General features: G+C 40.5%; 1 protein-coding gene and 1 non-coding gene across 9 annotated transcripts; one reads left to right on the top strand and one right to left on the bottom strand.

The window, feature by feature from the left end:
- The first annotated feature begins 9,402 nt into the window (after window positions 1-9,402).
- Window positions 9,403-9,476, top strand: trnan-guu (transfer RNA asparagine (anticodon GUU)). Its single transcript has one exon. It is a non-coding gene; the product is annotated as a tRNA-Asn (tRNA).
- A 60,472-nt stretch (window positions 9,477-69,948) lies between these two features.
- Window positions 69,949-132,815, bottom strand: mllt10 (MLLT10 histone lysine methyltransferase DOT1L cofactor). 8 transcript variants are annotated; one of them, XM_061237795.1, is made up of 22 exons: window positions 132,434-132,815; window positions 128,894-128,973; window positions 121,848-121,973; window positions 120,525-120,579; window positions 112,805-112,914; window positions 111,780-111,883; window positions 110,232-110,325; window positions 106,635-106,724; window positions 101,076-101,171; window positions 100,034-100,346; window positions 96,459-97,040; window positions 91,819-92,006; window positions 82,955-83,072; window positions 81,192-81,264; window positions 79,191-79,375; window positions 75,131-75,322; window positions 74,542-74,618; window positions 73,677-74,008; window positions 73,181-73,201; window positions 72,670-72,766; window positions 71,368-71,562; window positions 69,949-71,085 (listed from the first exon to the last, which is right to left on the bottom strand). In XM_061237795.1, exons 1-22 carry the CDS (start codon window positions 132,594-132,596, stop codon window positions 71,038-71,040), a joined length of 3,339 nt encoding a protein of 1,112 aa, XP_061093779.1. In that variant the 5' UTR covers window positions 132,597-132,815; the 3' UTR covers window positions 69,949-71,037. The 8 variants fall into 8 exon arrangements, with proteins under 8 accessions (XP_061093779.1, XP_061093780.1, XP_061093781.1 ...); XM_061237796.1 differs by having other exon boundaries at window positions 101,076-101,168; XM_061237797.1 differs by lacking the exon at window positions 73,181-73,201.
- Between the last annotated feature and the right edge of the window lie 11,364 nt (window positions 132,816-144,179).

Genomic DNA, 144,179 nt, shown 5'->3' with positions numbered 1-144,179 from the left:
ACGAAGTGTGCTAGCAAGGAAAACCAAGATCTAGTGCTACTCTTAGCACCACATGTATCAACGTTTTTGGAGTACTGTCATCTTGGATGGAGCATCTAGGTAGCTGTCTACTATGATGATGATGATGTAGACCTACAGATTATACCATAGTCATATACACCGGGTGTAAATGCTTGAAATAACAGACAGCAATTAAGAGTTTTCATCAACATTTGCAAAGTAAAAAAAAAAAAGAACTCAAGACTGCCTTAAGTTAATTACTGAACTTATGTAAGCCTGAAACCTACATGCATCTATGTAGAATGGAATGAAGTGAGAGTGTAAACAGGTATTGGCTTACATTATAAAAAGGAAAACCTGGAATAGTACAATAGTGCAATGAAATCATTCTTAAAATATATTTGTAGCATTTTCATATCTCAGCATTTTACATTATCAACTAGGATGGCTCATTTATGATGTTACAAGAAGCAAGTGTTATTTAGGAGCAACACTTGTAATTGTAACTTGTTTTCAAAACATAATGATAGTTGACACTTCAGCCTCACTGAGCTTTCACAGTACAGGATATACAAGGATACAAAACAAAAAAGGGTACAAAAGAAACTCAATCACATAATCATTCAATAAAATGATTGATAAATCACATTTTTATATATTTTTATAAATATCTTCATACATATACAGAAAACTTTAATCCTAGTAACATTAAATAGATGGTGATATAAAACAATGTTGCAATTTAAGATATAATCAGACATTTAATGTTCTAAATTATTATGTTAAAATTGAATTAGATAATTGTACTATGGCTACATGCACAGAAGTTCACTAAAAAGACATTATTTGACAAAAGGCTGTACTTCTTTGGATAAAACTAGCATATTTCTTTAATTTGTAGTGTGAAAATAGTGTTTTGAACAAATTGCCTGCTTAGTGTAAAATCTCCTGAACCATGGATTTTTCAAATGACAAATCACTAGGTCTGCTGGAAGGTAAAGTTAACATATCAGCAGTGTGCTATGTGTATTAAAATAGAGGAAAGGTTTTCAGTATTCATGAGAATAAGCCAGTGTCTTATTTAAATTCTAAAATGCACGTAACTGTATTTTTTCAGTGTCAAGTTTAATCTATTACAGAAAATTATTCATACACATGCCATATTCTGCTAACCACAGAACAAAAAATTACCAACTTGAAGATATCCAGCATCCTTAATACTTTTTCCAGTCTGAAGGTTGTTTATAATAGGACTTTGCTTCAGCAAAACTTTGGTGATGAGTTTTGGTTCTGTTTCAACAACTAGAAATTACAAGGGAAACACAATTTTTCAATTGTTCAATGAAATTTTTATTTTATTATTTTTCAGTGACACAATAAAGTATCTACCACAGGAGAATCTGGATATATGTATGTTACAGTAAAATGGTCTCACAATAAACAAAAAAGAAAAGAAAATCCAAGGTGACTTACTTGCTTCTTGATTCCTGTGCCAAAGTAGCTTAAACTACATCTTAAACAGCAGTAGCTATTGAATTCATCAGTTGTTTAAGTTGAATATTCACAAACTTTACCTAAAGCAGGGTTTTCCAACCCCCGTAAGTGCTGGTTATTGTTCCTTCCATAATTGTAATTCCAAAAGTATAAACAGCTATGAACTGTTTTTTATTTAGCCACTTATTTTATTTCCAGATTATTTCAGAGACAGATAATGATGTTACCAAGAATGAATATTCCATATTAAATTAACACATAAGCAGACATAGAGATGGAATCAATGAAGTCCTAAATGCTGAATGTATGCACTCGGTAAGTGAGGCTAAACTATTTGAGTAAAATTAAGAGTTTGAAGACAAAAACCTGATTCAATCAACATTTTTAATGAACTTGAATGAAATTGAAAAGCAAAAAAAAAAAATTCTTCACAAAAAAACTAAAAAGAAACAAAAAGAAACTAACTCATCAAACTGAGTTTATGAAGAAAATGTGTAACACTTGCATTTATTGGTTAGTTAAGGACAATATAGATTGAACACATGCCAGCAAAAACTGCTAAATCTGTTCAAATCAGCACAAAATTAAGGAACTTAAAACATGTTATCCAGATCAGTTAGAACAAAAAACAGCATGCATAGGGGTTCTCTCCAGGACCAATGGGAACCCCTGATCTATGCATTAAGCTACAGTTGACACCTGCACTTACCTGGCTTCCACAGACACACAGATCAAAGACCCTAACGTAGATGAATTTCAGTCACATGTTTGCTTTTGTGAGGGCATACAATCTTGCATGAACTGGTTACTGTTAGACAAAAGGTAACATAACAACGCATATTTTATTTTATATCATTTTGTATCGTTATATAATTATACCATTCATTACCACAAGTTTCCTCTTTCCTCTTCAGCCATAGTTTCTGGCAATTATTCGAGTTACAATGTAAACTTTTGTCCAGTATGAACAATGTAGTATATGCTTGCATATGATTACAGAGCAAATATAACTCACTATCGCAAGTAAGATGTATATGCTATTTGTTTCAACATTGTGGAGACATACTGTATCAGTGACAAGTAGAAAGCATGACAAGGGAACTATGGTTTCTGCCTGTAGCTACTGAGTATCCACCTCTTTAATAAAATACGACTGTAAACTGCTATGTAAAAGTAAACTTGTTCGCTTGGAAAGATTTGCAAAGACCCGCCCACGATAATGCATTATAACAAAACACTGTCCGACAAACGTGTGTGACGTCGCCCACTACACCCCCAGCTTGCCGGAGATTTTCACGAAAACAAAGGACGAGCGCTAGTTGACAGTTAAATTCATTGACACTTCGTAAATAGAGACTGGGACGTCGCGGTGTTGAAATAACACGTTTTTTTGTTTTGTTTTTTTGTCGCTTTGCCTATGTAACCTCACTACATTAAGCCAAGCCAAGATAGCCTGTTTATTCAAATTGTCAATTTCTAAATTAAATAGCTTACCGTTCGCTAGCTGTGGTTACCTTTTCTGTATGCCGCAATGACGATGTTATATGGACTCATATATAGGCTACCGGTACCCGTAGTTATTTCCTCTTCAATGTTTTGGTGAAGAGAAAACGTGCGCGACGAATAGATTTGATATATTTCTTTATTTATGTGTGGAGAGGAAGGAAACCTCCCCGTAGCCGACACAAAGGCGAAAAGGCACTTACGTGTCTTCGGAATCGTTGGCCAATACAAACTGCAGATGGAATGCTACAATCATAATTATGACCGTTCTCACGTCATATTTATCAGGTCTGTCAAATTTTGCAGATCTTTCAGTAAAACTTCCTATTCCTCCATTATGGTCGCGCAATGACCTCCGACACCACAACACGTGACAGGGACTCTGGGGTGACGTGACGGGTTGAATTGAAAATTCAGCTTGTATTGCTAGAAGGAGCAAGCATTGAAGTGGAACACTGGGCGACGGTGTCTGCTGTGTCTGCAGAGTTATGCGTCCAATCACACTATCCTCAAATTCGGGGGGGAGGGGGGTTGGCATTAAAAGTCAACATGAAGATGAAGGTGGTATACAACAATTAGCCCCATAACAGTATTACAGAACTATCAGTGGCAAGAACAGCATTTAGATTTTTTTTCTTTCTTTCTTTCTTTCTTTTTTTGTATTTCTCTGTTGAATTGTCGAAGTAAAAGCATGAATCATCACCATGACCATAGGTATTCAATATAGCATAACATCATTTATTTTTGACCAGTGTTAAATTACATGCATTTCATAACTGTGTTATTATTTTGTTTATTATTTCTATACCAACAAAATATTATGGTCTATTCATGATATTTTTCTTGGTGCCTTGACTTAGAAGGCTGTGTGAATACAGCTTTCATTTGCTCCTCAAAAATATAATAAATAAATAAACAAATACAATTTTAATTTGATACTGAGAATATTGGGCTCAGCTAATCTGCTAAATTTCCTTTTGTCAAACACATGCAAGCCACTGTATGAATAGTATTGAAATATTTGCCCTAATGTAAAATTGAGCTGTGCATCAGACAGGGTTTGCTTATACAGATGAGAAGAAAGGAACTTTCTTGTTCATACTAATTTTCACATCCATGGGTTATGGCACTGGACTGCTTAGGTATTATTTCAGTGGGTGTAAGAACTCACCTGAAACAACAGAAGCCAAAAAGAATCTAATCTAATCTAATTTCCCCTCCTAGCTACCGAAATTAATATATTATTTCAGTATTTCAACTCTACCATTAATTTTATTTAACTTGAAGTCATTAATTGCAATCCTATTATTGATATAGATGACACATTCTGTTTCTGCATGATCTGAACTCAAGAGAAAATACCTTCTTGATATCTGATAATTGGTCAGACATTTCTTGAAGATAATTATTTGCATGGCTTGTAGTATTAAAATGCAGAGCTTTCGTTGTATTTATCATATGCAAATTATTAATTGAATTAAATGTAAAAAGTCTAACAAGGAGCAACTGTTCATTTGTTTTATAGACAAAGGGGAGGGAAAGCCAAGCTTATATCTACATGGATTACCAAGTCACTGAAAATGGTTGAAAAAGGAGTATCACTGAATAATCATTTTGTGAGTTTTGTGTAGCATTTTGGTGTTGACACATTCATTGCATGGAATATTGGAGGTGCTGTAGGTTCCAAGACTGCATGTTGGGTTTATGTGGGGGCAGAAAGCGAGAGACAGAGCGCGCGCGCGAGAAATCGCTTAAATAGTGACACGATTAGATGTGGATAGCGGGTTAGAAAAGTGGACGCACTTAATAAAAACTGAATGACCTGAAAAAATAGCCAGTGCTGTTGTGCTAGCATTTTAGTTCGAGGGCAGTGGGGGTTAGGTACAATTGACAACCACCTGCACAGTCCGCAAATGACCTGATAAATAGGAAACACCTGAAAACCTCAGGTGTTGAATTTAAAAAGAAAAGAAAAAAAAGAATAAAAAAAAGTCATTCGCGTTGTGGTCCCGTCTTCAGCAATGAGATCAACAATGTAGCCTGGTGATAACACTTTCTTGAGGAAAAAACTGTGTCTGCCACCGTCCTCCGTCGCACGCCTACACTCCATGAGGCGAATTGAGAACTTGGAAAAACACGCCAATATGTTGGTGAAATTAATTGAATGTCTCGTACAGCATGTAGCCGATTTATATATACATTACAACAAAATGTGTTGATGGGCCTAGGCTATATAATTAACCTGACGTATTCGTTTGTGATATTGTCTGTCAATTGTAGTTATGTGGCATAGCTAAAGTTGGCTATGTCTTAATTTTCTACCAACTGCACGGTAGACTAAGATAGTGTGATTACTTAGCGCTACTCGTGTCGACGCAGTGTTCTTACGTAAATAACTCGCTTTCTAAATGTAATTATTTTAGAATTATATGTTTTTTATATTTATATGAAAAGTCTGAGAGTTTCATGATTCTATTTTTGCATGGCCCACTAAAATGAAAGGGGCAAAATAGGTATGTGTCTTACGCAAATTGATTGACGGAACACTGAAAAACAGCTTGAGTTGTAGACCAGCCTACGTTTATATTTACGTTCAGACATTTAGCAGGCGCGCTTATAGGGTATAGAAATTTAGTTTGTCTAGGCCTACATGCCAAGACCGTGTGCTGGAACAGTTGGGCCAACAATAGCCTCCACAGGTATGACTACATTCTCCAGTACAATTGTTTTGTGATGGGTTTCGTCTTGGATAATAATTTTGTTCTGCAGGATTACACGTTTAGGATGTGACACCAAACATAGAAATATGTTTGCTTAATTGAGTTTGGATAGGTATAGAGATAGATAAAATTGGTCATATTTCCTAAAGATGTGGAAGGTCCTACTTGAAGTAGGCAGGCTGGCCTACTGCGTGCTTTAGGCCTACTACATTTGTTTGCACACAGCTACTTTGCTGGAGATGGACATAGGCCTATGCATATGAAATATGGGCACAAGACTTGAATTCTCAACGCAGTAACGAAATTATGAAAGCAAACAGGAGTGTTAACCATATTTACAGCAGAAACTTAAAGAACTGGACACATTGGGAATGAAGGTCGTTGGGAACACTGACATTTTCGGAACTCTGAAAGTGACGTTGAAATAGGCTACACCAATTTTATGAAATTAAATAGCCTACTTATTTCAGTTCAGGTTATTTTGAGTTATAATGAACAAATAATCTCAATGACATTTGCGCACAAATTAATATTGTGATATTGTGCAATCAAATAATCAACAATAGGTTAAACGTGTAGGCAAGCAAAACCTGTAAAATAGTCTAATCAGAAATAAATCCGTATAGTGACAGTGGCAAAGAAACGAGGGTTTCGCACTCTTGTGGATAAACACAAACGCTAAAGTCGCCGATTACATTGGCCGTAGCCATCAGTAGCCTACTATTCGCCTGCTTCTCGCTTCCTTCCAAATTCCAATAGTAAGTTTTATTCTGTTCCTTTTTTATGTGAAGGCAACTTTCCTTGTTGGCTACTCTTTAGCCAAATCCGTTAAGCTTCACTCCGAATTTACTTCACTTTGAATGGTAGCCTATGTGGTGAAAAGCTTCGCAATGTATTTCCCCCAAATGTTACATCTGAAATATGATCATAAAAATAAAAAATCATTCACCGATCAAGTTTTACAATCAGTTGTTAGATTCTGTAGGTCCAGGCAGTATGCCTATATCGTTTCCCAGTCGGTGTGCATTGAAGAGGTAACTCGAAATCTAACGTACAATTTCATGAAAATAGGTTTGTAGTTTTGTCCCATAATAAATCACAATGATTGCGAATGCGGTATTCCATTTTCAAAGTAAAAAACCTACTGGCCATAACGACGTTCTTCTGATATTTCAAATGCAATGTACTACTTGGTCTTGGCTCAGGTGACTGTACATATTGATACAAAATATTTGAAAGACGTCTGGTTGCTTGTGTCAGCGTGCACTTCTCAAAGCCAAGTTCACCCCTTTCTCTTAAACTAATGATGGAAAACTGCTCGATATTGAATCGTCTACCTACACAAAATACAAAATTCAAAATGCCATAATGGTGGATAATTATAGGTCTAATAAAACTAAGAAGATAATGAGAACATGTGGAGAGATTAAAGTTGTAACGGTTCTCTGTTCATAATCTGGTTTAGCAGCAACTTTACAGTAGATAAACAGGCATTTATTTATTTGTCATCGAATTATATTTAAGTTATATTTCTTGTTTTGTGTTACTATAGCCAGAAAAAACACCTGACATTAGAACACAATACAACTTAATTTGATTCATATAAAATAATACAACGACACGTGGTTAGGAAAATGTTACAATTAAAAATAATTACTGCAACTTGCTGGCAACAATTAGCCAGCATGTTCGTGTAATTAATTTAACCACAAAGTTACTGTAGTTTTAAATTGGCAAAAAATATAACAGCGGGCTTCTAGTGCAGCTCAAACTCATGTATCTATGGGGAGAGGCTGTCCCCGGCAATGAAAAGCAGTTCCAAGGTTCTCTGGTTCTTGAACGAGCCATATGGGCTTGTTTTGCTTCTCTGTACTTTTGTTTCTTCACCTTTACCATTGTAGTAATTAGCCAGCTCTAATGCTCTCTGCTCCTGAAACCTGATGGACCCGATGACTCTGTAGCCACACCCACCCCTCACATACAGAAAAGAGCACCACGACCAGAAACATCCCACACACATTTTTGAAGAACAAATACAGGTAAAGGACCACAAATTTTGGTGTGCAAAGACTGAGTCATAGATATGCCTTAGCTTGGGCACTTTATAGTATAGTATAGTATTCCTGGTTGGGGTTGCGGCCTGCTGGGGCCTACCCTAGTATTCATTGGGTGAGAGGCAGGAATATACCCTGGATGTGCTCCAATCCATCACAGGGCACGCTCACACAGTTTTAATTATTATTAGAATTTTGTCTGGGTAGATGCATGACAACACAGAAGTGAAATTGCAAAAAGAAGAACTGCTGTGGATGTTGATTCAGGTCAGCCTTATACTGTGAGAATTCGGTTGGCCTTCAAACATGGAATGTAAGATAACCAGTTGTTATAATAAGAAAATGTTATTTCAATGTAAAGATAATGATAGGGTTGTGTCATGTATGGGATTGAACATGACAAGTCAGATTGAATTTTCAGGTGAATGAAAATGCAAACTTTTGAATTTGAATTGTGTCATGATTTTTGGGCACAATAAATAAAATTAAAACGCAGTTTTGCAATTTGCATATTAATATGCCTGGATTTTGCTGCACGTAATAAACCTCTGATGTGTAGTATGATCACACAGCAATAAGTTCTTCATGTTAATGCCACCTGCTGGTAGCATTTGGAAATGTTCTCTTGGGCTGTAAAGGGTTATTAAAGCCTTAATTACACAGGTCTTAATTACAGTTACAAATTAGTCTTCCTTGGATAAGTAAGAAAATGGCTGAATAGGCTCCTTACTGCATTTTGGTGTTCCTATTTATGTGTTACTGTCATTGCAGATCATGACATTTTTCTGCTCTGAGATGAAAATGTTTATTTGTAGTGTGTAGAATTGTTATATAATCCAGTAATCTAGAATAATTATAACACTGTGGTAGTTGATAAGGTTCTTTGATAGTTTTGAGGTACTGTGCTTCAAAGATTCCAAAGTGAAATGGCCCAAGCAGATACGATTTTACATTTTGAATTCTTTCATACTTTTAAACAGTATTTTGGGATAAAACTGTATTTAGTGCCCTATAAACATATACACATATTTATGACATTCTAAAATGTCAGTTAGAACCTTATAATTCTCTACTCATGTGCTATAGAAAACAGCAAAATTATCCATGAAGGATAATCCCATCAAGACATAATTTCACAGTACAAATACAAAGAATAGTGTAATGCAGTTCTTTTCTGTACAGTAATGCACAAAAGTCCCTACAGTTCATAGCCTAATAGTGCAGGCTTTGTCTATGACAAGCGTAAGTCCCCAATAACCTTTCTGTTATGTTTTTTTGGTTCTTGCATGCTTTTTTGTAGCATGTAGCATTTGTTGCATATTTTTATGAAGCTGGACAGAATCTTGTTTTAGGGGTTTTCAATAAAAATGTTTCATACATTGACGAGTAATAGTATTTATGTACAGACTGGTTTTGTCACCACCAGCCCCCTTTAAAGTATATGTATCAAATGTATTTGTTACATATGTATATGTATATGTATATGTATATGTATCAAAGCCTACTTAGATGCAAAGTAGGCAGTCGATTTAGCTGCATTGTGAAAAATGGACAAAAACACTATCTCTTTTGGTAACCCTTAGCCTTGAGATAACGATATTAGAACTGTCAGAGACTGCAGCTGCGCAGCTGTCTCTGTGGCGCAATCGGTTAGCGCGTTCGGCTGTTAACCGAAAGGTTGGTGGTTCGAGCCCACCCAGGGACGGAGTATTTTTTATTTTTTTTTATTTTTTTTATTTTTTTTATTTTTATAACCTTTCAAGGTAAGCCTGCAATAACAGGCGTTAGTGTGATATTTTGTTAAAAGAAACAATTTCTTGACATGCCATTTTAACAAAAGGCTGCACTCATAATGCCCTATGCTGCAGTATAGTAGCTGATGTAATCCTTACATTTCGGACCAGGAATATAGGAAGAGAGCAAATTAGCAATATGGCTAGGTGCAGGGCTAAATAGTGTGCTGAATAATTGCGTTGTTGTTTGAAAATTTGCTTGATGCTTCCTGAAAATTTCTGAAACGAATATACGTTCATGTATATGCTGCTTATAATGGATAAGTGTACAAAGCTATACAGCTTCATTAATTAGCGTCATTATCAAAATGATTAATAAATTGTCATATTATCTGGAAAAATGGACAGTGCTCTTCAAGGCAAAGTATAAAGTATGGAAAACAAAAGTGGTACACCCATATGCATGGTGCATACACACAACCACAGACATGCACACACACACACACACACACACACACACACACACACACAATAAGAGGTAAATTTAGAGTATTTGTTTAATCCTCATAGGTCTTTACACACTGTTCCTCTGTGTTTTAAATAAAAAGGGGTAGACACATAAATGTTATTGTAAATACATTCAAGTATGACAGTTTTTTTTTTTTACAGTTCACAATGATGTACCATTACTTATGAGTGATTTGCAATATATTAAATTAGCTGAATCTGCTTAAAAACAATACATTTTGGCTATTGATAACACATTTTATGTATGCCTTTTAATGAATTATGTATTTTAGTGTTTTACTAAAATTTCAAGTAGGCCATGACTATTTATAACATTCAAGCCCAATACACAGTAATTTGATGCAAGGGATAATGAAAGAAATTTAATCCATATATCACCAGTAAAACTCAATAGCATGGCAGTTATTGAGACATGAATTAACAAGTTAACCACTGTTTTGTAGCTGACTGTTTTTTGTAGTTGGCCTGTAACACCAAGATGGAGTGCAATATTTTCCAGTTATCAGACTATTTAAATCTGCATTTTTCACATTCGTGGAAAACAGATAATCATTATATACAGATAATAATCTTGTTGTTAGCTTTGACAAAATGGGAAGACATTCAGTTTAACAATTAAGCTACATGTAGCTATTACATTTTATTGAATTAAAATTATGGTACATTTACACACACACGTGTGTACGTGTCCAGCTGATGTATACATACATTGTTTTGCAGCTCAAAACGACCAAACAATTAAGTGTGAACTTTTGAAATTACGCAATAAAATAAAATAAATAAATAAACAAAAGGAGCAGCGTAACAAAATGCATGATAGAGTTCTGCAAATCGCAATCGACTGTGTCATTTTCTCAGGTAAATAATACGCATAGGTTTATTACGCATTGAGAAAAAACTGTATACACATTTTCACAAGTATTAAGAGAGGGTCACAGTGAACTCTGGAAGAGTCTGGAAGCAGGATTAGCGGTTGTCAAAATTTAGCGACCCTTTGTATACTATTCGCACCTTTTGCCTGTTATACATAAGGCTACGGAAATGGTTAGCCTAAAGTCTTATTGAAAATCCAATATTATGTTATTAGGGTAAATATCAATAGGCATACATAATTAATTAATGATTTAATCTGACCATGCCTTAGAAACACATACTATTTAACATAATTTAAATACATAGCAGCTGCATGTTAGTATGCAGACATGTCACAATAAATTCAAATCTAACAATAGAAAATTATATGTTAAAAAGTGCATATAATTCTACGTGAATTTTGCACGCTAAACGGCAAACATCAATTAATTAATAACTGAATTTGTTTGACTTATTATAGGCCGCATAATACATAGACTACGCAAAAGGCCTACATCTTGTATTCAGAATACATGTCCTGGTTTTAAGTAATGTGTATGGCTATGTGCATATGTAGGCCTACCAATTAAAGAAAATACCGTAATATAATGAATAATGTATTATTAGTAGCCTGCTTTTGTTCCTAAAGTGCTATGCTACGTTTAGGATAATATAGGCCTACTAATAAATAATGAATAGGCTATGTATTTTGGCTATATTGTAAATGCTTTATATATCCTAGTTAATCGCAATTATCTAATTGACAAGCCACATCAGAAACAGTTCAATTACAACCCAACATCAAATATGTAGCCTATAGTCTACATACATAGGTACATGCAGCCTACATACATTCAAAAGACAAAATAGCTACGTTCTTGCATTTTACGTTGTAGCCAAATTCAGCAGTGTCAATTCTAGTCCAATTAAGGAATAATGTTTTAGTGAGTTATTTTATTTTCAACTTTTTATCAGAAATGCAAACCGTTCAGGAAAGGTTTGACTCGATTGCGAGTGATGTGGTAGGCTATCAGGGTGACCATCAAATATCAATTCTTGGCGATAACGCTGTTATCAAATAAATGCACCTAAGAGGCAGGGTACTTTTGAAAATAATTGTGACCCATTTCCTCACTGTATGCATTTAGTTTCACTTGGCGGTGACAGGATACACGACTTCAATCGACTGAACTTAAGTGTCCTATAGGTCGACCACCGTGCGAACCCAAGTCACCAGCAAAGCTCCAATAGAGCGCACAGAATTCACAAATGGGGCGGCGGCCATCTTGGGTAGCTATAAATGGTCGATGAAATAGTGTATTCGACAAAATGGATGGGACAGCATTTTGCGATTCTTTCTCGGTTTATACTCCACCTGAGCAAGCTGTATTAACGGAAATGACACCACAGTTTTACTTAGACTACAATGAAAAGAAACTGAAACCAGTTGTTCAAGTAGACTATGTTGTTGTTGTCTGTATTGGAAATTGTTACATTTAACTTGAAACGTCATTTTTTTAAATGGCTTGGCTATTTTGTCGCATTTGTCGTTACTTTATTCACATTCTTACTGCCACCCTAAACGGATACATATGCACATAATACGTTTGCCACAGACTCAGAATGAAGGCTCGTTTCGACATATTAGTAGGCTGTTAATTGTTCTTCTAATTGATATAGTGTTGCTTTTTGTTTTTTATATAGAGTTGCGCTTTTCTTTTCATTCGTTATTCCTGAAATATTATTGGGCAATGTGAATTTGTATATCAGTTTTCTTACACTTCGGCACGGTTGAACATAAATGCGGGCGTATGCAAAAAAAAATGCCAATGGGCATAATTTTATGATAGGCTATCTAGGGTCATGCGATTACAACGCATTAATTCGTTGCCACAGAAGTGTTGTCAGTTATAAATCAGGTTATCAAAATATTTAGATATAGCGTATTTTAGTCACATATAGTGAAACATTCACTTGTCGAATGCAGACATAGATAGGCTAGATCTGATAGATAGATCTGTTTTCCATTAGTGTAATAACGGCTCCTAAAACCTTTTGAACTCTTTGAACGAATCTGAATGTTTTTTAATACTGTCACTTTGCCATACGTTGGTATAATTTAACATAACAATGACATTTATAATTTAGCTTTTATAAATGTACATAAATGTAAATTAAATAACCAAACTTCTGAAAGAAGCTCGTTGTTGAGGGCTGGGAACCTGGCTTTGTTATGTTATGATTGAAATACAGCATTAAAACGAACCAAAATAAACGTATATTAAATGTGAATACAGTTCTGCAAACGAGGGTTCGGCTGAAAGGGTTTGCTGAAACTTAAAAAATGAAATGACCAATGCTTGTGGTGGAGCGATGGAACTGCTGCGCAGGTAGGCCTATATTACAGTGATTGACAATAAAATCATATTTTATTTAAGCTACATATGTTTTAATAATACGACCTGGAAATAGATTTTGTTGACTTCAATTGGTTATACGCGTTTGCAGGTAAATGTAATATTAGGCCTATTGTTAATAAAATCGGCTAACAAAATATAACCTATAGCTTTATTTTATATTGAGCAATTTTAACATTTAAAAATGTAAGTTTTATTATTAGCAATAAAATAACAATACATTTTAGCCTATTTAATAAAATACGGTCAATAGGCCTAAGTAGGGCTAGGCTGAATTATACACGGGGTTCACCGAAACATTTTCAGTCATTTAACTAGGTCACCTCAACTCTTAGGCTAAATATGCATCCATACCCATACTAGTTAGCTATGAGTGATTTCAGACAACATTGTAATTAGTTCTGTTAAACTGCACACTTAGCTGTCTACACTATAGGCCGACATAAACATATAGATATCATTAAACAACTCACTTCTGGTTCTCTTTAGTTCTGCATATTAGAAAATGTGTTATATTTGACTTGCATAATGTTAATACCAGACATTATTCATTATTAATTAACACTAACAATATTAATGATCAATGAACCCTTTAAGTCAATTTTTAGGGTGCAATTTTCAATCACTGTAGTAACAGGATATACCATTTGAAAGCATTAAAACTCTAGGTTTTATCTGTATAACCGATGCCATTGCTTTAGCGAAAACAGTTCTAACATGTAGGTGGTAAAACAATGTGGGGGGGAACTCACCTGCTCTGCATTTTGGAAATCCACATACTACAATAAATAATAATAATAATGTCAGTGTCCTTTTCATGACAAGGGACAGATAGATAGAATGTCAACTTGTTTACTGTTGTGCGGTGACATTGGCTCAGATAGTAAGAGCAGTCGGAGGGTTGCCAGTTCGATTCTGCCCTGGGTGTGTCGAAGTGTCCTTGAGCAAGACGCCTAACCCCCAAATGCTCCTAACAAGCTTTTTGGTACCTTGCATGGCAGCCAATTGCTGTTGTTGTGTGAATGAGAAGCATCAATTGTACAGCACTTTGGATAAAGGCGCTATATAAATGCCAACCATTTACCATTTAATAATCCACTGGAGGGTGGCACGGATGGTGCAGTGGTTAGCACTGCTGCCTCACAGCAAGGAGGTCCTGGGTTTGAATCCCCTTTGGCCGGGGCCGCTCTGTGTGATGTTTGCATGTTCTCCCTGTGTTTGCGTGGGTTTCCCCTGGGTACTCCGGTTTCCTCCCACAGTCCAAAGAAAGAAATGCAGGTTAGGCTGATTGGAGAGTTGCCTGTAGGTATGAGTGAATGGTGTGTGTGCCCTGTGATGGACTGGCGACCTGTCCAGGGTGTATTCCTGCCTTTTGCCCAATTTATGCTGGGATAGGCTCCAGCCCCCCTGCGACCCTGTTCAGGATAAGCGGGTTAGGATAATGAATGAATGAATAATCCTCTGGAGGAATTATCATTATTGTCCTGCCATTGTAAACTTACAAAAATACTTGTACATAGATATGCTATTACCCACATTTTGTATAGGCTCTCTTGAACATGATGAGTATTGGTAATGTATTTACAGAGAAAATGTGTTACCCCCATCCATGTGTACGAAAAGCTTCAGCTCATCAAAGAACTGACCCCAGGCATGTTATTGAAGTGAAGTAGCGAATGAGATTACATTTCCAACGGTTTATAGTTTGTTAGGCTTGCAGAAAACAACACAACATTTTTTTGCCTGCCGAACGAAACTGTAGCATTTTCAGTAGGCATGCTGAGACTGTGGCAAAAACAGTTCTTGAGATTTCATGCCAAAAAAGGTTGAAGTTTTGCTTATGCTTATGTTTTGCTGAATGCTTATGTCTAAATGCCTATGACTTTCTTTGGAGTTTTTATCCACCTTTTCAGGATAAAAAATCCTGTAAGAAAAATACAGTATTTTACACCTCATAATACTCATAATATCATTTTGTTTCCATTTTGTGTCCTTTGTGGGTTTCCAAATCTCCTTTTTTGAAAAATTCCTAGACATAGCTTAGAAAAAACAAAGCAGAATGCTTATTTCTGGTGATATTGTCCACAAATTTGAAAGTCCAGTGTTGTGGCTGTGACTCAATTGTGTTTCTATGTGCACCAGCCACAGTTACAATAATATGTATCCAGTCTTATATGTATCCAATATGTATTGCAAAAAAGAAGTTTGAGCTTCTATAACTTTGTTTTAGTAATATTTGGAGTAATTCTGACTCTTGGAAAAACAAACCTCAAAGGGTTACCTTTCAGAAGAGACCAGGATTATGCCTGTAGTTAGCTATTAGTGATTTCATGCCTGTAGTCAAAAGGGTTCAAGAATAGCTTTATTTTGGGTATGTAATTTTCAAGCTTGTGTCAAGAAAAGGGGCAATCTTGAGGGGTTAATAACACTACAAAACAATAATTTAAAAAGAAAATTCCTAACTGTGTGTCATATAAATAACATATGCCATAAGTAATGTTTCTATTTGAAACACATTTTAGCTTCCTGGAGCTTGTCCAGCAGCTGTGTGATTGAGAAAATAAAGTGTTTCTATTCAACAGATGGATTGGAAAGCTGGTTTTCATTGAAAGAGCATTGTTCAGTTAAGGTGAAGATTAACAAATTTAGCTGTAAGCAGCAATGCAATTCCAGGGGCAAAGGACATGCAGATATCCCAGTGAGTAGAAATGCAAGCATTTACCAACTTTGTTGTCTGTGTCTGGTCATTGATTAAGGAGGTAGTTGTAGTATTGAATCATGTTAATTTGAAGGCAGCTAAAGACATTTGTGGTATTGGACAGATTTTAATCCATTTTGTCAAGAGAAAGAAACAACACTAAATAAATAGGTCCCTTAATAACAATTTATAAAAAAATGTATTGCATTTTGCTAGCTTAGTAAAGGTTTGCTTTTGCTATTTGATACCAATATAAATTGAATGCGCTGATTGCATCCCTATCATAAATATACTTTTTATTGCCTTTAAAATGAGACATTTATTCAAAATAACTTAAATAAATGAGGCTCCTAGTTAGTCTACTTCAGGGCAAAGTATGCCATGTAAAATTAATCAGAACCAATAGATGACTATGAGAAATCACGATTCAGGGTAGACTAAGTGACTGAGTTTTGATGAGAAGATAGAAAGTGGTGAGAATTTGTATTCATTTAAATATATAAATATAATTCATAAAATATGATGGACCCAGAAAGGCAAATGTTGTTTTTCTGAGGAGTCTGAACCACAATTTTCAGGTAATGAAGATATCTTATTTTCTGTCTTCACAGAAGTCTCTACAAAAATGTTATGGATAAAATTCCTTAGGAACCACTTACGTTGTTGTATGGTGTATGGTGTTGATGAAATCCTGATTGTGTCAGTGCCCACTGTAGCTGGAACACATAATTTGCCACAGCATGAAGGGTGGGCTCTACTCAGCAGGATATTCCCAGTCACACTGCTCAGTAGTGCCTCCTCTGTTGGTCCATCTGTTGCAGCTGTGTCAGTTATGCAGTCATCCCGTGTCATTGTTATACAGTCAGCTGCTGGATTGCATGGTAAACAGTTGGTTGGAGACATTTCAGAGGACATGCATGCTATTGTCAAATTGATTGAGGATGTTATAGCAAAGGATGACAGGTCTACAATTAAAATGACACATTCTGCACTGGGAGAAAAAATTTTTTTTTTTAAATGTGTTTTATTGGTGAGAAGATATGTGGTTAAAGCACAGCATGGAAACACATTAAAAATAGTTAATGTAAGCAGATCAATGAAATGGGATGGGAGAATAAAATTTGCTTGAGACAATGGAGGAGCAAACATATTAATCAAATGATCTGCTATTAGAGATGAATGTTTGATAGAAATTATCTTTAATTATATTTGAAGGGATATATCAAATGTCAATTCAATAAGAAATTTAGTATAGCCCTGTTACAGAGACACAATGACACACAGAAAAAAAAAACAGGAAATAGGGAAAACCAAGCCTGAACTACCTCCATGCAACATGAAAAAACGCTCAACCAGTAGCAAGAGAAATTCTTAGGATGAACCATCCTCTGGCCAGTCCAGTCCCAGTATAGTTAAGAACAGGCTACCATAAATAGCATAATAGCATAATAAATCCCTAACAGTCTTGTTTCCCTTTTTCATTTTTATTTTTTGTTCTACTATATTTTTACCACTTTATCCTCTTAATTATAAGTTGCAGAAAATGTATGTTGTAAAGTATGCATAGACGAAAGAACAGCAATCTGCTAATCAAATGAGAGACAAAGAAAATGAGTCCAAAGCGTGTCTTTAGGGGCCCCCGGAAAGGAAAGGCAGTCATTTTCAAAATGAAAACAGTCATTATTCACTGCCACTTATAAAGCCTCAGCTCCATACACAAAGCGGAGCACATTGAGGTCTCTCTTCCTGTGCAAGAGGAACTATTGTGTAGCAAATAATTTTACTCTTCTTAATGCTGCAACTTTGACGAGAAATAGCAGTGAGTCCAACAAAAGAACATTTTTAGAAAGTGTGTGAATAATTTTAAAATGGACCCATTGAGATACACAACAAAATAGATGTTGTGTGAACAAAATATGACCACAGCATAACTTAGCTTTGATATAAAAGTTGAATGGGGAAAGGTTAAGCAATCAAATAAAAAAGACAAACTGCAGCATTATTTTTAAAATAATATTTGTATTGTATTTGTTTTCACAAATTAACAAGTGGGAGAAAACATTTCCATAATTCAACTTAAATCTACTTACATTCTTAGAAATCTACTTACATTCTCCAGCTTACAGTCCCCTTCTGAAAGTATTGAAACAGCAAGACCAATTCCTTTGTTGTTGCAATACACTGAATATTTGTGGTTGAGATAAAAATATGAACATAAGACAAGAGTTCAGAAATAATAACAATAATAATAATAACACCTATAATACACCTGTACTTGTATATAAGTAAATTAAAGGAAAGAACACTTCATATTTGGTAGCATATCCCTTGCTTGCAATAACTGCATCAAGCCTGCAACCCATTAACTTCACCAAACTCTTGCATTCTTCTTTTGTGATGCTTTTCTTAAGTTGTTGTTTGTTTGTTTTTTTTGTTTTTTTTTAACATGTCCTCTTCAGGAGGTGAAATGCATGCTAAATTGGGTTAAGGTCTGGTGATTAACTTGGCCAGTCTAAAACCTTCCACTTTTTCTCCATAATGAAGTTCTTTGTTCTGTTGGCAGTGTGTTTTGGGTCATTGTCTTGCTGGATGATGAAGTTCAAGCTATCACAAACTATCCCCAATGCTTGTGCAATGGATTTCCCTTCTTCTCAAGCTTCAAAATGGCTTGCTTTTCTCCCAAAGACAAGCTCTCTGGTCTTCATGTTGGTTCTTACCTAACACAATGCAGTCTTTGCAGGCAAAGCCCAAGGCTAAAACTAAGAGTAGACATTCAGAACTATTTATTGTTTAACCAATCAATCTAACAGGACACATCTGGGCAACAAGAAACGCCTGTCAGTCACATGTTCCAATACTTTTGCTAAAAATTGGGTGGTCTGATACAAAAGGTGATACGTTCTAAGTTGTTTAACAAATCTAGAAAAAAAATCAGGAAATAAAAGCTGAAATTCAGGTCTGTCATCTCATGTTCATCTTTTGACCTCAAACTCAATTTTCTTCAGTGTATAGCAAAAACAAAGGAATGGACTTTGCTGTTCCAATACTTTTAGAGACTCTCAGCTGATACTCAGTGAGTATCAACTGAGTCAGTAGACTCAAGCCCTGTACACATACATTAATCTGATACTTAAAAATACTAAACAAATGTAATGCAGATACCATGGGACCCAGGCTCACTGCACAAGCTATGGAATTAAGGAATATATCAAACTAAGCCATATGGCCCTGTCTACTAGTCACTGATGCTGCCCCTATAAGGTTACAATGTAGGCTACTTACTATATCTCCAAGACACAAAGTAGCCATAGATCCTGGCCAAATAGTCTATTGTTCATCGCTGCAACTGTTTTTTTTTAACAGATTTAATAAACACCTCAATAATAATGTTTTGTATGTCAAATATATTTTACCCTTGGCATTTATGCTGTTATACTACTCATTCTCACTGTTTTTTTTTTTTTTTACAACAATTATACAGGAACACTAACACAGTCCAGAAAACAGATGTTTTTGGCATGTTGTTCAGTGGTTATTCTTAATTGACTTCTGGCAGTCCCTCACTGCTTGTGAGACCCAACACGAAGCAGGACTCAAGGAGGAAAACAAAAGCAAAGCTCTATTCTCACAGGAATGATTATCATCACCTGTAGGACGGGTTGCACTACCATCGAAAGTGTTAAATGTATAATTTTAGCATACATGGATGAGTGGCATTTAACCAAGAATCGTGGAAAACATAAAGAAACATTGCAGGGGCATATTTGAACTAAAATAACTATTTATGTATTGGTTACTATGCATAATTGTGCTTCAAGAATGAAAGGATGTTATATTTCCAGATTGCTACAAGTAACCACAATACTGCATTATTAGTTACAGACGAAGTACCACCATAGGCTTATGGCCATTGAATCAGTGAAGGGATTGAGGGGCGGCCTGTAGCGTAGTGGTTAAGGTACATGACTGGGACAAGGTTGGTGGTTAGATCCACAATAAGATCCGCACAGCTGTTGGGCCCTTGAGCAAGGCCTTTAACCCTGCATTGCTCCAGGACAGGAATGGCTCCTGCTTAGTCTAATCAACTGGCAAGTCGCTCTGGAAATGACATGTAATGTAATGTCTTATCAACTTTAAAACAAAAGGTTTAATTAATTTCCTCAATGCACAGTCAAATTCAAGATGTTTTTGTAATTGATACTTGTTGTGAAATATAATTATGGATATAAAAAAAACTCAAACTTCAAACATCATATTTTAGCTTACGCTACACGTGAACTTACATAGTTCTAACAAATTCACAATGCAAGACGAATTCCAGACAACTGAGGCTGAATCCAAACACAGACAAACGGTAACTGATTAAATATTTCTACTCCTTTCTGTAAATAAAATCTGCTGCAATGCATGCATAAATACCAAAATAACAAAAAAATAAATGTTGTACTTGCTGCCACTTTTTATTCTATCATTACGTTCCCTTATGCTTTACTACAGCTAAAGTTGCGTTAGTAAGCATTGTTTTACTGCTATTTGAAAGCACCTTAAATAGCGAAATAAGATGCACTAAGCCACCATATAAGGGTAATTGAGGACGTTCCCCTGGGTGGAGTAAAGCGCGTTCTCCTCTGGACACTTTTGCGGATATTTGTGATTCATAATTAAAACGTGTGTGTGTGTTATTTACAAATAAATGTCCATCCTTATGCACATTTAATGAATCGTGTATGCAACTGGTCGTACGATAAAAACTAGGATGAATAAACTTTATTTTTATAAAGCACCTTTCATACATAAAATTTAGCTCAAAATGCAAGGAAATCCACGCCAATTCTATCGATGAAGCCCCAGGGACGGAAACTTCAGCTGGAAAACACGAGCGAAGACACGTGCGTCTCCTTTAAGATAGAGCACCCAAAGCCGGGGGGAGAGACGGCTGTATTTTCTGTAAAACTGGAGACCTACGAAAGCAAACTTGTTGTTCTGGGATTCTTCTCTGGAAAAAGATACGGCGACTGAAATTAATAAACTGCTGACTTAAACTTGTCTGATTATCTGAGTGATCTGATTCTGGTAACCACGTTAAACTAATGCTTGCACTTACATGGAATTTGGAAGCATTTGACCACAGAAATTCTCGAGAAGTTTTACCAATAATTATCCGCGGAACAGGTAATGCAGCTAACATGTATCTAAAGATTATGGCACTGTCTTGATTGTGTCCTTAAGGAACTGACAATTAGCTATTAGCCTACTAACGTTGATTCTGGATGCATTACGTGTAATCATTACTTTTATCTAACTGAAGTAGTGTAGGCCTATGCTAATACGTTACTGGTTTGCTTCGTTTTTCCAATCGCAGAGGAAAGCAAGCAGCTGACTATGCTACATCTGTGTCCAATATTTTACGTAGCTATTCCGTGTTACAATGCTAGCTACCTAGGCTCTCGAAGACTGATTATTAGCCAGTGTGGTTTATCTAGGAAGTGTGCACATTATTTAACTACATTTTACGGACTCGACGCTGCTGCGAGTGCGTAACAAGCTAGTAGCCTATTATTTTGTTAGCTAACGTTACAGGACTCAAGTCAGACCAATCTTAAATCTCAAGGCCTACATTACCAGCACGGATGTATCAACGTGTTGGGCAAATGACCTGAGAGAAAGGGAAAACGAATGTTGCCTAGCTAAACACGATAAAGTTTCCGTGAACGTAGGCACATTTAATCGTAGCTACATGGTTAAAAAATACTGTAGGCTACATGATACCATCAGTTTATTTAGCTGCAAATGCAAGGGAAATAACGAGGTTGGGCCGGCAAACAAAAAGTTGGATGTGCGATATTGGCAAGTTTTGTGCGTATGCTCTACCCCTAATGTGAGGTAGATTAGAAGCTGGGCTTGCATTCCCTCCGTTCAATTGACAGTGTCTTGTTACGTAATCCACTTTTGTTCACGCTACCTGTATTGCAGCCTAATGGTTTTTACAATGTTTTTTAGGTTATATGGAAGACATTTTACGTGAGTAGACCTAGGCCTAGTATTGGCTAGACCTAGGTTTATAGGTTATTCTTTTCTTTTTTTTCAACTGGGCCTATTAGTATTGCAGTATATTTTAGAATTTATATTCTGTAATAGCACCCACCACACTATCTCTCAGGCACCAGTAGCAGAAGAACCAGCTATTGTATAATACAAGCTGTGCTTCAAGAGGGGGTGTGGGTAGGTTAGCTTTAGATAATTCAGACCAAATCTTGTTGGGAGTACTCTTTTGTTGCAATGCAAAGAATTCTAGGAATTTACTCCAGAGGCCCACAGAGACATGAACTTTCCAAGTTTGGCACTCATGGTAGTTTTGCTAGTTACTGCCAGCTTCAAGTAACATGAGATGCCATATATACAACTTGGCTACCTACCTTTCTACCTGTAAACAGCAAATTCAACACTAAGATGTGATTGATAGTCTATTCAACAAATTATATTTGTTGCTATTTTCAACTCAGGAAAACAACCTAAAGGACAAGAAAAATATTACTGGAAAAGAGGTTCCTGGAGTGTAGCTAATTGTACCGAGGATCATTTGTATGCATATTGTGTGTATAAAAATAAGGTACATCTCTCATTGTTATTTTGGGTTATGCAATTCTAGTGGTATATTGCTTCTAATGATATTATACAGTTGTATTACTGTTGTTAATTATTTGTTAAAAATAGATAGCTTTCCCTTGGATTCAAGTTTCAGAACTGTCTGCATCATGCTGGTCATGTTTTGCCAGACGGCTGTTTTTGTCTTTTGGCTCTATACAATTATTTGTTTTCCTTGTTCCCCTCAGATGCAAGTATCTAAGAAACCTATTTTAATCCTTCCTTTGCCTTGAATGTTCCTGTTGTCCTTCAGGCTATATGCTGTAGCTAAATTAATTTATTTAAATGTTTGTTGCTAATATCTTGGTGCTTTACATGGCTATCCATCGGCTTATTCTTCGGATGAATTAACCAGAATTGTGCAGACCAGCTGTCTATCGCATGATATGATACACATGTTGCACTTTCCATTTGCCAGTTTGTTGCTTGAGTTTGAATCTATGCTGCATTAAAAATAGAACACTGAAAGAATGATGTGTCTTCTTTAGAGAGTACCTTTTACACAAAATTTCAGGAAGGAAATGGCTGAAGCAAAGACAAACCTGATGTCACTATGGCTTTCTTACCTTTTGAAATTATTTGTTTATTTTCTACTTACTTTAGGGTATTTGCTTTCATACTCTGAACATTTTGGAAGATCAACATCACAAGTGTACTGAGTACAATTCTAGTCTGAGACTAGCTCCATTGCTTTGATTTACACATGAATGCATATTAGGTTAGGTGTGCTGTCGTTGCCCTTGATCAAGGCACTAGCCTCAGAATAGAAATTGTTCCCCAGGCGCTGCACTGTGGCTGGTCAAATACAGAGGACAAATGACCACATGGGGTTCAATAAAGTATATTTTATCTACACCGTGGTGGGATTACATCAGTGAATCAAATCACACATGTATGTAAATATGATCAAACAAAGGTGACAGTGTCCTATATTCTGAAATATGATGGAATTTTTTTTCTTAAGTTTTCTTTTAAACCTTTCAAGAGAATGACTACTTTCTATATATATATATATATATATTTTTTTTTTTTTCCCTCTCCCCTCTGAGTATTGATGTGGAATTTAAGTGACATTAACAAGGAGACAATAAGTCAAGAACATGTATTCCTGGTGAGATTTACGACTTCTACTTAGTTAATAGTGTTTGGCCCCACAGCTCTGATCTAAAGCCATCATATACATGAAGTATATTAATGTACAGGATTTCTGCCTCCATACAAGATCAGGCAGTGTGATATATGTTTTGTAGTAGCTGGAAGACTGTTGCCCAAATTATTTCAAACAATATTTAAATTTAAGGAAGAGTTTGAACCAAACTGTTGGTTAACCCCAATCTGGCCACTTCAAGTGTAAACTACAGGATAGATTAAATATTAAAGAAAGCAAAGGTCATCATGTATAAATGTGTAAAACAAGTTAAATTATTAAACTGAGGCCAAACTCAGTTGCAAAAATCAATACTCAAGATTTTGAACATGGCAAATGGTGCATCATTTGCAGATGCTGGGAGTTGATAATTATACATCAGCAGCAGACAAACATAAAATGCGGGCTTATCTAGTTTTTTAAAATCTACTTGGTATGTACAGTGCTGTCTAAGTATTTGGACAGTGGAACAACATGCAGACTGTCACCTTTAATTTGAGGGATACATCCTTATGAAAGAGTGGTTTGTATCTTGCAGTGTAGCCTATGTAGATCTGTGATCTTCTGTAGAGATTACTCACTAACACATCCACACCTGCCGCCTGAAGAGTGTGATCTGTCGCTCAGGCTTATGGGTTTTTTTTTCTTGATTATGGTGAGAATTCTTTGGTCATCAGCTGTGTAGGTCTTCCTTGGCCTACCAGCCCTGTTGTGATTGCGGAGCTCACCAGTGCTCTTTTTCTTCTTAATGCTGTTTCAAACAGTTGATTTTGGAAGTCTTTTGTTTGGCTTATGGTTCTGCCTGTTTTTTTGTATTTCTCAGACTCATTATTGCTTCCTCCACTGTAAAATTGGCACAACTGTTGTCATGTTAACAAATGCCAATAACACACTCCAAGGCAATCAAAAGCTTAGAGTCAAGGTACTGAATCTTATACCTTTACTAAGGAAGCAATTGAATACACCTGACTAATCAGAAATGGCTGAGAAGCCAACTGTCCAATTGCTTTTGGTCCCGTAAAATGGATAAAAATAATTCCTACATGGACCACCCAATATCGCTGTAAATACCCTCATTATCATTCTTTAATTTCCAGTCCATTATGCTGGAGCACAGAGCCGAAGGAACACAACTTGTACATAAAATTGGGTACATCCTTTGGATGCCTGTGACTTGAAAGCTGCTCTTTTACTCTTCAGCTTGCTCAAACCAGTAGTGTTTCATAATATTACATATAGCTTTGCAACAATTGCAACACTCGGCAATCAAGAAAATATGCTGTGCAAGACATGTCTGTGTTTGGGCTAAGGTGTCCCAAGAACATGCGACCTGGTTGTATGTGGTCATCCTTTGTCTTGACATTATCCATTGTCTTCTATTCATGGTGAAAGAAGCCACAAGTATTGGCGGATGTAAACATTGTAAACAAGTTTACCGCCTTTGGAATTCATGAAGGACACTGACCAAGAAGTAACAAGAGATTATGTACTTATGTTGGTCTCTGAGCACATCAGTGTTTTAAAGGTCTACCATATCAAGCTGGAGACATTCTTATCCATTAATGGCAATAGCTATTTTGCTTCAGCAGTCCAATCTCCATTTGCACATAGACTACATACAATGGATGGTTGAGAAATAAAGGCAAACACCACAAATTGCAGAGCATTTCTCAGTCAACCATTTCATGAATGCATAGGCTTACACTCCACATAGTGTTCTCTCATTGCTCTCACAGATGGTAAAGATCAGGGACACAGAGCATCATTCAACTCAAAACTGTTAAGGTGTAAATGGCAGAAACAACCTGATTTCTGCATAGTAGTTGAGTAACTTGTTTTTATGGTAGCAATGTCACAGAGAAATACATTGTACTATTGTGTGCTGTCATTCAGAAATCACAAATGAGGAACGGGTTCACAGAAGTCTTCTTTCATGATGCACATTCTGAAATACTGTGCCCTTAAACTGATTTATTAAAAAAATTATATTGCATTCACCTACATTTACTATCCGCACTCATACTATAAAAGTAAATATAAACTTGACACATTACATTATTGGCACTTGGCAGAGGTGAATATCCTGCTTCAATGTAGTATACCTGCTATGCTGTTCTTAATGTTCAGCTATACTGTCCACCAGAATGTCTCCTCCATAGTTAATGCAGAACGTTAAAAAAAAGGTCATTTACCGGCCAGTTTTCATGTAAAGTCCACTCATACAGTCTCTAGCTGGAATCCAGTTGGAGGTGGCTGGTGAAACTGAATTCAAGGCATTTCATTGGTTACATCAGACCTAAGCAGACACATTATGGTGCAAAGCCTGTGGAGGTAGTTTGGACAGACAACTGGAGAAGCGCCGCCCCCTCACATGATGGTTACGTCTAATGGGCGGGGCTATATAAACCACCAACCTTACCTGTTCAGGCCCTTGCTAATTTGGCTGCTGCTCTGCCACGCTGTGCTGCTGCTAGCTGTTGCTGCATTGCTCAAATTGCCCTGCTCTGGAAATCATGCAAAAGCTGCTTTGCTGCCTGGCTAATTCTGCATGCTAAAGCCATAGCGCTGCCTGGCTCTTTCTGCTGCATTGCCTGTTTTGATATGTTGTTGCTCTTGTGCTGCCATTGCTCATATTGCATGCTATTGCGCATTTACTAGCTGCAACTGCTAGAATTTTCCTGCTTAGTCCTGAATCATGCCTTCAGAAAAAAAGATTGCACTCCCACCACCACCCCAGCATCCACCTGTTATCTGCTTCTCAAGACCCCCACGAGGGGGGGTTTGTAGTCACTCCCTGTGTGACTACACTGTCACTCCCTTGTTTGGGCAATGACTGCTTTTTCTGCAGTTGATTTTTTTCTGCAGTCTGCAGTTCTATTGAAATGCCCTGTCTCTCTGTAACCACTGTAGATGAATACAAGGCAGTGGTCTTCAAAAATCATAATTCACTCAGTTAAGAGAGGCCATTCATAATGACTTTAGAGTGAGTCAACAAATAGCCTAACTCTAAAGCCTCTAATATCCAACCTGTGCACTGCACATGGTTATTTTGCTAAAAAAGTATATGTTGGTCACAGCATCAATTCACATCAGAAGATTGTTTATATAATGCATAATGCAAAACACATGTTTCATACAGTGATAGATATAATTGAGTTAACATTTGGCTTAGTTTGTTAAAAATCTGTCTAAAATTTGAAGTATGAAGTTCACGGTTTATTTTAAATTAGCCTATGTTTTCCTGAGGGTTTACCAAAATAAAAAAATCTGCAAGTGAAAAGCAAAGCAAAAACAACCAGAACAATTGAAGTGGAATCACCCCCAACACGGAACACAATAAAACATGGATTGTTTGCTTAAAAAAGTCCCTTTAATTCACTACTTCCCTTTCTAGTTACAGCACTGTAGGAAACCATAAATTGCTTGGTCAGTAAATGTCAGATGTGATGAAACGTTTGGCTCACATGAAACCCTGTGCAATGCACTGGGGAATGGGAACCTTGTGCTATAATCCTGATTTGAGACAAAATGATATGCGTCTGTTTATTTGCTGCTTTGCTCAAATTTACTTGATCTCTAATGGAGTTTCCCTAATTCTCATGTGTAAAGTAACTTGATTGATTTCTTTCCTTTTCATTCTTTAATTGACTCACGTGGAGGAATGCCCACATCAACATTGACATCATTGTGTGAAATGCACAAGAAACTCTGCTATTTGGAACAAAATGCTTCCACTTTCAGTTATGTTCTGGTGGGCGTAATCAGCTTTGCTTGTTCATTTTTGCTTGATCATGTATCAAGCTTTGAGAGATTGGCAGGCTTTTTCATACTCACAGAAACAAAACAACAGAGAGCAGATGAGTTTGCCAGGGATTCAGTTTCTGGTCTCAGAAACATCTGCATTTTTTTAATGTGGGAAAATTGAGTTTCCATTTAAACTCACAAAAGGCTGGGATTGTAGAGTGTAAACAAAATTCTCTGTTAGACAGCAAGTAATTTTAGTCAATTATTTGGCCTATGAATGCATTCAGCATGAATGACTGTCTTTGAAAGTTCAAGATCAGCACACAACAGCGTGGAAGAGGAAATAGAGTGCATTAATGGCTGAAAAAATCCACCACCATCTATGATTCAGGCAATTACTCCTTCTTTCATCGCAAAGAATGTATCAGATAAGTCATTAAATCAATTATACCGCAAACTCAAAAAGAAGAGGAAGAACAGGAGTAAAGCAGTATTTTACAATTTACATTAATATTACATAGTCTAATTGCATATTAAAATGTAACAGCACTGTATTCAAACAATGCCACGGAATGCACCATTGTCACATGCGACATTATGCAAACAATCTCACCAATGAATTTCCCATCAAAGAAGTTTAGGACTATTTTCAGTATGTGCTGTACCTTAATGTGATTCCGTACAATTGGCATCGCCTGCGTAATGGAAACATAATCATAGTTTAACATCCTAATCTCGTTCCGCTGAGAGTCCTTCACAAGCAGACTGAGACGGAGTACGAATAGAGCTACGGGAGGCTTTTCTTCTCTCCAGCCCAATCCTGATGCTGATAATTACTTGACCTCCTCTGTTTTATGAGACTCTTTGTTGTTTCATCTAGTGAGCACTAAGGATTTTATTAGCGAGGTTTGGAAAACCGTGCTGGTTTTACACAGACCTCACTCTTGCGGGGTTACTGGGCGAGAGCCGTCGCCCTGCCAGCCTCCCTTTTGGGCCCCCCTCCCTTTTGCCAAGCTGTTGACTTGTTAACAAGCAAACAACTCATAAGTGTAAAGCAAACAATGGCCAAAAACAACCCCACCCCTCCCAGCGTGCAGTGTGTCAGGCCCTTCATCACTGAAAGACACACTTTATTCATTTTTACTTCAAATTCGTCGCATGAAGTATCAAGGTGTTAACTGGAACGCCATTTTGGCTAATGCCACGGTATGTCAGCAAATACAAATGCATGAAGAAATGAGTGTCTGACAAAGGCTTATTATATTCAGTCTGTGTCTGGGATAATGGCTTTCAGGTAATCTGAATCTTTCATTTCACTCCTTTATTCTAAATGAAAAAGAAGCTATATATAATTGTTTTAAGAGCAATCCATTTACATTTACAATCGGCAATTTAGCAGGATAAGCAATGATATGCAATCTTACCCAGAAAGGGCTGGTGTAGGTGCAGGATTTTGTTCCAACCAAGTAGTTACACACCTGATTCTACTAATCAAGGTCCTTAGCAAAGACTAATGCTTGATTATTAGAATCAGGTGTGTAACTGCTAAATAGGACAAAAGCCTGCACCAACACTGACCCTTTCTGGGAAAGATTGACTATCATTGTTCTAGATTATTGACGCACTCTGAACATCCGTATTGTCAGTCTTATAATATTTGAGCATAGCATTGTATTGACTATTTTTACAATTTTTGTTATACAATTTCATTTTTCATTTATTTATTTTTAAGGGATGCAGGGAATTTTGGTGGCAGATTTTACCACGCAGAAATTACAAGGCTAAACTTCAGATCAATATTAGGGGAAGGTTTATTATTTGTATTTAGTTAACACTTGAAATTCTGACATATCCTTGGACATCAGATTGGATACCCTCTCTGTAATTACCTGTAATTATTAATGCTGGGGATCACATCCTCTCTGAGAAAATGAGCCCAGAGGAGACAGATGAGATGACATTTGCTTCTTATTCAAGGTGGCAACCATAGGATGTTTTGCTTTTATATGATTACATATTGGTTGTGCAAGGTTGCACAACTCCGGTGCTCGAGGGCTGGACTGCGTACTGTTTTTTGTTCCAACCAATTGCCTTGTTTTTAATTTGTTGACAGCTCTATAAATTACCCTGGTTCAAGCCTGTACTTGAGCACAGTAAAATCATTAGGATACACTTGCAGTCTGCAGCTGTAGCTGGTACTCATACATATGTCAGATAAGATATGATTGAGTCAATTAAATCATTAAACCAGAAGTTGGCATAAAATCCTGAAACGGATCGGCACGCCTGCTTTAGATTCTCACTAGAGAAAATCACTGTCAGATTACTGGTAGTTGTCTCGTTTCACTCAACCTCAGATCAACCTCAGTTTTTTTAAACCTCAGATCAGTCTGTTTGTCTAATGCTGCCCTGTTGTATTTATCCAAATAACCATTCTAACACAGACTACAAAATTCCATGAGGATAATAATTTTATTGAAGTTGGGCATTTAGAGTATTATTGCTGCATTCCTAGTGCCAGTCTCAAAAGCATCTGCATTGAGTGCATTGAGAGACCCTGAATGAGTTTCAAAATGTCACCCAGCTCAACAGCTGGAAGAGGGAGGGTTTGCCCTCAACACACACTGGGCTTGTCTGCCCAGCTCTCACTAGGCATGAAAAGATTTAATTACTTTCCTCACAAAATGCAAAAAACTGTTGAACAGAAAGTGTCTAAAAATTATTTTGACTAAGATACAGCTGATAAAGTATGGAATTTCTCTTGTCTCAGTGAATCCTCAGAAGTGTTCCTTAAAACACAATTGGTACTAGTTTTTATAAATTGCTTATTTAAATTTTTTGTGAAAGGCAAAGTAGAACATCTTGGTACAGTCAATTTTCCCAGCTGGCTTTGTGTTTCCCACTTACTGTCCAACAGAGTACTGCTGGCTTCATTTATAATCTCTCCTAATGATCAAAGGCTACAGTTCTGATTATTAATATGGCCACTGGCACTTATTCCAGGACACCATTATTTAAATCCATCATAATGGATGGGTAATTAGTAGATACATGATCTATAATAGATATTAATGCTTCATTAATATTAATGTACTCTATAACCTCAATCAAAGAACTGGATTGTACAAATGTTTAAACCAGGTTAAATTTTGGTACAAAGAGTCTAAATAGTTTCTAAATGTGTAACAGTTATAGAAATATGAAAATTAGGGCATTATTCCTAATTCAGTTTTTATGGTATCAGATTCTTTGCGTATATGAGCAATATGGAGTAGTTCTAAGACTTTGTTTCATGTGTTCTCACAATGCAGTTTTGCAGCAGGCTCTGTTTGAGTAAACCTGAAAAGAAATATGATGCTGAATGACATAAAATATGCTAAAAAAAAAAAAGCAATAACATCAGTCAAATGATAACAGTATGTTAACAACAATAATCAGACTCTGAACCAAGTTCAGTCCATTGTTTCCTGCAACAGCATGAAAAATCAAAACAATAATCCAATAGATTGGCAAGGCATGGCAAATCCCAAAAGATTATTAGAACCATAGTGGGTTGGGGGTTACATTAAAAAGCATAGCGGATATGATGTATTGCTAAACCATGGTAGCCACACCCTACATCCCTCCCTGAAAAGTGTTCACTTTCAGAATGCTGGACGTGCCACTACATTTGGAATGCCCTGTGTTGCTTTATGCTCTGCCCCACCACAGAATCGGTATTCTAAGCAGATGGCTACAGATCCAGATGGCTACATTTTCATTGTTGCTGCTCTATGCAAGTTTTCAAATCCAACCAAGTACCCTGCCGTGTCACTTCCAGCCATCCATTTGATAATTTAATAATTATTATTGTTACTGACAGGTTTGGGACCATGCACCAAATAAATAACAAAACATTAATAATAATAATAATAATAATAATAATAATAATAATTTAAAAAAAACTATAGACAACCCCACCGAAAATAGCTGACCAACCCCTGCATTGTACTATGTACCCTGATCTACTCTTCCCTGTCCAAGGCCTCTAATGTACGAGTGCATGGGTGTGTGCAAAATTTTTACATCTACAAGTGGACTCATTTTCATGATTAATTGAATGATCACTGTAGTGTAACCATAGACTTGTGCTGTCAGTTACATCAACATGCCCATTGTTCTCAAAAAATAATTTTTGTTCAGCATATACTTCTCTTTTCCCTGCAAGATCTGTGTTTCCAAAATATTTTTTTCAACATGGATTATACTCGGAAAAATTTAGCATGATCCAGAGCTGATCAATGGGATTTGGTACCCATGTGTCCTCTCAACGTAAACATGCATGCATGCATGCAGGCAGGCAGGCATGCAATATGGCCGCATGCACGCGACGCGCGCGCGCCCAGGTGGCCACTGGATGGCAGTGGTGTGGAAGGAGTGATGATGGGAACACGAGCGTAAGAGACGTGGGGCGTCTATGCCGTAGAGACCGGAGGGAGTCAATGAACAGGAACAAATATATAGTAAAGTGAGATGGGGCTTCACGAATGGGTCGCCAGTTACTTTGCTGTCATTAAAAATACGGATTAATACTGACGGTAGCTAAGTGCAGTGCGAGGCTATCTTAAGGTTGAGCATCGGTCACGTGTTTGTTGGCGTGCTGTCCCGGATAACGGGTGTAGGCCTATAGCCTGTACTGGCCTAATTATATTACATTCTCGGTAAAATATCATAGTAATCCGAATGTAACGCATTTTTAATAAACTGTGACATAGCATCTGACGAAGAATGGCTAGCATGAAGAATGTTATTTCTCTTTTCATTTTCTCTTTAATGTCCGCAGCCTGTTGCTAATTCATACGTTTTTTTACTTTTTTAAAATGGTATCGAGCGGTTATGGCTTAATAAAATGGAACAGGCCGACAGATGAAAAAAACAACATTTTAATACGGCGAGATATGTAACATTGAAACATCCTTTTTAACAGGAGCAGCAATGGGAGTCATGTAAAGGCGAAACATTCGGACGCTATGTGAATGTGGCACAGTTTTGATAAATAGGCCTAGGCATCTTGTTGCTTCAAGGGAAGTCTCTCATGGTACCCGAATGGTTTCAAATAGGTGCTTATTGTTCCGCGTTGAGTTTCAAAAACTGTTATTATTATTATTATTATTATTATTATTATTATTATTATTATTATTATACAGCCTAATAGGCTATGTAGGCCTGTAGGCTTGCACGATAGGACTATTATATAAATATTGCATTGTATTATGCATCATGTTTTTATTTGTTTAAAAAACAGGCACGTAGTAGGCCTAATATTCTGCTACATTTGTGATGCTTACTGAATTTGCATTGGTCGTCAGCCGCCGCTCGTTATGCGGATCCATTCTCTGGCGAAGACTGGGGAAAGCCCCTGATCTCGCGAGGCAACTAGCAGCCTGCCATTCAGTAGATTGCACGGGTTTGTCGACCTTTTCGGTCAGTTTCGCAGAAAAGCCGTTCGATATTATTATTATTATTTAAACCCTGTGTTTTATGAATACGATAGGCTATGGCTTTTTCTAGTGTTTTGGAAATAAAACACGCTACGTAAGCGACACGTGTGGCTGTGTATGTGACCTGTTGTGCATGTGCTGTTGAAAACCTAAAACTGAAAGGGCCGGAAAATCCTTTTTGCGATACATCAGGCTACTTCATTGAACCAACTAATTACAATAGGCTAGCGTTCATGGTTTATAAACTACTTGCCAAATGTAGGCGACTACCTGGAGGGGAAATATAATCTTTGAACCTTCGTTTTACTGGCACTGCTAGGCAATAATATATTCATACAATGATATAGCCTACCTAGCACGTTTGTTCCAAATCTCATAATTCAGAACATATTTCTGATGATTTCTTTTGGTTTATACCCCAAGATAGCTTTTAGCATTGGATACTGCCATCTTTATTCTGGAGTTTCTGATTCTTCATTATAATTGATATTGCCGTGTCTGTGACTACATTTTCTGGTTTAGGATAGATAATCTGTGATTATTATTATTATTATTATTATTATTATTATTATTATTATTATTATTGTTAACCGTTTGAGACCTAGGGTGGATTTGACGTTTTTAATCATTCTCAGTTTTTCTTTTACAGATTAAACAGATTTATTTAATAGGGACATCCTACATTACAATAATAGGTTGTATGGAGTAACCACATCATACAGCCATGTAAATAGCACATGCCGTTGCTTTATAATATATAAATATCAACCAGTACCTGGTGGAAATATGCTCAGAGAACTGAATGGCTCAAATAAAGTTATTTTTTATGACACTGCAAGCAATTAAACAAGCATTAAATAACTATAACAATAATACATTATATAAATACAAAATAAATGAACAATATACTTCCATATAATAAACAAAAATAAATCGGTACTAGTATAATAACTATTTTTTCTCTTTTTTTGCCATGAACCGAATGATTGCAAGCTACTGAAGCAACTGACAAACTGCTTGCAAAAGTAGGCATTGTATTGCCTCCAAAATAATGGTTATATTCCATTGATTATAACGGTAAATGTAGTAGTAGAACATATAGACAGTAACGTAAAAACAACGCGTAACCTATTATAATAGCGCTATTCACCTTAGACTCGGTTTCAGTTCGTCCCAGATTGCATGTTGTCCTCATCTGCATGCAGATAAACGTCCTCAGCCCCAGAAAGTACTTTCACCTTCTGAACCACCATCTTCCTTAATAGAATGAAGTATGTCTTTAAGTGGTAGTTCTATTGATAACGCTTATTTTGGAGCATTTTCTCAGCGTTGGGTATGTGTTTTATGCAGCCAAGGTGACAAATAGCCGGAATTTAACAAAATGTAGATGTGATTTTAAAACACAACCGCGCTTATACTGTCCATCAGTAGGACATATGTGGGAATCAAAAGCCTCCTCTGCATATTGTAAAAGCTTCAATTACATTGTTTTTAATAGCATATATCTGTAAATATATGTACTTTATTAATAAGATTTAAACTGTTGAAAATTATGGAAAAATGATAATCATTCACAACATATTCACCTGCACTTAGACACTTGTTCCTATTGTGTTTAATGCTTTATATTTTTTTCATATAGGCCTACGCTTATACAAATCCCAAAACTTTTTGAACACTGTTTAAGCCAAGAGCTTTTTTAATATTTTGATACTGTTGGTAAAATAGTTTGTGTCAATAAAACAAAACAGTACAATACATATGTTTTCCCACACTACCCAAATCATGTTTTAGCAGATTCTCAGGCAGATTATTCAAGATTATTGATATTGCTGTATATCAGAAAACAAAAACAGAAAACAAAAATTTTCTTAAAGTTGGTATTCAGAATAGAATACAAAGCACTGAAAGTTATTAACAAACATTTTATAAGAGAGAGAAAGAGACAACATTGAATCAGAATCAGGAGGTAAGAGCAGTTGTATGGCAGTCGGAGGGTTGCTGGTTCGATTCCGTCCTGGGTGTGTCAAAGCTTCTCTGAGCAAGACACCAATTAGATGACGAGCTGGTTGGTGCCTTGCATGGCAGCCAATCGCTGTTGGTGTGTGTGTGAATGGGTGAATGAGAAGCATCAATTGTACAGTGCTTTGGATAAAGACACTATATAAATGCAGACCATTTACCATTTTACCATTCAGAGAGAGAGACAGAGACAGAGAGAGATCATATGGTCTATGTCAGGTCAAGGCTGAGTTTACATATAGAAAAACTCAGCTTTCCATGGGTGGTTAGAATTAATTGACTGGCATAAAGACAAAGAAATGATCCCAGCATCTTACCCAGGAATACTGACACCATTTAATTACCAGTGATTATTGTGACTGGTAGATATGTAGGACTGACATGTGACCTAAGAAACCAGCAGTTAACTATGAAGTAAGGCCATAAATTCACTTGGCTTGGTTTACTTTGCTACTACTGGAGGCCTTTTGTCCTTTCCTATATTATCACTTAAACTATTGTTATTATATATATATATATATATATATATATATATATATAAAAATATTTGTATATATAGTATACAGTGTATACAGTAGTATACACTGTTTAGTATTTTATTCTACAATGTGTTGCCTTTTTAATTCTTTGTACTTTGTACTTCTTTTATTTTTTAATCTTTTTATGTATGTCCTCTACTTATATTTAAAAAATGTGAATATGTGTGAAGGAATTTGAAAGACCCATTTTACCTCCTGTCTTTCTGGTAGAAGGAACACTGAAGAGGCCACTGGGGTTTTAAGATGGGAGAAGCAGTCCTCTCTGAAAGAGAAGTTTCTCTTTTTCTTTTGCTGTGCACATTGTATCGGCCATTGCTGGAATATTTCTCCCAGTGTAACAGTATAGTGCTGTCTCAGCCTGTTTTTGTGTTGAGAAACAAAGCTCAACTTCACAGCTCTAGGTTCATGGGAAAAAGAAAGCATTAAAAGCAACAATCTTCCTGAATTCCACTTTACTGTAATCACACAGATATGGCCTGGCTTCTCAAGGACACCTCCTCATTCTGAGGAAGGCTTCTTCTTTTACAGCATCTCTCATATAAGAAATAAATAATGCAAGGTTGTGTTTGATGAGAATCTACTGAAAGCATGCCCATTTTAACTGATTTCCTAAGTCTGATGCAACCAGTATTTATGGAAGGCTTAATATATAATCAAACCAAAGTGCTAATGTAGCAGTGCCACCTCTTTTTGTGATATTTGACATTTAAGATTTGAATCAAAACTTGCCTACGACTATAGAATAGCCCAAGAATAGACTAGAATATGTAATATTTTCTTAAGAACCAGGCATCTGAATGATGCCAATAGAGTAACCAAAAGCCGGAGTGAATAAAATTCAATGAGGAGCATGTATTATGTATTTTATAAGATTGTGCCTAATATGACTTGAGATTTTTACAGATAATCTTCTGCATTTTCACTTAAAATTATGAACATCTTTGTTCTGTGTTGAAGTGTTGCTTTTCACAACTTTCTGTGAGAAGTTCTACCACAAACACAACGAATGCCACAACATCTGCTTTACGCAGATTACTGGAGAGTTGTGTATTTCGTATATAGTGATGCCTCCAACCATATGTTTGTTTTTGAAAAATATAAGGAAAGATAGGTGCCCCATGGGAAGGTTTAAACCTTTTTTGTGGACAACAATCCCATCCTCACAATTAGATGTCAAGGCCCCATTTTGCTGAGGAGTGGGGGGCAGAAGGGGGGTTGCTATTCTCACCTTGCTCACTCACTGACATCTGAAATCTCTTGACAATGCAGTGCGAATGTAAGCATTAACAACCAGCCCAGGGAAGGCTGAATGGCTGGCCTAAGGTTTAAAATTCCTCCTGTCAGAGGAATACTACGATATTAGCTCAAAAGAGGATGCATTTATGCATTTAATGAGAGGGATATTAGTTTCTACAGGATCAGAATCAGATTAATTCATGCCATCTTATTGTTTTTAGTTCTGATTTCCATAGTACTGAGAATACACAGTTTGTTTTCCACAATAATAGCCATTATATGTTTGATAAGATTATTGTTGAAGCTTGAAGCATTCAAAGAGACAAGCATTGGAAACATAATGAATGAAATGAACTGAAAACTGAGGCCATGTGTCATAATAGAGTATTATGCGAGTTGTGGAGTTATATTCTCATTACATAAAGCCTCTTGAAAAGCTACCTGGAAAAGCTGGGTGCGTATGGTTATATAGGAGTATTTCCTCTATTGATTGAGATAAGGTTTAGCATTTGATGCTATAAAATTCAGTTTCGCTTAATGTATAGCTGGAGTTAAATAACCTGCAGTAAATAACACCTGGTGTTATTCGATTATCTGTTTGAATTCAGTGTTTGATTATGCATTTCTACAGTATCATGCTTTTGGCTCAAATATCTCATCCTTATATTGTAATAAACTTTATTTCAAAAGCCATGTCATGAGTGCAGGCTACGCATGGATAACTGGGTTTGAAAGGTAGGAATGTCCAAGTGAATATGCACATCACCTGTTGACCCCACAAAGTCCTGCTCCTTCCCATGACTGCGGCCTCTCTTACAGGCCTGACAAAAGCAAAAGATGCTTTGTCTCTAGCTGCCTGTTAAGGACACCTCTTCTACTGATATCAGGAAGGCATATCGCAAGTTGTCCCTGATCCCGCACCTCTGCCTGAACAAAGATGGGATTTCTGTTGAAAACAAGCACCTTGCTTCTCTTCCTTCTTTTGTGCTTTGGGGCTGAGTTTTATTTAGATTGTGCAGACATTGGGAGAGCCATTTAGAAAAACAGTCATTATAAGCAGTCAAATCTAATGTTGTGAACATACCTCATTCTTAGGTAGTTTTATTCATAATATAATTGGAAATCATAGACAGTTTGTCAAACTCCTTAGTGATAAGAAATATAAGGAATAATGGAGATAAGCAAAACGTGTATAATGAGTAAAAATAAAAATTCCACCAACCAATTATATATTGACACAGAAATTGTTGCTACAAGATAGGTGTAAAATGTGTGTTGTACAATGCTGTGGTCATGGTTCAGATTTTCATTTCAGCACTTGGCAAATAATTTTTGTCTAGGACCTTTTCCATATTGATCATTAAGAATAGTGTCACGGTGTCCTTCGTTTTAATTGACAGCAATTAGATGATGAAATGTCTTTTGAAATTAAAATAAAAATGGTTCTGTATAGATTCTGCTTTTTGGAGTGATTTATTCAATTGTAGATTCAATTCTAATTAAAAATGCTAGTGTCTGACAAACAAGAGTCGAGAGTTGCTTAGGAGCAGGGGTTAGTCTGAAGCGGCTTCATAATTATTGATTAATGCAAGTTAATTATTCTTGATTTCATTAACTGAGTCATTCATCAGACTGAGAAAGTAGGATTAACCATCATTTTTTTTGCCTTCATAAGAAATGTCACCATTTTCTAGTTAAATGAGGCATTGGTATGGAAATGTTTTTTGTTTTACTTTTTTAATGTTTATATTTTTTATTCGTATTCTTTATTTGGTTAAGCAGTTGCTTGTTCCTGTCCACAATGCAGACTATCCATACAATTGCCTCTCTGCAGTCTGATCACCAATCAAAAGAAATGCTTGTAATAGGCTATAATTTTGGACATTGCATACCCTTATAAAATGCTTCACTCATTAACTGCTGATATACTTCAAATCATGCTACACAAATGTGGTTTATTAGAGAGTGGCAGAAGTACTATCATACTACTATCATGTACTTTTCATTCGTTCATTCTATTCACCTGTGTCTTGTTATCAGCCTCCCTTCGCTCACACCTGTTTGTCATTTCAGTTCATTATCTGTGGATTTAAACCTGCCTGTTTCCCCTATTACTTTGCCAGATTGTAATGTGTTTTGACTGTTCTTTCCAGTGTTGCTCTTCCTGCCTGTTCTGTGTTCTGACCTCCTTTGTCTACCCCGACTGTGGCTATCCAACTCATGGGTCAGAAATTTGGTTAACACCAGTCAGAGATCCGGTCTATCCGGTCTTTACATATCTGCCTGATGATTCTCTCTGATTCCGTCTCCGCAACCAAAACTGCACAAGTCATTGCTGTCCCTGAGATGCACTGAAGGTACTCCAAGCCACGCCTACCCCCTCCGGAGTGCGATGCTGGTGAGCCGGACTCCTGTTGGTCCTTCCTCTTGCAATGTTCTTTTGTGATTGGATTACAGCCTTCTTCATTCCCTCACAAACGTTCGAAAGGTCATCTCCTCGTTGGCTGGAAAGGCACGTGTGTGGGGAACAGCCTTCTGGGACACTGGGGCTCCTGAGTGACGACTTTATTCCTTTCACTGTATTCCTTTCACCAACTTGATGAGGAAAGTCTGATGTTGGGCAGACCTTAACTCTTTCGTCACAACCCAGAGATCGACTGGGTCCAAGGGACAATCACCGGCTGAAGCTCTAGCTGTCACCTTTCCTGCCTCCACTCTGCTTCCAGTCCATCTATTCCTGTTATCCCTACCGATAAGGCACCCGATGATCAGTCCAATGTGCCATCTCTGAACCACAACCTCCACCAAGTTTTTAGTCCCAAGCTAGCTCCCTACAACCTCACTGTTCTTACGACGGGGTGTCGTTGGAAGCAGGATTGCTTCTTAAGGCTTCTTTGACTGTGCTGATGATATCCAGCTTGGTGGCGGCGACCAGAGTACCGGGAAGCAGAATGGCAGTTGGACCATGAAATCCTGGAGTATCTTGGAGAGTGTGCATCAGGCTTGAGATTCTTGGATCTTGGACGGTGAGTGTAAAATCAAATTGATTAAAGATCAGGGACCAGCGGGCTTGGTGGGGATAAGTCTCTTGGCAGTACGAAAGTATTCCAAGTGTGGAGAAGGGCTCGCGCTATACTCACCGGAATGAAGTTCTCCAATCATCACTGATGTCCTGCTCTGGTATGTTGTGGGGAAAAAGGTCTGGCTGTCTTCTCAGGAAATTCCTCCACGCACAGTCTCCCTCAAGTTTGCTTTGCAGTTCATCGGTCCTTTACCAGCCCCTGTGCTGTCAGACTTAACTTCCCACCATCCCTACACCACATCCATCCAGTCTTCAATGTTTCCTGCATCAAACCCGAAGTGGTGTCCCGACTTTCGTGCCTCGTCTCCCAGGTGGCTCTCCATGTGTCTTCTTATCAGTTTCCCTTCACTCACACCTGTTTGTCATTTCAGTGTATTATCTGTGTATTTAAACCAGCCTGTCTCCCCTATTACTTTTGTAGGGACTACAACTTCCACATTCCCACAGGAAAATTCTGCGACGTCCACCACGAATGACGTCTAACTTGGTTCAGCCAATCCCGTAATGGCGGGAGCAATAAACGGTCCCGTATAAGAGCAAGACACGTTCTTGGGATCTCTCTTCTGGCTCTTCTGCTTTTTCTGCCTCTTCTGCTTCTTCTCTTCGACGCACCCTTTTTGGCCATTCGCTTCAGCTCATCTGCTCCGAGACTCGGACAGAGGCTGAATGCTGCACAGCGCACTACCAGGCCTACGGACACACCCCGTTACCTCGCGGTAACTACGTGGCCTATAGTGAGTGGAAATTGTTGTACGCGGAACGCTACATCAGTTTACCCCAATAAAGCCCAACAACGAAACAGCAACGAACTTTTACACCTGGAAAAGGACCAGCGGATCAGACGACAACGCGCTGCTAAGACGGGAACACCCCAGCCTGCGCATCTCTCCCGGACACCATTCACAGCACCATCGCCGCTTCTACAAGGACAGCATGTCTTTTGGATCCAGCAATGCGTATGGACTCAGTAAGAAAACAAACATTCAGGCATAGCCAGTGTTTAGTTTAGTCTAAACTGTTTTTGTGAATCTGTGTTTCAATATTTACCATCCAACCATTGTAATGTGTTTGGTTAGCTACATATATATGTACGTGAATTGATTCGCCGTCTTTTGCGCATATATAGAGTAAAACTACGCAAGTAGTCCCTTCTCACAGCTAACCCCAACTCATTACCACACCCAGAACTCTAGCGACACGCGCGCTTGCGCGCGCCACACACACGCACACAAACATACCCAACTAAATTTCCTTACTAACTTCCCGTTAGTTTATCTGTTATGTGTTTGTATGTTTGTTTAATAAATATATTTTATTAAACCCCGGTGTCCGTTTTGGAATCGCATAGACATGAGAGCCGAGTTAAAGCAGTCTTTCGAAGAACTTCCAACCTTCAGGTTATCGGTATGTTCAATCATTAATTTTGGTTATTTTAATTAATTGAAATACTATATTTGTGGTTGGATATTTCTGATAACAGTAATTTTATGAGACTGATTACTTTTCGCAGTTATACTGCAACACAACGTTTAACTGGCGCCCCGGTTTCGTAGAGAGTAAAATCCCTGCGTTATTTGGCGGCCCGTGCGAGGACCCTACATAATTTGGAGTCCCGTGCGAGGACCCCTACACTTTGCATTACTTTGTAATGTGTTTTTAACCGTTATTTCCAGAATTTTTCTGCCTGGCTGTTCTGTCCTCCTTTGTGTACCCAGACTTCTATTCTTTGGATTACCTTTCTGTTCTGAATTTGATCACCTGCTACCAAACTTTGCTTTGACTTTTGGATTTCAATTCTTGGATTATGTTCAGTACCTTTGCCTGGTTGGTTTGCCCTATTGTGTATGGATTTTGCCTGTATCTGACTTTGAATGGGATTATCTCTGTTGTACCTTTTTGCCTGTGAACCCAATTATCAACTTGGTATTATTTCTGATGTACCTGTTTACCTGCGTTCGACCACTGCCTGCCTGATCTGCATATCACAAAATAAAAACACTTATTCTGCCTACTTCTGAGTTACGATTGGTTCTTCGGGCCTGTCACCCGATACTTACTTACTGACTGTATTTCTCTTCAGTACAAATAATACTTGACTTTATCTTTTTTTAAACATTATTTTGAGTAAGATTTACCTTGTCAACAGCTGAAGATGTGAGAAGAAAGGAGTGAACACAGGGTAGTTCAGCTTGCTCACTAATGAACAAGAGCCTTACAATGATTCTGTCCTGTGTGTTTGCAGGCAGATATACTAAACATCAGACATTTCCCTGCTTGGTAAGCACTGGCTTTGGTGTGTAGCTGGAAGGTGCCTACATTTGGCAGCCCCCATGTTCTGACACCTTGATGAATGGGTACCTAGCCTAATGGCATTGGAGCCTTCCACACTAAAATGGCTATGCTTCGGTATTATGTAATTGTCCAGAGCAACTCAAGCCCTGTTTACAGGCCTTAGGGCCTGCAGATAGATTCTGAAGTGCTTTTGACCGAAAGAAAAAGGCTCTTGTGATGCATAGGCCCAATTAATATTGAATCTTATGGATGAGCACAGATTTTAGTTGTGTAGAAAGACGCGAAGCCAGCCAGGATAGTAATGCATTGTTAGACATAATTTTAGTCTAAATGAATATAGCCTTCCTTAAGCTGCTGAAAATGAGCCAGCTGAGTAGCTTCATTCCCATTAAAGCCTCTGTGATTCAGGGAGGGGAGGATAAGGAGAGTTCACTCCAAATGTGTCGAAGTCCCATTACGGGGTGAGAGGAGAGGCAGCCCGCCTCCGTGCAGACAATGAGAGCTCAGGACGAGCATCGGGAGACGAGGCCGCGGAAGAGCCTGCGAAAATGGCACGACGCCTCCCCCCCTTCCACGCGCCAAGGCCAACCTCATTTCAGTTCGCCACCAGGTTCCCCCTCGTCCCCCGCCTCAGGCGTCAGCTTCTCGCCGGTCTGCACGAGGTTCAATCCACAAAGGCGACAACGGCACAAATAACTTCATATCACAAGTCGGAGCTGTGCAGGGATGCGAGAGAGAGCAGGAGGAGCAGGGAACAGACAGGCCCTGAGCGGCTATAGGGTTGCAGACTACTCCGTCTTTCACAGCATTTTCAGAGAAAAACCAATGCAAGATTATAATTTATCCTAATATTTGTTAAGTGATAGTCTCAGAATATAAGCACAAGCTTAGAGGTCTTTAAAAACTGGAATGGCGCATAGTAGAACAGGAACAGAAAAATGGTATTGTTTTCTCGCTAGTGACTGACCTTAGGGCTACTTAACAGCCTGTAGGCCTCATGGCCATCCTTTGACAGGAAGTCTCTGTTTGTAGGAGCTGCTGTACCAGATTCAGTGAAAGGGAGTTATCTGGCTTTGGTGCTTGCATCTGGACTGGACTTGTCCCAGCATTTTGTACACTGGGAGATTCAACATCCTGTGGATGTGCGATTACTTGGGCCGGCATTCTACAGAGACTTTACAAGAGCAAAAAACAACAAAAAGGCACTACCATTTTTTCACCTATCACTGTCCATGTGTCTCCCTCTTTCTCTCTGCCTGCGTCCCAACATCTTTTTCTCCAGTCAGCGATCTCTTCTGCCACTCACGTCTCTTTGTCCACCTCTGCATCTGTGTCTCTGTTACGGGGTTTCGCCCAGCGACAGACAGCGCCCGCAGTCCCGAGCCAATGGGAAGCTGCAGAGTGGGAGCAAACGGGCGGCTGCCTGATCCATGATAATGTCCATTGATAGGAAAATCAATGCACCATTGATCCATGGCCCAGGGGCCATAGAGAGAGTTATTCACATGGACCGCCACTTCGTGTGCCAGTAAGTACCACACACAATCCCTAATGCACAAGATCCTGCGGCCTGAAATGGGAGCCTACTCAAAACTCGGAACGAGAGAAAGTGGGAGGGGGATCTATTTTCCATCAAAGCGAAATGTTCTAGTGGTGCCTCAGAAACCAACCGCACATTCTGATCATAATTGGCACTCCTCAGAACACAGAAGCTATGCTTCAGACTGGGGTTTCACCCATGCAAACGGGTTGTCTGTGTTCATCCTGGCAGCAAAGGCTTTTGATGAACTGTTCATTGCTTTTATATTTCCAGGAAATGCAATTATGAAATCAGTCTTAGATGTTTCAGGCAAACATACATCTTGTCCTTAAATTAATCAATTTAATTAGTGCATCTAAGCCCTGTCTTGACCATGGTGGTTGAGTTTTTCTGCCTGTTTAGAGGATCAAGCCAAGGATTAGCCTGCCTCAATCCAATTTAGGGATGTAACAAATCAATTGTTTTCTATAGGAGTAACCATGCTATTTCTTAACAAATACTTGAGTAATCCATTGTTTTATTTCCATTTGAACACAGCCTATATGGTTGTGTTGCACATAACCACTGTCTGCTAGCACACACTGTTACCTGGGGGAGAAAGATTACACAAGCTTTATTAAAAAGATGAAAAAGTATGCAAGTTATAAATGTGTGTGTCTGTGTGTTGCACTACGCACAAACTCTTATACATTTGATGTGCAACTGGAACAATTCCATACTGCGTATCAAAATAAAATCTGACAGATGTATAGACCTATGCTTGGTTTTCTTAATCATTAATAGCTAAATGTTTTGCCTTTTCCTAAAGCATTCAGTTCTGGAATGTGCCTGAACATGGCTTTTATGCTGTTCTTGAGGGCACTGTCCACTGGACATTACAGGTGTCAAGGAGAGACATACTTAATCTGGCAGGGATGGGTACTGAACACATTTGTAAATGAGATTTTTAATATTATTACTAAATCTCATATCTTCTTAAAATTCTTAGATGAAACAGAGCAAAATGTTCAATGGATGGCACTATAATTGGTTATAATTGCGTCATGAAATGTTCTTCTAAAATGGCATAAAACCTAGAATATGAAATGTGCAACAGGATGTATTCTCATTTTCTGTCTTTGACAAACACACTCACAATGCCAGCGTTAGCAAGCACTCCTGTCCGCAATGGAACTTCTGTCACTTCCCAATTGAATTCCTAATCATGTGTATCCTATCCTACAACTAAGTCACTGCATTGAGTGGCAGGTTCACGGGACGTCTTGATCGCCATGGAGATGTGTTGGCCTCGAACACACACAAGCTCTCTCTTTCCCTCCCACCCCGCTTATGAAGTCAAAGTCGGCACCATGGTGACGGCTCGCACTGTTTACAATGCGCAGTTTCGCTTCATCAGAAGCCGTTGATGGGTTCAATTTGCATACACCTTACTCCGACGTGTTTGGTCTTCGCACACTCTGAATTATGAAAACAATGCAAAAATGAGTATTTTCGACGGAAGGGGATTCTTATTAATGCATAGGCCTACCTCCCCGTCTCGCAAATGAGCAACCTCTTTTTTCCACAAGGATAAACTGCTGAGAAAGAAAAAGAAGATAAACATCAGACCAAAGAGTCTCCAGATGAGCTGAAGTCTGGCAGTTGGGACAGAAATCTGAGAGGTAACTGCCAACTAACTAGTTTAAGTTATATGTAGCCTACCTATTTATGAATTTATGTTGCCTGGATGGTGCTTTGTTGCTTTTCAGAAAGGATCCCTCCTGCTTTGCTGTGTCCATTAATCACACATTCACTGTGCTCCAGCTTTGGTATTGAGTATATTGGTATATACTTTTTAAGAGGAACACTAGTGCCTATTTTAAAAATAAAAATAAACACCATTAATATTTAGGGGGTAGCTTGTGGTAATATTATAAATATTCTTAGAGTTGTTGATCAGCGGAGGTGTAAAGGGGGTGGCCCACCATTTCTTTTCATTCCTCTCTCACCATCAGAAATAATATAATTGAATGGCAGTGACAGAACGGGCACCCTTCAAACAGCAGTGTAGCCCATCAGAACTGCAGATAGCCAATGTTACCTTGCTTCTCAAGCTCAGATTCAGAATCACTCTAATGTATTGTTCATCATTCTCATCACTGGACTCATTAGCTCCCCATCAAGCTGGTAGTAGTAGGGTGCCATTTTGAGTCCTACTATCCCCATCTTACTAGCGATGGTATGTTTCCAGAGGCTGTAGGCTACATATGAATAGATTAATTTGTAGTGTTTATTCACAGTTCTAAAGCATAGTTTTTATATTTTTCTCCTACAAGTAGTGGTCACAGGTTGCATGCATCATAGAACATACATTAGTCGTCGCAACAAAAATATTATTATTAATATTAAGCACTGTTTTTGAAAGAATTATGAAGAAATATACATTAGTAAATTCCTGAGGCATAACCCCACTATTCGAAAACGGCTTCTTGTGAACAAAATATCACTTTTAAGGCCCAATATCTTAAACATTTAAAGAGATAAATGCTATTTGACACCAGATTTTAATTCTATTTACAACATACTAAGTGCGGAAGTACTCCCAAGATACCAAATAGCTAGTGATTTGTTTGCGATGATTTGAATTACGGCGATTAAAAATCTGATTTCATACAAGTAGGAACTTTTCAAGTGATGGTCCCCTAAATTTGAGAAGGATCTAGCACAAAAACAAAGCAGTGTATGAAGCTCATATTTACAGGATTCCTATTCCTCATCATTGCCTACCGTCACACGCAAAAATGTAAGAAAATGAAGAGCGCGGGGCACTTCATTTCAGTTGACACGGAATGACCCAGTTTTCCAGTAGTGATACTTTGTGTTCTGCGTTCAGTGTTTGTGATCAGCCTCCACATATTTCATTCATATTTTTAGCTTTTCAGGGGGATTCAGTCCACCCACGCTTGGCTAAATCTCTGATTCTGTTGGTTGCAGGTAGCGTATTCTACCACTGGGGAGACAAGTGTCATGGGCAAAAGAGACCCATTTGGGATATACAGTCAGGTCCATAAATATTGGGACATCAACACAATTCTCATCTTTTTGGCTCTATGCACCGCCACAATGGATTTGAAATGAAATGAACAAGATATGCTTTAACTGCAGACTTTCATCTTTAATTTGAGGGTATTTACATCCAAATCAGGTGAACGGTGTAGGAATTACAACAGTTTCTATATGTGCCTCCCACTTTTTAGGGGACCAATAGTAATGGGACAATTGGCTGCTCAGCTGTTCCATGGCCAGGTGTGTGTTATTCCCTCATTATCTCATTTACAAGGAGCAGATAAAAGGTCTAGAATTCATTTCAAGTGTGCTATTTGCATTTGGAATCTGTTGCTGTCAACTCTCAATATGAGATCCAAAGAGCTGTCACTATCAGTGAAGCAAGCCATCATTGGGCTGAAAAATCAAAACAAACCCATCAGAGAGATGGCAAAAACATTAGGTGTGGCCAAATCAACTGTTTTTGAACATTTTTTAAAAGAAAGAACACACCGGTGAGCTCAGCAACACCAAAAGACCCGGAAGACCATGGAAAACAACTGTGGTGGATGACAGAAGAATTCTTTCCCTGGTGAAGAAAAACCCCTTCACAACAGTTGGCCAGATCAAGAACACTCTTCAGGAGGTAGGTGTATGTGTGTCAAAGTCAACAATCAAGAGAAGACTTCACCAGAGTGAATACAGAGGGTTCACCACAAGATGTAAACCATTGGTGAGCCTCAAAAACAGGAAGACCAGATTAGAGTTTGCCAAACAACATCTAAAAAAGCCTTTACAGTTTTGGAACAACATCCTATGGACAGATGAGACAAAGATCAACTTGTACCAGAATGATGGGAAGAGAAGAGTATGGTGAAGGAAAGGAACTGCTCATGATCCAAAACATACCACCTCATCAGTGAAGCATGGTGGTGGTAGTGTCATGGCGTGGGCATGTATGGCTGCCAATGGAACTGGTATTGATGATGTGACTGCTGACAAAAGCAGCAGGATGAATTCTGAAGTGTTTCGGGCAATATTATCTGGTCATATATTCTCTGGAGCTAGGAATTTAGATAAATATGAATACATGTTGAATGAATATGAATATGAGCACTGGTAAATGCTAATGTTAGCTATAGCTAGCTTGTGACATCATATTAGCTTGCATATTATGGGAGATAAAACAGTGCCACCTCTTTTGCCTAACTGTTTCACTTGGACTGTCATAGTTAGCTTAACTTACCAGTTAGCTTGGGAAATAAAAATAAGTTACCTGACATATGCACATAGCAGCAGCACAAACATGTAGCTCCTACAGGCTAAACATAATACAGTACTTGGAATCTCTGTAATAATAACCATAGCTTTGTTTTAGTTTCAGATTGCTTTTTGTTCTGTAATAGCTCTGTGGATTCAGCAGCTCAATAGTGGCAGTCTGTTATTATTCCCTTTTTACTCCACTCACTCTTTTTCTCAAGAAAGTGCACTGTGATAAATACAAAGATGAGGATGAAAGGGAAAGAAGCAAAATATCTGGCAGCAGAACAAGCACTACAATGAGTCTTCCAATTCTCCCCCATGTAATCAGATGTAAGTCTAATAAGATAATAATAAAGAAATTACACATTAAGATTGGCTGGTGGAGTATAATTATGCTTAATTTATGCTACAGGGAAATGCCTGATAGATATTCCTCTGGGCTGATAGGCTTGTTGAAAATGTAAAAGTTAAAGGAAATACACAACAGGATATGGACTAACAGGGGAAGAGGTGAGGATATTTTGATGAGGGTTAGCAGCTTTGGGGTTAGAAGGTGCTAGTATAAAGGAATTGGCTGCATACCTGGTAATATGAAGAAATGTTCCAGTACATTGTCTCTTGCTCAAATTTTGTTTCTGCCTGCATTTTAGACCAGTACCTTTATCTGAGGGGTTAAAATGTTTTAATTCACAAAGAGACATTTGGTCCTACTCTGGCTACTATATAGCAGCGTTGGTCAGTCTGTGTAGCCTTGCTCTTCGACAAGAAAATGTTTTTCTGAATCAGGAGAGGGAGTCATGGGAAATTGAGCTTGAGGGTGGCTCTCTTGTGGACCTCAAGCTGTGCTACAAGTTAGGAAAATGAATTCCTTGCAAGCAATGCCACGAAATGATGGCCTACCACTGTGCCTGGGCCACGACACAGAGGAAGGACGCTGAGCCGTTTTTAGATCTGCCATTAGCTATAATTTAAAAATTGAAATCAATGCAGCCTGGACCGCTAGTTGATGATAATGAAAGCATGGCAGGCTGCTGGTATGGCTATGGGCAAGACATGTCCCCATCCTCACAGCTATAGCTACAAGCACTCCAGTCCCCTAGTGCTTTTTTATCAGTCTACCCCTCTGCCGGCCTCTATGCATGGAGGAAAAATGAAATCATTTTGGTCAAAATTGAATTTTATGTTTTTATATTTGTCCGGGCAGCGTGTATATCATGAATGCACAGAGCCTGTGAAGGGAGGGCAGTGTCTCGTCTGATCTCCTGTGATCAGTGAACTGAGCTGCTTAAGCATGGATGGTTTGCTGTGGCCAATGCAGTTCATTAAATCATTATCCGTTGATTGCTCTGTCATTAGGTCGTCCTCTGAATTAAGATATTTACTTATTTTGCATGACTTGACTCAGTTACTATTCGCTCGTAAGAGGAGAAAGCAATGGAATAAGCTAAAATGGAGTTTCATATGTGCCCTGTCCATGACAGACAGTGCTGTCAGGCTATATTACCAGCAGGGAAAAAGGCTGATAAGGATTCAAACTATTCTGGTTTCTTCTCTCCTACATATGAAGAATGTTAATGTTGATGCTTCAAATGCTTTCTTTGCTTTGCCATTTTGTTTTGATACACATCATTTGTGACAGCGTGAGAATGATTCTGTATCAAGTCTGTATGTGTAGCAGACTCAAGCCTGCAGATTGATTCTGACAAACTTACTCATTACTTTGCGTACCATTCGTTGCTGTGCCTATCTTGTGGTGTCTTAAAGTATTGAGTAGACTGGTTGCTGACATTTTTTGCACGTAGAGGATCAGTTGAGTTTGCAGCCAGTTAGGTCACTGTAATGCCGGATGGATGTGATGTGAACAAGGTAGGAGTTAAACTCGGCTGAACAGTGCTGTTAGCTATTGGTGGTAAGTGTCTGGCAGCTTCTGTGCTTAGTCGGGGGAGAGCAGTTATGCCTGAATTGCTGAACTGGAAGTGGGCTCAGTGGTCTGTCAGCTGCTTGGAATCTGTTTAGCTGACCCAGGTTAACTCATGTGGTGCTTGAGTGGAGGGTGTGATCAGTGCATAAGCATTCTACATGCAATGGAAAGTAACCTGCAACGAGTACCCTTTAATGGGAGCATTAAGTGAATCTGGGAAAGGACAAGAATGTCAATGATAATTTAAAAAGTGACATGGCAACATGTGCTATTTTTTGAAGAGGGCATGGTTTCTGTTATGTTGTGTCTTTGGCATATAGGAGCAAGGAACTAACTGTGATATTCTTTATTATGTAATTGTTCCTCATTTCACATTAAACTTACAGATTTTATATAAGTGCACTTGAAGCTATAGGTCAAAACCAATCTTCAAGTTGATAAGAAAAGACTATGTTTTAATGTCTAATTATGTTTTGCTTATTATTAATTTAATGAACAAGCCATACAACATTTAATTCTATAACATGCTATTAGATGAATTAAACAGATATTGGTAATATCTATTTCTCTCAGGTTATCAGTTATGTAGGTCTGCACACAAAGTTCTTGGACTAGATTGGTATTTGCCGTCAAAATAACCAGTTGAAAAAAAGCCAGCAAGTTACCACATAACATTGTACAAAATTTGTATGTAATCTTTGTCTTTTCAGAGCCAGCATGCAATGACTGGTGATTGCTATCCATTCAAATACTGAAGTTGTTCCAGGTGAACATATTTCTCTGCAATAATTTAAAATAGGTTGAATATTCTCTTGCTAACAATGTACAATGAATACTATGAATAATGTATTCTGCAGGAAAGGATTATAAGCCAATTGTAATTCAATGTTGCATTTTTACATTATCATTTATTTTACATATTCATGTATTTTACATTTTGTCAATAAAACAGGTGATATACTGAAAGCTAAGCTCTGCATGTGGTTTCCCAGTGCCATGACAAACACCTGATCGTAATTAAATGTGGACATTTTTGGGAAAGTTCTTGTCTTCTGTTGTCTTCTGTACACGCAGTCATGTTTATAGATGTGGAAGAAAGAAAAAGAAACCCCCCAAAAAATGCTTTGCTAAAAAGAAAAAAGCTTATATAATGGTAAAAGACAATAACCAAAAATAACTTTTATTTAACTTTGCCTTTGAGACTGTTTCACCAGCATTGCAAATGAATGATATGATCAACACTGAGTTATATATTTTTTTGTGTTTGCATTTCTAGTTGCTTCCGAATTATTTGTATAGGCCTGTCAGTCAGGTGTCACATTTTAGTGTTTAGCAGTCACTTTGATCCAAAGAAACTTATAGATTACATTTGTATTTATAATATAGTTATTTAGCTTTCCATATATTCCTTATCTGCTGCATGTAAAATAGATTAAAATGAATTAAAAACATGAAATTAAAAACATGGAAATATCAAATAGACATAGATTGGTATAAAAGCCTTGCCAATATTACAAAGATGCAACATTTCTTCCAATAGTCAAATGGCTGCTGAAATGAAAATGAATGATATTTTCCATTCAGATTCGACTGAATAGCCAAGTTAGAAGTCATGCATGTAAAACTGTTTAGAATCACCATCCATGCATATATGTACAGTACATGCTTTTGAAATGCCAGTGCATGTTTTGCGGCTTGTATCATCATTACAGGTTTTACAGAACAACTGAAACAAAAGTGACAACAGTATACCACCACCAGCATTTGAAAACCCTGCAGTAGCCAAGGTTTTGTTTCCTTTTCTCATTTACAAGCCAGTCGCATCCTGTCAGCGCTTATTTCGGTATTAACGCGCGCTTGCACAACAGCACGCGAGAATTTGAGAAACGGTCGCTGTGGTTTGTGGCCTCAAACGATTCACGAGCCTCACATTGCAGCACGACGTTGCACAAAAACACATTTGCTTGCTACATTGTTTGGATTGTGCGCCGTGAATAGCGAGTTTGAATGACATTTGAGGCGGGTGTATTGAGAGCGGGGTCTAGTGCGCGTTGTTTGCGCCGCAGCCTGCGCGGATCTGAGAGAGCGTTCGCCACCCGGTCTGTCGGTCTTTGCATCTCTGCTCCGGATTGAGGGAGCAGGAGAGAGCAAGGGACAAGCGCAATAATAGAAGTGCATTGTTCCAGCCCAGCTGTCACCAGGGGAACACGTAAAGCCTTGCTCCCTTCTTTTCTCGTCACCCCTGTCCCACACACGGACCCCCGCTGAGACACACACATCCCCTCCCCCCTCCCCCCTTTCCTAAACCTCCTGGTACTGAGGAACATCACACCTGCTGCTGCAATCGCAGGCCCTGAGACTCATAATCAACGAGGTCATTCCCTATTTTGAAGCCTCCATTTAAAAATCATCTTTACTTCTCGTCCACAGTCTATTCTAATGAGTGATCCAGCTGAGTGAGGAGCACTGAGGAGACATACCTTTGGCATCTGCAGTAAATGACTCGAGTGTTCTAGAAGGGATTTTGTTCCAAAGTGGCAGCAGATTTCATCCTCCCTTTGAGGAGCAGTAAGTATGAAATTGCAAGGACGTCGGAGAGGTACTTGAAGATGTGTTTTCTGTCTAGTTTTACAGTTTGGTGAGGTTAAAAGCATTTTGGATGAAAGCAAACTTTAAGAAAGGAGATTAAAATAGGGTGCAGAATTCCTACAGGTTAGCATCGGTTAGAATGTTGCACAGTTTAATCATGTCCACCACGCAGATGTTTACCTGGCCACGAGACGCACTTTACTTAACCAGGAGTTCAGCTCTGTCCGGACACAAACTCCGGCCCCATTGGCAAACCCAGCTCTTGGTGGAGTCTTTTAATTATGCAGCGTAGTCCTTGCGAGGACCTTCTCTACCGCAAGTTATGCAATCGTATCGCAGGTCAGCCTTTCACACGCTGAAAACCCCATTTGCTGCTCTCTTTCATTCATTGTTTTTTAACCCCCTGAAAAGCGGATTTCTCCCTCTCTCTCTCCCTGCCCTGACGGTGGCCATTATGCGAGCTGTCTGTCAGCGCCAGGCCGAACAATGCAGAGCGGCTGCCGCTAATTGTGGGTGTTGTGTCGGCGCCCGTGTTCAACCAGCCCTCGCTCCTGCCCTGGGAGGATCTGGCCTGTTCATCCCTCACTCTCTCTCTATCTCTCTCTCTTTCTTACTCCCTCTATCGCTCACCCCCTCTATCTCTCTCCCTCCCTCTCTACCTTTTTGCTCTTTCTCAATCCCTCTCTATCTCTCGCTTTCTCTCTCTATCTCTTTCTTTCTCACTCTACCTCTGTTAGCTCTGTCCTCCGTTCCATCTGGACTTCTGCTCGGGGGACCCAAATGGGGGGCGGGGGGGCGGGGGGGTGACTGTAGTAAAATGGCGGAGGAGAGGAGGGTGGAAGCGCACCTGTGAACCTGTATCACGCAGTACCTCTGCGGTCGTATCCACTCTCCACCACCTGCTCTGCACCGCGGGCCCTCCTCACATCTGCACAGCAGTGAAACAGGAGAAGGTCCCTCTCTCTCTCCCTCCCTCTCTCCCTCCTTCTCTCTCTCCCTCCCTCCCACCCTGCGCGCCACAGCTTTCCACTCCAAATGGCTTGTCTCTCAAGGTTTTTCTCCTCCGTGCACCCCCCCACCCCCCCCTTCTTCTTCTTTTGGTCTTCTTCTCCCTAATAGCCCCAGCCACTTGTGAGAGAGATAGAGAGAGAGAGGGTTGTAGAGGCGAAAGAGGGAGAATGCTTTGCCTGTGTGCTTTTCTTTTTTTCTTTTAAAAAAGCAAAATTGTATGCAGCTCGCTTGAAGGAAGTTGCCTGCATTGTTCACCAGATGTCCCTAGCCATAACTGAGGGGAAAGCACGGATATTGATTTTTCGATCTCTTTCTTCTCTCCGAGGCTAGCGGTGTGGGACGCAAACACGGCGCATCCCCCAAAGTTTTGGGCTTGTAAGCTTTGGTCACTTAAAGTGGAGGTGCAGATGATTTGGGTGGGTCTCATAATTTTGTGCACAGTAGTTGTTTTTTGTGTTCTCCCTTCACCGTGGAGGGGGCCTCGCTGTCAGCCTGGACAGGGCAACATGAGCAAAGCCTGAAGGGCGTACAGAGTACAGTGGCAGAAAAGGCACACCTGGTGTCTGCACGCCATTCGGAGACCCCACCCTGTGCTCTGCCTTCCTTCTCTCATGTTGACTATATTAATATCTCAGGTGGTTATCCTTCTGTTTTGGGCATTTCACCAATTCCTTTCCATTTTTAAATTGATATACTGTGCCTATTCAACTCGGGTGCTCAATATACATTTGTACAGATTAGTATTGTTTAGTGTTTTGTATTATTATTTGGTTTTGATATCAATACTTTTTTTTAATCTATCCTATTAAGAGGGATAAGATTATAGTGTTGCAGGACGTAAATGGTAAATGGATTTGACATGAAACTGTCCTCAAAATTAAATATAAAATCCTTTGTTTAGTGGTACCATGCTCACATAGTTTTCTGATATTCTAGGAATGCTCTGAAATAAGTCAGTAAATTATTCTTCAGTAGCTATTTTAACTTTACTGCAGATCAACATCTGGGACATGATTATTGGTTTGCCATCTTAGTCTGTCTGCTTTCATAATTCCTACCTCACACAGGTGAAATGTTTTCCCACTGGAAAGCTTTGAAAGATATACTAAATTTATGTTATAGGTGAATACATGGAGTTGTAAGGCACACTTTTTTCTTTTACTTTATGCCCCAGTTTAGTTTTTGTTTTTATTTCATTGACAATAACCTTCCAACCTTTTTCCTCTGGAGGGATGGGAGGCCACGGGAATTGCAGATTTAAGTGATTTAAGTGCAGATTTGAGAAAAAATATTCCTTTTCTCAACAAGAAATCTTTATGAATATGTAATTAATAGAATTATTTATTGCTGTACAAACACCACCAAGGCAAGCTGTTGTATTAATAACCCGGATATGGTCAATTTATTTGGTGATAACACATTTAAGCCCTCAAACAAATGTCCGCCCTGCTTTGAATACCAATTGAAAACATCAATCACATTGGGTCTTCAGTTATTAATTAATACAAAATCATATCCTCTGTATTTGAAGTCTTCATATGAATGTCGAGAACTAGGCCTATATTATGCCTTTTTTATTCCAAATATAAACAAATTAATATTTTCTTCTCTCGAATTCTCTGGAATGTTCATCTTTATGTGAAGTTTATGCTAAAATGAGAAGCAAGCAAATATGACTGTGTACACTACCCTGGGGTCATTTCTTACTCTTTCTGCTCTCAGGTCAATGCTATGGTCGTGCCCACTCTCCTAAACAGCTCTCCCCCTCCCTCTCTTTGTCTGTCCACACTGAGGCCAGCTGCTGCTAGCATCCCTTTGTCCTTTTTTTTATCCTGGATGGACTGGGTCGGCAGCAAGTATATACGTCTCATATTCCCCTCTCCTTGCCCCCGTTAATGATTTACTTCGAATCAGAATTCGCGCGTCCGAGTCGTTTCGCCGCCGCCCGTCCCTCGAGGCAACGCAGTACGCACGCTAGGTCACTCGCGATGAATATCCGAGGACAAGCAGTCTCTTAAACCCAGGCCACACGGAAAGGGCCCGGCGTGTCTTATTGGAAGGCCTCTGTGAATAATTAATGGCGATGCCTGACTGGTTCAGGGATCCTGAGGGTAACGGCCCGCCTTGTTGATGACATGCGTATTTACCACGTGCGCGGCACCGAAGCAGCTCTTCCTGACCGGCGCTCGGGCTCCCACCAGTAGTCCATGTACATAATTAACACAGTATCCTGCAGGTGAGCTTATCGCTGCATACCTCCGTGTCCCATTACAAAATTAATAGCTCTTCCTGCATCAAGAATTATGTATAATTTACATCCTATTTTTGACGAGTGGAGACTAAATTAAGATGAAATGGTTTTTTTCCCTTTCCTGGGCATTTTATTAATTATTATGACGACTGGTCAAATAATGAACCAATGGTGTATCTATTTTTACCTGATTGTGCGTGATAAATGTTTCAATTCTATATCCTGTCACATTTAAATTGAGCATAGGTCTGATAAATCTCCAGCATATATGATCATCATTGAAGAAGCTGAAAAGCCCCATACCATATTCCTTTTGATAAACGTATGGTCCAAAATCTAAATAAGCGGTTAGCAAAGCATAGCACTTCTTTTTAAGAAGTTCATATAAAATATATTATAATTAACATGCATGGCTTATTTGAATTGGGCTTGCATTTATTAGGTAGGTGCTGCCATTCAACTCTAAAAATATATTACTCTGGCTTCGATGCAATAAAATGTTAATATTTGGCAAAAGTAAAATGGTCCAAATCTGAATACAAATGACACAAGTTGATCTTCATTCACACATGCAGTATAACATTGCTATTATCGAGCTATAGGATAGCAGGACACTGCAGTATGTTTTTAATCAGTTGGATAAGATAAAGAAAATGGCCTCACTCAGAAAACAGACCTCAGAAATGTCTCCTGTGGTGAATTGTTGATTCATGTTAATTTAAATATAAGCTATCAGGATATGTTCATCAAAAGATAATTATTCTGTAAAAATGTTCAGATGAACCCTTTCTAATACTGACAGTTTCTGGAACTTGATTTCTTTAGAAGGTTTACCTGACATGAAGAATTTATTTGAAAAAATACTGCCTTTACAAATGTAGACTGTTGGTGACTTTATTGGGATAATTTAAGGGATGTTTTAATACTGTATTTATTTATTGGTCTATTTGGGTCACTTAGCCTAGTTTAAAATTTAATGTAATACTGGATAAAACATTTTTTTATTTCAAAAATCCATTGATATAAACGGTTATAGGCAAGTCTAGGCTGTAGGCATATTAAGAAAAAAAGGTAGACCTTTTTAAGATTCTGACAAACTTTAGAATTTAGAAATATGTAAAATTACAATAAAACTAGGCCTAATTGTCATTGCTAGGGTTCAATAACTTTAGTTATGTAATGAATCAAAAAAAATAAAATAAAGATATATAATTGTTAATCATCAGTCTCTTAGATCCACAGAAAATGGTGCCTCAGGGTCGCATGAGAAAGTGGAATTCCGACCATTTTTTTGGCAGGGCCTCTCGACAGCGGGCGATAGCCGTTTGAGTTCATAAAGACGGTCTCGGCACTTTGACAACAAGAGAGCCATTTTGCCAGGGCAACGGCGAATAAACTCAGTATGTAATGTAGGCTCTTTTATGAATTTAGCTTCGTAGTTATATTTAGCCTGCTGTTTTTTTATTATTATTAGACTTAAAGCTGTATTAAGAGCTGCCCCTGCCAAATACTATTTCTGTTTTCCAAATGATAGGCATATCCGTTGTTTTTTTTGCACCAATGTTTGGCATAGGTTCGTAGTCTTTAATAACAAGCATGTTTCGTAGTGGGAAGGTCTGATCTCTTAGGCTACTGTACATGCAATTAACGCAAATTATTTTAACAAATAGTTTACAGTTATTTCGCCCTGCTACTATTATTTCATGCCTTTGTTGTGGTGGTGTTGTTGTTGTTGTTGTTCATACTACTATTGGGCCTACTACTACTACTACTACTACTACTACTACTACTACTATTAATAATAACAATAGGTCTAATAATATATTTTTCATTTTATGTCTGTTCGTGTGTGTGTGTGTGTGCACGGCACAAGCTGTGGCAGTTCGTCCGCGCTGTAAAATGACCGCAGCTGAGGGGAATAGCAGCTTTGTCTCCGAAAGAGATTTCTTTTTTCGTTGTGGCGAGTTCACAAGTTGGCTGCTTCCTAGTCGTACGTTCAGAAAAGTAGGCTAAATGCTGATTGAAACTGAAACTTAAGTAGTCCGCTAACAAACACCGATCCGGAGGCTTCGTGGTTTCTCCACATTAAAATTCAGAAAAACGCAAAACTTGCTCGCTTCCACTACATCAGTGCGGTTAACAAATGAAGGCAGCCCATCTGTCCCTCTCCCGTTATCGGAGTGAATGCAGTTTGCTTCCCGTGTGTTTTTAATTATGAATTCGATTTTGTCACGCAAACATTTGTATCTGGTTATATTATGCAGTGTCGTAATGAATACTGAGTGTGTAGACAATATGAAAAGCGCTATTGTAGCATACATTTACTGTTTTTATTTGTATTATTTAAATAATAAATAATAAGTTGATTTAATGCATTTATTCAGTGTTGCGATCTAATTATGTTTTATTGACTAAAATATCAGTCACTACTATAAGAATACTGAAGAGGCAGAGTTTACCCTCTGTTTACATTCCAAGCTGTTTTTACATTTTGGTTATATTTTTAAAATGTCAATGGATTCATTTTCAGTGGAATTAAAACACTCATGTATGGTGCAATACTTTGCTGCTAATTATTTAACTGCCATAACAAGCTAATATTACAACCTGGATTGGAAAGAATGGGTTCTGGCAACTTTGTGTATGTTCATGTAAATGTGGCACAATAATTTATACAGCCAGAGGGCAAGAATAATCTGGGGGGGGGGGGGGGGGGGTAGAACCAAAGTAGATTTACATTATATTATATGAATATATAATGCATTAGTGGTGTTTGTATTTCCAGATTTAGCAGGAGTTCAGGAGTGAGAGGGGAGAGCAGAGCGGAGAGGCACACTTAACAATTGCATGCTAATGCCAGGGAAGCCTGCTTCTTTCTTATGCCTTTCTCCCTCTTTAGTTTCTGAAGAGGGGGCTTTGGAGCGGCGGCAGCAACACTGCTGGATGCGGAGGGAGGCTTGCCCGTTGTGTACAGGCCGAGAGGGGAAGGGAGGGGTAGCCGTCCTTTTCACAGCGCGAGAGAGAGAGAGAAGGAGAGAGGGAGAGAGAGAGGGAGAGTGATAGAAGGAGAGAGAGAATAAAGGCCAGCGCAGATGAGAAGAGAGCTATTGATCAGGGCAGGAAGGAGCGAGAGGAGTGGCGAAGGGAGGCCCCGGCCTCTGTAAGCCTCCGGAGCGGCGGGCGGATGTCAGCGTGGTTAGTGCGCGGCCGGAGAATGACAGGGCGGATTAGTGTCACACGGCGGCTTTGCGTAACTGTGGAGACTGCCCCCTCCCAGCCCCCGCCCCCACCAGCCCCCCCCCCCCCCTCTTCTGTGGAGGTCACTCACCTCTGCCGGCTCCTTCTCTCCCTCCAGCTCTGTGTTAATCCAGACTAGGCTGGGCCAGGCTCACAGAATGACCCAACATAGTGATCCTTTCAAATTACTTACATGCGGCTTTCAGTTGTCAGGGGACCCCCCCCCCCCCCCACTTCCCCTCCCCCTCTCCCTCTCCCTCTTCTCTTACTCCCTTACTCTCTCTCTCTTTCTCACTCTTTTTATTTCGCTCTCTCTCTCTCAAAGCCTTTTGTCGAACACCAGTTTCTCCTTGCTCCAACTCCAACTTTTTTAACGGTTGTGCACCTGATTGGAAATCGCTTGGCTCTATTTATTTAATTTATCGATCCGTTTAATTGATATTCGGTCATGTGCTAATTGCTCGTGGCCGGCTATCGATTTACAGGATGACAACATTCTTGCGAGCTTAGTGGGTTTGAAGAAAAATAATGATGGGTAAAATCCTGTGCTGGCCACATGTTCCTAAGTGGGAAGTGGAGAGGAATGAATTTGGCCAAAGTCCATAAAATTATACGTGTAACCCTAGAGAGTGTTACCGCTCAGTGCGTCATGAACACTGACAGACATCCAAATGCAATGAGAAGCAGAAACCTTTCCTTTTCTGCAGTTATTTAGCATTTGTTCATTTCGCTTATTGCGTTTATCAACGTAGTTCATACAAATATTTTAAATGCATGTACATTTTAAAAAAATGTACATAAACATTATCAACATCTAGCAAAAAATGTTATTATCCTAATAGCACTGTCAATGATACAAAACTAGAAAAGAAATTCTGGATTTTGTTAGGTGCCACCAATTCAGCACCTATGCATTTTAAGATGGGAAACGATCTCTGACCCTGTTCAGTTTCCGTGATCACAATTCAAATCCAAAGAGGAATGTGCATATTAAACTTCAAGAATGTATGGTTTATGATTTTGGGGGGGGGGGGGCATTTAGCAGAAGAATACGACTGTCTGCTAATGAAGAACGATGTGTCTGAACCAAACCCAGTTAGACCTGGTCCATTATCTACCAGTAGTGAAACCGGTGGGGGTCCAGCTCAAGATGGGACAGATCCAGACAGAATTAACCCCCCTCGCTCGCTTCCAATCTCACACAATCAAGGGAAGATGAGAAGAAGCAGAGGAGAGGGAGAAGGTTCTCTGGTGTGTGTGTTTTTTTTGTTCGAGAGGGCCTTCTGCACCTTGGGTGAAAGCGCAGCTTCTCCTGTTACAGAACCGACAGAGATGGAGAGGTGTACGGGGGTGGGAACAATATACGGGTGTGTGGAGTTGCCATCCTCCGAGTGATAAATGAAGAGCCTTTCGATCCAGGCCCTTTATGAAGATGAGCCTCCGTGCTCTGGAGTCTGACCTCGCCGCGGAGTTTCCCAAACTTCTGATTGGAGCTTCTCTCCAGGAGAGCTGCTGCTCTAAAGCTGGTGTGTGCTGCACATTAAATCAGCGTCTTCCCTGTCAGCTCATCAATCTGGATACTTCCACTTTTTTTCCATTGTGTGCTTCATGTGTGACTGAATATGTATATAGGGGCAGCCTGTAGCCTAGCAGCTAAGGTACATGACGGGGACCTGGAAGGTTGGTGGCTTAAGCCCCGGTGTAGCCACAATAGTATCCACACAGCTGTTGGGCCCTTCAGCGAGGCCCTTAAACCCACATTGCTCCAGGGGGGATTGTCCTTAGTCCTTAGCCTAATCAACTGTAAATCTCTTTGGATCAAATAATTCTTCATTTTTAATATTGAAATGTGTGGTTGAGTTATTCCCTGACCAGGTGCATCACCCTCTGGATCCAGCATGGAGCCTCAATACAATAGGGAAACTGGATTTATCTTTGTAATGAACCAGTGCTGGTTGGTTTGCTGCTGAAAACAATGTGCAGGAGTCTGGCGGTGAAGTGTAGCGTGTGACAGGAATGCGAGGCTCCAGTATGGGGTGCTGTTCCATTGCTCTTATGCCCAGAAGTCCTCTATGGGAATTTTACCAGCTGCTCCTCCACTAAAAATATAAGTGCTCTCCACTGCCGCTCCTCCTGCCTCCGCGAAGTGCTTTACTCGTGGTAAACACCTCACTATAGCTGCCAAATACCTCCCTGGGATTCATTTCCATGGATTATCATCTTTAATTTCAAGCTTAGCCATTGACAGCAGGGTACGGCACGCAATACAGTGTTTCCTAATGCTAATACCCTCTGCCATTCAAACAATTTTTTTTATTCATCATGAGCAATAATTGTTTGCAGATGGATCAGTTACAATCCCTGTCAGTATTAGCTACCAAAATATCGATCTAACATTTCTTAGTTTTAAGATTTTGTGTGAGTTAATTAAAAAATCAAACTTTTTTTATTGACTTTGGGAATAAATATTTCACTTGATATTTTTCATAAGATTAAAAAGCACTTAAAATAAAAAAAGTTTATTTTAATAATAAAAAAATATTTTTAATTGGCACATGGGGAGTAATGAAATCTAATGAAATTTTGAGTTATTTCAAACAAAGGACACACATTCAGAAGAACAGCAGTTCTTCAGTTCCTGTGATTGAGAATGCCTGAAGAACGAAGAGTTTAAGTTTGGTTTATAATGTAAATTTTTACTGGGGTGCAGTGCAAAAATGTAGAAATGTAAGTGGTGCATGCAGACCTGAGAGAGCGCAATGATTTTTACGGTCACACTGTCCTGTATTTCACAATTTATAACAACGGTTCTCCTTTCTCGCCTAACAGGTCTGCTTCTCTGTACATACGTATGTATCTGTCTATTCTATTATCTGTGTATTCCTACTCTACATCACCAGAATCGGTATTCTGGCATGTGTCATATGGGCTTCTGTTTGAATTATTTATCCTCTCTTATTTAGTCTGGTTCGGCTTGTTGTTGGACACTTGGTGTGATAATCGAGGCAGGTCTGTTTCCTGATAAATATGTTTGGGCTGTAGCCAAGAGTGATGATTAATCTTCATCAGAAGCATTTTCCCACCACCCCCCCACCCCCCCACCCCCCCCTGCCTTTCATCCCCGCCTCGGGCAGGCTCTCTCTCTCCTTGCTCGCTCGCTCACACGGCCCGCTCTCGCTTTGTGCCTATTTCTTGTCAGGCAGCCGAGCGGACGGAAGAGGACCTCAGTCAGCTGACGAGCGGCACGGCCGAGTTCCCCCGGGGCTCGCTGGGTCGGCGGGAGTAGACGGCTCGGAAGCCCAGCCAATCGGTGACGGACGAGAGTTCAGCTGGGAACAGGGGGGTGGGGGCGGGAAAGGTTTCGCGGGGAGGGAGAGAGGCAGGGTTGGTGGGTGGCTAGTGGTAGGGGGTGTGTCCAAACTCTAGATGTGAATGAATGGGTTGAGGAGAAGGGGGTTTGTGTGTGTGTGTGTGTGTGTGTGTTTGAGGGGGGAGGTGGGGGGTGGCAATAAAGACTAACAGGACAGGAGTGTAAGGTGGGGTGAGAGTGAGAGAGGGGATGGTCGGGGGAGGGCTGGCTGTTTAAACAGCCTGGATATGAGTGACAGGGCTGATAAAAAAGAAGGAGGTGGGGGTAAGGGTAGTGGGGGCAGTGGGGGTGGATGGGTGGGATTGAGGGCTGAACTGGAAGAGGGGCGGAGGGAAGGGAGCTATTAATTAGCCCAAGCAGAAGCAGATGTGAGCAAGTGGTTCCCTCTGTAGTCCCAGGGCAGCTGGAAATCATCAGGGCTGAGGGTGGTGGAGTGGGGGGTGGATAGGGTGACCTGTGCTGCTGAAACAGGGGCACGAAAATTAAACATGAAACAAGGGAAAAGGCTGCAGATTTCAGAGAGAAAGCAGACTGGTGAGGTACATAACCAACAGACTTTATTGGTCCAATGAAATGAAAATTAAGAAATAAAAAGTAAAGGACGAACTACAATCACGATGTAAGGAGCAGGTTTTCGGGGGCAGAGTGTGTGAAAAGACTGGGAGGACAGCGTGTGAGGGAGAAAAGAAAGAGATGGAGAAGAGAGGGGGAGCAGCAGACAGAGGGAATGACAGAGGGAAAGAGAGATTGCATGATAGAAGGAAGAATTGGAGGAAGGAATGAGAGAGAGAGCGCATGTGTGTCAGGTTACAGTGTTTATGGGGAGGTTGAGGGTTCCTGTGGACTGACCCCTTAATCCTCTTCTCTCACTCCACACATCTGCTGAGTAACCCCCCTATGCTTTGGTCAGGCTCCCAGGCTATGCTTCTAAACTCCAGGACACCAGGGGTCACTGTCGCCGGCCCTCTGACCCTCCGCCTCAGTGTTTGACAGCCCTTGCAGACACATGGGGAGGGAGGGGTGGGGGGGTGTCGGTTGGCGGTTACATACCGTCCCCCTCCTCTCCCCCGAGGGCAGCATCAAGCCACAACAGACAGGGTGAGTGATTGGCTAGTTAACTAGTTCTAATTACGCTCACCATTTTACTTGCATTTCATCGGCCGATGTTTATCTCTCTGCGAAAGTGCAAATGCGAAACAGAGAGAGAGGAAACCGGCCTCCTCTTGTGGCCTGTCCACAGCTACCTGCAGAGGGGCCACCGGTTGTGGCATGTGACCTACAATCTAATGGAATTATGAATCAATCAAAAGCTTTTCTTCTATGGTTTCATTAAATCTGAGATTTCCGCCTCATGCCGGCTCCGAGTTGCTGGAGCAATGGCAAGTCAAGGACGGTGAACAAATGGGGACGGGCCTTTGGGGAAAAGCTAAACTGAACCCCCAAATAAAAAGCCCTCCGTCAGCCGAGTTTCCAGATAAGCCCCAGCGGTGGTAAATGAGGCTGGCCCTCCTTTTGTTACCCGAATGTAAGCTGAGCACATCCCCGGCGAACAGGGAAGACAGAAAACTGATACACCACAGGACCCTTGGTTCCTAATTTTCCCTTATATTCACACTGCACCTGGCAGGGGTGGGGGGGTGGGGGGGGGGGCGGGATCAGAGAGCAGTGTCATTTTTAATTTTTAATAAAGGGACATCAACCTCTTTCTTGATCTCTGGATTTTCATAGCCATCACTTGATATTCATAGATTCACTTTCCATTTATTTAACAGATTTGGACCAGTTTGGACCAGGATGTATATTTTGACATTTGTGTTTGATATTTTAAATTAATCATCTAATATTTGGAATTGCATTTATGCTCCATTATTGGTGCTCATTTGTCGAGTGCCTTACCTATTGGTACAATCTGAATATAATAAATTGTATGTTTGTATAAATTAGCTACAGTATACAGGGCATACAGGGCATTGGTGACCTACATAGCTACATACAGGAAATATAGCGGGTAAAATGCAAAACATACGTACATACATAGGAAAAGTTAATAATTAGCATTCAAACTTTGATGGTCCCAAACCTTTTGTTCATGATTAACAGGGCTGCCATTTTTTATTAAATACTATAGTCAGTTCATCCCTTTGTTAGTTATGTGTGGCGTAGAAGGAAAGCGATCATATTAGAAACAATGACTTTAATTGGAATTAGCAGTCAGTGTGTAATGATCATTTAGTCTGGCGTGCATTTTAGTCATACAAAATTATTAAAAACTATTCATGGTAATTATGATCAAATAAATGTTTTCTTTAGTGTATCTCAGGCTGCCACTGATTCAAAGCTACTTTGCATGATCTTAATGTGTGTGTAAACCAATGTCTATTTCCATAATCTGGGACAATCTCTAATTTTAACAGTTGCTTGTTTAACTGTGTGAACAAGCATGATAATTTATTATTAGCTAAATATAGCATTATGTGTACACAGATATGCCATGACAACCTTAGCTGAATTGCCCTGCTTTTAGTCTTTGTTAACTCTCGCAGTCACTTAAAACAGTTATGAACATATGGAGACTACAACTTTCCTTACACAGCAACAAAAATGTGTTATGTACCATCAAGTCAATTAGTTTATCTAAACAGTTTCAAAATAGGCTATTATAATCTTGTCATTGTTTTCAGGAAGTCATTTCTTGAGAACAACTTTGCATTTAAATTTTATTTTATGTACCTACAAACTTGGAGAGATCCGGAACTTTGTATGATATTTTTATTATTAAAACAGATGTCTTACTTTTATGGCACACTAATATGTCCATGCATTATTTCGCTTTTTAATGTTAATTACCTCCTGTTCTACAACATTTAGGGTTACAAATTGAATTGAACAAGACCAGACTAGCCCGGTGTAGCCGGACCCTGATGTAGCGACGGGGGAGTATGTGTGGCAGAAACTTATATGGTTGAGACCATGCCCGTCAACGCAGAAGTGGAACTGGACTCTCTCTCACTTTTTTTTATTAATTATAAAAATATATAACATAATATCAGTGATTAAAAACAGCTCTCCCATGAAAACAGAAGCGATGTTTAGCATAACTCCAATTTCCCCCGTTTTTTGGGGCTACATTTACTTCCTTCATTGAGACATTTCCATCCGAGTAGTTACTTGTACAGAATGTTAGAAAATATGTTTTTGTGGCTTTAAGCGCATTGCATTGGGAGGAGGGCACTGTCTAGTAGCTTTGAGATTGCCACGACATATAATTTTGAATGTATTGATTCCATTAGCTAAATCGGAAATACTGTGGAAACAAACAAGCCGGCAAATAAATACTATCTGCTTCACGGAATCTTTAAGCCGTTTGTCTCTTCACTCACTTAACGCTGCAGAATGAATGGACATTTTATTAGTGGAGTTACCTCAGAATTCCGCTAGGCATCGAGTTCTGACCCTTGCGTTTGTGAGTCAATTGAAACTTCCCTGAAGTTGACAACGGCCAGGACAGGTAAAAACAAGATGTCGGGACGTTTGTATATATAAATACGGCCAATTTTGAGATTAAGTTAATTATTAATGAATGAATTAGTAGCTACTGCTAGGCGTTGGATCGGCAGAACACTAATGTTTCCATAGATGTGCCCATGATAACCATAGGCCTACTGATTAGACACCAATTCATCATCTTCCATTGGATCCAAACATTAACATTTCAGCTGTCAGTTTTTGGACATGCATGGGTAGCTAACGTTAGCGAGTCTAAGTGTTTGCCTACTGCCTAACTTACTAAGCTAACGTTACCCAGTTTAACCGAGAAAGCTACCCAGGTAACATGGAATCCAAAGTAGCAAAGTATTGAAGTTAAATATTAGCTGATGTTATATTCAATTATTTGTCAGATAAAACCTAGTAAGCAAGCTAGCTAGCTATGGTTGCAACGGCAAACTCAATAGCTAGCAAATATTTCCAGCTTTGTTAAACGAGCTACTTGTGGGCTAACGGAAAAAAAACTGCCAGCTTTTCATAAAGAGAAGCATTGTGTCGTACTTGCGGTGTTCCAATGAAAAGTCATTTACACTGAGACGCTGATATTCCACTGTTGTATGAATTGTTTGACTCGGCCTAGGCGTTTGCTCTGCCATCTTGTTACAACTTGCTGTATCTTCGTACATACTGCCTAGGCCTTAGCCATATCAGGCATTCACATTTTAATAAGGTATGTCAGTCACAGTCACGGTTCAACATGTCCAAATAGTGGCAGTTCAGCTGGTCCATAGTTAGTGCGTCAGTGCAGTCCACTACATAATATACAATGAGTGCAGTGTGAGATTGGTTCTAGTGCTTGGCCAAAGGACAAAATCAGTTCTCAGGGAGGGTACAGATAAAATTTATAAAGGAGCAGAATTGTAGTATTAAAGTTATTGAATCGAATGTATAGTGTAGGTCAGAGCAATAAGTGTAGGGTGTAGATCTCAGTATAATTATCGGTTTTCTTGCAATTAAAAAAAAAAATCCCTTTGGATTCAAATTTGTTTGTTCATGCAAAAATGTGAATAGACTGCAAACCACTGCTGACAAAAAATGCAGAAATTATATCCATTTTGACCATGCGTGTTGGAAATGCAAACAGATTACTTAAGTTAGATTTTTTATTTTCTTACCTCTTGAAGCCATGGCCATCCTGTGAAACTTTGTCAGTAGCTTGTTATGCAATATACAAGTTTGTTAGTGTTCTGTATCTTGAGAAGAAGATACATTATTGAACCCCGTGGTGTAATTTTTCCTGTACCCCCATGGAGTGATGTTGTGCATTTGACCCATCCTAGTTACTTAGGAGCAGTGGCAATGTGGGGTTAAGGGCTGAAGGGCCCAACAGCTGTGCAGATCTTATCGTGGCTTCACCGGGCATGGATCCCACTACCTCTTGCATGCTAAGTGAGCGCTCTACCATTTCAGCAAATTCAAATAAAGTCTGTCCTTTTCCCTCTCCATACCTACTGTTACAATTCCCTCATGCTTGAAAATGTGGTCAGTGTCAACACTCAGACCCAGGAGGATGGGAGCCCTGAACATGCCCAAGGAAACACCCAGCGATCCTGCCACAGTGTACAGGACTGATATAATGGGAAGTGAGGGATAATGACAGAGAGACAATGGGCAAGGATGGCAGGAACAACAGTACACGGGATGTTGTGGATTCATCAAAAGCACAAGCTCCTGGAATATGCATCACAGCAGTAGAATTCCCCATCCCTCACACGATTGCCACTGGTAAGCACTAGGACGATAGCATGAAGTTGGTGGTTGCACTTAATTGATCAATTAAAGTAGTTCATTATGATTATACCAGTCATAGCGTCTGATATGAAGGTGAATACAAAAACCAGCACACCCTGCGGCTCTCCAGAACCAGGTGAGGACCGATGACGTACACAGTGATATCAGTACGCAGTGTACCACCATCCAAACTAAGGATGCGTTTTAGAGGCGTCCCAATCCGTGAAATGTGGGGAAAACCCAGTTTCCTTGCAAAGCCGCGGGAAAACGACTTCAAATTCATCCTGAATATTTTTGTTGCAAGGAACTGATGTGATAAATATGTGGTCTAAAGTCGAGAGACCTCAAACTCAATCTTTGGTCAGATGACTGCAAAAGCATTAAATGTGCGTGCTATGAAATGAAAGCCTCATTTGTCCTTATGTAATCACTATCTTGCCGGAGGCTGTGCTGAGCTGAACCTCAGATCACCGTGACAGGCCTTTCATCACTAACCAGTGAGGCTGCATTTTGAATTTCCGTATCTCAGCCTGCGAGGATAGGTGTTAAGTGGTATGCAGTGCGACTAGCTCTGGGTGCATGGCATTTTTCAAGTGAACATGCTGTGATGCCTCTGGTCCGTCTTGATTTCACCTTCAACCGGAATAGAGGGGGGGGTGTATCCCATCTCTCAGCGAGTGGCACTGTGAACATTCAGTGTTAAGAGTATGTGGCAGACTATGTTTTAAGGATATTAAGGATATGTAATTAAAGTTACAATTCAAGACAGAATTAATTGTGATGATGCATTGACTGAAATGTAAAGAGGTACTTTTTACTATGATGCAAGTAAAACCATTACTGCAGTTAATCCACTGCAAATATTTCCATTGAACTACGGGAATCAACAACAGTAGGAAAAATAAGAGCTTAATGTCCAATTCCAGTCCCACCAAATATAAGCTTGGGTTGCATCTTGTCCTCTGTTACACAGATTTCTACACTGCAATAGCACACTGGAAATGCTAAGCAGCACCAAGCAGACAATGATATTTACTTACTATACATTATTATTGGGAAACATTTTTCAGTGTATTTTTTTTCAGTGTATATTTCAGTTTTTATACCAGGGAATCACTATATTATTTAGATTAGGCCAGGGCCATAAATATTCAAAACTTTAACATTACTTATAAAACATCATAAGCCATCAAAGTAAAAACCAAAATTAAGTTTCTGCTTAAAGTTCCAAAACAAAAATGAAGATATTTTGTGTGACATCATAGAATTAATTGTGTGTCTAATTGTGGGCTTTTTAAAATGTATAAACTGTTTTTCTCTGCATGTATCTTAGGAACATCTACAGGAGAAAAGAAATTGGTGAAGAACTGACTACTGGGCTAATCATATTTAGCCATATGTCGGTCACACATCTAAATTACTATGGGATGGGTCCACAATTACTGGGAATGTCTAACCTAGTTAGCTACCTTACTTACCTGTAAGCAAAGTGATGTAAATCAGACCAGGTAAATCGCATAGATGTAAAGTGCTACTCAGTCCAGAACAGATCAACACATTAAAACTATTATTTAGAATTCCATTGTACTGCACCCAGAAAAATAATTGCTTGTGCTCAATATTTAGAAATGCATTTGAACAGATAAATACCCACAGCATGTAATATACAAGTATTTTGTTTGGTTATACCAGGAAAGTACCTGATCACACATCTGGGTTTTGTCCTACAATGATAATTGAGGAGCTAGACAACAAAGGATAAACTGGCTTACTTCAGATGAGTAACATTGAACATTCTTAATCCATAAAGCATTTTGTTGTACTGTAAAAATGTTTTAATTTTAAACAAATTTTTACATTATCAGAATTGAGGGTTCTTGCAAGAAACAATATACATCATGTTTGTTCATGTAGATTCTCCTTCAAAAGCATTTTGGTGTTACTCTGAAAAACATTCATATATACACTTAACAAATGACAAATTTAATCTTGCTCAGGAGAAGTATAAAATATGCATGTTTTTGTATCAAGAAAATGGTGCAAGACTCCTGAACATCCCTGCATATATAAAAATAAATTAATTTTCTGTTGTGGATTTTGGAGATAAAAATGTTAACACAAACTTGAGGCTGCATTAAGAACTGACACCATCGAGGAGAATCACATTTACACAAACAATAAAGCTGCACTACTCGAACCCGCAAAGGTCCCAGACTACCGCTTTCATTCTGTACACACAGGGCATTTACAAAAGCAAGACACCAATTTCAATTGTCAAGTAGTTTTAGCCTTCAAATCCAGCAAATATATTTTGTCATTTAAAATGTATACAATAAAATACAAGATCTTCTAAGCTTGACTTTTGAGAACACTTTGTACAGTAACAATATTATACACAAAAGAATTGGGCACTTCAAATATATTATCTTCTGCCCGTTGCACAAAAATGCAAATAAATAAAAAAAATATGTACAGTTGGCTTCAGTTTTTTCTCTCTCTCTCTCGATGCAGCACAATACTGAAGGTCGAACAGCTTCTCAGTGTGGTTTTTAGACGGCGCTTTTTGATGACATTGCCTGAGTTACAGATATTGATGTGAATGTGGAGTAAAGGGACAGAGCTCAGGAAGAGGAGTGCACTGCATTATCCTGAGCCTCACAGGCCACGGACACAACAGGCACTTGGGCTGGGACTCATTCGTTGGTCCTAGGATAGAAAAGTGGGACTCAAAATGAAGAAATGCACTGTATGCACGGGAACTCTGGGCTGTGCCTCGTCTGGAAGGGCGACAAACGCGAACGCGTATGTGGCCTGCAAACCGCACTGGCTGCGGTCAGCTCATTTCAGCTACCACTTTTGCCTGAAGCAACTCAAACACTCATAGTAAATAAAACCGGAAAGTTCTAGAACAGGGATCATCAACATTGAGAGCACTACTGATTGGCCTTCACACACAACACCCAGATAAAGGGAAGGGAGAAAAACCAGCAGGTTCTCGGCCCTCGAGGACCGAAAGTTGCTGAACCCAGTTCTAGAAACAGAAGGGTCCGCAGTTGCCCCCTTCCCTCGATATCAGTCACCAGGTTCCCAGTGCACTTTCTTCCACAGCGCTGTTCATGTGAGTATCATACACACACATATATATGAACCCACTTATAAGAGCTTTCCTCTTAAAAGATGTGGAGTCCCTGAATCATTTATGTTCATGGAAGCAATTAATTTTAATTTACAGTTAGTGCAACATAAGTGATGTTTTTTGTGAACATTTGCCTAGTGCGCTGTGCTGCTCTTTGTTCTGAGATGGTTGGCCCCTGAGAGGGTTGGGGGAGGAAGTGCGATCCTTAAAAAAAGAGGCGGTCCCGTTTCCGTCAGCTCTTCTCCTGGCCCCCCGACGACCCCGCCTTCTCCACCAGCCGCTAGGGGAAGAGAGAGAGAACACGTCACGTCCTCTGCCGGTCTAGCGCACCACGTCCCGTCCCGTATATGTATCCAAAGAAAGCTCCTGATGGGATCTATCTAGTGGCAAAAGATAGGATGTACCATCCATAGCTACATCATTCAAACATTTGTTTTGGCTCTCCTGTAAAATTGGGAAAACGGCAGTTTACGACCCTTGTGCACCGAACCCTCCACACTTGTACATGGGCTTTGGATAAAAGCGCGGGTAAAGCAAACGCAAGCGAAGGCGAAGCGCTGACCGTGCTCTTCTGGGCGGAGGCGGCGTCCGCGTGCATGGCCAGGAAGGGGTTGGACGCGATGGCGCCCTGCGCGGCTGGGAGCAGGCTGTTGATGGGGAGCTGCGAGGAGGAGAACTGCTGCAGCTGCTGCAGGTCGTGCTGCTGCTGGTGCTGCTGCTGCATGAGCTGGTAGAGCAGGGCCTGCTGCTGCTGCTCCTGCAGGGGACACGTTACAGTACGGCTGTTCAACTCACGCTTTCAGCCAAAGCGACTGAGTCCAGTCCCCCTGGAGCAGTGTGGGGGATAAGGGCCCAGCAGATCTTGTTGCGGCTACATCCACGTATGAACCACCAACCTCACTGGGTCTCAGTCATGTACCTTAGTCACTAGGATATTACTTATACATTTATCCATTTAGCGGATACTCTTATACATTATCTGCACACTTACTACACATGTAATGTGGTAGGTTTTTTTAGAATGTTTTTCAAAATTCAAAGTCAGTATTCTAGAACTCCATTGCTTTCAATTACTTGATGTACGTTCAAGACTACAAACATTAGCTAACATCCACCGACATATTCAAACTTCTTTAGCCACAAACATTAGCTTGCAGATGGAAAAGGTAGTGCAAAAGGAAAAGGTAGAACAAAAATGGCAGCCGACAAGGAAGATGCCAAGAGAACAACAGTCGACAATCATTTTGCTGCTATAATTATGCACTTTTCCAAGTTTGCGATTGTTAATCATTAAATTACATTACAGTAATGGCATTTGGCAGACGCTCTTATCCAGAGCGACGTACAGTTGATTAGACTAAGCAGGAGACAATCCTCCCCTGGAGCAATGCAGGGTTAAGGGCCATGCTCAAGTGCCCAACAACGGCTGTGTGGATCTTTGTGGCTACACCGATCGAGCCACCGACCTTGCGGGTCCCAGTCATGTACCTTAACCACTACTCTACAGGCCACCCTGTAATCGGCATTACAATGTTCGTTAATGACAATATTCCTACACCTTAAGAATAAAATCCAGTGTCAAAATCCAGTCCTGCAGTGCCATGGTGTCTGCTGGTTTGTGGCTTGTTTCAGCGATGAATTTAAATCTTTCATTGGCTAAAGAGTCCACACACCTTGTTCTCAAGGCCTTAGTTGGCTGCTGTATGAAAGGAAACCACAAATACCTGCAGACTCTGTGGCCCCCTGGGAATTCAGTTTGACACCCCTGCCTTAAAGGGTTAAATACATCACACGACATCACCCAGGCATACTGCTCATTGGCTGGACCAGGGTGATGTCGAGTGCCGAGGCGGGACCTCCTTACCGGCGTGGGCTGTGGCGAGGTGAAGAGCTGTTGGAGCTGGTGCTGGTGCAGGAGGATCTGCCGCTGCTGCTCCGAGAGCAGGCCCAGACGCGCCACACTGCGGACGGCACAGAACACGCCGCGCGGTCAGGCCTATAGCACTTCATAACATGCCCGCACTCAGCGTTTTACAGGTTGGCGTACCTCCTATGAGGGACTTGAGTCATACCGAAACCACATATTTATGCATCTGACCCCAAGACCTAAATCGGAGGTACACAATCACAATAAACACCACACGGCTATGTCACACAAGACACACAGGCTTACACAACACTTGATAATGGTCATTGATGCCAAGTGTTCCACTCAGCGACTCAACAATGCACATCAGTACTGGCAATGACAGATCAATAGACAAGGTACTGCATAGGCAACGATCAGAAACACAAATGATTGGTAAATTTCTAAAAACCAAATGATGCCAGGACAAGTTGCAACACCTGTGCTGTGCCATCAGTGAGTCGCTCACCTGGTCTTTGCAGATGTAGTGCTGCAGCATTCCAAGATAGATAATGCCAGGAAAGAGAACATGCAAGGAATCAACTTTGAGCTTCACTTCTTTTTTTATATTGTTTCAGAGTTATGGACCCATTTCACTTACCAACACAGAACACAATGCTAACTATATTAATTCTGTACAAATCAGTGAAATTATCACTGTAGAAGCTATTTAGCAATGGCAATCATAAGGCCCCTGCACCACTTTAAATGTGAACTTTTTATTGAAACAAAGATGATTTTTATTTACCAACAATTTCATCAGGTCGATCACTGACCCAACAAATGAGCAAACACAATGTGTGAGCCTCATACTTTAACCAAGGAGACAGAAAATAGTGGAGCCAATCACACGTTACAGCATCCTTTAAGATCTCATTCTCGAGAATGTCTCGGAGGTACTTAAACGACTGAAGCTCAGAGTTCCTGAGGCAGCGGTGAGGGCGGGTAAGGGGGAGGAGGCTGACCTGTTGTTAAGGCTGCTGGGGATGGACAGAGACGCGTTGGGCACGGCGGCCGGGTGCGAGAGAGGGCTGCTGTTCTGGGCCAGGCCGGGCGGGGTCTGGATGACGCCGTTCAGGGCCCTCACGATGCCGCTCATGGCCAGTGGGCCCCCCTGGAGGGCCCCCATCAGCCCTGTGACCCCGGCCATGCCGGGGAGGGAGGCCGCGGCGGCCCCGCCCGCCACCCCCATGCCGTTCACCTGCTGCACCTGGCTGGGGGGCTGGGGGGGGCTGTGAGCCACCGAGGGAGGGGTGGAGAGAGAGGAGCTGCTGCTGCTGTGGCCGCAGGAGGTGTCCTGGGAGACGCACAGGGGAGAACTCGCATCAGCTCCTCAAAGGTAACACAGGCATCATGACATGGAGATGAAACAAGACTACTACATTGTAACTCAGTTCATGGAGATGAAACAAGACTACATACTACAACTCCTTCGCTTAAGACTTCCTCCAGAGCTTTATCTAATCCGGGGCCTTTCAAGCAATGTTCTAAAACAGTCTCCAACCTCTGTCCTGGAGAGCTACAGGGTCTTCTGGTTTTTGCTTTCCCCTTAAGACCAGCACACAGTTGAGACCCAAGGAACCAGGTTAGGTAACAGTGTAATCAACTGCTCTAATTGATTAAGTGCAGAGTAACAATAAAAACCAGCAGACCCTGTGGTTCTCCAGGACCGGGGTCCACTGTTCTAAAAGGTTTGAAGTTCTGAGATATCTTACCAGGTATTAAAACTGAGCATGAAGTCCCTGGCCTGTAATAATATATGTTTTACATGCTTTCTCTTTTTCAATTTTGAACCTACATGTAGTACATGCACTGAGGTAAAGGAAATACCTGAGTGGTTAAGTTGAAAGAGGAATCAGGTAAAAAACTGCTGCCCAGGTGAAAACTCTTGCAGCTATTAATTCCATCTGGCAAAGGAAAGGACACCGTCACCTTGGTCAGACATTGGCATATGCATGCAATAGCTCCAATGAACAGCAAACTTAAAATAAGGTAAGTCAAACCATTAGTGAATGGTAAGACAAGTTTTAATGAGCTTTCAGGGTCAGGCTGTAAACATGTTATTTTGTGTTTTGTAGTTTCTGGATTTCTTTTAATTAAAGTATAATTCATGTCTGTATTTATGGGTAATGTTTCTAAGTGTCACTTTCCAAATCAGAAAAAGTAAAGAGATTCTTTGTTTTGTATGGCTTTGAGGTGCATGTGTCCAGACTATTATGAAGCTCATAGGACAAATCCTGCCATATCTCATTAGTGGGGACACACACAACACAAACATCAAAAGCTGGTCAAATCGCAACAAGCGCACACAATGCAGATGAAGTTAAAAACAGTTTGGAATGAACAATTCCGGGGAGGAATGTTTCCGTTTCCTAGGCTGAGGCAGTGTAGGGGGTGGATGTTCGGGGTGCGGTGCCACCTGTGGGTGTGTTGGAGGGGTGGAGCTCCGGAGAGGAAGCGGTGGCCATACTGCTGGCGGGGGGAAAAGGCACAGAGAGCTGGTCGCTGAGCAGCTGCAGGCGCTCTTTCTTCATGGTCAGGTTCTTTATCTGCTCCTCCAGACGCTGATTCTCCACTTGCAGCTGGTGCAGAGACTTTAGCATGCTGAGGACTGAGACGGAGACAGAGAGAGAGCGTGTGAGAGATCATACATGTGAGAGAGCGAGAGAATGAGAGAGAGAGAGGACAGATCAGTGCTGCACGTTCCCGCTGTGTCAACAGTGTCAACTGTGTCCAGATGATGAGGCAGTAGAGGTGGAGGAGATGCTGGAGGAAGAAACATGCCTTCAAACAGAAGCAGTTTACTGTAAACTCTTCATACGTGCTTCATATGCAGTGGTGAAAACGTGTTTACAGTTAATGTACCGGTAATCTGATAAGTGTTTTTTAAAAACTGTAAAGTAAGTTAATATACAAATTCCGAACTGAAGACAGGCCAAGCCACAGTAATCCAAATGTGCATCTCCACCCCCATTTCAGGGACCCTGAAATACCAGAAGAATGGTATTTCAGGGTCCCCTAATGACCTTTGACCCCAGTGCTGGGATTCACTGCCACCTGGTTGTTTCCTGGCCCTCTGTTGCCAGAACAGCCTGCAACCGTTAGAGAGCCCAGGAGCTAGCCTACAGCCACTCAATCTAATGAGATTAACCCGGTAAGCACTTCCTTGTCTCTTAGTGTGCTTGTCTCTTAGTGCATTCAACGCACTCGCCGCTTGTAAAATGGAAATGGGCAGCAACAATGAAGATACCTGCACCCCAAATTTTATGTATAACAGTGGCCTTGTGTTGAGATATGCTGTAACGTCAGCATAAAAAAAAATGTATTTAATAAAAAACCTGTAGACATGTATAACAGGAGTCATAAAAACATACCGCCATTTGACTGAACATTTGATTACAATCATAAATATAATGACTTAATTAGTGAGGAAATAAAACGCCATTAAATCAGACTGGGAGTCAGTTATAATTAAACACAATAGTGCTTTCAGCCTGAATGACAGTTACTCTCATTTTCCTCACTTTACCTAAGGAAGTAATTACATATACATTAAAAGAGTAATAAAACAGCAATATGACCGCAGACGGTTCTTAGACATATTCATTAAGATACCCATGCGTTCGGTGACTGCTGAAATATGGGATTCAAGGGAAATGCAATTACTCAATATCATTACAAATTAATTTGACATTCCATTTATTTTCCATAATGTGACACCCATGTTAGCCTTAAACCCTGTCATTCAATTAGGAAATCATCATACAGCACAGATTTACCATTTAAAGCAAATCTAAAAATATTGATTCTACTCCAATCTCTTTTTAAAAAGGATTTAAAACAATCACCAGCTCCAGGAAACCACAGAACCATGACACACACTATGAAAAGCAAGACTAACTGATATTCCTGGCTCGGTGTACAACAATGACTATTCAATGGCAGGTATGGCTTAGTACTGAAAAGTGTCCATTGCCGTTTAGCACACAAAACCCATAGATACAAATGTTCTCAAAATCACTCGGGAGAGTCAAGAGGAAAATCTGAAATCTTTTGTCTCATTCTCATGAAATAGTAGTTTGCACATTTCTAAAGCATGCTTTATTTACATAATATTTGGGACCACATAGCTTGTACATAAAGTGTGCCAGTACGTAGCATACAATTACCAGCGTTATTCATTGATTGATTGATCCTGCATGAAAGTGTATATTGTAGAGTATATAGAGTGTATATTGCTATGATCTCATTTATATAGGCCTACTGTATGTTGTTCTGGATAAATGTGTAGATACAGACGTATATATAGCCTACACTATGTACATATATGGGCCTATTCATAATTATTAATATTTGTCCAAAAGTAATTGTCCAATTAAACAAAGCCATGGCTAACTACTGTGCAGTCATAGTCACTCAATGATAGTGTCACCCACAAACAACTTTAATTCTCACTCAAGTAAAAAGTTTTATGCAATATATACAAATAATTTTGTATCTGTTGAATTTATCAAATTAATAATATGCTGCAATGTTAACTTTATGCATATAATTGGGTAAAAATGTGAAAGTCTTGTTCTGCACAAACATATAAACTACAGGGCTGTAGCATGTTGTCAAAAATCTGTGCTGATACCTTGATGGAGAGCAGGCTGATTTTAGCATTAGGGCTGATCAATTTAATTTATTTTGTCTTTTCCTTAGTTTTTATGCCGGGAGGTTCAATTGATACTTAGTCGGTCATTGTAAATACGCATTAAAAATAAAACCCTTGGTTAAGAACTTAACTTACATTAATCTATTCAGCCCAGTAGCTAACTAAAGTAAAGTAAATGCCATCTACTGGAAAAAAGTGGTATTTTGCAGTTCATTGATAAATTCTTGGTTGAATTGAGTTCTCAACCAAAGGTTTTGTTTTCATAACAAGTAAACATAAAGAAGCATGATTTACAAGTATACTTAGCATCATTGTTTTCCATTTCAATGATAATTCTGCTGTCTGAAACACATTTCTTCAGTCAAATCTTAGCTAAGGAGATGCCAGATTTGTGTTTTTTTTGCATATTATTATCTTGCTAGCTGGACTGCATGTTCGTTCATGTCATGTGTAATGAGAAATATCCCAGTCAGTCGGCAAGCTAGCGAGGTAGAACGCAAACTACTTTTAAAAGCCAAACTATAGGTTAGCTAGTTAACTAGCTGGCAGTAATACTGTCTCTGCCATTTTTCTGTGCAGCAAGAGCTAGCTGGCTAGCGTAGCGAACTCACTTTGTTGCCGTTTATGACAAGCCTTTTTAAGTGATCTAGCTGTAAGTTGTCTGTTAATGTACACCTACTTAGCTGGTCTCTTTTTGGCCACCCTTGCATATCCCACACATTATCACAAATTCAGTGCTTGCTTGTCACTTTGGACAGTCAGTGAGGCTGGCTGCTGCAAGCCTACTGTCCATGTGCTATGTATGTTATCCAGCTACTACTACCTGTGTGAGATAATGTTGCTGAACATGACAATCTCATGCTCATTTAGAACTCTCAATTAGCTTCATTCATGTTAGCATTGCGTCACCCCATGTTAAGTCTACGGACAATTCATCATCAAAATGTATAGGTTAAATGTTATAAAATGTACAGTCATGAAATTAGAATAAGCTCCTGAATATTTTTCGTGAATTTCCAACAGAATGAGTGGTCTTGTGTTGGGATCCGTTTGATTTCAGTGGAGTTATTGTTGCAAAACAAAAGTCCCAATTTTTAATGCATATTGTTTTATGGGTATCCATAACACAGACATGGCGCAACATAGCTATAACAAAATCAGTAGTTTCTGGGCCCACTGCCATTGTAGAAGACCTGGGAAATGCGCTCGCACTCTAATTAGAAGAACACAGATGCCACTCCCAATCCTTCAAGAGTACATTATATGAAATGGTACTGCTCAAAAAAATCCACTTCAGCCATTGCATTCTCTAAGCACATGTTTAGGTTCTGACAGCTACTCACACTCAACTGATGCATGCTCCTCAAAAAATCAGCACTACCAGTTTAGCCCAAGTCCAATTAACAGTTTGGCCATACAGCAAAACAACTTTGAGGTGTGTTTTATGAACTGCATACATACAGTATATAGTCACAGCATAACTAATAATTTGTAACTTCGTTATGACTTTCTGCTCAGGTAGGAGAATTGCACTGACAGTGCACAGGTGGGAAATGAAGGTATTTAGCATTCTAAAATACTTGCTGCATTCTAGTCTATTCGAATATTCTTATTACTTCTCAAAACAAAACAAAAAAACCCAGATGGTCTTTTCTTTTAATTGTTGCCCAAATACAACCAATACAGAGCCCTAGCCTCTTAACAACATTTCAGGTCAGTGAGGAGAAAAACAACTGAAACATACAGGCTTGGTGGTCATTATAAAGGAGTGAAAGCAATTGAGCGTGTGTGGGAGGAAGCAGGGTGGAGGGGCGGAGCTTACCGTCTCCTTGCGTCCCCTGCTGGAGGAGGAACTGCTGGCCCTCATTCCACTGCCTCTCCAGCAGCTGCTCTATGCTGGTGGCCACCGGGGGCAGCGATCCTCCGTCACCGACCCCCGAGCTGGGGAGGAGCGGGCCGGGTGGGCCGGGGGGGTCGTACCGGATCTGCAGGCCGCCAACCGGGGAGCTTCGGGGGGAAAAAATTGGAGTGGGCGCGCAGTTGTTCAAGGTTGTTGACGGAATCTTGGCGATTAGGTTTCTCGAATGGATACCCGGTTACACGGAGGTTCTGTAATATGCTAATAAAAAGGCTACATCCTTGTCATAATCCTGTCAAATGTCATTTGATTTAGTACGCACAATGTTTTACATGTGCTAATGGTTGTTACGTGTACGTTCTGCTGAGATTTATTGTCGGGTATTCGTTGTATTCCCCTCTGCTGAAAACCTTGACACGAGCCCCATTATGCCTACAGACAGCGGAGGGAAGCTAGTGGGATCAAAAAGAACTTTGAACTCTTAAGAAAGTTTCCTTGAGGGGCTGCATGCTTTTTCCCCTAAACTGTATACATGTCAGTACACCAAGGCGCTCGCAAAAGGGCCAGGCGGGACATGGGGCAGTAAATCTCCTTGCGCCCTTGTTTGGACAGAGCCCGATCTGTGTTATTATGAATGTGTCCAGTGTCAGACACTTCATCAATACCCAACGCAACCGTGAATCCATTTCCGTGGTAATTACACTTGTTCGGAGAATGGCACCGGTCAGCCATCAATCTCCACAATCACTGGCCCTGTATTAATATTAACTATGCCTCATTTCGCCTAGCTCTGCCCCACACCTCCCACTTAAAACACAAGATGAACCGTCATTTCTTTATGGACCTAGGATAAGAAAATGGCAAATGCATTAATGTTCCAGGAACACATTAGTCTGTGTAGGTAAGTCACAATGTGTGTTCATAGGGTATAAACTTATACCCTATGAACACACATTAAACACTCATGCTACAATGTTTCTCTACACTCTTGTCATAATTCAACAGTGGCTTACTTCCCAACTGAACTGTCAGAGAAAATCAGACCGCCCTGCCTCAAACCAAATTCACTCGAAACCAAGTGAACACAGCATTTCTAAAGCATAGGAACGCTACACATCCTCTACTAATTGGTTTACAATTCTTGAATCGTAATAAATTACTTTTAGTACACCAATTTAAAAATCATCTAATAAGAATATAGTGCAAATACATTAACTGCACTATTGCGAGGAATAATGCCATAAAAAATAAGAAGAAAGTAGTACACACATATATTGTGTGTTGCATAAACTGTGCAACCAGATACATAAAGTCTGGATTATTCATAATTTATTTTCATACGCTGTTTTGTAAAATCCAGATAAAATTAAAATATTTGAAATATATACTCCAAAATGAAATATGATAAATTTCAAAAAAGGACTTCCAAATAAAATAAGAGTATCAACCTTGGAAAGAAAAATGCTAAAATTCAATTAGAATTATGTAATGATAATTTGTTTTTTTAATTAATTAATTAAAAAGTCATTCAAATTCCAAGAATAAGTGACAAGAAACAAAAAATGTGAAACATTTTAGAAATGTATATACTGACATAGAATTTAATAAGTTGTTTCACAGTCCATCAAAATATTTTTATGACATATTTAGTAAAACACATAATGCACATAAATAGTGCACAACGATGGAAAAAATACCAACCATCTTCTGAATGATACAGAAAAAAGTGTTAATGCTCAACGTCCTGCCTATCAAACCGCTTTGGAAGGTCGAGCCAGAGAACTTATAAAAAAAAAAAAAGAAAAGGAAAAAAAAGAAATGAAAAAAGAAAAGAAAAAAAGAAGAAGTCTGTTTGCTGGTTAAGAGCCGATACACAACCGCAGGGCCGGGCGAAGGGGGTCGAGGTGGGGTTGCGAACAGACGGAGGAGGGTATCTTTCGGCGCTGGAATGTAAATAGGACTTACCGGGGGGAGAGGTTTGCCTTTGGTGAAGCGCCCCGTCCAGGGAAGCCGTGCGCATTGTCTCCCAGCTCCTGATCTGAAATGTAAACAGAGCGCGGTCGATAAAGCGCCTTGCCGCAGACGCGGGCCCGAATGGCGGCACGCTACCCTCGCCAGCCGGGCGTCCTGGCAACGGCGGTCCTCTCGCCTGCCTCCCTCGGAGAAATCCATCTCGGGTCTAAATGTGTCGTCTTTGGCAGCTCGACCTGCACACTGAGCGCCCTGCTTGTCTGGCGGAGTCCCCCTCTCTCCCTTTCCTCTCAACCCCTGCCCCTCCCCCCAACAACCCCCCCCCCCCCCCTACAGACCCACATTCTGCCCTGCCTGCAGGCCCTACAGCAATACAGCAGACACTTCTTTTCAGAATCTGCAGCAAAAGTAATGAATCACACATGCGGCCGGCCTCCCTCTGCCCCCAGTGACAGACAGCCAATCCCATTCTCTCCCCCCCCCCCGCCCAACCAACTCCTCATTTTAACACTTTGCAGCCCACCTAATACTTAATTGTCTAACCCGGTGTTCTGGCCGGGCGGGGCATGTGCGGTACACTCTGCCGATCCAGCCTCATTACGGGCTGACCCCTACAGGTCAGCGGATAGCAGGCTTCTGCCATAGGGCTGGATCTAGGAGGCTTTGCGGCTTCGCTCCGGTCCAGGTCCCATGGACACCAAGTTAGCGAAGCTCTGCGATTCACCGAGCAAAACAAATGGCCGGGGCAGCAGGAGAGTTTTGTCCCGCATTTGAGGAACTGTGCCTGTTTCAAGTAACCATCAAACAAATTGTGCTTCCACAGTGTGTACCGCAGGGATATGTTACTTGCCAGGCTAACATATGCTTCACCCGCATGTTTAAAGCGATTTAAAAGAAAAGTTTTGCGTAAGGAGCACTAATAAATTACGTTTAGTGAAAGAGGAAGTCGATTTGCGAGTAGTGCGAGCGGGACCCAGGATGTGGTTTCTTTAAAAAGGGGTCTTCTTTCTCCTTTTGTTAATCAAATGACCCCCGCGACCTCTCTTTGAGGCAGAAGGCATGACTGATCCATTATTTCTCAAGTGCTATAGCCCTTCCCCCAATCTCCTCTTCCCTCCCCCATGGTCCACTCCCCCCCTCCGCCCCCCTGCCATGCACATGGCTATAGGGTCTTGCAAAAACACTCTGGAAACAAAACGCTCCCATTCACCGCAGGGAACGGGGGAGGGGAATGAGGAGGGGGGGTCTAACTGCACTGCACAGCTATAGTTACAGCCCCATTTTTACGCAGCATACCGAAATCAGAGACCAAGTGTGAGAACAGTGTGGACACCAACATGGTGCATTATACAAATGTGTATGGAGCTGGTGACCGAGATCATTCGGCAGTTCTGTTGTGTGTGTGTGTGTGTGTGTGTGTGTGTGTGTGTGTGTGTGTGTGTGTGTGTGTGTGTGAGAGAGAGAGAGAGAGAGAGAGAGAGAGAGAGAGAGAGAGAGAGAGAGAGAGAGAGAGAGAGAGAGAGAGAGAGAGAGAGAGAGATGCCTGCTTCAGGGGGTCGTTTATTCCGGAATATTCTTCAGAAGAGGGAGTGATGGACTGAAACCAGGAAGACAGGAATGGCATTCTGTGCCCTTTGTCTGTGACAGCAAATCATTCTCCTCACAAAAAACACACAGACCTCCCTGTGACTGAGAGTGCAGGCAGATGAATGGAAATGTATTCAAATGAGCGGGCCGTCAACAGAGGCGAGCCTTACCTGTGGAAGCACTCTCCGACTGAGCCATCATGGCGGCCATGGCGGAGTTGGGGTTCAGCCGGTTCCCGAACATGTGGGAGGGGGCCAAGTTGAAGGAAGATCCGGGCAAAGCATTGGACTGCAAAACAAATTTTTAGCAGAAGCTGAATCCCATCCTTTGTCACCTAATCACAAAACATAGTAGCACATTCAGGACACTACTCAAAATTGCATCTCCACTGCTGCTATTCCAAGTAATTGGACTTGGACATTTACACGTGGGCTTTACGCTTGTGCGTCGATACAGGGGGACTGATACCGGTGCGGCAAGCTGCTAGTTTCATCCGCGCAAAGCTAAGTTGTGTAACCGGAGACAACGTGCTTAGCTGGAGGAATGCAGCTACTCAGCTGCGCTCTACAGTATGCTGACCATGTGCTTCCAATGCTAATTATTTAATCCAATTAAACTATTTCCTAAATGAGAAGTGCGCATGGAGGGGGGTGATGCTGGAGGCGCAGGGAGATGGCATATGCTGGGCGCGACGGCGGGCTCCTTAGCACGACAGGACGGCCTGCTACGATAAACCGCCTGCAGCAGAGTAGCTCTTTCCCGTTACTCACTGAGGCTTGTACACTATTCTCTTCCGTTCCCTGTGCCTTACAAAACGGGCATGGGATGAGGTCTGCTGAGACCCCCCCCCCCTCGACTCCCATTTTAGTGAGAAAGACAGCACCCGTGGTCGGTCGTTACATTTTTATTGGGACGAACCGGTTTCAGCGGTCGATGCTTCCTCAGCGTGCGAGAAAAGCTGGGCAGACATCTTAAATCACAACATAATTAGCACAGTAATATTATATATTTAATCATTAATATTTGCATAATTAATTGCAATAATTATATGAGCAATTACAATAATGTTTTTCGGAAAATGAGTCAAAAACCTGCACTTTATACAACCATGTTTTTGTTGTTTGTTTGCATCATTTTTCAAGATAATTTTGTTTCCATATAATTAAAAATTAAATCCTCTACAGCCCCCCTTCCCCCCCTACCCCCCTCCTCACAAAAAAGAGACCCTGCATCCGAGGGGCAGAGGGCCTGGCTAGCGTCGAATCTCTCCTCACACAACCCTCCCTCCCCCTCGTCCTTCAGCCACTAACTGTTGGAGCCTCATCTTTCATTCAAAATCCCCCCTTCCTCCCCATTACCCCCCCCTCTCTCAAATCCCTTCCCCAGCCTCTCGAGGCCTCCTCTGGGACACGGGGCAAAAACAGCAAATGGAGCCTGTGACAGAATTTTCTAGTCAAAACCTGCAGCCTTCCAAACGAGTTGCATAATCCTCTGCAATAAAAATTCATGTGCTTTGGCTGGGTGTGTTTAGACTTTTTTGGGGGATTTCACTTTCGAAGAATGCCGTTTTCCCTTTTATTGCTCTCCGGCAGTGGCACATCTGGCAACGATGTAAGAGCAAGCTGAGGTAGATTAGGATGAAAAACTTCTCTGGGACAAGATGTATCTCCGCTCCTCTTGCCGACTGTTGAACCTCCCTCACTCTTTTGGACTATGCAGACCTGGCCTGCCCGTTCCGCCTTACCTGGAGCTGCACCACACACCCGACCAGGTCTCAGACTTGGCCAAAGGCTACCACACTAGCTAAGCAGCAGCAAAAGCTACACTTGGCATCCTGAATAAACCAGATGGCAAACCGCTCATAGACGCGCTGAAGTTGCCACAAGCCTTTATAAAACCACTCCCAAATTAACCAGCTATATAATCACAGAGACCAACAAACCCACCCGGCCGTCATAAAAAAAATACTACTGTTGCAACCAGACATCATATATATACATAAAAATGCAAAAAAACTGGAGGATTGTGGGTGGACAGAGAGCAGCGTGGGTGCAACAGGGAACACACAAGAAGCTCCAGCCTCACTTCTTTCCCCCCCAGTAATGCTGGCAGACTTCTCTGCATTATTTACTACAGCCACACCAGTTACATGGCGGCCATGTTCCGTTTGATGGTTGGGGTGGGTGCCGGATGGGTGCACTTATAGGTTATTAGAGGTTTTAAAGGCTAGATGTGGATAATGATTAAATATGCATTACTGTTTCTGTCTATGCCAATTACTACCACCTTACTTTTTAACTTTTTGACCTTTGGTTGAACCATTTTGTTTGGAAATAAACAAAGCAGTTTGTTTATTTCCAGGCGTCCTTCAGTCTGAACACCATTTCTGGTGACCGGTCATTTTTGGTACACTGCGACCCAATGAATTTTGCTAACAGGCAGTTCAGCTCAAGAGGCAACATTACAAAACAAAACTACCTCTCCACATTGTGCACGCCCACCCACATGAGGTTGACAAAACAAGCTCGAAGATTAGCCGAACCACACAAAGCAATACAATAGAATTTATTGCTACCATTCTGTCTATTGGTTGATGTGGACAGAGACATGTGACCCCTTGAATGTACGTTTTATCCTTTTAGTCAGCTGAAATCTTTGAATACCTCAGGGTGGGATTTCATGCTTACTGTCTTTTTCAAAATAAATATAAAATAAAATAAATATAACAGGGCTACTGTCTATTATTCATGAGGTAATGGTGCTGGATGCCTACATAATCGAAAATGACAGACAAATGCACTATTTAGTAGTCAGCAAATCCCTATTTCTTGTTGTGGCATTAATCTACAATAAATATACATATATGAATATTCATAACTGCCCTATTAAAGGATTACTACCAACTAATAACTCATCAGGACCATACACTCAATAAGCAAACTTCTATTCAAACTATTCAATAAAATGTATTCATTTATTAATGCATTAGATTTTTTACAGGTGGGTTTTACTGTATGTATGTTTGAGTATTCTTACTAAAACACAGACAAGGATCTGAATAATAATAAATAAATGAAAAAGTTAAATTCGCCCATAACTTGTTCCAAGTCTCCCAAAAACTACCAGAAGTTCCCCCATCCTCAAATCAGAGGAAGCAGCCAGCAAAGGATATTGTCTGGAACCTGATTAGATTTCACTACTTTTCAGCCAAGGTCTGTATTATTCCAAGAAGGACAAACTATGTAAAGACCAAGCGAACATGCTGAAGACCACAGCATTGTTGCCAGGCCCACACTGCCTTGCTTTCTTGTCCTTCAAAACTTTGCTGAAACCAGGTGCAGAAGTGGCATGCCACCTCCAGCCACGGTCCTTTATTTTGCTGCTTTTTTTCCTTGAAAAGAAGTGCAGTGTCCTATTCTCTCCTGGCCCCCTGTGAAGCTCCTCACCCACACAACCGTGCTCCTCACCCACACCACATACACACGAAGAAACCCACCCTGGGCGGCCAGGTTTTTAAAATGCAGAATGGGGAGAGGGGTGGGGTGGGGGGCTGGAGATGAAACCAAGTGTGAACCGCACTGACGTCCCAAGAGCAGCTCCCACTGTTGAAGCTGTCAGGTTCAATTGCATCACACAGCAATGCTCCGCACTGGGGTGGGTGCAGGGGTGGGGGGGGGGTACCCTAATTGTTCAGGGCTTAACATTTTCAGCACCATTGTCTACATTAATGTGGAAAGCGCTTGCGGTGGACCGGGCAGAGGGAGTGTAGATAAGGGATGGGGTCAGGGCTAAAACTGGTAACTGGTAGCTGAACTTTTTCTCCCGGGTCGCCTTCATTGGGTAACACTGAGTAGCTTTAGACGCTCAGAGATAAAATATAGATGTTGAAATGCCACTGATATATGAGGGTGTACACCCACTAAGCATTTTGAGTTTTATTTCAATCAAACAATGCCACTGCCAACCATCTATGAAACAAATTATGAAATGGCAATGTACATATTCATCAGTTACACATCTGAAAATTGCAGTTCTGTATACTGTGCACCGAAAGTTAGCTAGGCTGGTTGCTGTTCTATCGGCAATAAATTATTAAAAATCTGGTAAAACAGGAATTCAGGTATATATAAGCCTGTCTCCTCATTTTTAGCTAGAGACAACAGACAGTACATATTCTCCCATGTTTTTAAATCAACTGTCTACTATGCCATCACACAACCACATGAACTAGGCAGTTAGTGTCACAAGATGTGTTAAAGTTTATGAGATGCTTTGATTTAATTTCGCTTAAACACACTTGGCCTATTCGAGAGAAAAAAAGTAATGCATTGCTGAAAGTTGAGATCTTGCCCAGGTGGGTTTATCAAATTAACTGAAGATCATCATCAATCAGTGGAGAATTTATGCAATGTTTTCAGGCAAAATCATGTGTGTGCTTTCAGGGCAATGGGATGTAACGCAAAGCAATGTCAGTATAAAAGGGGTATGAAATGCAGTAATGGAAACATCCATCCATACTGACGCCTATTCTACTTATTCATATTCTATGGGTAGGACCATTGGATAAATAAAAAGTAATAAAAAGGTATGGCAAATCGTGACCTCACTGCTTTCATAAGAATTCCTGAGGATTACAAATATGTTAGCATTCCAAATCAAACAGTCAAATGAAATACTAAGTGGCAAGTGGTTAAAATGCATAGAAAGAGGGTTAACATTCGGCACATGCATGAGTGCATATCTGTGTGTGCGTGCACGCACGTGATCGTATAAATATGATGACATTTATACATCCATATCTTCTCGACATCTACCTCCGTCTAAAAGCATTTGATATTTTTGAATAAAGGAATCGCAGAGGGGTGTGTGTCAACACACAGTGAGCCGGTAGGGACTGAAGTACTTGTAAGAACCCCCCCACCCCCACCCCCACCTAATGCTAACAAACAGCTGTGCGCTTCCTGCTCCCTCTCTATTTATCGCTCTCGCTCACGACCGCCACAGTTTTCCACAGTGTTAATCTTCCCATCACAAATGGAGAAGGGCCGTGCCAAAACGTCATATAAACGACCACTGGGGACACAGTGCAAATGTCATTGCCTCTATTTCCGAATGTTCACCTTAAATACACTGCGACCCAAGGTTCGTCTGCATAATGTGAGTAACCACACGGAAGTTACAACCGATAGCATAGAATCGGACGGTTAGCACAGAATCGCCTTAAATCGAGAAACTCCTTAAAAGTGATGGTAAACCCGCATGGACAACGCATTACTTCCAGTGAGGAATATTCAGGAAATTCCACTGGCACAAACCAGTGCTTTCTACACCCCCTTGTCCCTCTTTGGTTCCCCCTACTTGGGGCCGCTTTGCATGGTAGCAGGGGCTGTGCTGGGCTCAATAAAGAGGTCAGTTGCCAGGAGACCGCTGGTTGCTACAGCAGCATGAGATAAGAGTAGGCTCACAGGTCTGGTGGTGGGGGAGGGATGGGCTGCTGCTCCTTAGCATCTCTGCCTTACCAAGCTCTCAGATAACCATCTCCAACTGCATCAGAAGAAAGCCCTAAAATACATCTAGCTTGCATTAATAACTTGCAAAGCTATACAAAAAAACTGAATTTAAATTAAATTAAACAACCTGAAATATTGTGCCTAGAACTTGCCAAAACAAAGAAATGTATTTAAGCCATTTCATAACATCAGTGATGGTGGGGGGAACAAAAGCATTTTTTTCAACCTTTGCTCGTTTTTTTTTTTAAAGAATGAAATTGTACCTGAGTTTGTGACAGAAGGGCATACAGTTATTAAGAACTAAACAGAATACAGGGTACAAGATTTAAAACAGGATCTCTTTCAAGTTAAATGTAATAGACAAAACAGAACTTGTAGACCAACAACAACAGTGCATGTTGTTTATACATCAAACGATCCCCACAGTCACATAATAATGGTATAATCCCAGAGTCTACGAGACAGAAGCTCACCAAGACACAACAAATGTTAGCAAATGGTAACATGGCCGTGTTAACCATATAATCTCTAAAACTTCCACAGGAGAAATAGGCGGTCTTCAAAAACCCTGGTCTAAACACAAACACCCTAAATTTGCCCAAAATCTAAGACTGTAATTAAGTTGAAAACATGAATTAGTGACTCTCTTGCCTACTTGACAATATAAAGAGAACTTCCTGTTTGTTACAGAGGAGAATATGAATATCACACCATATGTTGACAGATGCACGAGCAGATACACTAAACCACAGGTGGTGTTATGCTGTAAACAACACTAATTTGTCTGTAATATAGGCACAGTAATTTTACCTCATTAAAATTGATTGGAATTATTACAACAAAAATCTAGTGTTACAGTCATGCAATGCACCTAAGTGATAATTGCAGATCATGCTGCTCATAAATTTGAACTATGCTTATTTCAGACGATTTCAGAATACATTACAGTGCCTTTCCAATACAGCACTGAGCCAATTAAAATGTAGCTGAAGGGTATTTATCATTTGAAAACATACATATCTATCTAAAACTCGTATTAATACTTTCTTATACAGTCAATATTGGGCCAGTGTATACACCGTATTCATTTTGCCGCCTTTGAAATGCAATCAAAATGCACATAAATCCAGACAGCGGTCTGACCAGGGTGCACTACGGGTGTTTTCCTGGAACATGGTCTCTGTTCAAGGCTATTATACAGACCTGACCATCTCTGCTTAAAAGCTTACAGATTTACAGTGAGCAAACCAGAACTTGAATGTATATAAAAAATTAAATAAAAATAATTATAATAAATAAATAAAAAAATCACAATAACCGCAATCACTGCATTGCAAGGTTTTACGGTCTTATTATTTGTTTTTAAAGCACTAAATTGGTTGGCACCTCCTAATATAACTGACCTCCTTTGCCCCTATTCTACTTCTCGGGCCTTCTTAAATAGTCTGACCATAAGCTACTGTCAGTCCCATAAGCTACTGTCAGTCCCATGGGCTGATCGGGCCTTCGCTGTCACCGTTCCAAAGCTGTGGAATACTCTTCCTCTTTATGTTAGGTCTGCCCCTTCAACCAACACTTTTAAATCACGGTTGAAAGGCTTTCCTTCTTGGCCTTGAAGCCTGATTGAGAACCTATTCATCAGTGCATTTAATGTCTTTGTGCAATTTTCTTCATCTGTTTAATTTATTGAAGTTGTACAGCACTTTGGTGAACGTCAGTCATTTTTAAATGTGCTTTATAGATAAAATTGACTTGACTCTGGTTTAGTCTGCCAAAATCAGGCAGTGGAAGTTATTTGTGTGACATTTGTAGGACCTGTGCGATGGTACTGTATGAAGAGTTACTGGTCTTGACTGTCTTAACAAGCTTTTTAGTCTTTTTTGAAAATATTAGCCTGTTTTAAGTTAATGTTTGCTTGACAAGTGAAATTCTTATCCCATTAGTAAATCTTGAAATGAGACAAATTATCAAAAACTGTCTTACCTCATTTGAATCTTATTTAGCAAAAAAGGAAAATAAATATCATTTTACATCTTAAAATAATACAAGAATTCTTGTTATTTTTAGTTTTTTTGCAATGCTGGTAGGGCATGAACTAGCAAGAGCTAGAAGTCAAACACACATCAACAAAATCAACATAGGAATAAAGTTGTGTGGTAACAGCAGGGGTAGAAGGAACCGTCGATGGTAGCGGATGTGGGTGGGTCGTTATACTCACAAAGGGTGTGGATGTCACACATGCCACCTACTGATCTGTTGGCGTTCCTCTACCCTAATCAAGATCATCTGCTGAGAGCTTTCACATCACGTCTCTCAAAGTTCAAGTGCAAAAACCATTCTATCATAAGAGCTGTGATCTCACCACACATTCAGAACACATTCAGGCAATCTTGACTGCGGTTCACAGATCTGAAAGGCTACTGAAGGATTTACCATAATATAAAATAAAAATTTAGAAGATACTGATGGCCTTTTTTCACTTTGTGAAATGAAGAGTTAGAATTACTGTTCGAGAACCAAATTCTTGCAGAAGTGTGTGTGCCGACTCGATTTGTGGTTGCTTTCTTATGCAGCTCAGACATCAGTTAAAAGAAAATAAATAATTATAATAACGTCAAGCAGCCAGTCTCACCCTCTTCAGCATCTGACAAAGAATGGAGAGGTGAATGCTCATCTGGTTTTAAATACATTTACAAACTTATTTACCACACAGTTTTGCCAGAGTTTGTGACCTTGGAATTATAAGGTTCTAGCTGCGAGATATTGAGCTTCAAAGCATTCAATCATATATTTTGATTAATGTGTACTAATTCAATAAATAAAATACATTAAAAAAATCCAAACACAGCAAAATTGAAATGCAGGGCAGTGCTTCATAAATTAAAATGACAGACACCCTAAAAGTATTCGGAATGCCCTATAAACTAAATATTTATGACACCAACACTATCTTGTGAAAATGTCAGGAAGAACCTTATAATTAAAGTCTCGAATCTCGTTTTTCAGAATTCTACCCCATCAATGATTTCTATTCAAATTAATCCGAATGCTGATGTAACGGTCACTACTCGTAATTGGAAGCAATGGAATTCTAGAACATTCCAAAAAAGCCTACTACGCAGAGGGCTGGGTGATTGTGACTGCTTTGAGGAGGCGGGGCCAGTGTTACAGGATGCTGCTGAGTCGGCGCTGCTGCCTGGCTTCCAGAGATGCCTGGTTGCACAGTGACAGGGCGGTTGTCACGGGGACACCAGAGAGGCGCCCAGAACGTTCCACACCAATTATCAAAGAGCAGCGCTACGCTCTTCCTGCCGGTGCTACAGTGCCACCCACGCAACCACCCCCCACCCCCACCCCCCAACCCCCCGCCCCTGCCCCCAAACATATACAGCTTACCACACCGTAGAGCGCGACTTCCTTCAGAAACGATTTCTGCTTAAAACCACAAGCCTTCCGCACCGAGCCTGTGTGCGCAGGCCCTGCTCTGGGAGAACTAGAGTCTAGAGGCGGATGCTTCTACTCACGTAGGTGCAGGCGGTGCTACTGAGGGGCCCAGCAGAGATGGAGTGGGGCAGGGGGGGCAGCAGGGGCGTGCTGGGCAGAGACGGGACGACGGGAAGCTGTTGAGGTATCTCCGTGCTGGACAGAGGGGCGTTTGGGCCGCTAACTGCGCTCATCAACGGCACCAGCGGGTCACTGCTGGGGAACACACCTGCACGGGCAACAGACAGAAAAACAGAGCGTTTCCTCTAGCATGACATTACTCACTAGCTCCATTTATTCACTGTCCTGACAGTATTCAAGACCGTGCTGACCGAAATTCTGTGAAAAATCACTGCATAAGCCAAAGGTGATGATATTCCCCTCCACATGACTATATTAAATTCACAGTCATAAATTGTGGCTGCACAGTTCCGTCTCCAAATTTATCGTAGACATAAATTAATATCCACACAAATTTGCTGGCAGCTTGTCAAAATCTAAAGCTGGTCACATCATCAAAATGTGTTTCAAAGAAAAGTATGTAATAAAGGCCAAAAATACAGATCTTGAAAAACTTTAGTCTCTGCTTCTTTGTCTATCAGGTCATATAGTCTTGCTGCTTTTCTTTGTACTTCTTTAAAAGGTTAACACTTTTCCCATATTTTAGCACTTTTATATCACTAGTTTTTTTAATAGTCAGCATCACATTTGACTTAAGCTAGTGTTTATTTTCATAAACTAAGCATCAGCGCATTTCTAGCCATTTGTATTTTGTGTTTGTAAACAATTTTCATCTCATTTAAACACATCTTAAATTGTGCCCATTTGTAAATTTACACTATTAACTATTTTTTTGCATTTATTAAATTCTTCAAATTTAATCACAAGTCAGCTGTTTCTTTCATTCATATTTTGTAGGATTGAGCACGCAGATTATTTTTGAGCTGAGCATGATATCATGAGCTAGTGCAGCTATTGAAATGTTGAAATGGCAAATTCACATTATCTCTATCTCTGTGTGTGGATATGGCTGTGTGCCCAAAGCCTTTCAGGGTTGATACCCTAATTCAATTAAATTTATACAAGGAACCTTTCATTGGCAGGCCTGACATCTTTAAATAGATCAATTTTGAAGGCTTGGACAGAACCCACAACAAATTGAAAAATCTGTCGATTACACCCGTGATATGTTTGTTAGGGGAAGCTAGGCAACATTACCACTTTAAATATCGGTCAAGTTCCACGCAATTTTTTAAATATGTATTTTCCGCAATTTTTATTTATGCATTTTTTATTTTACGCTCCGATTATGCTCACATATACATATCTACACAACAGCATTGTCACGAATAAAAAGCAATCCATAATGAAGCAGACATTCGTTGTCATAAAAATGAGGGAATTTTCCATAAAATAAGCTCAATTAAACTAGCTGTTCATTGTGCAAAAAGGGATGGAGGAAGAGCGTTTCAACAGTGGCTGAAATAAACATGCAGATTCCTCGTGGCCTGTTCGTCGTGGGCTTCACATTTCAGCGGGGAAAGGAAACAATGCCCATTTCAGTCCCACATTAATACAAGACCAGTCAGCCACTGACCCACAAAATGGGGGACAATTTGATGACTCACATGTTCTTACATATAATTAGTTTAAGCTTTTCATGCGTGGGGGGAAAAAGGGCCCTATTCATATTCATGTGAGGGCCGCCCCCCTCTACATCTCTGCCCCGGTTGGTTGTCGGTTGCTGCTGGATCGATTCTTCCCCCCTCCTAGCCTCCTCAAATGATCCGGGCGATGCCCTCTCTGACCTCTGGAGGGGGCGAGCGGGGCCTCCTCTGCCCTGTGGAAGAATGAGCGGCTCACGACGGAGTGTATTCAGCAGCGGAACAAGGCCGCATTGTTTAAGGAGGGACCACGTGAAGCGGACGAAGCGCTAGGCTCGTGAAGGCAGCGGCCGTGTTCGTACGTGCGGGGAAGTGGTAACGTAATTTCTGATAGTCCAAGAAAATTTGGACGGCTGTGAACCGAGGCACCATCTCAATTTTACGAGGTGCAGGCATCTCTCCTCCAGGCTGCATTGAAGACCTGCTGGCCATTGAAAAGCCAGTGTTTTATCGCACCTACTACGGTATGCACCATCTACACGCAAGGAAATTGAACATACAGCAGTGCAATTGAACTGCAGCTCAAATTTCAGCTCTCTACCCTCGGGAGGTCCACTCTACCTCCCCCCTCGGCATTTCTGGGATGGAGAACCCACACAGTTGCCACCGTATCCTGGGCTTAAGTTTGGGGGGCTGGGGGTTTGCGGGCTGTTGGCCCGATCAATAGGGATTTAACATCCACCCCCCCATCACAATCACGTAGGGTGTGTGGAGCAAATTTCAAATTAGATCAACAATCACGCTGGGTCAAACTGGTCTCTTCCCCCACAACAGAAAATCTATGTGGGTTCAGAGAGAGGTTAATAGCACGGCTCAGGGTCTGATAAGGATCCTTCAGAACTGGAGTTCAATTCATCTGGCTAATTTCAGCGGGGTTTAAAATGACATTTCACACCACGCAGCAAGTATACTTTTATACCATTGCTTATGGAGAGCGCTCCTTTGTTTTTAAAGGCATGGAATCAAATCTAAAATTGACTACCAGCTATAAATACTATTGAAGTTTACACTTTGAAGGCCTATTACGTTAAATTTCTTCCATAATCTACAGAAATAAAGGGTGAGCACATAAAAGTACACGCACCACAAGTGTAGCTCTAGCCCTGATCAAGCTAGAACTGTATGCTGGCTAGCCAACTGTCCTGGAAGGGGTTCCCTTAAACCCAAGACAACTGGATAATATATGAAGTGCTCAGTTGTTTCCAACGGAGACAGTCTGAGTACGAAACTATGTAATGAACATTCTAGACGACTGGTTCACCCTCTACTAACCCCACATATCAGATAAATATTACTTTCCAACCCCCAAATCTTTTCCAACCCTTACGAGAACTGTACCCCATAAAAGTCTTGGGCCACCTCCAGCAAGATGAATGTTTGCCTTTAATAATAGGCCCCGGGGCCTAGCCTGATAAAACAGTCATTCGTCAAGAAAAAGTGACAAGCTGCATTCTGGGAGAGCAAGATAAATGGGTCGGTGCACTCCATTACTGCTGTGCATTAACCCTGGCTAAATATTTACCATCTTGCCAAAGGACGGCAACAGGTGAGGGGGGACAGCTCCCAACAGCCTCAAAGCGCTGATAGTTCGGCAAGAGAGGAGAAGAAACGGAGTGGATGGATAAGTCAGCCCCAGGCAGGACAGGAAGAGAGGCGAGGCACTTTCGCAGCGCTTCCTGTCACTTCTCACACGGGATCCCGGAGTGTTGATGCTGTTGCTTAGCAACGAGCCACCGAGTGTGCGCGTGCGCGTATCAGTGAACGAGAGGGCGGGATAACGTCTGTCTCCACTTGTGTGCTTTCCCTCCCTTTCGCCGACTGAAAGCCGCAGTGCCAGAAACGGGCCAGTAGGGGTCAGAGCATTTCTAATGGCCCGCTCGCACGGGTAAGCGAGGTTGGCTAACTCGCCTGGGTCTCCCTGCCAAGCGGCCGACAGGGGGGAACAAATGAATCTGAACTAACTGGCTGTTACAGGCTCCTCTCCGCCGGTCGGGCTCCGCAGGTTAATGCGTCGCAATGGAAGTTCAACAAGGAAACGCAAGTCAAGACTCTTCATCGGGAGCGCACGAGGGGCCGACACAGTGCGCTACTTTGACCCGCTCGGAGTTAAATGAGCTCCTGCCATGACAAACACCAGCTGCTGAGTGTAGTGGCTTGTCACCTCACCGGGAGCAAGTGAGCTAAAGGACTGACACAACAAACGCCTTTCAACAGCCATCCCTCACTGCTCATCTGCTTTCTTTCTGCGAGTGTAAAGATGAAATCTGTTGATACTTTCAATCGTGTATTTATACAGAGATTATACAGAGGTTTTCCTTGGGCCTGTTCTCTCAATCCGAAGACTACAACCTTCAGAAAATGCCTGAAAAGCCGGAACCCCTACTGAATTGACAGAGTTTCTTGATTCCGCTGTCCCACAAAGAAGATTCAGACTTCTTTGTTCACAGGCAAAGGACAAATTGTATTCATATGCTGAACTAGAATAAGATTTAGGCTTTCCTTGGGACTAGGACTCCTTTCATAGAATTACTTTCTTGGAATAAAACTTTCCTGTTTTGGACTTGTGATTACTGAACACAAAAATGTGCCTTTGGGAGCATAAATGTTGAGAGAAAAGAAAATTGAGGTGCCCTCACTTTCTCTCCTCAGTCTAGAAGAGAAAGGCATGTTTCTCAGCCATTCACAACCTCTTTCTCACACATACTCAACAGCAGCCTACCATGCTTGCCTCTTGTAACGTTGGGACCCATTGTCTTGATTTGCCTCTGATTTGCCACAATTTTAGATTTGGAATCACACAATTAAAATTAGCTTGAAGTGTATTCTCAGAAACAAATTCTCAAAAATGCCAACATGTGAAAAGTACTGTACTTTATTAATGTTTCAATGGAACAAACCAAAATCATCATGATTTTATCCAGATAAGAAGGCCACATAAATGCCTGTAATGTAACATACTGGCATGAATGTGTTTATCTTCTATTTATGTTAATGTGTCCGTACGAGAAGGGGCCTACCTGGACCAAGAGGGGAAGAGCTGACGCTGAGGCTCTGTAGACCTCCGTTCCTGAGGAGAGACGGGGACTTCTGGATCCCGCTGCTGCTGTTGGCGGGGTTGGCTCGGCCGGGGGGCATCAGGCTCATGCAGGAGGAAGGGGAAGATGAGGGGGGCGGGGCCGGGGCCGGGTGGCCCGGCAGCTCCGGGAGCTCTCGGGGTCGGCACGGCCCATACCGGTTCCTCCAGTTGCAGCGCCGCTTCTTCCCCTTGGTGGCCTCTTCAGCCCCTGAACCCGTCCCGGAGGCCTGGGGCCGCTTGTACGCCGCCGGGGCCAGGCCCCCCAGCTCGCCCGGCAGGTGAGAGTTCTCGAAGTGCTTGGCGCCCGGCGAGGCCGAGCTGGGCGCGAGGGACATCAGAGACCCGAAAGTGCTCAGAGTGACCACGCCCTCCGTGGAGCCACCCTCCCCTCCCAGCTTGGGGAGCCCGCGTCCGAACAGGGGGTCGCTGCGCAGGCTCGGCTCGGAGAAGCTCTGGAAGTCTTGCGTGGGCTGGCTAACGGAGCCACCCGAGGACGGTTTCGTGCTGCTTCCCAAAAGAAGGCCTGAAAGAAAGAATCGACGAGAACTCATTTTTTGCAATGGGGACAACCCTGGATGCACAAAACAATGAAGCTAGAAAACAAGAGAGCATGAATGCTACAAGCTAATGAGTGTACTGGAAAATGCTGAAGGTGAACAAGCTGAAAAAAACCCTTCCAACTACTCCAAGTTTGCGCTGAAGAATGCAAGCTAGTTTGCTGGGTCTGTACAGTATGGCTCACTCACCATACTTTTTGATTCCCACCCAAAATCTGTGTGAATAACATTGTACAGCTGGCACTGCTCACAATGGTACGTCTGTTTGTTTGCCTACAGATTTCAAAATCTCCCTTTTCCTACACTGTAACCTGATCCCCTCTCTTCTGGGGTATAAAAGAAAACGATTAGGGCTGTATATACAGCCTGTTTATTGCAACACACTGTGGAAAAGTGCCGTTTTTAGGCTCAACTAACAAAACGAATGTGTATCTATATTATCAGGGCTCAGTTCAAGCCAACTATAACACGCATCATGTTTACACTGTAAAAACACCATACAAAGAGTCATGAATGCTCATGGTTTTCATAAGCAAGCCTTTCCAACAGACATTATGAGGTGAAAGTGATAAGCCCCTATTAATAATAAATTAATATAATATTCTAGTACAAAATGAGCATGGAATGGGAACAAATAGAAAACTAGAAAAACTGTTCCTACAATAAAAGTGCCCTGAAACCGGAAAAATAAAGGCAATTTCAAATACTTGCAAGAAAAAAGGCACCAAAGCAATAAAAATAAAGGAATGTTCACTTTAAATGTCAAAGAGAAATCTTTATTTCGATAAAAAAAAGGCAAGTTTTAATTTACTGCTCTCATAAAACACTGACAGCACTAAGACACCATGGGTCAAGCGATCAACGGTTCACATCATGACAATAAGGATAGCAGCTGTTTGTTTTTAAATGACTATTTATTGCAAACCAGTAAGGTAGTCACACTAGATCCAGCTGCCAGCCTCACACTGGCAAATACACCAGCTCTGACCAGGGGCGCAGATGTCACACACTCCTTGACAAGTTGGCACATATTCTTTCTTTCAAAGTTTTGCTAGCGAAAAACCCTTGTTTTGTGAAAACAGCGAAAACATGTCAAATGTGGTGTTAATAAATTAAAACCTGTTGGGTGTGAAGGTGAGCATTCCTCAGGAAATGCTAAGGCATGCACAAATTCCATATTCAATTATTTAGGCAAGCAGTTTTACTTGTCGTTCTGTGAAACATAGGCTGGCATTGTCCACAATTTCAGTTATGTATTCCCAGAATTATTGAAAAAAAGTTTCATTTTGAGTCTACTGCAATTTATGTTGGTAATGCATTAACACATGCTAAATAACATAGCTTATCTTGCTTACGTCAATTTTTTTCCATCACTCCACCCCTCACAATCATCATTACTAAGCACTAGGAAGAGCCAGCTAGGAAACATTTCCTAATATAGCAGGCCGACAAGGGATATAGAGTTATCCAATGCAAGTTAATTGTATCTTAATTATGAATCTCCGGCTGTAGTGGTGTTTTGCTTATAATCCTGAATGCACTATTTGCAAGTAACCAAAAACCTAAATTTGTAATCATAAATTGAACGAGCTGACCCTTTAGCTCAAGCCATAGCATAGCCAATGCTAAACATTCCTCCCCTCCAGCGTTTTGCGCTATTTACCAACGCCGTCGCAACGCCACGTTTTTTCAGAGCTGCGGCCTGGAGATGTCAGCGCTTCTCTCTTAAATTTACTATGCTACACATTTCTTTTCCTTAACTTTCCACACGTGCTTAAACAAGTCAAGACAGGAGGAGAGAAACGGCAAGCTAACTGCGGGCAATAATGGTGAGCTGCGGTTCCCGTTCTTTTCATTTAGCTCTTGACCTTACTGCAGGCAATTGACTTGCCTCCCGTCTATGTAAAGGATCTACAAATATAAATCTGCAGAGAGGCAAATGAGGAAGATCTTTGGCCTGCCGGTAGTTGAGAGCAGAAACCTCACCAATACCTGTTTCTCACAATGCCTTGCCATCTAGGTCTACTGGGATTCTTCCTTGGAGTTGAGTGTGTGCATGCCAGGTGTGTATGCTGCAAATTCACTGAAGCTCACTTCAATTTCCTTGGCTAGCTCCTAAATAAAGTGGCTTATGTAAACATAATTACGAGAAAGACATCCATGATGCAGCAAGGATGGCTGCACAAGATGAATCACTGCCGCAACAAGGATTGCTTAAAGGATCCAGAACCCATATAACCGCTGGATAAACGTACATCCTGAAAGAAAAAAAGCGCCAAAACCAAACCCACTGAAACCACAGCTCCATTCTGACCACCTCTTCCTCCATCCCTTGACTCCCAGCCTGCTGAACAGTGGCCGACATCATTCCCCCCCCCCCCCCCCCCCAAAGACCATTCCAGACATCATTTTTCTTTCAGACGTGAATCACTGGTGTGGGTCCAGACAGAAAGGGCACTTCAGTATCTCTCCCATGGTCTGCTCGTGCTGATAGAGGAGAACCAGGGGCATGTTTCCCTGGTTACTCCCGCTTGCGCGCTGACCTCAGAGGGGTCCGTGGCAACAACCTGCTTCCCGCCCTGGGAGTCTCCAGAGTCGGCTCGCTGATTAGAGGCGGCGGCCAAGAAGACTGCGCTATCGTGACCCGCTCGCCATGGTTACCACCCTGGACGGCGGCCAGACCCGGTCACGGCACAGTCCCCTTCGCTATCATACACAGGAAACCCGTGGCCATGCTTGAACTGGCACATTGCAGCCATTCATTAGCGTACTTATTGAAAGTGCGGTGGAAAAAAACAAAAAAAACAGGAAAAGCCAGCATCAAGGGGTTTCGGTTTGTGGAGGTTTTATTGACCTAATATACCAGTAGCCAACAGCTGTGGAATTCACACATTTGTTTAAGCTGGTTGGCAAACACAGCCTGCCCCCCACGAGCGCCCCGCCCCTGACATGCTCGTACCTTGCTGGAAGGGACTGCTGGAGGACGAAGAGGAGGAGGAGGAGGAGACCGTGACGGAGGTCGCTGTGGACACCACCACGGAGAGAGCTGGTTTCCCAGGCATCGACTTGCGCCCCCGTTGGCCCGAGCCATGGCTTCCCGCCCTTTTGCTCTTGCCCTCAAGCCCCTTGCCCTCCGTCGACCCCCCTTCCTTGGCGCCGGCCCCAGGGTGGGTGGGCACCTCCTGGAAGTTGGCATTGGTGAAACGTCCCGCACCATCGTCCAGACGCTTCTGTGAGCTGGGTGCTGCCGTTACGCTGCTGCTGCTGTAAGCCTGAGATTTGGATGGGGAGGGAGGGTCAGCTCCTGGTCATCTGGCACACACCGGAAACTTCCACGCACCCCCTCGCTAGCATCCCATATTTCTGTTGTTTTCTCACCAACCACATCATGGATTTCAACATATTTACATGTGGAGATGAACCCTCAACTCAATCCACTAGAGTAGCACTTTACATTAAATAAACGCTACATGGCCAGTGTTTATGCAGAGTTTAGTTCAATATGTGGTCAGGCTATAAGAATGTTAATCCGGTTAGTTGACTATATAAAACAGAACTATGGAATTTAGCACCCATACTGCATCCAATGCCACTTCTGCAAACCAGCTTTTCTTTCCAGTGTTCTCCTTTCCATTCTTTGTCTTTTCACTTTGTCTTTTCACAGTGACTACTGATAGACAAGGTGAAGCTTGAGCCACATTGCCTTTATGCTTTATAGACCAGTTGAATGAAGGAAGAAGGATATGCACTTAGTTGAGGACTGGGTACAATCCACCATTTTATTTCCGGATTTGAACGCTTTTTTTCTTGAGTCAGTTCAATCTACAAATAAGCTTTGAGAATCTTAGATGTGGGCAAAAATTATGCTTATCTAGAGCATGTTACGTTTCCCCCATTTTGAATGCTGCAAGTCACTCTGGATACAGGCAGCAGCGAAACAAGTGTAATGCAATGCAATGTAATGTGGTGTGGTGGTGGAAAGGACGGACGGGCACACTCACCTTCTCAGAGGTGACCATCAACGGAGGGACGAGCGCAGACGAGGGCTCCGAAGCCTTCCGGTGCTTGGGTTTGTGTCGGTCCCTGTCTTTGTGCTTCTGACGAAAAATAAACACTGACCATCAAACTACTGATGACCACAGACCTGGGTTGCCATGACCGGCAGCTCAGCCTACAGCTGCACAGTCAGTGTGGCTGCTGTATCGTCCCCACAAAGATGAGGGAGGGGGGAGAGGAAGGGGGGGGCAGAGAGGAGAAAAAAAAAAGCAAGAGACAAAAAAATTGTCATGTGCCAACATGACAATGTTTTGATTACGCCCCAATCTGTCCGTGCCTTCTGCGTCATTAATGGCAGTACAATACTGCGTTCGCATAATAACCATCAAACGTGGTGCCAATTGGATTTCTTCTCGACTGCCTATTATCCGCGAAGCAGAAGTGCGGGCTCGCCGCGATTCATTTGGAGGGATGTCAGCGTCTCGAACCCTGACCGTCCGCCGCGGCAGCCGCGTCGCGACGGGGGCGCGGTTACAACCACCCGTCTGTGACGGGGGGCTCCGCCGCTCCCCGCGGAACTCAATTTCCACCGGGGGCTGGTGTGAATGAATTTACACTTCACACTCCGCCGTCTGACCCGTTTCTAATTTTCAGACCGGAGCTGTGAAAATATGCAGTGATCCTGAAAAACACGGGAAGAAACATATTCACACGTTCACCACTGCGACTCAGCCTCGCTGTTTCCAACCCCTCTCCTTTACCGCTGTGCACCCTTTCTCCCCCGAATTCCCTTTAATTACAACCAAAAACAGCTTTGGAAAATGGGGGGAATGTCTTCTTTGAGATCGCAGGATAGCTCAGATAGATTCCGTTATGAACGGCAACATGGACGTGCCATGAAAATCAAATCTACGGATACAGTTTTTACATCACTGAGAATGAAACAGCATTCCTTACACACAGCTTATACAGAACAGACAGGTGTGACAACACACATTTCACATTTCCTCACAACTTAACACACATAGAACCGTTAGATTGCGTCAGTCAGTCATTATATCCATGTTATGCTATTCATATCGATGTTGGCATAAAAATGGATTTTGCAGCAATGCGTTTCTTTATGACACACACCATAACTGTAATGGAAACAATAAGCATAACTGCAATACCAGTTATGCTCATTATTACCGCAGGGGGTGAGGCATGATGTAACACAAGGTTCATGGCTGACTGTTCCCATAGGACAAGTTCCCCTCCCCCTGAAATCCCTACATCTGCTCACAATAGTTATAGTAGCCCACCCTGCATACCAGATAAGGCAGGATCCGATGTGGGGAGCAGCGAGGGAGGACAAATGAGAGGCTGCGAATGGCGCCGGTTCTGCCGCTAGCCCACCGCCGTGACGCCACCTCTGTGTTCAGCTCAGCGGATTCCTCAAATCCTCCAGCTCAAAACTGCTGCAGTTCCTTTCTTAAACTTTGCTTCCTGAGGCATGGGAGTCTCTCCCTCCACCCCACACACTGGCGAACGCACACACACAAAACTACGCTGCTCAGGCAGAGGTGAACATGTGTATCGTGTTTGTCGAGAAGTCTCAACAGGAAATGCAAAAAAGCGAGGTCAACCAATGCTGTGGCTTGAAGCACGGGTCGAGCAATGCTGCAGTTTTTTCCTCTTTTTTTTTTTGTTAGACCTTCATTTCCGGAGACAAGGTTGTGGTTTACTTGTTTATGATACCAGAGCAACACATTGTACATAATCACGCAAAACGCTAACACGTACTGGTACGAAAATAGAGAATCTGAAAAACTATTATCAAACAGTTCAATGTCTTTCATTAAATTCTAGATGTTTTATATAGCCATAAAACACTTAAACTACACTTAGAGACATTTTTGGGGTTTTTTTTTTTTGCATAAATAACTAGGAGATCCATCCGTTTTATTTCTCTACTTTATTCTCAAGCTGAGGCATCCACATAAAACCATGAATGATAAATGGTTTGTTATTGTTTCCCAGGTAGGTATTTTACAGGGGCGAGCACACGGGACAAAGGTAATTACCATAATTTATAAAGGCCTGTGGCAGTTTGGCAAATGGGGGAATCTCCTTCAAGCTGAACTGAGAAATGCTCTCACTCAGGAACTCCAGCAGGGGAAGAACCCCCCCCAAAGCACACGACCAGAAAAACCATTCCGCTACAAAAACAGACTGCAGCGAGAGCAGCCAAGGAAATCACGTACCTAAACAAACAACCCAGAGACAAAGGGGTTTGTCGGTGGAAATCTAGAAATGGAAAATCTGAAAGAATAATAACCAGCACATGTTTGGTGTTGGCAGATGCCATTTTGCTAGCTGTCCGCGCACATCTGAACTCCCTGAGAATGGAGAGGCTTTTAGACTCCATTGTTGCTTGGCCCCAGGGCTGGAATTAGCTAGGTATACATCTGAGCCCTCCGACCTTTAACCCGGGAATGTGGATTTGGGGGTGGGGGGGGTGGGGAAGGGAGCCTTTGCTAATGCAAATCAGGCACAATGGCCACAACAGAACAGAGAACCCCAAGCACAAGGAGGGTTTGGGAACACGGTGCCCTTCTGCAAGGCACAGGCTCGCTGGAGGGTTCTCAAATGAATTTAGCGGAAGCGTTAATAAGCGTTTAGCCGATCATTAAATGTAGTCGCATGAGAAATCTCAATTAAGCCTCATTATCTGGCCTGCTCGTGCTATCGGGGCTGTTTCAGCTATAAAAAATAAAAAAGAGCTCTTCTTTGCCAAGCCTGTTGCGTTGTCCCCCCCACCCCCACCCCCCCCCCGTGATAGCCTATTCCATTCGTGTTTGACGTCCTTTGTCTGCCAACTAGCCCGATTTTGGATCTGAGGCATCAGGTTCTCCATCTGCCGGGACGTGGGGAGTGAAGGGAATCTAATCCAGTCAGCAGGGAAAGGGGGAGCCGGCGACTGTTTTGACATGCTCTTTGCCACCTCACACTTATAACCTCAAATTCCCGGCAAAACAGGGCCAACAGTCATGTCTGAGGGAAAGCAAAATAAATAAAAACTTTGCAAGGAAAAATTAACGGCATGTGAATTTGCGACTTCAGCTTTGATTACACTGCCTTCCAATACAACCAAAAAAACTGGTTGAACTGCTGTCACCATGCATTCTGTGTTGAAGTTAAAATGTTGACAAACATACAAAATAACATTAGTGCTAGCAGTAGTATTAGACTAAACATTCAATAGTGTGTTTAGAATAGTAGTTTGAGGGAACAACACAACAGTCTCAGTAATCTCCCATTCCCCTATGTAGAGACCCCTATTTCTAGAGGAGGGCAAGAAAAGAAAAAAACTTGTTTTCATCTGATGAACGATGCATGTCAGTAACTGAATAATGAACTATGGGTGTTTGGGGTCAGAACAAGTTGTTTGGAGGTCACCCATCCCCACTGGCCCCAACTGAGGACATCAGTTGTTCTGCTGACCAATGAAAAATGATCATCACACACAAACAATTTCATTATCTTTCACCAGCTTCCCCTCCACCACCCAAAGTGGTTTGTTTCCCCCCTCACCACTAATTCCAGTGAGTGTCAGTTATGATGTTCCATTAACAGGAAGCACAGACAAGTCACAAAGGCCACCGCAAGCATTAATAAAAGATTGGGGCGGGAAAAAAAAGGAAAGAAAACCGATTTCAAAACGTTTTAATCACTGGTCTCAAAGTGCAGCCTGTTCATGAATTTGCATCTCGACCCAAACGTTTAGTTTGTACTCATTCAGAAGGTTCTGCATATCAATACACATTTTCACTCAGTTTGGTGCATTTCCCTGTTTTTCACAGATTCCGTCGCTCCCCCTTTTCTTGGATCAAGGAAACATCCATTTCACTGTGAAATACAGTCCAACAAATAAATCGCTATTGATCAACAAGATGGTTTTATATTTTATTGAATCAATGTAATCTCAAAAGCAGCTACACGCTCTTACCGTATAAATATGCCACGGAATTTTAAGGCGGCTTTGCTGTCGTCATCTCAAATGCGGCTCGGTTTTTTATTTAGATTTATTTATTTATTTTTACAGACAGGGACAGACGGTGTGAAAATACACCGCTCGATCCAGTCAAAACAGGCAAGTGAATGCGCACTCCTGCTGCACGCTCACAGCGTCGGCTGCGTTCCTCAATGAGGCACTCGCCGTCTACAGCAGAGCATGGCACAGCTCGGCGCTACGCGCAGCTCTGTTCATTGATTGATGGCGTGGGCGAGAAGGCCAGATGTGAAAGCAAGAACACCGAGGCCTCGCAAAGGCCAAGGCTTTCTGACGGACGCGCGGTCAATCGCATCCTCAAACGATCACAGCGTCCTGCATCGAACGGCCCGAGGGCGGCCGACATCCGGCACGCATTCACCGAAATGCGACGGGAATAAACTGGAACGCTTCTTCCCAAAAGGGTTAATTGTGACCTGCACACAGACGGCCAAAGGTGGTTTCAAGGGTAGATTTGTTCTTACAATACGTATTCTTGAAGCCACTGTATTTCATTTTCATTGGACAAGTGACGCGGGGGCCAATTTTGACATTTAAAGCAAGTTAAAAAAAACAAAATTCTCTCAGAAAAATAGAAATACAAAACATGCTTTATGGTATTTGTATGGTAGACTTCTTACCTGGCTTAAAAATATTTTCTAAAAAAATGTTTTTTGTTTTGGCAGTATGATCAGGATGGGAGAAATGATTTGTTACAACACAGACGTCTCATCCAATGAGCAGAAGTGCAAAAAACCAGTCAGGAAATAGATAAATGAAAAATGGCTGCCCTGAGTCCGAGTGTTGCAAATTCATGGCCAGTGAAAGAGATGCCTGAGACAGAGTGAAGAGTATCGATGACGGTGGAGAGAGATGATATGCCCTTTTATGCATCTCAGAGAGTGGAGCACTGCATTCTTCCCTTCCCTACGCCACTAGCGCCAAGCACTTTAGCCTCAATACAAGGTAACGAGGTAACCTCATTGTGGCATTGCCTAGAGAATAGCCTGTAGGCAAAATGCACAGCACGGCACTGTTTAACAGTGAGGTCCGCAGATAGTTGCTGTGGAAAGAAATTATCCTGTTTAGCATAATTAGAACCTTAGGAAAAATAAGCAGCTAATATAACTTCAGTTCTAACAACTATGAGATTGTCTCGTAAATCTTCCGGAAGATTCCGGAAACAACTGGAACAAAGAAATAAGTTCTAGTCCATCCTTTATTGTGCATTCAGTACACATGTACCATGACTGATTAATATTATATATAATATATACATACATCTTTAAAAAGAGCTACTCTTCTTATAATTCGGGACAAACATGTGGCCACAAGATCCTGAATCCCAGTAGTATTGTGTAAAGCCGCACTCCATAAACTCTCGCATGTGCAAGTTTCACAGAAGATGTATAGCCTCTAAAATGTATAGCCTGGACAGCCCTGAATTTAATTCTCCGAGTCTGAGCGCATGAGAAAAGGGCATATCATTCAGGCAAGTCATGATATAGGGTATATTTGGAGGCTCCCTTACCTTCTTGTCCTTGTCATGATGTTTATCCAAAGAGTGAGAGGAAGAATCGCTTAAGCTTTGAGCCCTACTACCGCGGCCTTTGCTCCTTCTCTAAAAGGTGAAAGAGGAACTTCGAGTTACTATAGAAAATCTGCCCGGTGCTTCCCGTCAACAAAGAAAACCATGACTGAGAGAGAAAGGAGACAGGACAATATCAGGAAATGCTGTTCAAGAAGGCCCACAATGGTCACACCCACACACACACACAATAGGCAGACAGATAAGCACACAGACACACAATTTCTATCCATGGACTGCACTTTCTGAAACTGCCTGGTTAGATGTTCACCTGTGCCATACCAAGGAAACACTTATTTCCTCCAGAACTGAAGAAAGAAATCTCTCTACGTTTTCCATTTTCTTTGTACTTAAAATAAAATTAGACCAGAATGATCAACATATTTGCCTGCTGAATTCTACTTGGGGCCTCAATGTGTTTTACAGAACCAAATCCAGATGCGTTTTTCTTTTTGTATAATTCATGATCATAATTCATTCAAAAAAAACTATGAACAAATTAAATTGGTGTTACAGTCTTTGATCACGCACAGTTGAACATACAGGAGGAGCAAAATTCCTACTGAAGCTACAGTGCACTCCAAGTGCACTCCAAGTCATGAACAAACAATGCACATGGCTGTAGAGGAATACCATGTCATTTGACAAGTTTTCAAGAAGTCTGCAAACAAGAGTGCCTCACACTGCTAAAGCTAAAGACCTTTTTTTGATAACCAGCAAGCTATGTAGGTCTCCTATGGAGTGTGACCTTTTCCGGTAGCAGATATTTATAACTCTGCAACACATTTAATGTAATTTAAAATGGGATTTGTTCATTAGGGAGCATGATTTGTTCATTAGGGAGCATGCTGCTTGCTTTTCAAATTAACAACAGAGGCAGTAAGGGGATATTTTGAAAGCTGCATGTCATCTTATTTGTTTATATGCCAACTACAAGAGATACCGATTTTCATATTTCATAAGCTAGAGCACTCAATATTTGCCAGCTACAAGCATTTTAGTTTGACACATATAGGTAATCATATGAAATTGATGCAGACAGGTTTCAGACAGATTTCACTTTGTCACGCTGTGTTGTAAACCCGACCCTTTTTTCAAGGTCAAGGGGAAGCTGTTATTGGGTTGGAGAGGAAACTGACTAATGCTAAACCAATGTACAAACACGCATTACATTCTGCTGGTTCTGTAGATCTGACTGATTCCTGCGATGATTATACATTAGGCTCATTTGCAATCACTGTGATGACAATAATAATACTAATAGCGGCGGTGGTTTGCGATAGTAATACCCGAGATGAGTAATGCTGTACATACGCTCAGGCACTAAGTGAAACCCAGACTCTGGTTATCGATTGCTACTGCTGCTGATAAAAAAGAAACGATACGCGTCCCGCGCCGTGGAAACTTCCGGCTAGGCTTGGCTTGAAATGCCACCCCCACCATCCGGCGACCTCGCTTGCCTACAGCTCTAATCCACGGTGCATTACACGGGCATATATATATTTTTTAATGGCTGAAAGAAATAGCCTTGTATAATGTAAATACGAAAAATCATCATTCGAATCAAACTGCCTATGCATGGCACAACTAAATAAATTAAAGACCCTGTTGTGTCTGTTATACTTCATGCTGTATTACATTTACATAAGAACTACAGAGCTACCACTAATGGAAAGATACATACAGTCCTCAAATGGGATGGATACAGTGAGGGTTGCATTCTCAAAACACAAAGCAGAGAAACAGGACTCCAGGTCGAAAGTGTGGTCGGGCTGGTGAAAAGGGGGGGGGGGGGGAGCGGTTGACCACAACACCATCTGCGCCCTGAAACCCAAGCTGGCCGTGCTGGGAAATGATTGCCCCGGTCCAGTATCACTATGGAGCTGCCACCGTGACTCTCCTCCGACTGCTGATATTCAATCTGCTCCACCGGGAGGTCAGGGAGGAGGGAGGAGGAAGGAGAGGAAGGAGAGGAAGGAGAGGAAGGAGAGGAAGGAGAGGAAGGAGAGGAAGGAGAGGAAGGAGAGGTGCGCATGAGGCTCCAGGGAGATGCTGCTCATTGGCGGTCAAATTGGGGGGTGAAGGGGGCAGGTGAGGGACAGGAGGATGGCTTCCGTTTTTAGCCTCTGAAGCTTGACTCCCTCTTCCGCTGGCCTTAAAATGTCTGCCTAGACCAAAGAGTAGGAGATATCATCTGAACCTTCGGATTAGAATTCTGTAGTCTGAACCTATGAAGCTACCGCATTTTGAATGCTCATCAGGGTTTTTGGAAAATATAACCTGGTTCCAAATGACCAACCCGTAATCAGCCCAAAATTGCAGCCAAATGAACATATTTCAAGCCATACGACCATGTACTCGGCTCCTGCCAAATGGATGAAGCCAAGTAAGTGTAGGTTTGGTTAGTACTGGGATGGGAGACCTCCCAGGAAAATTAAGTTGCTGGAAGTGGTGTTGTTGGGCCAGTAGGGGGCCATCTTCACTCTGGACCCCAATATGCCAATGCAGTGATGGAGACACTGTGTTTTAGGAGATGCTGTCTTTCGGATAAGATGTTTAACCGAGGTCCAGACTCACTGTGTTCATTAGCGTTCCCAATACACTAGTTGCAAAGAGTAGGGGCCTCCCTAGTATCCTGGCTAAATTCCCAACCTAGCTCTATCAGCCTGCCACCTTATCCCTCCCCCATTTAAATCATCTTTGTGATGGTTTCCTGTGAAAAGTGCTTTAAAAATGCAATTGAATTAAATGGCAAAAAATACTCATCTCCCTCTCCATGTGTAGTGAGTGTCACTCTCCATGTGTGGTGCAAAATGGCTGCCATGCGTCACCCAGGTGGGTGATAAACATTATAGGTGGTTGAGGTGAGTCTCCCCCTCATCAGTGTACAGCAAATTGAGTTGCCAGCCAGTGACAAAAGCACTAAATACTACACAATGCAAACTGTACAAAAATGTAGAATGTAATTTCCAATGAAAAGCAGTACAGTGAAATAATACTTTGAGAGCGTTATATATAAGGTTCATGAACATAATTTAATTTCCCGTATTATTGTAAGTGACAACATTTTGGGAATAATACTGGCGTTTCCAAATCCTCTTCATCAAGATTGATACAAATCAATCAAAAAACAAATAAATAATCAGTGCGTTAAATACTTGGAACAATGACAAACTGAACAGCAAACAAAGCTTCACTTCTAAAGAGTTTATATTAGACCTTAACTACATCACACAAGGTCTCCGTCATATTATTATATTCAACGGTACAAGACAGGAAGTACACAATGAAAGTTGAACAGAGAAAAGATTACTCAAAGGTCTCCTTTTTTTCCCTGTATTTCTACAGCATTCAGGTTCGTTTAGCATGGACAAAGAATGCTGAGGTCCTGATAGTCATCCTATCTACAGATGAGAACCAGTGGTGTGGTGGGGTCAGGTAATTCACAACTGATTAATATCAACTTCATAAAAAAGTTTAACTGGTAAAAATGGCTGATATCAAACTACAAAAGCAGGAAAGAAGTTACATGAAGCTTACCAGTTTGCTGTAATGGTACTTGCAGTAACCGCAGTATTTCACATTGTCAGCATCTGAGCCTTGTTCTTCACACAGCAGTCCAGCAAACTGAGCACTGTGGTTAACGAAGAGAAGAGAGAAATTATTAATACAGTCGCGGTGTCAGCGTGACCCAATTTGGGGGTGGGTGGAACAAAACGCGCAGGCGTATATCTGCGGACGAAGAGCCGCGAATTACAGCTACACGCATTAGTGCTGCATTGCTTATTTGGATTACAGTTATATCACAGATCAGGGACAAATGGAAAAATAATAAATGTCTTAAATTTCATACCCCGAGGAGCAGCATTTCAATGCTCATGTGATACGATTATTTAAAAACCTACAGAAATGCAAAAGAGCTGAAAGTGCATTGGATTGCACTGCAATGAGGTATATTCAGTAGTCGAACGGTAACAGTATTGATTTAGCCATTACAGTTGCCATGAATATATATTCAACCTGCAAGTTCTATAAGCCTGTAAATAAGAACATTGTTAACATGTGTAAGCCAGTGTAAGCAGACTTTCCTCAATTAAGATTAAATACTACATAACTATTGTAAATATGTTAATGGTACATTTCCTATTGTAAATAATCTGCTTCACAAGCATTTCAAACATTTTCATTTCTCCATTCTACATATAAGTACTGATCAAGCAAGGGCATTGTGCAGCATTTTTGAAAAGTCTATAATTCAAAAGTCCTTTCAACTTGTATGGTTTGCTATAGTTTCTTGACCTTTATGACAGGCTTCTCTGGCAACCTCTTAAGACACCAAATGCATCCTGACCTTGACAGGCCACACGTGCATTTAGTCACACTGGGTACAATAATAACAATAATAAGATACAGTGCCCTCCATAATGTTTGGGACAAAGACCCATCATTTATATATTTGCCTCTTTACTCCACAATTTGCAATTCATAAAATTGCACGTGGTTAAAGGGCACATTGTCAAGTTTTGAAAATGAAAGTAGTCATGTTTAGTATTTTGTTGCACATCCTTTACATGCAATAACTGCTTTAAGTGTGGTTTCGTGGACATCACCAGTTGCTGGAGGTCTTATCTGGTGATGCTCTGCTAAGAAAGTGCTCTCTTTATTATTGTTACAAACTTGATTTTGGTAAGCCTAAGGTTTTATTATTGTTGTCTCATAATGGCTTCTTTGACTTTCATTGGCACGACTTTGGTCCTCATATTGATAAACAGTAATAATAGTATCCAAAAGTGACCAAAAGACGAGCGGAAAGACTATGGTGCCCTTAAATTGGGGGACTATGTATAAACACAGCTGAAATTTCAACATGGTGAAAACAAAATGTGGCGTTAAGGGCCCTGCTCAAGGGCCCAGCAGCTGCATGGATCTTATCGTGGCTACACAGTCATGGACCTTTTCCACTAGGCTACATGGTTCCCCAAGTATGCAAACAGGAATACGATGAAATGCCTAAGAGGAACAGGCCAAAACTCATCTTTAAGTGCATAATGTTTATTTTATTTCACAGAACGGAGCTCCTGGACTCACCACGTGACGTGGAAGGCCTGCCTGCAGCCATGTTTGTTGCAAGTCATGCAGGCTCCAGAGGCGGCTTTGCTCTCTCGGCCTTGCTCCTCACAGATGTAGCACGTCTGCGAAACGGATCAATACGGTAACAAGGAGCAAAACAACCCCACCACCGCCCGCCCATGTGAAATATGAAAAACACCCCCAAGTTTAATGATAACCCCCTTCCCCGGGGACTCAAAATTTCCATTCGTTTTGGTTATCGAGAGCAGGCGCACCGACGATTAAATGGCTCTCCGGAGCTCTCAGTTGCGTGAGCTCCGATTATCTGATCAGCGAGATCCATGCTGTTTTTAATTTGCTCGTAGCAAGGACACTAATTCAAACAGCATCCAATCCGTTTCACCCCGACACTGGAGAGAATTCAAGCATGAGATTAAAATTTGACAACATGGTTCTGTTCCGCATCTGACATGCAACCAAAGTGCTGTCAATAAAACACAGCTATTTTCTAATTATCTCTAATGGAATATATGGAGAAAAATATTCTATTGTTTCTAATGCAGTCCTTGTGTTGACAATTGTGCGCACACATGCATTTGTTTTATAGCATTTTTCATTCACAAGTTCAAATAAAATGTATATTACACATGTGAAAATAACCTACTGATCATGAAGCAAGGAAATAAGCAAGGAACACATTAAACTAACCTTACTGAACTTACCCAATTCACCAGTTTTGTATAAACTGTGAGGCAGTTTCCTGCTTAAACATTAATGCCCAAATTATTATTACAATAATAAAATCCATAATGAACAAAGAGCAAAAGCAGGTCGTCTCATCACATACTAATAGTACGTTTTATATGCCAACCGATGGCAGGTGTAACAGGTGTCTGCAGAGGCACATAAGCCTTGTTGTGTCTGTCTGTATACTTTTCAGCCGTCTGCCCCAGCAGTGACCTTGTAGCCGTGCCGACCAGAGTGAATATGTTGATGTTGTAGTCTGAGTGGCTGTCTTGTGTAGCTGTAATGGGGGTGTTTACCTTGTTATAGCGCTCGTGTGGAACAGACTGCAGAACGATGGGCTCCATTGTGGACACGTTGGCGAACTCCACCTCGGGGATGTAGAGCGCGCACACAACATGGGCCCACCCTGAGGACACACGACAGTCGTGTCAGAAACGGGGCAGGGGCACGTTCACCCTAAACGAATACGTACCTTTCACAAGCAAAAAAGGTACAAATTAATGATTAAGTGCATAGCTAGGGATGCAGGGACCCCGAGAGGACAGAGATAAAAGTGATAATGGCAAAATGGGTTCTGAAGATAGACTGATTAGCAAGGCAGTAATTGACCATTTTCAACCCATTACGGAGGCTCCCTATACTAAGGCTCCCTATAGAAAACCCATAGAAAGGCACAGGAATCACAATGCATTTCAACGGTCATGAGTCTTGAAAAACGGTCATATGATCAAATACAACGCTGGCATCGCATCCGTCTGTCAAGGGAGACATAACGTGCAGGTGGCGTCCGCCCATAAGCGGTTAAGGCAGTGGCGAGGTATCTGATGGCTCCTTGCTTCCTTTCCCGAATGCAAAGCGCACGCGAACTGCCCAGGGGAGCAGCGGCAGTGTGGCGGAACCGGGCGGGAGCGTGCAGTCTGCGCGCTCCGTCTAGACCGAGGCGGTCCCGCGGCGTGTCTGCGGCACGTCCGCCTCGTCACCGTGCCCTTAAATTACACGCCACCGCGGTCCCCGCTTCTCTTCTCCTACTCCACTGTGATCTCCACCCCGCGGCCGTGGCAGATGCCTCCGACGCCGCGCTTAATGCCTTTCCAGGCAAGCGCTCCGACTGCAGCGAGCGGCGCTGCGGTTAAAGCAGCGCTACTGTAAATTAATTAAAAGCAAAGCGACAGCAAATGTCTGCTTGCTTTAATGCCACTCCGCGGAACAATGACTAACCCTCCAGATGAACCCAGGCATGAACTGTCTTTGACTTCTCGTCTGAAGGGGACAGAAGGGGCGGCACAAATGTGTTGTGTTGTTTTGAAGCCCCTCCAAGGGGACTAGCAGGAGCCAATAAAGGCTGGGCAATAAAAACCAACCAACTGCAAAAGAGGTCCAACAAGCTTCTCACCCAAAGCGTGAGGCGGGGGGCTATTGTTGCGCGGCCTCACCCACATGCAAACAAACTTGCCTGCCGCCGATTGCATCAGCCATTATTTCAGCCAAGGTGAGTACGACTGTGAATAATGGACACTTAATACAGAATGGGCAATACAGGCAGTACTCCCTATGAAGGAAAACCAAAGTCGTTCATATCGAGCCTTAGGGTTATGATCATCTTGGGGTCTCAGCTCGCCTGCACAGAACACGGTCTCACAGACGAGCCGGCAAATCGTACAGCAACCGAAATTGGGGGAGGAGGGAGAAAGAAAAAAAAATCTGCCTTGAAATAGGAGGCCCCAGAGAAGAAGTTAAAATTGTTCTATGATAGCACAACTCCTACAACTGGATTCTACCCTCATGAACCAACTCCCAGGTTCCAGAAGCAAAGGTATGCCGGCATGACGCCAATGTCCCATTTTTCATGTGCTAAATTGGTCTCAATCATTTACATTTTGTTAATCACAGGCAAACAGTACCAGCACAGGTGCAAATGAGGAGTTCTGCTTGTGTGCTTTGTATGCAATAGCCACAAGACTGCTTTACTGAAAGGCTTTAGGAAATCATGAGGGAGGGTATTGGCTCTAGATGAACACACCTCTCAGTCTTTTGAACATATCAACTAAACCCCAACATAGCACAAAGGCCTTCTTTAAACACAGATCCTAAAATAATAATACAGGCTGTTATGATACTGACATATAAACCCCATTACCTACAACCTTAGCATGAAAAACTAGTTCTTCATTATTTTCTCTCTCCTGTATGTGGTCCATCTCATTCACTGAATGTGGGCATTTGACAGTTTCCCTATTTTCATTTTAGATTAATATGCTGTTGCTAAACTGACATTACACCAAAAAACGACTTAGCAGATGACCAAAGGAGGTAGGCCTGGGGAAAGAAGAAATGGTGCATGAAAAGGGAGATCCTCCAACTTCTTTCTGCATTTAAGGCAGCTAATCGAGTTTAAATGTATTCCACAGATCTCTCCACATGCAAATATACTCAAATAACTTGACAAGTTTAAGCAGTAGGGGGTATGAATGTGGCAGACGAATGCAACCCAGTTGACATTGTGGCTTACGCCCATTCTCAGGTAAAAGGTTTCAAGAAAATCGTAATGAAAATTCCTTGTTGGCTTGAAACATTGCACCATACTGCCAAAAGATAACTCACGGAAAACAAGCTAGGGAGAAAAATCTTTAATAAATGCAGAATTTGGTTTAGATGTGAAACGGAACTTATTTAATCATTTGCCAGACAAACTGACGTGTTCTCAAAATGAGGGTTTGTTGTATTAATTACACGGCGGAAATGGCGAGCGGTGCATTGTCAGGAGCGTACGTGCGTCTTGTGTACACACGACGCGCACGCATGTCCGCGTGACCGTTCTTTCGCTCCAGTTTCCCGGCCAGTGCTGTGTAGTGGTCTGACTCTGTGGGCACAAAGGAACCTCAGTCCTGCAGCTGTGGCTGCCCTGGTGCTGTTTACAGAGCGATGTGACCTCCCGGTGAACCTCCCGACACCAAAAAGAGGAGCCTCTTCACGACCCTGCTCAATGGCTCTGCTTCCTCGTAAAACTGCAGCCGAAAGGGAGATTCCTTGCGCACACACCCAGCGCCCCTTCCGTACACCGCCTCCCCACTGGCCTCCCACTAAAGTCATTAGCAAAATAAGCAACTGTCAACCACAAGAGGGGGAGGGGAAGGGGGGGGTGGGTGGAGACTGTGTGTTGCTGTCCAGGTCAAGTTAAAGGGGAAATAAAAACAAAACAAACGGAAAGTTTCTGCGGTCAGGGTGAAGTGGGCTCCTGTAATGACCCGGGTGGCTGTGGGTGTCCCTTCCCCCTACGCCGGTGACATCACAGGAAAGAGATTGCACACAGTGTGTCAATCAGGGCCTTTATGACAGAGCAGTGTACGCTTAGGCTGTGTGTGAGAGAGAGAGAGAGAGAGAGAGAGAGAGAGAGAGAGAGAGAGAGAGAGAGAGAGAGAGAGAGAGAGAGAGAGAGAGAGAGAGAGAGAGAGAGAGAGAGAGAGAGAGAGAGAGAGAGAGAGAGAGAGGAGTGTGTGAGAGTTTTTAAAAAGTACAATAAAACATACATAAAATGAGGATGTTGCGTATAATGTAAAATGCAATGGAATGTACTTTATATAATATTATATAAGCGTTTTTTAGAAACACAAAGCTAATTTTAGATCATGTGTTCTAGGACTACATTTTTAATTGTTTTCTTTACAGATGCATTTAATTGCATATTATTAGAGGTTAGAGATTTCTCATAAAACAAATAGGGAACTCTAAAGATAAATAATCATTTGTTTGGAGAAAAGGTACTACCCAGACTTATTGAATTTAATGTCCATCACAAGATAATTCCATTTTCTTGACATGGAAAGGACAGTTATACGTTCATGCAGTGAAACTGTTCATATTCAATTGACTGCCATTGCTAGATTTAGGACAGATGTTGATGGCAACAGGTTTGGTATGTACAAATGGTTCTCCATGTAGAATGTTTATTGCGCAATGTAAAATAATGGTACAGAAGTACAAAACATATCCTAGTATGAATAATGAACAGACAATCTGGAAATGTGAGTATAAAATAAAGGATTATGACAACTAAAAATAGACAATGAATTACTGGATAAATGAATCAACAGAAATATTAAATGAAGAGGTCAACCTAGCTTTACAAATGATTTAGTAGGACAGAGTAAACATATATCACAGAGAAAAAACAATACAGATCATACTTCATGTGAATAAATTAACTTAGTAGGCTGCCAGAGGGCATTTGAATCTTTAGAAAATAAACCCCATGGACCTTTTTAGGGGCGGGCATATTTCATCTAAAGCAAAGTCACTTGAGGTAAAGTACCATTTGGAAAAGCAGTCTGTGTTGGGATAACTGTCTTGCTATAGATCATGTAAAAATCAAACTTATTTAAATCGTTTAGCATTGTGAACACCTAGCAAATTATTTTTCTGTAATTCTTTTTTCAGTATTGTCAATACTGCAAGCGTGAATATGAGTTATTTCAGGGGGAAATTTAACAGAAAGGTAATTTGGGTACTAGGAGACACTTAATGTACGGTTTTCAAAGGTACAATGACTTCAGACCCCTTCACTTTTGCACACTTTATTGTAGATTTTGTTGGTAGATAGCTCTTGAAAAATGGTTTTATACCCTTGCCCTGATCTATGCCTTGCCACACATTTATTGTGAAGGTCTACAGAGAGTTCTTGGACTTCATGGATTGTTTTTTGTCCTGATATGCAGTGTGAATTGTGGGACTTTAGATACACAGGTGTGTGCCTTTCTAAAGCATGCCCAATCAATTCAATTTGCCAATCCATTTCTAGACACATCTCAAGCTTAATTAAAGCAAACAGGATGCACCTGACCACGATTTGGAGTGCCACAGCAAATGGTCTGAATAATTATGTAAATAAAATATTTCAGTTTTTGATTAATATATTTGCAAATACATTCTAAAAACATGTTTTCACTTTGGCATTATCGGTTATTGAGGTTGGAAAAATTGGCTATTTTATCCATTTAAAATGAAATCGACAATACTATGTCTATAAAAAGTGAAGAGGTCTGAATACCTTCTGAAGCCACTGTAAGCTTAGATAAAAATCAACATTTCTAAATGTATTCACCATATGATGCATGTGTGAAGTATACAACTTTTAAAGATAAGAGAAGTTTCTTTAAAAATAAACATCACCACCAGATTTATTTTTTATTTTTTTATTTTTTACAAAAGACAGTCTTTCATCATTTCGTTTCCCCCTCTACCCTTGAGCTCCCTCAGTGCAAAATGTGGTTATATGAATACGATTTTCCACCACAGTTGTTGCAAAGTTTTATTGGTAAAACATGCTTTCTAGGGTCAGCAATCCTGATGGGATTGGGTGATATACGGATTCGACCATTATTTAATATTTCCTGAGGGCAAAAACTATGATTATCACCATGTGGGTGTATTGCCTCTCTTTCAGTCTTTTTTACTTGAATTATAACTGTTACAGAAGAAAACATTTGAACTTCAGAGGGAAGGTGAAATACTTCCTGAAAAAAATTCTATATCTAATACATGTTCATAAAACAGCCAATCAGCATCAAGACCCTGCAGCTTCCATGCAATTGACAGAAACGCATCACATTATCACATGGAAACTTTACAACCTTGTGGCTGACTGGCTGTCTTATGAACATCCAACAGATACGTGTTTCTATTGTTTCATGTTAACTCTGAATGTAGGATGTTTAGGCAATGCACCACAAGGTAGCAGGGATTGTCATTTTGCAAAAAAAATCTATATCTTTGATAATTATTGAATTAGAGTATATCGCCAAGCCGCAAAACAGAGGATGGTTGCTAATGGCTGACTAACCAAATCAGAAAGACTGCTCCAGATATGCTGACTGCATAAGGACTAAGCTCAGTGGACTATGAAAAAGCATTGGACCATACAGATTCAAGTCTGGATATTCAGGGTTCAGACTTTTACCCTAGGACTAGCAAGGCTGCAAGTTCTTTCCAGTATGAGTTATTAACTATGAATTCTACTTAGTGTCTTTGCAGACTGTCTTATGTCTCTGGAGGAAACATTCCTTTGCTACAATGAATGAATTCTTCGGCAGGACTTGCAGTCAGAAAGAGCAATGATGAGCGCTGATCCAATTTGCCTGATCAACCATGAAATCTTCAATGCTTTCACTGACAGACACGTATTACAGGCATTCTTCACACCAAAACCCGAGAAAGCAGCTTAAGCCATCTGGAGCCTGCAGGACAACTGGCTGACAAGTAAGAGTAACTTAGAGCTGCAAGTCTTCAGAAGTGGTTGTTTCCTCTTGTTAAGTGGAAAAACTGATGGACCTGCATCATTTAAAACATTTCTAGCATGTTTTGTTCTCAACAATTTGGATATCAAGTCTCTTTCTTAGCCTTCGAGTCTGAGATTTTGTCTGCATACATTAAGTTTATAATCTGCAACAGGCATGTCATCACTTAGCTTCTTTACTCCTGTGGTCATAAGGCCCAACTTACTTTTCCACATTACAGTATTGTGGCAAGATGGTTAGCTTAGTGTTCTCTTCCTTTGGAACACATCCTAAGCATTGGACTCGTACCAATAACTACTGCCTCCACCCCCACAATTTCCATCAAGTTATTTCAGAAAACGTCTGTCCTGCCAAATTGTCATACAGAATTCTGACTATGGCTCCTTAAAGGTAAAATTTTCCACAAAAATGTTATCATTATCTGGAGACAGCAAAACCACCAGCAAACACCAAGTTTAATGAGAAAAAGGTTTAAGAGATTGTTTCCGATGATGTAAATGGGAATGCGAATTGCAAAATCAATTACATGATAGATCTGCAAAAATGGGGGATATAAGCTTAGGAGAACAAAGCAAAAGGTATATTGTACTGGTCAAACCACCTTCCACCTTACTCGCCTGCAGGGTCAATTCTTTCTAAAAATCTAATATTCGCAAACCTTTGAAAAGATAGACCCTTCTCCCATTTGGCTCCCTCACTTCAAAACATGCACTGAAACAGCCTCAATATCTAGGCCAGTTCTAGGCTAAAAAAAGGCCCCAAGAGAATCAATACAATAATCAGTCTAGTCACAGCACGGTAGACTAGTGTTTTGTAGTGGGCAATAAACTTTCCTTACCATCACCCCTGAACAGTTGTGACCCACTGTTTACCAGATGGCCCTTGCACTTCTCATTCCTGTGCAGAATTTCTAACGCAGTCTTAATCGTTATGCTATTACTATGCCAATATGCTTAGTATGCTAAAAGTAACTCCTGGTCAGGTCTGTTGAGGAAATATTTTTGTTGCTGTTCCTCTTTGTCCCTTCGAAGTGGGTGAAGTTGAAAAAAGCACTCACAGTCAAACTAAAAATCTTTAGTTTAAAATAAAACACCCTATATGCCAAGTTTAAAATAAAACACCCTATGTGGCAAGTTTAAAATAAAACATGCTGCGCGCCAACAGATTAATCTGGGGAGTCTTTGTGTCCCGTGCAAGAAACTTCAAGAGACCAGAGAATTCCAAAGAAACACTAGGAATTGTTCTAGCCAAATACAGAGCCAAATCTCCACACTATGTCCCTGTCTGCTAACCAAAGTTTCGATGCCAATTAAAAATGTTGTCATTTAGCAGATGCTTTATAACTAAAGTGACTTACAAAAGCTATGTGACTCCACATAGCTGTGTGAAGTACTAACCGTCTATTCTCATCTCCCAATAGAGCCAGTTTGAGTCCAGAGGCAACTCATCACCCTGTGGTCCACCCAATCCTCCATTGCAGCCTGCAACCCCACCCCAGGACCACTGCCTTCTGAACCACTTCTGAGCAGATTTAGGTGGACTTGAACATGTTTACGGTTGCATTTTGTTTGTGGCTTTCATTATTATAAAACCACGATTAATTGCCTTGATCAATGAAGCAATAGGCAGAGTCTTTTCAATCCATGCAGCAAAAGAATAAATTATTACACATCCTCAATCAGGCCCAAAATGTTAAAAAAAGCAAAGGTAAACAAACATGACTTGCCTCCATTGTCTGTCCTCTTGAGCGCACCATCTTTGTGGGGACACAGTTCACACCTCTGAAAAGCAGAAGAAAGGAGAGCTGAGACATGCAGCATATACACAGTCTAAGCAACTTTAACACTGGGGCATCCCTGCAGCCAAACATCCTCACACGCAGAGGTCAACATGCTTTGACTGAACATCAGCTGCACTTGTAGTACAAACTCCACAGAAAAATCAACCAATAAACGGCTTGAAATGACTGATCTGGAACCTCTCAAAACAACAATGCAATACAAACCAGAAGGCAATACAATCCCAAAAAGCAGGCAGTAATCTTATTCTGATCTTATTTACAAGGTCCAGCTTTCAGGTCTCATACTGAACTGATCTGACACAGGAAGGGAGATGCAATCTACAGTCTTGATCAGTGCATCACCACCATATGGGCTAGATGGAGTGTGGTGGAAGCAGAAGCAAGGGGAAGGTATTTAGAAACCTTTGAACAGACACAGCAGAGGTACAGAGCAAAAGCCATGCAGGCTTGCTGTTTGAGGAAAATGTGGGTGATGAGGAAGGACCAAAGAAAGCCAGGAATACTCGGGGTCAAATGTACAGCTTGGTTTAGAACTATGAGTGTTTCAGATTTGCAACATGTGATCCAATGTAATTATGCAACTAAATTACAATGAAAAGTGCCTTTATCCACAAGGTAATGAGAGCTTGAATCTCATGGGACCCAGATTCTCCACAGAGCAAGTGATCGTCAAGTTTGTCTGCATTTACATCTGTCAGAATGCCCAAATATAAGCTGCAGTTTCCTAAAATGACAGATCCAGTGCAGATGTGATGAAGAAATGGGGGGAAAACGGATTCATAACATCAGGTCAGACAAGTGTCCAGTCTATGTGACAACACAATTAACTGGTTGCTTTGAGATGGCAACCTTGTCAAACCAAGTTCCCCAAGATCCTGTATAACAAAAAAAAAAAAGTGGCATTGCAAGAGATTGCCATCTCTTTCACAAAAGAATTGCACACACTGCCGAAATAAAGATGAAAATATTCAAGAAGAGGAACATTACTGAAATTACAGAGCCTCTCAAAAACACATGCTAGGACTTTACCTTAGATCAAGCAGACCTATGCCTAATACAAGGCCTCCTCGTTAAGGACTTTTTTTCCCCATCTCTGTTGTCTCTGCCTGCTAAGACAACAGCAATCAAAATAATTTCCAATTCTTGCATGCTTTAACCTGAGATAATTTACAGAGGTTTAACATCAAAGTGCCAAAACTCCTGTCGGTGGAACTACATAAGGAGTGCGCGAATGGACAAGCCACATACCCATGTATTCATAGTTTTTAAACTTTTGGCCAGTCTCTCGTCTTCCTCAGCTTTGTGTTGGGTGCTGGCTCGTCGTCCTCCATCGAGGGCCTGCTGACTGGGCTTTCTTCCCTTCCATCCCTTAAGCTTTAGCATGGAGGGATGGGACAGGGCAGGTGGGACGCACATGGAACACACATGAGGCTTGCTTTTAGTATATGGGATCCCAGCTGCAACTGATCTGCAGGACTTTGGAGCTACAGTTCCGGGAGTGTCCATAGACATGATATCGTCATAGAACAATACTAGGTCCTACACTGTACTTGTTTGAACTTTCCAGCATGCAGCATCGAGACGAGATTTTAGTTATGGCTGAATCCAGCATCGGGCGACCAAAAGAGGAACCAATAGTAGAGGTCCCATGAACTGAAATCCAAAAAAACTCCACACTTGCTGAGGGCAGATGTGACTAAATCCTGTGGAGCACAGGATTTAGCATTGAGTAATTCCCGGTGAAAATGGCTCCTTTTCAATATTGACCTCTCAGATGCTTCAGAGACCCATAATGTGAATTTTAGGGCATTGGGCCATTCCATGTAAACTAAAACGAAGTGCACCGCATCATCTCTTCAATTTCTTTAAATTCAAGTACATTAATTTATTTAATACAATGTACTTGAATGTTTTAGTTTCCTAATAAAAAGATAATTATAGTTTTAAAAGATCTTTCAAAAGACTATTCACAATTTTCTCTTTTTTGGTACAGCATATACCTTTTCAGGGATGGCCAAATTGAATATTCTCATATCTAAAATGACACTAAAAGTATGTTTACTTTTGGAGATACAGTCCCAGATGAATAAAAGTGCATGTTTAGGGCCAAATATCCCCAAAACGAAAGTTGATGCATGTTTTCTGAGGTGAGATAGGATAAAATAAAATATCCCTACATACAAAGATTTATGGTTTTTCTTTACAAAGTTATGGATCTCTAAATATCACATTTTGCGCAATGGCGTGTTTTTCATTGCAACACCGGGAAAACTTCAAATGGCTCTCCTGGGAAAACTACATGGAGTATGAAGCAAACGCACAGAAAAAGATAAAAATCCAAGAGGTGCTGTGATGCAAACTCCTGGAGTTGGCGTGGAATGGCCCTTAAGTGCTAGCCCCCTACATTTTAGAAGGCTCTAGCTCAAAAACAAAGCTCCAAAAAAGATATAAAGATCCAATTTTCAGGATTTCTATTCCTCATCATTAACTACCACCACACAAAAATGAAATACAATGAAGAGATGCTGTGTTGCACTTCATTTGAGTTGATACAGAATGGCCCCATCAACAGGTAAGTAATTTGTGCCACTTGTCACAAAAAGCTTCAAGAAGAACAGCTAAAAACAAATCCCATGAGGAAGTAGCAGAAGATGTAATGTAATGAGGAGCAAGGAGACTGGATACTGGATAGACACAGAATTGACTTCAACAAGTATCTGCCATGGGGGACTGTCCTGTCAGTAAGAAAAAATGAAAAGCGAACCAAAAGACAAAACTAAATTTAAAACACTTTTATCAATCTTTTATGTTAAACTGTTCAGGTAACCCGTCATTTACCCCTAATAGTCTTGTAATAGTACTCTAAAAGTACTATCCCACTTTGTAAATTGGCAAGTGTATGGGACTTTATAGAACATTTTAAAAGCTTTGAGATAATTCGATTAATTTTAATTTGTAATTAATGCAAAGAATTAGGTGAAGGTAATCAAACATGACTCAAGTTGTACAGCAAGTCTTTGTGATTACAATGAGACCAGGATATTATTTTCAACATTTAGCCTACAGTTCTCAATGTATCCAGGCCTGCTCTATAAGCTTCTGTGTAAGGCAATAATTACTTTTATCCATCAGTACCTTGACACAAAATTGACATTGGCCCATTACTATGTATCTATTTAAAGAACTTTTAAATGAAGAATGTAGCGCATACCAATTGGCATTACTCCAACTTTACATTATTGGTGTCAAACATCAGAAAGTGAAAAAATATCAGAAAGTAAAAATTAAAAAGAAGCCATTTACCCTGGAATTTCCAAGAAACCTGGTAGCAATGAAAACACCACAAACAGCACAAGAATTGCACTCAACTGTAATCCTAATCTCCCAACAGTAGCCACATAACAAAATCTGTAAGCCTCTTTGTATGGAAAAAGTCAAATATCTTCCATTATTCTCATTATCAGTATTAAAATCATTAAATGCAATACAATCTTCCTCCTAATCAAACTCCTGGATGCAATTGACAGATTAATGACACAGAAGTGCCCTCATTCAGTCCCAAGTATAGTAGTGCTTAATGTGGTTCTATGGCCGGTAAAGGAACAGCATGATAGGGGAGGCAAGGTAACCACATTTTTTGTACTCAATATTTAAGGCTATCACTTCATGTAAACAAACACAATCCTCATAGTTCTTAGAACCTCAACTGCATTTAATCCTCACCAAACTAAACACATCCAATTGTAGATGCAAATGAATATACACACTCTTACATGTCCCAAAGGTTTGTTGGCAGTTGAGCTTTAATAACTACAACTTTAGGCCAGGGAAATGAAATCTCCACTATAATTGCAAGCTTTTAGAATAGCCTATTCATCTTCAGGTGCTGGTCAGGAAAACCGTGTTTGCCCTAACAGACACAAGCATGTCATTATTCAGTAGTTGTGAGGGAAGAATTACTTCAGACTATCTGGAGTAAAGCCCGCCCATTTTTCCTATCTACTGCCATCACTGACAACAGCAGTTATGTGGTGAGCAAGGGAGAGCCAGACATTTTGAGTTGGAGCCCTCTTCATTTATGGTCAGTTTCATGTCCTGTTTCATTTAAATTAAACAAACAACTCCTTGGTACAGGTAATCAAAGTAGAAGCAAGTACACACCAGACTAAACAGCTTTTCACCATATTGTAATCTACAAAGCCAACAATACAACTGGCTCCAAAATATGATTTTATCCATTTGACTTATCAATAATATCGGTATCAAAACAGTCAATCTTCAACTATCATGGAAAGACTCAAAGCCAAGCGAAGACTGTTCAAGTACTACAATCATGCTCCCAAATCAGCAGTAGAAGTCAAGATGGAGGAAAATCCAAAGCAAGTCTGTGTTAGTGTGTTGGGTTTTTATTCAGAAGCCTCAGTGATCCACAGACTAATAGAGGGTTGACAGAAATCATAGTTCTAATGAGCTACTGATTCCAGTTCTTTCAGCTTGAAGAAATAGCACTTTCTGTTTTTTTATATCGTTTCAATTGCCCCAGAGTACAGAGATATTAAGTATTCATTAGTTTAAACAGATTCATTGTATAAGATTTGTTCACAATTAGAAACAAAAATTGGTTTTATATTTTGCTGTTACTTATTTCCATAGATGCAGAGGTTTAAGGTTGCAGGCACAAGTGGAAGCAGTTCAAGCCGAAGATAAGAATAAACTTTATTTTTTGAAGAATATTCAGATAATACATGTAGATCTGGAGGTATAATGCGGCTGTACAAGCTGCTCAAGTTGGAAGTGAGGTTTCTGGATTTAGACTACAAACCCCAGAAAGCTCCTACAGTAGATTGTAAAGCCAGCTGATCATCAAAAGCATCTAAGTATCGATATTGTAGGCCATTGTACATAAGTGTGCCTCTCTGCAGACCCCCAAAAGGAAAGAGACTGTGTTTACCATGTTGACATAGAGTCAGCAAGCCTTGATGAAAAGACAGTGCTCGTCAATACAGGACCATTGCCCCCATCAGTGTGCTGCCTCTGCGCCATTCTGCCACCTCAGTGGAATGTTCCCATAAATGTTTAGGCGAAATAGTACTGTATAGATTATGGGTTTTCCACAGCGTTTACTGTCTTTAGATAGCTTGTGTTGTGGGAAATAGTTTGGTGTCATTGGTGGTGTTATACACTGATTGGTGAATAAAGATCTTGTAGGAATAAACCACAGGTAATGCAAGTTACCTGTGAGTCAGCATCCGGCTGTAATACAAAGGCTAACCAGGTTTGTTGGACATGCAGAGATGACATCAGCAGGACCACTGTTGTTACCCCCGTTTTTATTTGATGATTTGTTGTTTTTCCTGAAAACCCTGGGTATATAGAGGGAAACGTGGAATGGGTTGAGGAGACTCGCTAGTACGACCTCCTGCGCACCATTCGCGTATAGCCATTAATATTTCACCTTTCCACGTAATTATATTTCTGCATTGCACATTATTGAATAAATTGTACTAATTTGAACTTGCATCCTCTTGACTTACATCACTGCACACTTAGCAGTTTAGAGTCCTAACACATAGACAACCTAGGATATCTGCACCCCGTAGTCACTTGCCTATACACTAGTACCGTCACAAGATACATACTAAGTGTATCATTGTAGGCTATACATGCCACAGGTACGTCCGCGTCTATACAAATAGATAGCGATTTTATAGAGCCACACTACTGGCGGACATTTGCAGTTCCTTTTGTATTACTGTTAGAGCAGAGGAGCAGTTGAACTTATCTTTTGGAGTCAGATAAACGAGAACAAAATTAAATGAACCCTGTTCCAGTAGCATTGGTCAGACTACACGTGTTTCCTTCACCTCTCGGATACTTCCGCCTTTTGGTGTATTTGGGGGGTTTTCCTAAATATACATCCTTCACTGCACATGAGAATGGTCTGGATTAATCGAGACCATACAATAAAATTGATTTCATATAAAACAATCCATATCCCTTTAAGGTATCACATGGGAAGATCAAGAAATGCAGATAGTGATCCAATGGTAGATTCCATAGAGATAGTTCCCTTATACCAGTAGTAGAATAGGATATTTTCAAAACAAAACAGAAAAAAAATAGATGCACAGCTCTGCCTCACAGCAAAAATGTACTGCACCAGCATTGTTAAAAAGATAGGAAACACTTTGCACGGTTGATGGGGACTCTTGGGACTCAAAATACCCTCACAGGCCATCCAATCAAACGTAAAAACCATGGTTCAATTTTCCCAATGAGGAAAAGTTCTCGGAACAGCGCTTCATAATATATGCATTCTTCACAATCAAAGTATGTTTTGGCTGATGCTTTTGCTTGGTAACTTCATTAGGAAGAGAAACATAACACAGCCACTCACATACTTTCAGACAATTCAATTACCACGTGTACAGCTCCAAACAAACCTTCTCATTTTCCCTAACTGAAGTGCTGACCTTTTATGAGGCACAAAAGGTTTGTCCATTGAAAACGTGCAGAATGAGTTGATTTATCAACATCTGAATTTCGATCACAATGAGTTGGGTCTTCATGGGCAAGTTCTTAAGGGAGGAAGAAACTGGGGGGAAACTAATGCTGTTTCATGCAAGTGTCTTTGCCCCAACCCAATATGAACATGTGATTGCGGTGTTGAAGATGCACCATGAGGCCCACTCAACTGCCAAAATGGTCGGCTCAGGATGGGATACACAAGCCTCGACCGTGAAGCAGCTCGTTAACACCCCTGACTGCTGCAGTTCCCAAAATAAACTCTTCAAAAATGAAGGACATTTCCCAGAAGAGCATGCTTGTGTAGCCTCAACACCACTTCATTGTCTGTCGCCAGTTTTAATCTTTATTCAAATCTTGGTAAACAGGAATAAAAACAAACCACATTATCAGCGTTTCAGAGTGAGGTGAACTATCTTCCTGTCAAGCAACCTCAACCCACTTTCTGAATTTGAAAAGTAGCACATAGATGCCACACTGTAAGAACAGAACAATTCCAGCACATTCATACATAGAGCATGATTGAGTCTATCCAAACTACAGAAATGTGTCCGCCTGATTTAGAAAATTAGAAATGAAGGCCCAAATGAAATCTAACCTGAGGGACTGCACATTTGTCTAAAAATGTATTAAAACAAATAGAAGAGGATGAAACTACTGACACCAAGCTTAAACTGTAAGGAAGTGCATCATCCTCTGGGGAAACTTGTCACTGTACCGTAGTCTTCACACCATATATTGGGCTGTATAGGAAATTCAAGCAGAGTGGCACTACTGGAAAGGCTGCATTTATTACTGAATAGTATCGGGTGGAAAAATCTGCTCCTTAACTTCATACTTAGACAGAAATTGCGGAAAAGCTTTCAGCTGCGCTGTATACACTGGTATTGTTTTACAGTGCAAGACAATTGGGTCAAGGTTACAGCCCTTTTCAGAGTGAAAACAGGACCAACTGTTCATTTCCATATCCTCTTTCTATGTAGCAGGTTTCTCCTGTGAGGAGTTTGATTTTGTGTCAGCCAAGAAAGTACTCTTGTGCTAATCCTAAATAAATGGAATTACATTGATTACTGTGTTAAATGCTGATTGTGGGCAAGGGCTCATTTTGTTTCTGAAAGGAAGCTATACTTTTTTTCTCTGCATTTATTTTGCAGTACCAAAGAGTAAGCTCACTAAGGAGGCTCTTCATTTCTTGAGGGATGACTGTAAACTGTGTGAGACTATGGGCCCTTGTGTGACAATATAAAAAAAAAAAAAATTTTCATGTGAGATTGAGGAAGTAGTGTTCTATTGCATTTACAGTCCTGGAACGGAATGCACTGGAACCTCAGAAAACCCTACATGGGACTTTTTGTTGAAAGGAATTGAATTTGCAAGCAAACTGACCAAGAAGAATGCTGCACCTCTAAAAACATACTTCTATTAGCGTGACAAGCCAAATAATATGGCACACCTCTAGAACAGCCAGCATGAATGATGCAGAACTCTTGGGGTAGCAGGTGAAGCACATGTACAGTATTTAGCCATCTAGTTTGCTTCCATAATTTTAAACCACAAATAAAGAAATGTTTTGAATGCTCTTTAAATCAAAATCACAATTATCCAATGTTTTGGATTATGTCTTCTGGAAATAAACTACCCCAAAAACATAATTCAGTGTGCCAAGAGCAAGGCTGCATGCAACGAGAGTTGAAATGTTCCAAAAGAAATACAATCCCCCTTCAACACCTCCACAAAAAAAAAAAAAAAAAGGTCATGGTTGGACTTACCACACGAGCCGCCCGTTCCTGGGATTCACATTTTCGACAAAACCAGGGACCAGTAGGGACTTGGACAATACCATAGCATGCTGCAGAAAGAACAAAATCAGCCTCAAACAGCTTGCATTTCCTCATTAGCTCCATTATCACAACATGCAACACTAGTTTTTGTAGAAAATCTTGTATTATGGTTCACCGCCAAAAATGAATTATATCCCTGCAAATAAATAAAATATGCCAACATGAACACACAGCAGGCCTGTAAAAGAAAGACTAATGCAAATAAATGATACCTAAAATAAGAGCCCAGGCATGATGAAGTACATTATCAGTTATGGGAAGCATAGCAAGTAGCAACGCCACCAAAATAACAATGCATCAGTCATGTTGTACAAAGCTTGAACACAATCGGATTTGTGCACATAATAAGCTGCTCCTGTTACACAGTGAGCTCCATAAGTCTTGGGACAAATAAATTTTTTCTTGATTTGGCTCGGTACTCCACAATTTTATATTCGTAATCAAACACTTCTCATGTGGTTAAACAGTTGGAACATCATTAAGCTGCACGGCCAGGTTACAGTTTACAAAGAAGTACCTAAAAGAGCCTGCAGACTTCTGGAAAAAGGTCTTACTGACAGGACACCTATATTGACTAGCGACGGCCAGAACCAAGTGTGGAGGCTAAAAGGAACTTCCCGCGATCCAAAGCACCCCCCTCATTGGTGAAATATGGCAGTATACACTCAGTGAGCACTTGAATAGGTATTCATTAGATTTATGTTTTAGACTTATTGGTCTTCTGCTGCTGTAGCCTATCCACTTAGAGGTTTCATGCGTTGTGTGTTCAGAGATGCTCTTCTGTATACCACTGTTGTAATGCATGGTTGTTTGTGTTACTGTCACCTTCCTATCAGCTTTGACCAGTCGGGCCCTTCTCCTCTGACCTCTCTCATTAACAACATTGAGCTGGTTGGTGCCTTGCAATGCAGCCAGTCGCCGTTGGTGTGTGTGGGTGTGTGAATGGGTGAATGAGAAGCATCAATTGTACAGCGCTTTGGATAAAGGCGCTATATAAATGCCAACCATTTACCATGTACCGTGTTTTTGCCCGCAGAACTGCTGCTCACTGGATGTTTTTTGTTTTTCGCACAATTATCTGCAAACTCTAGAGACAGTTGTGCATGAAATTTCCAGGAGATCTGCAGTTTCTGAGATAGTCAAACCACCCTGTCTGGTGCCAACAACCATTCCACGGTCAAAGTCACTTCGATCACATATCTTCCCCATTCAGACATTTGGGCTGAACAACAGCTGAACCTTGTGACCATATCTGCATGCTTTTATGCATTTAGTTGCTGCCACATGATTGGCTGATTAAATATTTGCAATAACAAGCTGGTGTGCATGTCTACCGAATACATTTCTCACTGAGCGTATATGGCTGCCACAAGTGATGACTCTTCATTGACAATGTAACTGCTGAGAGCAGCCGCAGAATGAGTTCTGAAGTGTACAGAAGCATCTGATCCAAATGGCAAAAAATCATTGGGTGGTGCTTCATCCCACAAGAAGACAATGAAACCAAACATACACCAGTGCTCTTTCTTCTTAATGATGTTCCAAACAGTGTATTTTGGTAAGCCCATTGTTCAGCCTTTATCTCTGACTGTTTTTTCTCAGGCTCATAATGGTTTTCTTGACTTTCATTGGCACAGCTCTGATCCTCATGTTGACAAATGCCAATAACAGACTCCACAGGCAATCAAAAGCCTAGAATGAAGACTAGATACTGAAAGTTATGTTACACTTGCACTAAGGAAGCAACTGAACATCGTCATCATCAGAAATATCTGTGAAGCCTTTCATCCTAAATATTACAGTGCCCGAAAATGGGGGGACAATGTATAAAAAGTGCAGAAATCTCTACATGGTCAAACAAAAATAAATTTATAAAATAGAAAATCTGTGCTTAAGCAACATTAGAAGAAAAAGAATGGGCCAAATCAAGAAAAAATGTCTTTGTCCAAAGACTTATTCAGCTCACTGTATATTGTTAGTGCAATTCAAATATGAAAAGGTCTGTGATGTGGGGGTGGATTTAACTGACAAACAAACAAAAAACTTTTCATATTTTCATCGTATACACCACACCTCAACCATCATAATGTGTAAGATGTGAAGTGCAGTAGACACATTTTTCAGAAAGGTCTCCTTTCAGAGTAACCAACAAGGCTTTTGATGAAGGATATCTCAGGGCGACTAGAATCCATATTCCCGAAGGTGTACTCAGGCTGTACTCCACTGTATGTATTCATGGTGACAACATCTTTATGACAAGGGTCATAGTACACTAATTTTTTTCCTCCTGTAACTACGGTTTTGTTTCAACTTTTAGATTGCATTACATATTAGGAATTTGGCAGACGATTTTATCCAGAGTGACATACAACAAAGTGCATAAACATACCAATCACTGTGTATTTACATATTTTCAAACATTTGCTTAAGGTCACTGCAAGTGAAAATATGCCTACTATTGAATGACTAATGCAGATATAGGTTTTGATGAACAATGAATATTATAGCATTAGGGGCAGAGAATGATGTCTGATATACACTTATTTGCCATGTTTCAATAAAACATTGGGAGTTTGAGAAATCATAATTTGTTCGCCAGATAGCAATTTGTATGAGTTAGGTGCTGTGGAGTGGATTACATGGTTTCCATGGAGATTCATCACAATGCTGTTGAAATACTGTTTCCTGACAGTATCCTGACAATCTAAAGTAGTTTTCAAACAAATGTTGAAACGAAATGAACATAACGCACGTTAGCTCATAACACTAATGTTCAATATTATACAGCCATGGAATGGAAAATTAAGATGCTTGCTCTCAGAATGTACCAGAAAGCTATATAGGAAACGTTATGGTTGATATTTGTGTTCTGCAACGCTAGTTACCTGGCATTAAGAACCGGATGTCACACGCTAGTGAAGAACAACATTGACAATAGTAAAGCTAGTATAAAATGATAACGTAGCTCCACGTGAAACTTGCTCGCCGCAACCGATAGCGCGAATTCTTATTTGTCAACACTGTAAACCCCAATGATGTAATAAGCAGATAAATACACTGGTTAGAACACCATCCATTATCATCAACTACATAGAAACAATGTTGCAGGCTATGTGATTGCACGGATGTTACGTTCCTGTGATACGGAAAACTGTTATAATAAGTTGCCAAGTAATGTTACCCTAGCCATTTCTCAGAACATGATTTAAAGACATTAAGTTAGCTTGGTGTGTAGCTCGTGAAATGGCAATTTCTTGCTCTTAATCGTTAGCCAACGAGGTGGCTAGCAAGTCAGCTCGCTAAACACATAGCTACCTAGTGAGCTAACTGGGGCCTTGGTTGGATGAGCTATTTTCTAAAAGAACATCCCTCTCAAACACAGGCCGAACAAGACTGAAATTGGTAACGTTAAATGTTAAAACACATAGCTAAAGACTAAATATTGCAGAGATAATCTTCTCTTTTTACCTTGATGAACAGCGACATTACAACCATGCCCGTCACAGTAAACCAGTGGATTTTCAGCCCAGCCTCTCTCATCTGAGCAAACGCAGCAGCCTCCAATCATCTCCTTCATATTATTCGCGAAGTAGTCGTCTTCCACTGGTAGAGACGGCTCGCTGGATACCATCTAAGAGGAAAAGCAAGCATATAAAAAGCTAAGCTGGCGTTACATGCGTTATTGCTTCTTTGTTGTTATTTCCTTTAGGTTCCACTTTGTTGGAAGGCCATGTTGTTTGGTTAGGTTTTACGCTCGCTACTACCACCGTGATATTTCGTTCCACACGCAGCGCGAGCACACTAGGGACAAGTCTCACAGACACTGCACGAGCGCATGCGCCCGCAGTGACAGGGCGAACAAGGAGGGGATAGATTGGCTCAGTACAAGATCTCTTTTCAGGTCAAAAATAACGCCATTTTGGCTCTATGACTTCTCGCGTAGCGAACTAGGCTATTAGGTAGTATATATTTTGGATTGGGGAGGTAAGAACTTTGAGTTTTATATAATGCACTCCTTTCTGGACCATTCAGCTTGCTAGTTGGAATGCTTGTCGAGCGATGCATGGGAAACAGAGGGGCAGTAAAACGCATCATCAGTCTCTTATTCGGGGGAGATTCTGTAATTTTCTGTTTCGTTAAAGAAAAAGCACTCCTGAATATTTATGTTGAAAGTCGTTTGATTGGCACGCCACGCTACAAAATCTCTTTTGAATGTTATCCAGTCTACGCTACATTAGTGATTAGCCGAGATGCATTGAAATAATTGGTTGCATTGAGGTAACATTGTTATAGTAGGTACCGTAGGTGGACTATAAGTTTGTTGGATATATTGTGTGGTTAATTTATTCGTTTCGATGTTTGTATCATTGCCGCATTTTTGCTAGCGTTTTCTGCTAACGTTAACCTTCTCTGATTTACTGATCACTTAATTCAGCTAGACTAGATACATTGTATTTTGCTTTGGAATTTACGCTTGTTAAATGTTTTAGCTATCCTATCCTGCTCGCTACATAGCTGTAAATACTTTGGTAATAACTCGACTGTTTTGCTCTTTGGAGATGGTTTCGATTTAAACGCTCTCCCAATTGCAAATAACTTTCATTTGCTTTTGCTGTGCAACGTCACGTTTTATAGGACTACCAGAACAATTCAAAATTTTCCACACTCTGCAGCGATTCGTTTTAAACGTTTTTGGGTAAATTGTAGGACTAAGGTCAGCGTTGTTTGGATATTTAAAGTCACCGTGGCTTATAGTAATCGTAACATGTGGCAACAAGTAGGCATATTTTACCGATGCTCCTGAAAAATAAACAAACAGATGGACACGTTGCATGTTCCAGTACCTACACCAAACAAGTGTAAGTGTATCATTTGCGCTACCAATTCCTAGTGCAGTCAATTAAGTAGCTGCAAAAACTACTATTGTTTTCATGAGGGAGTGCCTTGGCTGCTTTGGTTATTTGATCTGACTAATTTGCGGATAACGAAACTTTGAAGCTTTATGTACGCCCAAAACTTATCAGAATGCTGTTGTTTGTGGCACAGTGTAAGCATATTATGCATTTACTTCAATATGATCTGGTAACTTTATAATTGTAGGCCTATATGAGTACCCGTATAGGCTTCCGGCCCTACATTTGTAGCCTAATTTTAATGTGTTTCTGATTTCAGCAAAGCCTAATATGAATTCTGCGGGGGGGATTATCAATGACTTAAACTTGCACTTGTTTTCTTCTAGTTGTAGGCCTACAGTGTACAAAAATCAATTTATTTTTGCTAAGACCATGAAGCACTTGCAGATTTGCCCTGTACCTATCAACATTATTTGGGAAGCCACATTTTCTGTCTTCATGTAGTCTATATAGCTACCTTTTTATTGCAAGTGTAATATACATGTACTCTGTCCAATGTTCAGAATGATCCATATGATAGTTACATTAATGGCATTTGGCAGATACTCTTAGTTGATATGGTATCAAATGGAATACACACAGACTGAAATTAGATTTAAAAGTAAACCGCATGCTGCAACTGTCAACAAAAAGTTACACTGTAAAATGTTGTACAATATGCATCTACTCAAAATACATGGCATGCAACCTCACTTTAAGAAAATAAACATGAACACAGAAGGAAATAAAAACTCCCCCCAAAAATGTTGTTTGCCACTTTTCCCTCTTCACTCTCAAAATGTAATAATGACATACTCCTGGACTGCCTGATTGGAGATGCACAGATTAGTTATTATTCTGAACACTTTTGTGGTTGCTTGCATCACCACAGACTGAATAGTTTTGGTTTTCAGAGAAATATAATACGCTTGCCAATTATTTAAGGGGGCATGCAAGCCAATCTGGGAAATGAAGGGTCTATGGGAATAAATGTCAATTATTTGCTTTAATTTTGGAATGCATAAACACAGGGCCCACAATAGGGTGAAGGCGAAATGTGAATTGTGCAGCAGGAAAACCTACTGCATATCAGCGGAACAAAGGGAACTGGATGGGCAGCTGTTGAAGGGAGGCAACCCACTGAAATAGCAAATTATTTTTACAACTTGGACTTGATTAAGTCTGAGTCTCACCACACTTATTGCTGAGAAAGAAAGCTCTGTTTGAGAGGTTAAATTGCCTGTGCTCTTGGCACAATTTAGTGACTATAACTGAATTTCCAAATGACAGTTTTTTGACAGGAGACTAGCAGCATCCTTTGCTGAGCTCTTGTTAACCAGCTACAGGTTCACCTGCTTCTTATGCTCACATAGATTGAACAATGCATGTAATATAGTAATCGCTGATGTAACATTCATGTCTACATTTTCACCTTAATAAAACAACATTTGTTTGCTTTGTGAATCTGTACTAGTCTGTGTGATGTGAAACTCTTTTTACATCTAAAATGTGCAAAACCTTCCAACTGCTCTGGAATAAGGTGTTTTCCAGTGTACCAGGACAAATATTTAGGCAAATTTGTTGCATTTCATGATCCAAGTCTACAACTGGAATTTTTATAAACAAAATAAGTGTTCTTTGTATTTGATGCAGGTATGTTTAAAGCACTATATAAAATACAAATGTAAATTATAAAACATTTCCAAAATCTTTAAATAATGATTTGTATGGTGTAGGACTGAACAATTTCTATGGAGTGTTTTCCCTACATTGGAAATTGAGGACAATTTTCTATTACTGATGGTAAAAATACCTTGTATGAAGTTGTTATTTTTACACTGGAAAGCAGTACAGCATAAAATTGATAATAAGAGGTGATTACTGATCTGCATGGCAGCCACTTTTGTGTTCTTGAGCAGCCAGTTTGAAAGTATGCTGCTCTAATACTAAATGCTGTCATGATTAGTGCTAGCATACAGGAAGAGGAAATGTTGGCTAAATGCATCACATTCTAAATGAAACAGATCCTTGTTTTCAGTAAACATCTGTGGAATCTTAACGGCTTATGTGCAGTTTTACATGAAAACCCTTGCAGACGAAAAGGGATATCTTCACATTCCCAGAATTTAAACTCTCAAGTGGAACTACAGATATATGAATTTCCAGTGAAACAAATGGTATAGAAATATGTTTAAATAAGTTTTCATTTGCATTTCTTTGTGAAATGGCTGAAACCCTGTGCAAGGTTTGTATGGGTGAAATTATGGCATATGAACTATTTTTCAACATATTTGGTAACTCCATTGTCACCAGATTCATTCATAACCTATGGATTTTCAGTCCCTAATTCTGTGGCTATTTTAGCAAGTGGTTATATCACCTCAGCACTACCTCAGAGTCTCTTTGAATGGACACAGTGAACAACTGAATAACTGACCTCTTCACTCTGGAAAATTCATTCTTATCATATACTTTTTCAGTGTTGTATATGAAAAATGCATCTTGTGTTATGGTTGGTGCTTCATGAGTTCTTTGATTTGGGCAGATATGTAGTGTGTTCTGCAAGACAGGATGCATCTGAAAATTAATAATTTATCATTGTGAAGTTCCTCTGTGCAGCACCTCTCAGAGAGTCTGAGCATATAATATTCATACAGTGATGGTCTTTGCAAGCTGCAGGCCATTCATGCAAGTACCGCTGTAAAAAGTGAAGGGTGACTGTTTAATTGCAATGATTAGGTCAGACTTAACATGGCCCTGAATTCATGTATTTGCGAAGGAATTCTTTCTAAATGTGCAGTCCGTGTCACCATCTTTCCCAGCTGCATGTGTTAGACAGGTGGTTGACATTTAATTCAAATCCTACAGCCTGTCACTTCTTGAATGCTTTTTGCAGAGGAAGAAAAGGAAGGAAAGGGAGAGCCTTCCTCCTCCTCAAACTGTGTGCCGTTTCGTGAGAAATGCCCATTGCACTCCAAAAGAAGGGACATGCTAATTCGCTGCTGAAGAGAATGGACCTTGCATCTGCATCAAGTGCAGTCATCCCTGGTCCCACAAACGGCAGAGATTTCAGAGTGCCAGCACAGCACTGTTGAGCTGGAGGGAGAGGCATTTGGGGGAAACAACCAGTAGACAACAGCCTTAGCTTTATTCATGCTATACACATGAGGGTATACCACTGTTGATTATGTGTCTTCCTGTCCGACAAGCTGTCCAAAATAGGCAATACTGCACGGCCTAATCAGAGGTACTGTTTTGTTCTGACGTTAATACACATATAATGTCAGATAATGTATGTATAATGTCCAGTGTACTGAAGGCTTCTGCGGTAGGCAGGATCATGCATAGAAAAACTTGTTGTTTAAAAAAGAAATGGACAGTGATACTTAGTCTGAAAGAAAATGTGAAAGGTGTTTCTGTTATGTAGGCATTTTGTGCCCACAGCCAAGTAAGGGGTTTAGAAACATTTTACACTTTTCTTGCAGAACACCAATAGACCTAATTTACCCTGCCAAGTATAAAAAATGGGTTAAAAATGCTATGTACCAAAGTGTATCATTTCTTTAAACATTTATCTGCTAGTTACATTATAAAATACTGTTTATGGGAAATTGGAAAGTACAATTTCCACATACTTTTACGTAGCTGCAGAGAAAAGAGCCCTTTGCCAAAACCTTTACACATTGGGAGTACTCAAACCAGCATAGTGTAAATCTCATGAAAATGATGTTGGGGGAAATATGGAATCACGTGGTGGTGTATTTTCTAAAGCACAGAACAAGGCTGAACTGTTCTGTTTAGGGAATAGGATATTCAACTGATTTCCTAGAAAACTAGCAGAGTGTATACGTAAAATGCCTAATCCCAAACAACACAGCTTCTAGAACAGATTGGAGAAAATGATGAATTACACCACATAATTGTTGAGGGAAAGGCCTCATAACTGGGTCTGGGCCACATGACTATGATATGATATCTTGACTCAATTTGGTAGTCTGGTTTGAATGTAATTCAAGGACATGCAGCAGGGAACCAGTGGATTATATCACGGTAAGTGTTGTGTGGCCTTACCTAGTCAGTGAAAATGGGAATTTTTTGATTGCTGCATGACTCATGTAAAAAAATAAAAATAATAATAATAATCTGTGGCAAATGCATAAAAGTCATTGTCAAAGTCATTTTCTATGTTTTTTTTAATTTTTTTAAATTATTTTCAGATCAGATTTTCCTGTTGACTTGACCTGAACACACATGCCATAAATAATCTTTTATATATTTGTTTGAATCACACTTTTTCTCTCCAGGCACAGAGCACTCAAATATTGTGCCTGTGGGACCCTTACTGCGAAGCAGTTTTATTCTGGTAAGAAACCAGGCTTCCACGCTCATCACACACTCCTCTGGAGCACTTATTCATCTGCCCCCTTCATATGTCAGAGGTTCACTGCGAGCACCCACATTACCTCATTGAACTTTAAATCAAATGCACTTAATGGGCAATATGAGCAATATATAAGCAGCAAAGCATACCTCATGAAAGAAAGAAAAAAGGTTGGAATGGCCATTAAAGCATACACTTTTAAATATACGTTTTTATCACTGGACATTTGCTCGGGATATAAACTACTGGCACTCTAGATGTACATGTGTTGTGTTGGGATTCTTGTGCAGTGTGTTGCAATTGTCCATTTTAGCCTTCACCCCAGCCTATTTTAGTCCACCCTATTTTAATTTGTTTAATGTTTATGCATTTGCAGTTCATCGACAGCCAGAGTGACAGCAAGATTAAACCCCACTGCAGTGCCTTTTATCTTAAGTAAGCGCGTGTTACATTATTTAAATCAATTCTTATCAACTACAAAGCAATTTGTAGTGTTTTTAAGAAATGCTAAATCAATACTTCCTTAATTATATAATTTAATGTTAAGGACAAAGCACATTATAGTTACAAACTGATAATGCAGAATTTTAACAGGTAAGCATGAAGACACAACAGCTACTGGTTAGAACTCAACAGGCTGGAGACCCACTGACACCATGTTTTCTGTTATATTTGAGAAGGATGCATTGTGCTGTACATCTTGCTTGTGGCACTAGATTAGCAACATGACTGATTTTGTTTGAGAAAGGGAGATGCAAAATTGAACTCTAGTTAATCATAAATGGCTAATCTGGTAGAGCGACTATTGTTTTGAATAATAACAAACATCAAATTGTATTATTGAGGGCTAATTAGTGGGGTTGGCCACAGTGTCGGTTCTTTTACTGGAAAAATCCTGGTGCCTTTCAGCCTTTTGATGAAAAAGCTTACTGTGGTCAAGCTGCACGTAAAGGATAAAGATGTTTTGTTTCTGCAATAGCTAAAACTTTGTGGTCTTGTTTGGAATTGTGCTGTTTTAGATAAACATGTTAAATATATCTCTGAGATTACTCGTATGAACTACGTAGGCAGAACTACTACATGAATCAACAAACTGTTTTTGTTTATTTGAACATTTATGTTGTATAGGCTAGGGAACGATGCACAGATTATCGCACTTAATTTGTAAACATTTTTAAGTGTAAAAAAACGTAACAAATATATTTCGGATACATTCTAGACGTTGTTGTAAGATTTATAAGTCAGCTTTTATTTGTCATTATGTATTTATTTGAGATTGCTATAATTTCGAAATGTCAGTTAATGTGTAAGGAATACCTGAACATTACAATATGACATAGGCTATTAAACCACTTTTGCACCGGTAGTGTAGCCACAGATTAAAACACCCCTGGTGCTTTCTGGTGCGACCGCACGTTTCGTACTGCCCCTCCCAAAAAAATAAAAACAAGGATTTCCCCAGTCGGCATGCTTAGAAGTTGCGTTCAGCACACACACACACACACACACGCCCGCATGATAGACCAGTCTAAGAATATCAAAGGTGAAATCACACACATTACATCACAGCACATAAATTGAAAGATTCAGAGTACTCGATTGTTACATTACATTAGGCTACAGTTATTTAGCTGACGACTTACAGATTGTGGCTGGTAATTTGAATACCCTAGCAATACAATTACATTTACAGAACAATTACTATAGTGTAAAACCATGCATCCCTCTAGAAAATTAGGAAGGTAGTTAAATGGTTTTACTGCCCCAGAATCCAGTAATAATTGATTGGCTTGTTTCTATTTTTTTTAAAGAGTAGTTCAAGTAACTTTGTGGAATCCAAAATCCAAAAAAGTGGCAGGAAATACGTTTCAGTGAGCTAAATGTATAACTTAACCTAACACTTTTAGGTTTCCTCTTGATTAAAAAAATATATACACATGCCGCGACTACAGGACAAGTTGAAACGGCTCTGGGGCACATTGAAACAGCGTTTGACATGTCGGAAAACGGACTGGAGAAATGCCTTGTTTTAATAGAAGTCAAAGGTTTTTTTTTTTGTTTTTTTATTATTCTTTTTTTTTTTTAATCTGTATAATTGTCCTGTTTAAAGGGTCTATATTCTGTTTACCAACCACATATTACAACATTAAACTGTTATGAATATCTCAGAAGAAATGGGCAAAATAAAACCGAATAAGTGCATGTAAATACAGAATATACCATGTTACATTAAAAGTTATTGTAGCTAATGCATTTATAATAGGCGGGGGCATGTTAGAACTCAGCGTTCCAACTTTCTACTAGTTGTACTGCTATAAACCCATCATTCTTCCACAAATGCAACAACGCAAAATACCCGTATTTCAACATGCCCTGTGTTAGTTTGTGCCCAGGTCTACCCTACATACCTGGGGGTCTTTCTGGTCTGTCATGTAGGCTCATTTATGCTAGGCCTAGGTCTACTCATACTGTGTAAGTGTGTAGGCTCGGCCATTACAATTTTTGTCGCATTAAAAGAGCAGCTGGACTTTCCAGATTAGCAGGGACAACTGTAGGACAAAGCCAATCTGTATACATTCACATTAAAGATCAGCCAATCGGTTCTCAAATTTAAATAAATTGTGGGCTGTTCAATCGTACCAAAGTACGACTTGTCCCTATACTTAGGCCCACATGATTTTTCAGCAAATGTCACTTTTGTTTTCCTTCATAATATTGAGTAAAATACCCCAATAAACCAATGTAGGTTAAATTAGTAAGAAACTAAAGAAAAAAACTAATGATTTAACTCACTTAACCTGCTTATGATGCGCTTAAATACCAGCCAGGAACCAATCTCATCAAATCGACTACGCACTGTGAAAAATCAAATGATGTGCGTTGTCAATAAAGTTTTCGACCCATTTTCCAAAACGCAACATCACTTCAACTCTAGCAGTGGTATTTAAGATGAATGTGGCGAGCTTACATTTTCGGTCCAACTCGGTCAATTTTACAGGAGTAACATTGTCTGTAGTGAGACATTTGATTGGAATATATTACGGTTGCGCATTCGTATACTATGTACCATACTCTGTACGTGGTGTGGTCCCTTAATTGGGCTATCGTCTCCACTTATAACGGTTACTTTTCTATGTTTTATTGTTGACCTGTATGTCTTGCAGTCCTATATTAGAGTACCTATAGATACATGTGCTTAGTGATGGTGAACGTAAGGCTTTCGTTTCTTTAGACATATATGTAAATGGGGCAAATAGGGAAACACTTTTGTTTAAGGGTGTGCTTTTGCATTTTCTGTACACATGTTGCAAATGTCAGCAAATCAACGGCTGATATAGAAGAGTTGTTTTTAGATGGCATGTACATCGTTTGACATCCTCACCATTATATATAGCAATAGCCTACGCGATTTAAAACGTAGCATAATTATATTTTCACTTTGATGAAGTCAGGCTATAAGAAATAGCCGAACGAGGAATAGCCCAACGTGGAGGCTTTTTTACGGGGGGGGGGGGGGGGTGACTGTGATTTTTGTACAGCTCAATGATAGATTATACTAGAATTCTCTAGTTATTTAGACATCTGGTACAATATTACATAATGTGTGAGTTTGACCGTTACAACCGACCCCACTACTGGGGTGAGTTGTAACACTAGATTGGATGTAACGGGAACAGAACAATCAGACCCACATTATGAAATTTACACAACAATTTCAACAAAAAATAGTAAAGAACATTATTTTCAATAAAATCAAATTGACAATAAAGACTTTTATTCTTAAATATGAAATATAAAATGGCCAATTTCTATCATCAACATTAAAAAATTGTAAAGACCGTTTTACAAATATAAATGCAACATCATTTATAAAATACATTTTAGTCTTTAAATGTAAAACATCTTTATTTCTAAAAATCTGTTTCTAGACCAATATCCCATAACTTGACATGTTACAACCATCCTAAACCGGAATCCCGAAATTTGGCATATGGTTTTGAAGCTAGCATAAAGATGAGATGAGATTTAGTTATTCATTTTGTTCCTCAAAATCATTTTTTTGTTGTTGTTTAAAACACCCAAGATTTCACATATAGTCATCCAACAAACTGCTTTGAGCTCAAAAGGGGAATATGGGCCTGAGCATACTACCACAACTCGTCCCCAGTCTCCCCTAGCCAAAAACGGGTTTTATTGATATATTAATTTTCCTTATTCCTGGTAAAAAGTTTATGCGTTTTTCTGCTTATCCAAAAACAAGCTCAACTTATACATAGCAGATCGAATGACCAAGTGGTGTTACAATTTTCTTTATTTTAAAATCATAATATCTGACAGACGTCTACATTAAATCACCCCACTCACTTTTATAATAATCCTATTCTAATAATGTTTCCTCAATCCTTGTAGGACTGTTTCATGCTGTGCATAAATCTTCTAATAACCTGTACGAGGAGAGGTTAAAGAGGAAAGCCTGGGCACAATTGCAGTTTACGCAAAGGATTGTGGGTAACACGACGGTCTACAAAAATACGGAGAAACAACAGGACAAGGTGAAAGGTTATTCAGCCCCACCCCCAAGCCTGCACACACTCGTATTTGAGATTGCATAATACATATTAAGTACCTAACACAGGACTGCGTATTCTTGCGTTGGTGCTCGGCTTATGAAGAAAGGTATCGCACTAATAGTTGGTTCGTGCTGTTAGATTTACACTAACTGATTATAGATGGGCCTCTGTGCCTTGGTGAGATCTCACTTTTGTATTCCTGAAACTAACACCGATGTTCTTCACTTTTAGGTTGCTTTGGATTAGAGCGTCTGCAAAGTGATTGCAATGTGATATTTTAATGTGATGGTAACTGGAGATGATGGACGAACTGCAGTATGCTTAAAAACAAAATTACATGCAAAATGTGTAACGTTGGTTCGGGAAAAGTCTATAGGCTACTTAAGACAAAATGTTAACATTCCACTATTCCTATAGCGCCATAAAGTCGGATGCATCGCAGCTTATATGTTAAATAAATCAGAACTGTAAACGGTTATTTGACAATAAGCTTATAGTCTTTTAAATTGACACAATAAGAATTGTTTTTATAACGGAGTTTCCTCTAAATCCGCATGCGTGTAACTCAAGTTATACATTTCCCTAATTACGCTTTTTAGAGTAAAGCAGGCACAAACCTAAGAGGGGCTGAGTCCAGTTTCACATTTGACCAAGTAAGAGAAAAAAGTATTCGATTACGCTTCAGATCAAGGTAGCCTAATGAAGTCTACACCAATTCCCTTGGATATAAACTATGCTAAATACAGTAAATGTGTGTGTCTCGGCAAATACTTATGACCTAAGTCAAAGCTAAGCAAACAAATACGATTTACGGATATCCATTTTCGATTCAGATTCTCTACAAGAACACTGGTCATGGGCAAGCAATTAAACGGTGAAAATATATAATTTTGCAACAGTTGGAAATGATTACGCTAAGTAAGGAAAACTACAAAATGTTGCCCTTTGTTCTGCCATTGTTTTCCAAGAAAAGTGTGGACAAAACTAAGTCTTACCTTACACTCGGCTTAATATGGAATCTTCTCCATCAAACTTTGCGCTCACGGTCTTCGAGAAAAGTAAATTCCTATCTATATGATAAATGTGTGCCCAGGAACATTTGTTTTGCCATCTCAAGTATTTCTCCTCTATGTTTGAGAATCCGAGCACGTTGTTGCAAGTATGCGGACCCCCGCTTAGTGAATCGGTCACGTTTGCACCCTCCAAGCACATCCTAATTTCCCTGGAAGAAATCACTGTGGTGAAGGCTCGCACTTTGAAGGAACCCGCGAAGAATGCCGTCACTAGAAATAACTTTTTCTTCTGTATTTTACGTGTTATGAAAACTATGAAACTGTATGATAAATGGGATAGAAGGGGAAAACTTAAGA

This window comes from Conger conger, chromosome 4, assembly GCF_963514075.1.
Source record: "Conger conger chromosome 4, fConCon1.1, whole genome shotgun sequence".
Taxonomy (NCBI): Eukaryota; Metazoa; Chordata; class Actinopteri; order Anguilliformes; family Congridae; genus Conger; species Conger conger.
Note: the sequence above shows the minus strand (reverse complement) of the source record. Positions and strands in the feature narration are given on the sequence as shown.

Coding starts and splice junctions, on each gene's coding strand:
- mllt10 (XM_061237795.1), bottom strand. CDS start 132,596: ATGGTATCCAGCGAGCCGTCTCTACCAGTGGAAGACGACTACTTCGCG. Junction 106,725..110,231: donor AGTACCATTACAGCAAACTG/GTAAGCTTCATG, acceptor TTCACCTTTTAG/AGAAGGAGCAAAGGCCGCGG. Junction 71,086..71,367: donor CCTCCGCCCAGAAGAGCACG/GTCAGCGCTTCG, acceptor CTCTTCCCCTAG/CGGCTGGTGGAGAAGGCGGG.